General features: G+C 42.4%; 2 protein-coding genes across 5 annotated transcripts; both read left to right on the plus strand.

The window, feature by feature from the left end:
• Positions 1–402: 402 nt before the first annotated feature.
• Positions 403–55,930, plus strand: Dcp1a (decapping mRNA 1A). Of its 3 annotated transcripts, XM_005317209.4 has the most exons (10): positions 408–631; positions 3,098–3,138; positions 4,727–4,854; positions 25,612–25,678; positions 30,605–30,743; positions 36,775–36,888; positions 46,521–47,279; positions 49,000–49,065; positions 50,928–51,146; positions 51,658–55,930. In XM_005317209.4, exons 1-10 carry the CDS (start codon positions 497–499, stop codon positions 51,736–51,738), a joined length of 1,749 nt encoding a protein of 582 aa, XP_005317266.1. In that variant the 5' UTR covers positions 408–496; the 3' UTR covers positions 51,739–55,930. The 3 variants fall into 3 exon arrangements, with proteins under 3 accessions (XP_021586809.1, XP_005317266.1, XP_040145683.1); XM_021731134.3 differs by lacking the exon at positions 49,000–49,065 and having other exon boundaries at positions 403–631; XM_040289749.2 differs by lacking the exons at positions 408–631; positions 3,098–3,138; positions 4,727–4,854 and adding an exon at positions 6,927–6,965.
• Positions 55,931–72,964: 17,034 nt separating this feature from the next.
• Tkt (transketolase) lies at positions 72,965–100,626 on the plus strand. 2 transcript variants are annotated; one of them, XM_078038432.1, is made up of 15 exons: positions 73,022–73,185; positions 81,803–81,844; positions 83,206–83,323; positions 84,462–84,575; positions 85,500–85,597; positions 90,229–90,420; positions 92,399–92,517; positions 94,380–94,573; positions 95,238–95,402; positions 96,516–96,672; positions 96,819–96,949; positions 97,630–97,713; positions 97,826–97,919; positions 99,509–99,631; positions 100,333–100,626. In XM_078038432.1, exons 3-15 carry the CDS (start codon positions 83,240–83,242, stop codon positions 100,506–100,508), a joined length of 1,731 nt encoding a protein of 576 aa, XP_077894558.1. In that variant the 5' UTR covers positions 73,022–73,185; positions 81,803–81,844; positions 83,206–83,239; the 3' UTR covers positions 100,509–100,626. The 2 variants fall into 2 exon arrangements, with proteins under 2 accessions (XP_077894557.1, XP_077894558.1); XM_078038431.1 differs by lacking the exon at positions 81,803–81,844 and having other exon boundaries at positions 72,965–73,185.
• Positions 100,627–123,104: the final 22,478 nt, after the last annotated feature.

The raw sequence follows: 123,104 nt of genomic DNA on the forward strand, positions 1-123,104 counted from the left end.
CTAATACTGGGGGTTAATTTTCGGAGCTGCCCCCTTTCCACGCTTTTCTTTATTTCTCAGTGGCCCGTGGAGCCCAGCATTTCCACGGCGGTGCTTTGATTCTGTGGCGCCCTTCCCTTGCCTCGAGAGGCCGAAGCAGACACCCGACGGTGCCCAGCATCTCCTAGCAGGAGCCTGGAAGACCCGCGTACAGCCCCGGGCACCCGGACGTTTTAGCGCGAGAAGAGGAAGCGCAAGGACTCCCGCCCGCCGACTCTGACGCGCAGGCGTGCTGGCTGCTTCGGACCGTTGGGCCCCTGGGACCTAACGTCACCGGAACTCGTAACTGGCGGTGGACAAGCGGCGGAACAGAATGGTTGACGTACCGCCCCGCCGTGAGGCACAGCTGAGAGGCGGAAGTTAAGGGTACTGATGCAGCTGGGGGAACTTTGCCTGGATCGCACTTTCCTGTTCGCTACTCCGCCCCCGCTGGAGGGGCTGAGCTCTGGGATTCAAGATGGAGTCGCTGAGTCGAGCTGGGCAGGAGATGAGCCTGGCGGCCCTGAAGCAACACGACCCCTACATCACCAGCATAGCAGACCTCACGGGCCAGGTCGCTCTGTACACCTTCTGCCCTAAAGCCAACCAGTGGGTGAGTGAGGTTTATCCCTAGAAGACGCCAGTCCGGTTGCTGCCGCCTCTTAAAGGGACAGCGCAAGCTGCCTGGCGTGGGGGGCAAAGCAAGAGGCCAGGGCGGTGGAGGCGAGGCCAGGAACTGGCCAAGAGCCGGACCAGGGCTTCAGGGGTGTCGGCAGCGCGCGGGGTTAGGCCGAAAGAGTGGAAAAAGTAGGCCCGAGACATCTCAGGGAAAAGCCGCTGGAGGCGGGGGGGGGGCGATTGGAGCAAGATCAGTCCCTTGGGGTCAGGTCTGAGGACGTGGGCGACTTGCCTTCTTTACATATGCATTAGGGAATATGAGACCAGTAGGACGAAAAGATGCCTGAAAGCTTACATTTGAAGCTTCGAGGGTTATTAGATAAATTATATATACATAATCTAAAAATGAACACCCCTTCTCTCCCCCAACAGACATACACGTGAGCCCTCTTCCCAGAGGTCATTAGGAGTTGAAATTTGAAATCCAATTAGTTTGAGTGAGTTTGGCTTTAATTGGACTACACTGTATTTCCGGAATTTTGGAAAAGATTTCAAACAATTAAGGAAGGGGCTTCTATGTTAATTGGATTCCCTGGAGACCTTTTACAGGGAAAGGAGACCGATGATGTCACCTCTGAATGCTACCTTCAAACTAAGTACTTACTAGCTTTTTGTGCACCAGAGAAGATCCAAAAAGTTGTATTAAGTCTGTTCACTGACTTTTGTTAACTCTTGCTTGAAGCTTCATTAGTTGTTTACATAACATAAGTTCCCCGTTTTTGTGATTGACCCTTTCTAATTAACTCTTTCAACTATAGGCTTTACACCGGTAAAATAATTCATAAATGTTGGTTAGATTAAATTCATCAATGGCATTCACATTTCAATGAGAAATCCTTAAACAAAACTGAAAAGATTATTGTAATATGTTTTTTACAACATACAAATGCATTAGAATTTTTAAACTGGAGTTTGTTTTAAGAAAGAAATACAAGCTACAAAGACCTCAATTGAAAAATAAGCTGCTATTTGCTTATTTGCATCATGACACATAGGGGATAATCAAAATCTTCTCTGTTATTTTATACTGAGTTATAACTTTGCACAATGTTTTTTGGGAACAAATTTTCTTTTACTGTGAGGCAATTATCAGTTTCTGTTTTTCTTAATTTTTTGTTATTTGTAAATGGACACGATACATTTATATTATATTATTTTTTTTTATGTAGCGCTGAGGATCAAATCCCATGCTTCACACATGCTAGGCGAGTGCCCTACCACTGAGCCACACCCTAATCCCAATTATCAGTTTCTTATACTTTTTTTTTTTTTTTTTTGGTACTACGGATTGAACCCAGGGGTGCTTAATCACTGAGCCACATCCCCAGTCCTTTTTTATTTCTCATTTCAGGACAGGGTCTCACTAAGTTGCTGAGGCTGGCTTTGAACTTCTAATCCTCCTGCCTTTGCATCCCAATTTACTGTAATTATCAGTGTCCACAAGCACACCCAGCTACTAATAACATTTTTAAAGGCAAGAAAAGGCCTCAATCCTTAGGAAAGAAAAGTGTCACCATGATATTTAAGCTAAGGTAATATTCTTTGAAGAAGTCAAGACAATAATTTATTTTTAATTCCAGCAAATTCAGTTTGATATGATTAACATTAAAGTTTTAAAAATTTGCTAGTACTGGGGTTGTGGCTCAGTGGTAGAGTGCTTGCCTACCATGTGTGAGACACTGGATTCATTTCTCAGCACCTCATATAAATAAATGAATAAAATAAAAGTCCACACATCTAAAAATAAATAAATAAAAAAGTTTGTTAGTTACATTAAAATTCTTACAACCAATCTAGACTGTGAATTGCAGACCCGTAGGATGATTTACTTTTGAAAATGAAACAGTGTAACTGTTTAAAAAATCTAAATAAGCTCTTGTAGCAAAGAAAAAGTGGTAATGAGTTGCTTTCTTAATCATATTTTCACTTAAATTTAATTTTTTTTCTTAGAGACCTATAGTGATTACTTAAGGCAGATTATAGTTTCAATATCCATAACTCTTCAACAGTTCTAAAAATAACAAACTGATAGTTATTCTTAACTAACCACAAAATTTGTTACTCTTAAAAAATACCAAAAATCCCTCAGTGATGAAACAAAGTATCCTGTAAGAGTTAATTCTACAGTTTTGTCCTTTATTAGTTAAACAGGAAAAATGTTGCAGGTATAAATATGTTCCTGGTTTAAACATTGCATATGTATGCATATGTATGCACTAATAACACTGAATGGATACATGAGAAACTGGTAATAGCAATTTGTGGAGTGAGAAGGAGACTTCCTATTCAAAAGTGTGGTAAATATAACATGTTGATTTTAAACATGAAGCATTTTTTCTCCATTGGGACTTTTGGAGTTGGATTTTAAGAAACACACTAATTGATTCATTGTCTGTTACAGGAGAAGACTGATATAGAAGGGACCTTATTTGTATATCGAAGGTAAGCTTTTAAAAAAAAACTAATGATGGGGGACTAGGAATATAGCTCGGTATTAGAGCGCTTATCCAACATGCATGAGGCCCTAGGTCCAATCCTCATTACTACAGATAAGTAAATGAAATACAATGGGGAGCAATGTCATGTGAAGTGGTTCATTTCTGTTTATTTATCTTTGGAATTTTCCTTCTTATTCCCTTCAATTTTTCATCCACTCCTAGCTGTGAGATTCTAACCCTTCTCTTATCCTTCCTGTGATTCAGAATAAACAGAACTAGAATTTATGTAGGAGTCTAGCAAAATCATTACAAAATAGAATGCATTTTTGAGTGATGAATGAATCTGAAACAGATGCCTGCCTTTCATTCCCTATATTTAAAAAGGACATAAAATAATATATCCAAGTACACAGACACACATATGAGAGAAAGAGTTTATATATAAATTAGTTCTATAAAGTAAGTAGTTGAGAGTTGATCTCTGTGTTCTGTAGTTTGTTTTGGGAGTTTTGTTTGTTTGTTTGTTTAACTAAGGATTGAATCCAGGGGCACTTTAACACATTTTGTGAATTTTGGTTAAAAGTGTACCAGATAGCACTTAGTATAGAATCACTTAATATAGAAGAAACTGGATTTGAAATCAAAAAACCTAAAATTAAATTCCATTTATATTATTTGGGTAACTGGGCATAGCCATTAATCATTAGCTTATTTCCTAATCTGTAGAATAAAATTCTGTTACCTCCCCATGTATGTCACTGAGAAACAGTAAAATATTAGATACATGTGAGGAAGATCCAAAGGATTGTGTTCTCCCATTATGGGAACTAATACACTTATTGTAGGAGTCAGGTCTTTTCCATCTAATTCAGAAGAACTATGTGAAGACATATTTGGTGTTAAGAAAAACTATTATTGTAGTGGTAGACATCATTATAGCCAATTCTGTACCATATTTAAAATAAGTGATACTTTTTCCAGCAAATATTTATCATACTTACTATGTGTCTATCTCTGGGAAACATCTGTGAAAAAAAATAAGACAGAAATCCCAATTTACATACAGCTTACATTCTAGTTGGAGGAGGAAGCCAATAAAAATAAAAAATAAGTGGAATGGATGAAGAGGGAAAAGTCAGGGATATTTAGGTTGGGTAGTATTAAAAATGGTAGTTCAGATAGGCTTCATTGAGTAGGTAATATTTGAGCAAATGCTCAAATAAGATAGCTGTGTTTTGGGGGTACTGGTCCAGACAGAGGTCTTTAGGAAGAAGCACTCCTGCAAAGAGAGAAGAGCCCAATGTGGCTGGAGCAGGGGAAGCAAGAAAAGAGAATCAGAGGTTAAAGTGGGGGTGGAGAATTGGGAGTATGTCTTGTTGGTCTTAGTAAGGACTTTGGCCTATATTCTAAGAAACTAAATCCTAAAACTTCTGAGCAGGGATATACAAGGTGACTTAAACTTTTTGTTAATGGTTTTAAGTGTGATATTATATAATGTCCTAATGTATTCATTTTTTAAAATGAAAATAAAGAGGAGATAACATTTCTGCAAATTAAAATGTAACTATGGATTTTCTTCTATTAAATCTCAGGTCAGCTTCACCTTACCATGGTTTTACCATTGTAAATCGACTAAATATGCACAATCTAGTTGAACCAGTGAATAAAGATTTGGAGTTTCAGCTTCATGAGCCATTTCTTCTGTATAGAAATGCAAGCTGTGAGTATATATGTTTATATTTAAGTCAATGACTTTAATCTCAGTATATTATTTTTGGAGTTTGAAACTAAAATACAAAATGTGGACTACACTCTGTTTTATGATTATAAATGAGTCTCTTAGTAAGATCAGATCTTTTGTCCTTGACTCTAAAATTGGAAATACTTTTTTGTATATAATAACTTATGTTATTTTAGCTAGCTATACTATAATTAGCCTTCTGTTTTGTTTGTTTTTTTGAAAATAAATTTTACTCCTTTGTTTTTGTTATAGCACTGGACTCTTAGCTGCCCATGCCCCTGAGCAACAGAACTTAGTTGAGGAAACACAAGATGGGAATACATACTTATACTTCTTTCCACAAAGAAAGTATGGGCTTTTATGGGGCTGGGGTGGTAGCTCAATGGTAGAGCACTTGCCTAGCACATGTGAAGTACTGGGTTCGATCCTCACCACATATAAATACATAAATAAATAGATAGATGCAATTTTAAAGAAAAAAAATAAATAAGTAAAATAAAAGTATTGGCTGGGGCTGGGGCTTAGTGGTAGTGCACTTGCCTCGAACATATAAGGCACTGGGTTTGATCCTCAGCAGCACATAAAAGCAAATAAATAAAGGTATTGTGTCCATTTACAACTAAAAAAAAAATTTTTTTTTTTAATGTAACCTATGTGGGGTAGGCAGGTCAACTGAGACTCATAAATGCATGAGAGACATTCAGTTGGAGAATGAGGATTATCATCTTTTTCTGGTTCCTAACCCAGGGTCTTTTCAGACATTTTATAGGCTCTAATAATGATTAATGCAGTCAGCAAAGTTAGAGTGACCTTTTCCTTTTCAAGAAAGAAAAGTACAGAAATCTAGACAGTAATCTAGGACCGACAAAAATGACAATATTCTATAACTCTGACCCTATCAGAGATTAATTTATTATAATAATTATGACTAAATCATTGGAAGTATTTATTATTGTGTTAATTAGAATATTCTTGGGGAGAAAAATGAACTGATGCGTTTTATTTTAGAAATTTAAAAAAATATATATATATTTATTTTTTAGTTGTAGTTGGACACAATACCTTTATTTTATTTATTTTTATATGGTTGCTGAGGATCGAACCCAGGGCTTCGCACGTGGCTAGGCAAGCACTCTACCACTGAGCCACAACCCCAGCCCTAGAGAGATTTTTAACAAGAGATAGAAACAAAGGTTTTCTTAGTGGCTCAAGTATAATGATGCACACCTGTAATCCCAGCAACTCAGAAGCCTGAAGCAGGAGAATTTTAACTTTGAGGCCAGCCTCAGCAATTTAGCAAGACATTGTCCAAAAATAAAAAGGGCCAGGCATGGTAGCTCACGACTGTAATCCCTGCAGCTCTAGAGACTGAGATAGGAGGATCACAAGTTCAAAGCCAGCCTCAGCAACTTAGCAAGGACCTGAACAACTTAGTGAAACCCTGTCTCAAAATTAAAAAAAAAAAAAAAAAAAAATAGGTTGAGTGGCTGGGTTCGATCCCTGGCACCAAAAAATAGAAATAAAAATAAAAATGGATGGGGGTGTAGCTCAGTGGTAGTGCATTCCAGGGTTTATTCCCAGTAATGGAGGGGAAGGGGGTTTTTTTAGTTTGAAAACTCACTGAACTAGGTCCTTCTTTGGGGGAAAGTATTTAAAGAAATAGCTGTATTCAGGAGAAGTGACAAAACAACAAGCAGTGATTTGGAGAGTGTTGAAGTCTTTCTTAAGTGTATGTTTTGTCTACCTCATCTTTAAAGTAGAAAATAGACTTATGTCAGCAAGCTATTGAGTTGTTTAGGGATTTGTTCTTTAAATAAAAAGTTAATATCTGATTGTGCATATGAGTAATTATACCTGATTCTGTAGCTATTCTTTTGTCGTTCTCCTGTGGGAAATACCACCAAGACACCTGACCCATTTAATTCAAATTACACCTTCATATCCAGCTTTTTTTCACTCAACTTTTAGAGTCAATGTAATAGAATAATGAACTATAAATGTTTCTAGTTCTAATTATTGGTCCTTCTTTGTTTATTTTAGTTTTTCTGCATTTATAAAAAGTACCTACCCACTCCACTCCCAAGAAAAAGGTAAAATCTTACAGAGAGAATGCTTTTATTAACTAAGGTCTTAGGTTTGGAGATTCTTTCAAATCTTTCAGAAACACTATATTTTCATTCTTTACAAGGGCCTTTTAACAGCCACAAAAGGCTTCATTGGGATTTCAGTAAATAATGGGGAGGTTGCAGATTCTCTAGTATTGAGAAATGTTCTGATCTCTTTACTTCTGATTCCCAACTTATAGACTGAGGAAACAGAGAACTTAGAGACATTTAGAAACTTGTTCAGGATTTGCAGGCGTAATAAGTGAAAGACCCAGTACTCAAAACTAGGGCTGTTTGTCTTCAAAGTCAATCCTTTCTACTCTACTGCAGCAATGAAATTATATAATTCATCAGTACATCTTCGATAGCAGTACTATCCTGTAGAACTCTGTAAAGACAGAAAATTTCTGTATCAGCACTGTCCAATAGAGTGACTGATCACTAAGTGCCTGAAATGTGGCTGCTAGTATAAATGAGAGAGAATCTTTTTTTAGTTTATTTAATCCTTTTGAATTTATACAGCTACATGCACTAGTAGTTACCACATTGGACAGTGGAAATCTAAAGCATGAATTTGTATTCTATCTAACATACCCTTTGTTGTATAGTACCTAAATTGCACGAACCACTTGGGACACTTTGGGTTAGTTTTTGTTGTTGCTCCGGTTTGGGGGGTTTGTTGTTGCAGTTTTTTCTTTTTTTGTTTGTTTGTTTGGTTGGTTGGTTGGTTGGTTTTTGTACCAAGAATCAAACCCAGGGGCTCTTTACGACTGAGCTACATCCCAACCCTTTTTTATTTTTTATTTTGAGACAAGATCTCGCTAAGTTGCTGAGGCTAGCTTTGAACTTGCAATCCTCCTGCCTCAGCCTCCCAAGTTGCTGGGATTGTCGGCGTGTGCTGCCATGCCCAGATTAGGGTTAGTTCTTATGCCTCTCATTTAAAACATTCCTTTTTGAAATTTTATAAATGATTTCTAAATAGAAAGCTGTAGAATATATTCCTGAGGTTGGTTTTGCCATAGTAACACTTCTTTGGCATGAAATTTAGTTTGCAGACAAGAATTCTATTCTAGGCTTTGCCATTTTGCTGGCTGTAACCTGAGATAAATCACTTAAGCCACTGATCTGACCTGTTTATCCTAAAAGGGCATCATGAATATAAGATATTTTTGTCAGGGGCTGGGGATGTGGCTCAAGTGGTAGCGCGCTCGCCTGGCATGCGTGCGGCCCGGGTTCGATCCTCAGCACCACATACCAACAAACATGTTGTGTCCGCCGAGAACTAAAAAATAATAAATATTAAAATAATTCTCTCTCTCTCTCCTCTCTCACTCTCTCTTTAAAAAAAAAAAAAAAAGATATTTTTGTCAGCCAAATACCTTTTAAATGCAAAATATCAAAGACTTTGTCTCCATCCTAAACTCAAGCCGGATGATCTTATTAGTATGGTCAAGGTTGTCTTATAACCCAGGCCTCCAGTGTGCTTCTGACTAGTACCATGGACAAGCTAGGGACTCCAATATCTATCTACCTCTGTACATCTCCCCCCAACCTCTTCCTCTCTCTCTGCAGTGCTCCTTAAATTCAGGGCCTCATACATGGTAGGCAAGTGTTCTACAAGTGATCTACATCCCTAGCCCACTTTCTCTTTATAAATATTTCAAATGTTGTAGGGTTTGTTACCAGGCAGCCTGAGGCATGCATGATAAGTTGAAAAAGTCTGTTAAACATAAAAAATTTTTCGGAGCTTGCGGTTTACTAGAAATCCAACATAGGCCTCTTTGCATGCTAGGCAAGCGCTCTACCACAGAGTTACATCCCCCAAAATATTAAAAAAAAAAAAAAAAGCAAACTGATCACAAGAGCACACATCTGTATTTGCAGTCATTTGGGAGTTTGCAGCTAGCCTGGGCAACATAATGAAACCTGGTCTCAACATCAAAACAGAACAAAAACAGTTCTTCCCAATGGATTATGGTGTTACAAAGATCTTTTGGTTTATGAATCTGCATACTACCATCAATCTAGTGATCTGTTTTCACTTGTAAATTCAATCCATTTTACTAACTAACTGGATTATAAAACCACTCCATAGAGACTTCTATGATTTCTATGATAGGTACATCAAAGAAAATATTCAGTTCCTGTCCAGTAGTATCTTATACAGACATTTAGAAACACAATCTAGAATGCATAGCATAGTTGAAGAGAGAGTAGGGGCCAGCATGAAAGTGAAAACTTAAAGCTAAAATCAGAAACATAGAAGATGACATTAGTTGTCAGCTATTGTGGGGTTCTTGAAGATACATGCACTCCATAATATTAGGCTGCTGTTGTGCAACAAAGTAGAGAGAGAACTAAGACCCACAAACCAGCATGTAACTAAATCTCCTAATTAGTTCTTAGCAATTAATTGGGAAGTATCTGCCCCCCCAATCTAGGGAGATGGCAACCACGTTTATCTCAGTCTGAATTATGGGTAAGAAGGAAAATGTCACCCTTGAAAATTGTAACCATGAATTTTTTTCTCATACAGATTTGATATTCAAGTTAAACTGTTCATTTGGTATAATTTCTTACTTAGGCAAAGAAATTAGCATAAAATTGCCTCAGTTGGTAAGTACTCTAGGATACCTACAGAAGCAAAAGTAAGACCTTTTTATAAGATATAATTCTTTTTTTTTTTTAATAACCTATGGTATTTTTTTTTAAACATTTATTCTTTAGTTGTAGGTGGACACAATACCTTCATTTAATTTTTTTGTGGTGCTGGGGATCAAACTCAGTGCCTCACGCATGCTAGGCGAGCGCTTTTCATCTGAGCTCCAACCCCAGCCCCTTACAAGACACAATTCTTAACCTAGTTTGCCCAGAAATTTCACAGATAAGCTTCATTTAGTTCAAAATTACTAAATGTGCAAGAAAACAATTCCCAGTGAATGAAAGGCAGTAAATATATAACATAACAGCAGGATTAGGCAACACTTTACAAAAAATTTAGTTAACAGAATGATCAGGTACACACTTTAATGAATGCAACTATCAAATATAGATTATAAAATGAAGCAAAAGGAAATAAAAAATATAAGATCAAATGCTACTTTAAAATAACAGACTAAGTAAAACTTATAGAAATTGAAATTTTAATTACGGAAATAAACTCTACCTGGATTCAACAGTTAATTAGTAACAGGTAAAGAAAACTAGTGAACTAGAAGAAAAATCTAGAAATACACAATGTATTCCCAAAAGCAGGGGCAGATGACAAGGGAGAGAATGGAAGTGTAAGACAAAGAGGATAGAATTAAAGTCTAATATATAATGGATACAAATTTTAAAGTAATAAAAGTAGATTTGAGAGAGGCAATATTTGAAGAGATTATGATTTAAGTTTTCAGAATTCCTAAAAGGAATAAACCTTAATAACAATAAAATGGGCCCAAAGCATGAAAAATAGAAATACACGTGCCTTAAAAAATATTAAAGGCAAAGAGACAGAAACTAAAGGCTACTTGAGATAGCATATTTATAAAGGAACACCAATCAGGCTAACACATACTCCACAGAGGACTGAGGAGAAAACAACCAACAAATCAGAAATTCAAGACAATATAGATATTTTCAACAAGAGCAGAACATTTGTCTCCAGCACATCTGGCTATAAGATCTTCTAAAGCAGCTTTCTGCAGCAGTGAGCACTAGCCATGTGTGGCTGTTGAGCTCTTGAAATAGTGCTAGTGCAGCAGTAGCTCAGTTTTAAATCTCATTTCCTTTTATGCATCTGTTTGACATCAGTTAATTTAAGCTTAATAGTGTAATTCCAATGGATATATTCCAAAAAGAAAATGGAACATGGAAGGAATGAGATATAAGAATCAATAATAAGCACAGGGGGCACAAATAAAGGTAAACATTGACTATAAAACAAAAAAATTATAGTTTTGGTATTAAGAAACAAGGTGAGGGGGATAATAGAGGATAGGAAAGGCAGCAGAATACAACAGACACTAGTATGGCAGTATGAAAAAATGTGAATGTGTAACCGATGTGATTCTGCAGTCTGTATATGGGGTAAAAATGGGAGTTCATAACCCACTTGAATCAAATGTATGAAATATGATATGTCAAGAGCTTTGTAATGTTTTGAACAACTAATTAAAAAAAAAAGAAAGAAAGAAACAAGTGAAACTGGATTGGTGGTATAGCCCGTGATGATATACTTGCTTAGCGTCTGCTAGGACCTGGGTTTGATCCCCAGTACCCACAAAAATAATAAAATTAAAATATTGCAGTTAACTACTATAGAACAAAAGTAGGATACCTTAACTTTCACCCTGTATACCAAAAAAAAAAAAAAAAATGAATTCCAGGTTACCATTTTCACTCTTGAGGTGTCCACAGAAGTAGCAATCAAAGGACACCTGGTATTGGTCATGGGGAAAAATACTTTCTAGGAGAAACATAGTGAAGCCCAAAAATAAAATGGCAGAAATAAGAACATCAGTAATTAGAATAAATGCAAATTGAACTAAATTTGCCAGCTAAATGAGATTGGATAAACATAGAATTTGCCTATATGCAGTTTGTTAAAAGTAGGGGTAGAATGAGACATATCAGGCATATGTTAACCAAAAAAGGCTGATGTAACTATGTTAATCATTACTGACAAAAAGCATCAGTAGGGATAAATGTTAAATACATGAAGATGAAAGGAATAAATAATCTAGAAGATTTGAGTTAGTTCATACCTAATATATATCACAATTATAAATTGAATGTTGAAAATCCCTAATCAAAATGGGAAACTTTAACAGACCACTTTAATAATTGACAGATAAAGCAGAGAATTTAATGTTATGGAGGGGTGTGCTTATGCTATCCAACCCAAGAATTTAGGAAGTAAAAAAAAAAAATCTGAGTAAAGATTAAGGAAAATAAAGATGAGGGTAGAAATCAATTGCAGAAAGTAGAGATGACAGAAGAACAATAGATCAGATTGACACATCAACAATATAAAACAAGAAGAGGAGCCAGGTGCTGCCTGTAATTTCAGATATTTAGGAGACAGGAGAATCAGAAATTTGAGGTCAACCTCAGCAACTTAATGATAAATAAAAAAATAACAAGGACTGGGAATGTAGCTCAATGGTAGCATGCACTCATGAGTTAGATCCCTAATACTGTAACAAAACAAAACCCAAAAAAGGTGAGAAGAGTCACAATAGGCAATATTTGGGAATAAAAATATATTTCTATCGCAATTAAAAAATATATATGCTTTTTTTAAAAAAACAAGAAACCAATAGGAAACACTTTTTGTCCATACATTTAAAACTCAGATGATACGAAGTTTGGTAGAAAAGCACAATTTAACAAAAACATCCGCAGGCATAAATATATCTGGATGGGCTCATAAACAATAAAATAATTGGTCATGATAGTTTAAAAATTTCTCCTATCACATCTAAAGAAAATGCTGAGAGAAATGTTCTATTCAATAAGTGGTACTAGGATAGTTCTTTATATAGAGAATGGCCTCTAAAAGTCAGATATAGCATCTATACATTTCTTGTCCTGTCTTTACAGGAAACTAGTCTCTGGGCATTCTGTGGTGAAAGTATTATGTTTGTATTTACTATTTCTTCAGCAAGGTGGTGAGCACCTGTTTCAAGCAACATGCCTCACTATGTTTCTCCTAGAAGGTGCTTTTCCCCAAGACCAGAGTCAGGTGTCCTTTTTTGCTACTTCTTTGGACACCTCTCAAAGTGAAAGTGGTAACCTGGAATTCGTTTTTGGTATATAGGCTTTCTTCTCAATTATGAAATGCCCCCAAGAATATTCTGTAAGGTAAGTTTAGAACAATTTTTTTTTAATCTAAAACTTGGCGTGTGAAGCTAAGAATAAAAGCAAACACAAGTGGGTTTTTGTTCTGTTTTTTTAGTTTTCTTTCTCACAGTTAGATAATCTACAATGTAACCAGGTTAATTGAAAATATTAAGATACAGGTTTGTGATACCATCAAGCTCTGTAATAATAGTTCTATTGAATTTTCTTAGAAAACTATAAGCAGAAGTCATTAAAAGTGTATTGGAGCTCTTAGTGTTAGAACTCTGCCTTCCTAGTAAGGTTCAAAACTCTTTAGTGAAATATGCTACTACATTAAGCCCAGAGCTATTCATGTTTATTGTTAATCACCATGGATTAACTATGAAATTTAGTATATAAGGTCTGTATTTTGAGGGTTATCAGTTGTTCATTTGAACAATTGTCCTAATAATCGTGAAAATCAGATCTGCCAAAGAGATGTAAAGATATTGATGTGGTTTTTTATTTTTAGCAGCAAAACTTATTCATAAATTTAAAAAAAATAAAGTCTAGATTTTTCTCTCTTCAGTCCTAGCTTTATTCTATCTTAAGGAAAGCGTGTGATGGTAATTTTAGTCAAAAAAGAAGCAATTATTTTATATTATGTACATGTTAGACTTCGTCTCTTTTTACCAGAAGGTAATTATTTTAACAAAGACAACTTTTTAGGTTTCCTCTATCTAACACCTTAAGACAGGTTATCTCTCACCAAAGGCCTCTTTTCTCATTTAAAAATATTTTTTAATATTTTTTTAGTTGTTGATGGACCTTTATTTTATTTATTTATTTATATGTGTGCTTAGAATTGAACCCAGTGCCTCACACATTCGAAGCAAGCTCTCTACCACTGAGCCATACGCCAGCCCTTAAAATGTTTTCTATAATCCCAAAGTACTTTGGGAAAATTTAACGAACGAACAGTCCTTTTTTGGTTTTTCAAAAGAACCCAAATATATCCTGAATTTTATTTTACCTTGACACTTATAAACTGAACACTCTTTAGTTTCTATAAAACACTTTGAAAATAATCATTTATAGGTAAAACTGAATCTGAAATTTCTTGAAGAAAGCATTGATACATAGCTACTAGTCTAGTGTGTTACTTTTTAGTCTGCTTTACCTAACAAAATAGAAAATAAAATACAATTACTGTTTAGTATTTTTAAAACTTACCTGAAAAATCCTGGGAGAAGTACCCCTTTGTTTCCGCTTCACTTATAACTTTTCCTTTATATCGGGCATCAGTCTCTTGATGGAGAGCATTTTTAATTAAAATTAGATCACTAGAAAAAGTAGGGAGGTTCATTTCCATAGTGTTGAAAACACAGCTGCCAAATGGAAAGTTTTAGTAGGAGAAATGCTGTAGTGTGTGCTTTTTCTGTCTCTCTGCTTGTCCTTTCTCAGTTCAAGGGCAAGACTCAGAACAGTAGAGATGGTAGGTGGTTGTTGGCATTTGGAACAAATCTTCAGACTTAAAGCACAGTGCAAGAAATTTCCTTGCAAGATGAGTTTATAATTTGTCAAGTCAAAAAATGTGAGTTCTACCTCCAAACTGAAAGAGGAATTTATAAACAGTAAGAAAAGTTCTGGGGTTCATCCTTTGTGATCTTTCAGTTCAGCACAGGGCTGTTTTTGTAGCCTAAAGAAAGGCAGTCTTCTACCATCAGCTGCGACACTGCTGTCGTTGGTATGGTCCTGTAATCAGTGAAGGAGAAAGGATCTGTGGCAACTGCATTAGTCCAGCCTCCTGGACCAAGATAAGGAAAAAGCCTCGCTATTGCCACATGTGTAGATTAAAGGGGTGAAAACACCATGAGAACATACAGTGACTTAGACTGAAAGTGTTGACTCTGTGGTGCTCTGAGGTCAGACATTTTAAAAATAAGAGCTACTTCTGTCTCATTATAGACCACTACTTAGTATTCTAGTAGAACCTCTACCAAGTACCTTCTTGGTAACTTTGAGTCCGTGAGTATTTCAAAATTTCCAAAATAACTCCTTTTCATTATGTTCACTAATCACTAGCTTCCCTCTCCCACCCATCCCCATGCCCCCACCAAGATGTTATCAGATAAAAGCAATTTTTATCTTTTGTTTTGCTATCTTAATTATAAAGATTTTATAAGCTGATCATACATGCAGTTAATTCCTTTTAGATAATTATCACATTAATATTTAATACTTTTAATGTTTATTCTTTGAGAATTTACAAAGGAAACCACGATTACATATTAAGTGACATATATATTAACATGTACATAAATTTTCACCTTGAATTTATACTGTGAAGTTCACTGTGATTGGAAAAATTGAAATACAGGATAACCACTAAATCTGGAGTGGACAGTATAAACCTCAACCCTTCAAGTTCAGTGCCCTGAGAAATCCACATAGATCCAAGTTATTCACAAAGTCATTATGTCCAGGTATGCCCAGATTTTTAAAGGAAAACATAGCATTTGCTCCCAACATTTCCCTTTTCTCTCTCCCTCCTTCCCTCTCCCTCCCTCTCCTTCTCCCCCTCCCTCCCTCCCTCCCCCTCTCTCTCTCTCTCTCTCTCTCTCTCTCTCTCTCTCTCTCTTTCTTCCTTTCTTCCTTCCTTCCTTCCTTCCTCCCTCTCCGTGTATGTCTCTCTCTTTCTCTCTTTCTCCCTTTCTCCCTTTCTTTCTCCCTCCCTCCCTCACAGACACACACCAGGATTTTTTAATACCCTTATAGGCATTTGTACTTACAACTCTGATTTAAATGATCTCTTAGTAAATTGATGGGAAAATGTAGGACGTTAGAAGTTAAGGAAAAAAGTCCCCCTGCACACACCCATACCTTTCTAGTCCAATCTATTTCCCAAAGCCTAAGAAACTGGAATTCAACTTCATGGAGGCCAAAGGACATGCTTTTCACCCTTTATCTCTCTCTTACGATACATAAAAGTGTGGTAGTTGATGTGTCCAGCATTGTGTCACATCCAGTCATTTATAGTGTAAGCTTCTCCTGCGTGAAGGAGCAGTGAGTACCCATACAATTGTGACTATAAATTCTTAACAGCTGAGGCAAAACCCTTGTGTGATTTACTGTTTTATTTGGGGTTGCCCATTTCTTCATTATTTGAAGAATAAAATTTGATAAATAAAAATTATCAACCATGGGCTGGGGTTGTGGCTCAGTGGCAGAGCTCTTGCCTGGCACATGTGAGGCACTGGGTTTGATCCTCAGCACCACATAAAAATAAGTAAACAAAATAAAAATATTTTTAAAAAAGAAAAAAAAATGATCGACTATAATGTTGTTGGATTTACTTCCCTAATACTCAAACAAGTTCAGTGGTCATTCCATGTATCTGAATCCTCTTACTGAGATTATAATGTTGCGGGGGGAAAAACTGAAAGCAGTATTTCTGATAAATATCTTCTGACTTAATTTGATTTAGAAAGATGTTACCAAGTTTTAATAATATAAACTAAGGAGCTTGCAGAATAGCATATTAAAATTATATAAGTCTCTTAAGTGTTGTTCAATAAGTAGATACTACCACTTAAATTTTAGAAATTGAGCTCTCTCTTCCACATTAGTGTTCGGTGATGTTCTGAGATGAGGGGGCTTTTGGGGGAGCTAAAAAGGGTAAGCTGCTAAAGTATCAGAACCATATTTACCAGCCTTACTTGTAGATCCATAGCATCTTCTTGCCCAAGTGTTTGCATCCTACCAAAATCTCCTCTTGGGATTGTAAGACTGTCTTGTCTGTCTATATCCTTTCTCCTATGTGTGAGAGTTGGTGTGTGTTTGTTCTACCCGCTATCCTAGATCCTTTTTCCCAAGCTTTTGGTGTTCATAGAGAGCCATCAGGCTTATTGTTGTGTTAAAGAAAATGATCTGTCAAGGTATAAGCATTTGCTTTGTCATTAGTCTGATAAGCATGTTTATATAGCTGCAGTATTGCATGTTTTATATCAGAAGAAAAGGTCCTTCTGATTATAAAAGTAATATAAAAGCATATTTGACTATACTCAAAGCCAGTTATCTTGTTTTTGTTTTCTGGTATAGATCTTTTTCAGTATCTTTAGAAGTATTATGACTCTTATCACCACCACCAAAAGGCTTTATTAGACCCCTTTTTCTGCTTGGCACCATACTGAGAAAATCTTCAGCTTCCTCAAATCTTTTTAGAAAGTAGGTCAGATCTAAATAATAAGTGAATCAAAGGACAACATATGCATAAGAATGATTCCCAGCTCTGTTTTGTGACATTTCACAGCATCCCTAGAAGTGTAAAGGGATTTGACAAAGTCTTCAAATGAATTTGAATTCTCTTGATCTTGTATGTGCCTTACACCACTCAAGATGAAAAACTAAGTATAACATTGAATCATAAATTGCTGGATCTTCAAACACGGCTCTCTAAGAAATAGAAAACTCTTCCCCTCAGCTTTAAATTTGTCAATATCAAATAATCCAAATACTTTAACTCTTATCATTATTATTTATTACATTTTCCACAGGGAAGAGCCTTCATCTGAAAAGCATAGGAAACATTTGATTTTGGATTTTATTATCTGTGCTTGATTTTAGTACAACCTAACAGTAATCAAATGTTCTGTCATACCACCCTTAAGCTTCTCAGTAACTTGCCTATACACATTTAGGACTTATTGTCACTGGATATCCATTAACTAAATAATTTGCTTTCATCTTGAGAAAATTCATGTATAAAACAGAGTGCAGTGCCATCATTACTTGCTGTAGCAAAATAATACTATATTGCCAGAAACTTAAGTCTCCTATGGTTTAATTAGGGGAAATTATTTGGATGTCTTAGCAAGTAAATTGTTGGCAGAAAATATTGGGCCTTTGATTGTGAGTTCTCTTAAGGTAAGAATTCTTAGCTTTGGTTTAGAAACAAAGTCTCTGCAGTTTTAGCTATCTGGTGAACTTATCTGTCTTTCCTCACTAGTGGCAGTGACAGGCTTAGTGGCAGATCCCTGGGCTTTCTTGCCAGTTGCATGCATTGAGCATTCGTTATGTTGGCAGACAGAGCTGATTCTTGGATGCGTGTCTGAACCTCTACAGGTCTGCTTCTGGCAGAATTGAGTGTGACTCTTATCCTTTACCCATTAAGCTATCATTATGGCTTCCTTATCTGTATTTCTTCTGCAGACATGCCTTTGAAAGCATTTGACTCTCTTTTGGCAGTTTATTTGATAATGTATGTACAAGTATAGAAGCATGTGTCGTATTTCTAAATTATATTGGATTTCTCTAAGGAAAAAAGAGAGGACATAAGTGAAGATTTATCTTAACTTGACAGCTTTGATGGACTTGTTTTGATTTTTAATATGGGTCTAAGAGTTTGATTTAGAATCCTCTGTGAAAACATACTAATTGCATCTCTTTTACCCAGAAAAAGTTGTATGTTCCTCTCTGAGCCTGATATATTACATAATGTAAACTTTTTCTCACCATTATAAATCATATGGGTATGTCCAGACATATATATGTATTAGTGGAAAACAAAATCTCTCATATTTGGAGTTGGTGTTTTGGGTATTCCTTAGCCAAAGTTGGAAGAGGCATATTTAAAGAAAGGTGATTGCATGTAATTGCCATATATGGAGTCTTTTCAAAGCCTTGTTCTGATTTATTCTGTGTTGGGGTAAGCTTTAGCTGCTAAGAGCTAAAGACCCTGCAGTAGATAATGCTTAATAATTACCTCCTATATAGCAAGGTTACTTCTGTACTCTTTCCCTTGAGATCTCAAAGCTTAGTCAATTTGTTGATTTATATCATGTAAAACATTTCAAAATGACTTGTTATTCATTTGGGTTTTTATTCTGTTTGAAACACTTGTAGTACTTTGAAATTCAGTAAACAGGAGAGTCAGTATAAAATGGCTTCCAAAACTGGGAAGTTACAGTAGTCTGAAATCTCAGAGGCTGATCATCCCAGTCTGCTTTTCAGGTAGTGCTTTCACTTGCAGGACCCATGGCCAGACATGGGGCCCAAAGGTTTAGGACAGATTTAGTGTGATTATAGAGGTTTTCTCTGCCAGGGAAGCCCCCTTGTAAACAAGGTAGAGGAAAAAAATCTTTTTTATTATTTTCTCCATGAATTAAAGCCAGTTGTTCACTCTGTATATCAGTGTTTCAGTTCACTTTGCAATAACAATAGAAAAATCCAATTAAACTTTTATATCTATTAAGAAGGGAAATTTTAAAGTTGTAATTTGCCATGAAGTCTTTTGTGGAATAATGACCTCAATTCAGGATGAAACATAATTTGCCATTAAATGACCTTTATTAACAGTGGTTTTCTAAATTGATATACATTACTAATATCTTTAGAGTTCAATTGATAGTTATGAGATTTTTAATTTATTTAAAATTTCTTGTGCTAGCATTTATATGTTATATATCCTATGCTATCCTTTTAATGTGTAATTTTTTAACTTAATTATTCATAGACTTTCTTTTATGTTTTGCTTTATTCTTTAAGCATAATTGAAGCCCACAATCTCTGTTTCTGTAAAATAATTATGACGTTACTGAACCTGGGTGTAGCAGCACATGAATGTAATCCCAGCTGCTCATGAGGCATTAAAAATTTTTTAAATGCTTCTATTATTTTAATGTATTAAGATTTAGGCAAGGGCTGGGGTTTTGGCTAAGTGGTAGAGTGCTTGCCTAGCAGGCATGAGGCATTGGGTTACATCCTCAGCACCATATAAAAATAAAATAAAGATATTATGTCCATCTCACACCAAAAAATAAATACTTAAAATAAAAAGATTTAGGCAAAAGGTGTATATTGGCAAGATAATTTACAAATGAGGAAATCTGAGTTCCAGTTATGGTTCTAGGACTAATTTTTCCTCTTGATGTATTAATAAGTCCCTTAGCCTCTCCATTGGACTCGTTTTTCCAACCATAAAAATGCATAGTGGGACTTATAATCAAACAAAATGGCATAGATTTGTCTCTCTCTGCTTCTCCTTGCTAAGTACATCTATAGAATCTGGAAATGACACAGGAAATACTGAGGAGAACCCTAAAAGGTAGAAAGAGGAAAATGCTCTGATGAGGGATGCAAAAGTGGCAGAACAACACAGCAGAATGTCTTACAACCTGCCGAACAGAAGAAGACTCGAATCTGGTGTTTTCTTAACTCTCAACCTACAAACACAAACCCAGGTAGACTCATTCCTCCCTTCACTTGAATGGGACTTCTGCCAACAGTACTAGGTGAGCCAGTCAAAACTAACCGGAAGGATTGGAAGCTCTGCTGATAATGAATGGCCACCAGGGAAGTGTTCTCCCTCCCTTTCATGAAGGGGACAGGGTGGGACTGACAAAGGAAATCATGTCACAACCAGCCTGGCCTGGGAAACTATCTTCATCTGTGAAGGATAGAGGCTTCCTTCCCCTCCTAAAGGACTCAGGTGGCCTGACCATGAGAAACTCCTCCCACCCCACCAAGCAACACTGGTTAAGAATCTCCTGAATTCCCACCTCAAGAAATTAGAAAAAGAAGAGCAAAATTAATTCAGAGCAAATGGAAGAAAGTGATTAACATGGATGAGAGTATAAGTCAGTGAAAATAAGAAAGTAGAGAAAATCAATGAAACAAAAGCTGCTTCTTTGAAAAAAGACAATGAAATTAACAAAAATTTAGCAAGACTAAAGAGAGAAAACATTGATTACCAGAATCGGGAATGAAACGAGATATTACAGGGCTGAGGCTGTGGCTCAGTGGTAGAGCACTTGCCTGGCATGTGTGAGATGCACTGGGTTCGATTCTCAGCACCACATATAAAAAAATGAATAAAAATAAAGATCCATGCATCTAAAAAAATTTTTTTTAAAGGTTAATTAACATCTAAAAAGAAATTTTTTTTAAAAAGAAATTATATTATAGGTCCTGCAGCTATCAAAAGGGTAATAAGGAAATTTTACAAACAACTATACTCTCATAAACTAAACTCTCATAGACTTAGAAGAAATGGAACAATTCCTTGAAAACTACAAACTATGTAATTCAAACAAGAGAAAATAGATAACAGGATTAGTGCTGCAAACATTAAAGAAATTTGAATCTGTGAATGTATTAAAAGCTCCTGAAAAAGAAATCCCCAGGCCCAAGTGGTTTTAACCAGAGAATTAAAAATAATTAACATAAATTTTACTGTCTCTGCCAGAAAATACAAAAGGAATGAAAACTTCTCAACTGTTTTTATAAAGCTAAAATTACCCTGATACCAAAACAAGGCAATGACAGTACAAGAAAATAAAACTACAGATCATTTCTTTCATGAACTTGGAATAAGAAGTCATTACCAAATATTCCAAAGTCAAATTCAGCAATATGTTAAAAATAAGCATATACAATGCCCAGAGGGGCTTTATTCTAGAAATAGAAAACTAGTCCAATGTTGAAAACTAATGTAATATACATAGCAATAAGTTAAAGAAAAAATTAAAAATAAGCATATAGAATAAAAATAAGCATATAGAATAAAGCCCCAGAGGGGCTTTATTCTAGAAATAGAAAACTAGTCCAGTGTTGAAAACTAATGTAATATACATAGCAATAAGAAAAAATAAATATCATTTTGATGCAAAAAAATTATTTGACAAAATCTAATGCACATTTATGATTTTTTTGAGACAGGGTCTCACTAAATTGCTTAGGGCCTTGATAAGTTGCTGAGACTGGCCTCAAACTTGTGATCCTCCTGTCTCGCCTCCTAAGTTGCTGGGATTACAAGCATGTGCCACCACACCCAGCATGATAAAAACTCTTTGAGTTAAAAGAAGTGAATGGTCTCATCTTGATAAAGAGTACCTATAAAAACTTAGAGCTAACATCCTAAACTTCATGCTTTTCCTCTGAGATCAAGAAAAAGATGAAGATAGCTATTCTCATCGCTGCTATTCAGCATATTACTGGAAGTTCCAGCCACTGCCATGAGCTAAGAAAGAAAATGCCTACTGATTTGGGAAAAAGGCAATCAGATGACATAACTGTATATGTACACACTCACAGAGCTAATAATTGAGTTTGGTAAGGTCTCAGGATATGAGATCATCACACAAAAACCAATTACATATCTATGTACTAATAAATGTAGAAAACAAAGTTAAAAATCAGTATATTTTATAACCACTCCTAAGCAAAGTAAATTCAGGTATCAACATGTACAGGATTGACCTGTGTCCTGAAAATTACAAAGTAACAACAAAAAACATCAGGCATAGATAAATGTAATACTGCTTTTGTGTTTTGAAGGACTAAACATAGTAAAAATGTTAATTGTCCTTAAATTGACCCATAGATTTTATGCATTTCTTATCAAAACCTACGCAGCTTTTTTCATTGACATAGAGAAGATTATTCTAAAATTTACATGGGAAAGCCCAGGCCTAGAAGTTAAAACAATCTTGAAGTATAATGTGGAAGGAATTGGTCTGAACAATTTGGTAGGGGGTGAGGAGTACTAAGGATTGAACCCAGGGATGCTTTGCCACTGATTTACATCTCTAGCCTTTTTTGTTTTTTATTTAGAGATAGAGTCTTACAAAGTTGCAGAGGCTGAATTCAAACTTGTAATCCTCCTACTTCAGCCTCCCAAGTCATTGAGATTACAGGCATGTGCCATGGCACCCAACTACTTTACCCAGTATTAAGGCCTACTTCTGTAATTACAGTAACCAGAATAGTGTGGTAATGGCAGAGGAACAAATAATTGGGACTGAATAAAAAAATCCAGAAATAGACCCATACAATATGCCCAACTGATATTTGAAAGAAATCTGAAAGATCCCTCAACAGAGGAAGGTTATCATTTTCAACAAATAATGCTGGTATATTAGACCAAAAGAAAAATAATGTAAGTTTTGGAAGTAATGCTAAGCAAAGAGTTCATAGACTTGACCCCAAAAGCAAGATCACTAAAAGAAAAACTGATATATTAGACCTGGTGAAAATGTAAAACTTTTGCCTTGAGAGGACATTCCTGAAATGATTAAAGAACAAGCTGCAGACTGGGAGAAAATATTTTCAAACCCTGTTTCCAACAAAGTTCTAGTATCTCAAGTATGTAGAGAATTCTCAAAGCTCAATAGTTAGAAAAAAAATCTAATTAGAAGAGTCAAAAGACATTTCACCAAAGAAGATATGAGATAGCAAAAAAGCACATGAGAATATATTCAACATTATTAGCTGTTAGGAAAATGTAAATTCAAACCATAATGAATCAGATGCAGTGACAACCTGTAATCCCAGCAATTCAGGAGGCTGAGGCAGGCGGTTTGCATGTTCCAGACCAAGCTCAATGACTTAGCAAGGCTTTAAGCAATTTAGATCCTGTCTGAAAGTGAAAGATAAGGGGTAGGGATGTAGCCCAGTGGCAAAGCACCCCTAGGTTCAGTCCCCAGTATCACCACCACCAACAAAAATACATATTGAAATATCACCATACACCTATCAGAATAGCTAAAAAAAAAAAAAAATGTAGTGGTAACAACAAACGCAAGGATGTGAAGAAACTACATCACTCTTGCACGTATAGGAATGTGTAAAGTGACACTGTCACTCTGGAAAACAGTTTGCCAATTTCTTATTAAACTAAACATGGGACTGGAGGGTGGGGGTGATTCAGTGGTAGAGTACTTGCCTAGCGTGTTGGAGGCCCTGGGTTTGATCCCCTGCACCACAAAAAGAAAAATAGATAAATAGGGGCTAGGATTGTGGCTCAGTGGTAGAGTGCTTGCCTTATATGTATGAGGCACTGGGTTCAATTCTCAGCACCACGTGTAACTAAATGAATAAAATAAAGGTCTAGCAACAACTAAAAAATTTTTTTTAAAATAAATAGATAAATAAACTGAACTTGCAGCTATCATAATGACTCGGTAACTGTACTCCTGGACATTTAACCCAGAGAAATAAATGCTTATCTTCACTCAAAAATCTGTACACAAATTCATAACAGCTTTATTCATAATAAACAAAAACTGGTTCTTAGATGTGTGAATAAATACAATGGAACATCCATACCATGGAATATTACTGGGAGTGAGCAACTACTATTGAGACAAGCAACAACTTGGATGACTCTAGAGAATTACACTGAGTCAGAAAAAGTCATCCTCGTAGATACTATATGATTTCATTTATATACACTCTTGAAATGATAACATTATAGAAATAGAGAACAGATTAATTTGGCACTGTTCCCAGTGACTGCAGAGGCTTAGACAGTAGGATCACAAGTTCAAGGCCAGTCTCAGTAACTTTATGAGACCCTTTCTCAAAATAAAAAGGCTTGAGGATGTAGCTCAGTGGTAGAGTACTCTGGTTCAATCCTCATTACCAGAAAGAAAGGAAGGAAGGAAATGGAAAACAGAGTAGTATTTGGCAGGGGTCAGAACTGGGAGGGAAATAAGGGAGGTGTATTTGACTATAAAAGGACACCAGTGATGCTTGTGGCCATGGGAGTATTCTGTAACTTCATTGATGAATATCAGTATCTTGATTGTAATATTATACCATAGTTTTATAAAATGTTACCACTGGGAGTGTTGACTTAATTATATGTGAAAGTGCAATTGTTTCAAAATAAGTTTGTTTAAAAAAAAAAAAAAGCATAATGATACCCACCCTTCCTGTGCCAGAGCATCATCTTAAGTATCAAAGGAGGAATAAGCTAAGCAAGCTGTGTCATGATGGATGCACATGGTAGCAATAAGCCTTACCCATCCACATGTTTATTTTGACTTGAATCTTTAGGATTTCTACCTACCATATCCAAAAAAATACAATTAATTTTATATATTGTCATCTTTAAAAATAAGGGTCATTTATCTTACAGCTAATACTTTTTGAAGACTATTTGTGCTGGTCAGCATACGAGGAATAAAAAAGATAGTAAAAGAAGAGTGATTGAGCTCAGTCCATATCACATATAACAGTTGATCTGAATTTGGATGTAAAGCTGTTATTTTTTATTAAAACTTCACTTTTACTGTAACATAGTTTTTATTCTGTATTTTAGGATTCAAGAGACTCATAAAAATTCTGGGATTACAGGTATGGTGATGACGTATGGTGATGCATACCTGTAATCCCACAGGCTCAGGAAGCCAAGGCAGGAGGATCACAGGTTCAAAGCCAGCCTCTGCAGCTTACCGAGGCTATAAGCAACCTAGTGAGACCCCCGTCTCAAAATAAAAAATAAAAATGGATGAGGATGTAGCCCAATAGATAAACACTCTTGGGTTTACTCATACAAAAAAAAAAAAAAAGATTGTGGTCTTTGATTAGCCACAGAACTTGGTTTTTATTTTTTAAAAAGGCCTATTTTCATATTTTAATATCAATTTGGAATACATCTTAAAATCAATTATATTGATCTAGTTTTAGTTTTATTGGCAATCTTTTTTCTTCTTGATAATACATAAATAATGGTAAATCTTAAACTTTAGGGTCCTTTCTAAGTTTAATGAGATCTGATAATAATGTCTAAAATCAACTATTCTTTGCAGTTTTTATCTAAATATTTTACCTGTCTTTATTTGTTAAACAGGGTTTGGGAAGGAAGGAGTTTGGGGATTTTTTTGTTTGTTTTATTTTTTCTCTCTTTAGAGGGATTGTTAACAAAATGAGGGTATGATGATAAATTCAGTGATATTCTTTGGTGATAATATATTATTTTTATATATGCAAATGCTAAAACCTTATTTCCCCTTACCATTTTTTTTTCTCTTTGTTTTTCAAGTGTCAATATACAGTATCTGGTTTTATGATAAGAATGACTGTCACCGCATAGCAAAACTCATGGCTGAGTAAGTATGTTTCCTTTTTACTGCCAAAAATTTGAAAAAGGCAGAAAAACCTAACTCTGAACTTGTCTATAATTCTACTACTTCCAGTGTTTGCAAATGTCTGTTTCCAGTCTTTTTCTTCATGAATACATCAGGTTGATATGTGGATTGTTTTTTTAGAAAAATAGCCTCATGCTGTATATTCTGCTTTTAATGTCAAGGCATTAAATTTTCTCCAGTTGTATTTATAATGACTGTATCATATCTGGTCCAACAATTCATAATTTAACCAAAAGTTTACTGTAAGTTAGGGCGACCAACTTGCCCAGCTCCAGAGGCTGTCAGCTAATCCAGTACATAGCCTGACTAGCATATGCAGTAGCTATCGAAATTTCCACTGTAACAGATGGTACTATATTCAGTGGCCTGTAAGAAAACTCCTGCACACATCCATTTGAATTCCTTTAAGCAAACTTGCTTTTGACACAAACTAGGTTTAGCAGTCCCCAATCCACTAACAGATTATCTTCCAGAAGGTTTTGTTACAACCCAAAATCTTTGAAATTTGGAAAATTTCATTGAATTAATGTTCTGAAGGGTGACTCATGTCCTTTCTGAAGCTAGCCTGTAGAAAATATCTTGTGTGGCCTATCCATATTACTAGACTGCCAGTCTGTATTCTGGGAGCCCAAGACACTGTGGTTCTGAAGGAGCTTCAGGGGCTACAGAACTTGGACAGTGCTGCATGGACAATGTGTTCTGGTGTACCTCTGCCTCCTCCTCTTCAGTTTTTGCTTAAATTCTTCTCAGAAATGTAGATCTTTCTTCCCCATCTGTCAAATCTAAATTCCCTTTGCTCTCCTGCAAGGTTTATACTGCATGTTTGGAAGAAAACAGTACTAATTTTTTTTAACATTCTAATTTTTAATTAATTGTCCTAAAAGCATAGATAAGTAGTTAACCCCCAAACTTCAGTTTTCAGTTTACATTTTTTTAAGAAAGGTTCACATAGCCAAAGCCAAATTATAATCCAGGAATGTCCTGGCATGTCCTGATTGGTTGCTTATTAGCCTCCTACTCTGTCTGCTCTGGCTATGAGCTCAGAAAGCAGGCCCATGTTTGTTACTGTGTTCACCCTGGAGAGCATCTCTCCCTGTGAACTTGTAGTTATTTATTAGAAAAAGGGCTGGCTCTCTAGAACCTTTTTTTCCTTACCTCTAAAAAAGATTTATCTGTTTTTCAGCAAAAAAGTTCATTTAATTTATAAGGAATAGAGGTTTATGATTTTTAAGTCTAGGAGCATGGTACCAACATCTAGGGAGGGTTGTCTTCTTGCATCATAATATGAAGGAGGGCATCATATGAGAGCAGGCATGTTAGTGCAGGTCTGCATTATTTCTCATAAAGCCACTGATGCCATTATGAGGACTTCATCTCGTGATCTTAACAAAGGCATTGCTTTGATGATCATTTTTGTGTGTGTGTTTACTGGGAATTGCCCTTAGGGCTTTAAGAATGCTAAGCAAACCCTGTACCACTGAGCTGTACACACAGCCCTTCATCACTTTTTTCCCCTCCAGGTCCTTGAACATGCTAGGCAAGCACTCTGCCGCTGAGCTACATTCCCACCCTTTTTATTTTTATTTTGAATCAGGGTCTTGGTAAGTTTCAACCTTTTAATCCCCAAACTTCAGATCCTCATGCCTCAGCCTCCCAATAGCTAGGATTACAGGTGTGCACCATCGTACCCAACTTGTTTTTAATTTTGAAAGTATCAGTGAAGGCAGCTGACTCTTCTGGTTACTAAAAAAACACATGTGGTTTGTTGATCTATCCAGAATATTTGTCTTAAATACCTAAATTTAGGAGTATATTAACATATTCACATATTCTCCTGCAACATGACAGCATTTTGACCCTAAATGAGAGAATCTGGCTCCTTGAGCCCTAACATATACAGAGAAAATTATTTTCAATTTTTTTCTCTTTAAAGGCAAGTGGCACCCCCTAATACCAGACTTCAGATGGCAAATGAAGCTGAAAACTGAGACCTATTGAAAATATTGTATTGAACCCTAAAATAGGATGAGGAAGTAGAAACAGGAAGCAGGGAGGGAAAAGAATATTTGAGGTTCTTTCATACTGTCAGCTTGTTTTACTAGAAACAAAATTAAAGTATTAAAAAAAATAGAGCTGGCCTGTTTATAGAGGAAGATAATGCCTTATAAATGTTACCACTTTTTTGAATAAATGACTTTATAATCACCAAAGATAAATCGGAATGTTTTTCATTGTTTTAAAACTGCCAATAGCCGGCCACAGTGGTGCACACCTATAATCCCAACACCTCAGGAGGTGGATACAGGAGGATCCCAAGTTCAAGGCCAGCTTCAACAAGACCCTAAGCAACTTATGACTCTGTTGCCAATTAAAAAAAAAAAAAAAGGGCTGGGTACGTAGCTCAGTGGTAAAGTGCCTCTGGGTTAAATCTCCAGAACCCCCCAAAATAAAATAAAACTGCCTCTGTATGTCTCTGTGTTCTACGTAATTCAGAATATCACTTTGATAACCAAAAATACTGGTACTTTTTTTTTTTTTTTTTTTTTTTTAGTGTGCATCTAAACAAATGTATCTGGACTGGGGACATACATAGCTTAGTGGTAGAGTGCTTGTATAGCATGCTCAAGGTCCTGGGTTTGATCTTCAGTACTGCAATAAATAAGCATGTCTTTCAGTACTCATTAAATACAATTCTTCTCATGACTGTTTTGACAGCCACAATATAATAAAAATTTTCTAAGGAATTGATTGATTCCAAGAGATGTTTATAAAATTGGAGGGGCTGGAGGTATAGCTCAACCCCAGCACTGCAGAAATAAATAAAAAAAATAAACTCAGGGAAAATGTCAAAAAATTGAGAAGTCATGTAGGAAATTGAATGAACTTCTAGGTCTTTTTGGATATTTTCTTTAGTCAGTGGCAAAGTTGAAAACCCACTACATTCAGAAAACATTGACTTTCCTGAAGAGGGAATCTAGTCTGTTGGAAACCGTTTCTTAACAAATACTTGATAGAATGTTTGCTCAGATAAATGGTATAAAATTTGGAGAACTCAGGAACTGGGATTGTAGCTTAGTGGTGGAGAACTTGCCTCTCATGTGTGAGGCACTAGTTTGATCCTCAGCCCCACATTTAAAAAAATAAATAAAAGTATTGTGTCCATTTAGAACTAAATATGTGTGTGTGTGTGTGTGTGTGTGTATGTGTATGTGTATGTGTAAGGTTTTTTTTGAGAACTCATGAAAGTGAGTTTTATTCCTGATCTTAGAGTACTAAGAGTATGTTTTGGTATTAGAGAGGAAGATAGAGAGGCAAGGGTATCTCTCATTAAGTTTGAACTGAAAGAGTCCTTTGGAGTCTAAGCATCACTCATGTAAGAGTCCTGCTACACTACTCCTGACAGCTTCTGCTTTTAGCAGTAGTGAACTTCATGAGATAGCCTCTTCACAGGTGAATAGAAGTGATTATTAGAAATACTCTTTTGAACCAAAATAATGTTGCTCAGTCATAGAGTGCTTTCTTGGCATGTGAGAGGCCCTGGGTTTGATCCCCAATGCCACCAAAAGAAAAAAAATAAATAAGATTTTTTTTAACCTATTTCTTTTAAATAAAAGAGACATCATGTTCCTCCCCACCACACACATAATAATTGGAAGTTCTTGGGTAGGCTGTTTTGAATCCATAAACTGGCAGTGAATAGTCTATTCTTGTCCTGATCCTATTCCATAAAAACAAACCCTTCATTACTGAATTGATTTATTGCCTGTCATCATTGTCAAGTTCTCTGTTAATATAATCACCAAGTCATGGCTGTTCCCATAAAATCCCACGGCAGGCAGGGTTTGTTCATTAAAGTTGAGACTGAAACCTAAATGAGTTTAAAAAAAAAATTAGTTGCCTTATTAAAATATATTATTCTACCTTAAAGGAAAATATAGGAAATAAACTACCTATGTGCTTGCCACCAACCTGTAATTCCTAACATTTTGCTGTAATTGCTTCAAATGCAGGGAAGAGAGAATATTCTTTAAAAATGAAAGCCTATAGATAGATTTGAAGTCCTTACACCTATCAGTATCATTCTTTTTTTATTTATACTGGGGATTGAATGCAGGGGCACTTTACCACTGAGCTACATCCCCAAACCTTTTATTTTTTACTTTGAGACAGGGTCTTGCTAAGTTGCCGAGGCTGGCGTCAAACTTGTGATTTTCTTGCCTCAATCTCCCAAGACACTAGGATTACAGGTGTGCTATCAATGTCATTCTTAAAATCTGAGACTTTATTTGATTTGTGGATTTTCAGGTGAATAATTAGCTCAAATAGTTCCAGTCAAAATAAAGAGCATTCCCAGAACCACACTAATCTCAGTCACCCACTTTGTGATTTTGAAGAGAGAAAATAAGGCAATCCTTTTGTTCACTTGTAGTGCTATCATTTAACTTTAGAAGATTTGCCAGAAATCTTTTTCAAGGCTAGCTTAGTGTCAGTACAAGCTTTGCACAATGTTATTCAACTGTGCAGTCTTCCTATGTTTTGATACAGTGGTTATTTTCACATTTACTTTATCATTTAGTTTGACTGCATTTGAGTTGCTTATAAAAGAAGATCCTTCAGTGGAGTTTTTAGTGTACCTACTTCCACCACCTCCAGAAAGGAATTCTGTATTTTTGTCTTTCTAAATGTGAAATATATTGGTTGGCACTGTTGTTAATGAGGTGGTGAAACTGTAATTAAGTTTCTTATTTCTGGAATGAGAACTCATTCCAGTGTTATGTATTATAAAGTCAGTATCATTATGTGACACTGTTATTGGGTCTTCAGAAGATGAACTTCAAGAGCTCTTGGGTCAAATTTTCTCTCTAAAACCTGGTTTTCCTTCTTTAGTGTGGTAGAAGAAGAGACAAGGCGATCCCAGCAAGCTGCTCGAGATAAACAGAGTCCCAGCCAGGCCAATGGCTGCAATGACCACAGGCCCATCGACATCCTAGAGATGCTGAGCAGAGCCAAGGATGAGTATGAAAGGGTAAGGTGCTCCAGGTGCTGACCAGGGAAGACCAGAAGGGGTTGGGGGGAAGAAGGCCTTCGAGAAGGCTTTATGGACTGAATAAGTTATCTCTAGAGCCAACAGTAATAATTGGTCCAAAAAGAAAGCATGTCAAGTCTGAAGGGTAAGAAATCTATTACCTGAGAGTACTTGTTTGGATAGGAAAGTTTAGAATGCTTTTTTCCTATACTTATAATTATAGCAAAATAGCTCAGTGGCAGAGCACTTGCTTAGCGTGTGTGAGGCACTGGGTTTGATCTTTAGCACCGCATAAAATTAAACAGAAAAAAAAAATAAAATAAAGGCATTCTGTCCATCTACAACCACAAAATATCCTAATAATAAAATTATTATGGAAGAAAAAGGAGGAAAGAAGTTGGCCCACATCAAGTAGTTCTGGAAAAACTTATACATCTTTTTCACACCTGCAGCCTCAGTTTGGATGATGAATAGTCTTAGGAATTTACATAGATTTTGAGAAGTACTCTAATATTTTGCACTTCATATTACTAAAATGTATATTCATGATCTATAATTGGTAGTGGATAGACAGTTTCATGAAGAATTTTAAATTCCAGATTTAAAATTTGGAATTTTACCTGAAACTGATAATTTTCTCAAAAGCAGTATTGTCTTTTTCTTCTATTTTACATTTTACCTTATAAGTTAGCTGTTAAAAATTTTTCTTCCAAAATTTGGATAATATGGAAGTTAAAGTATGTTAGTTAATTTATTCAATGCATGCTTATGAGTTCACTGTGTGCCAAGAAGTAGACACTTCTTGACAGTATATAGAAGGCTTGCCTATATCTGAGGAACTATCCTGACTTTTCACTTGACATCAGTACCTCTGTGCCCCACGCTTCACTGGAGTGAGACTGAAGCTTTCCATAGCTGTTTTTTATTTCAACAGAATTAAAATTGTCACCTTATTCCTCACTAAAATTTGGTTCTCTTAACCCAATTTCATCTTCACCTTACCAAAACTTCAGGAAACAAATTGAGGAAAAGCACCATCTAGGGGTAGGGATTGTGGCTCAATGGTAGAGCATTTGCCTCTATTAAAAATAAATAAAATAACAACCAATAAAAAAAAGAAAGAAAGAAAGGAAGGGAGGAAGGGAAAGGAAAGGAAAGGAAGGGAAGGGAAGGGAAGGGAAGGGAAAGGAAAAGAAAGAAAGAAGGAAGGAAGGAAGGGAGGGAGGGAGGGAGGAAGGAAGGGAGGAAGGGAAGGAAAAAATCAATAGAGTATAGACTTGAATTACATCCACAAAATACCTTCACAGCAAACCCAGATTAGTTTAGACTTAATACCTGGGGACTATAACCTACCTGCATTCACTCACAAAACTCACCTTGACAAGGTTCATCTTTCCTTCGTGACTGCCTGCCCTGCTGTCTCAGCAGGATTATCATTCTATACAGAACCAAAACAGCCGTTCAGTAACCTTGTTCCTATAGTTCTGGAAGCTCCCTGAAATAAATGCCTTATTTTCTTTCAAATAAATAAATAAATAAAATAAAGATATTGTGTCCATATACAACTTAAAAAAAAAAAAAAAAGCACCTTCTAAGCTCATGTTTCCCAAACAGTTCTGCTTTAGCACTAGCTTCTGTAGTAATACCAGATGATCTTTGAAAAAAGGTTCAAGTTGCTAAAGAGTTGAGGAAATGTTGTTAGCGTGTCTGCTTGCATCCTCTTGGCTTTGCAGTACTCAAGACTGAGCAATTTCACTACCAGGACCATTTCTCAATTACTACCCTTTAATGTCTTAAGAATCTGGAATTCAGGGAACAAAGCTTGAAAAAAAGTGTTCTGGAAGATAGTTTTCTCTAGAAAGGAAGAGTCATATTCACCATAAACTATGATAAGTTTTCTGTATTTAACCACCAAAAACAGTCTCTTTTCCTGAATGGAGAAATGTACATGCAAGCCCATGAAAAGTTTCTACTTGTCTCAAATTCATCAGTGTCTCATGGAGAAATAGGAGTAGTTTATGTATGTATGAAAAGCTCTCGACTCTAATACATTGAGAATATATTTTAAGAATTTTTTTTTTTTTTTAGGTTACCTTAGGGCTGTCAGTATAGTTCAATGGTGGAGTGCTTGCCAGGCATGCAGGAGGTCCTGGGTTCAAACCCCTGCACCACCCAAAAAAGGGAAGGGGAAAAAAAAAAAGCTTACCTTACATTTGAAAAAAAAGAGGGGATCCCTTACTAAACACTTAGTTAAGTTTTTTCCTTTCTATTTCATATTTTTTCCTTTTTCATGCTGGGAACAGACCCCTGAACGTTGCACATCTTGAGCAGCACCCCCAGCCTCAAAGCAATTTTTTTTTTTTAACATAAAGCTTTTAAAAACATCCAGTATTATGTAAGCAATCTAAAAATCTGGGCTGATTTCTAGTTATATAAATATTGCAAAAGTCGGGGCTGGGGATGTGGCTCAAGTGGTAGCACGCTTGCCTGGCATGCGTGCGGCCTGGGTTCAATCCTCAGCACTACATACAAACAAAGATGTTGTATCTGCCAATAACTAAAAAATAAAAAATATTAAAATTCTCTCTCTCTCTCTTAAAAAAAAAACTCTAAAAAAAATAAAAATAATATTGCAAAAGTAAAGAATTTGGAAAGTAATCTGTTTTTAAGAAAATTCTTCAACAGTATAGAATAAAAAAAATAATGTCTAAAGTTAGATTAGAACAGAACTAAGGTTTAGTTAACTCTGACAATTCCTTTAATGTATGCTGTTTTTGAAAATTGTAAATAGGTGGAACTTTCCTAAGTAAGCATTTTTGGTTTTTTTATCTGTACTTGCCTGTCATCTAACCAAATGGAGCTGGTATTAGCAGTGACCCATGGATCCATATCTTAGTGTTGGATAGACTCTCACCAGCTGCACGTGGTTCCAGATGGCCCTTTGTTTATCTTTGGTAGAGACTTGGGGGATTGGCAGAGTCAAGAGTAGAGGTGGGGGTGCTCAGTGGCAGAGCACTTGCCTGGCATGTGTGAAGCACTGGATTCGATCTTTAGCACCCTCATAAAAATAAAAAAAGGCATGCGGTCCATCCACAACTACCAAAAAAAAAAGAAGAAAGAAAAGAAAACAGAGAGTGTAGTGGTGTAAGCAAGGCCTCAGTGATAGGATTTGGTCCCAGCTCTGAATCTCCCCTGTCCAATGTATATAATATAATGGACTGAAATCCAGACTTTTGAGTGGGGAATTTATGATACACTGTTTAAAAATTAAAATTCTATAAGAATTTTATCTATAAATCCTATAGTTTCTTTTAACCAACTTTCCTATTTTTAATGGAGTGAAAGATAGTTGAAACCACAGTCCTTGACAGTTGGCCCATTTTGAGTTGATTCTAGCCATAGCTATACTCCTGGATTATTTGTTTGGTTTTTTGTTTGTTTGTTTTGGTCCTGGAACCCAGAACCTTGCACATGCCAGGCAAGTCCTCTAACACTGTGTTGCATCTCCAACCCCTAACCCTGGATTTTGTTCAGGTTTTTGTTTTGTTTTAGTTAATTTTTGCCAAAAAATAAATTAAAAAGAAAGAACTCAGCAATATGACTTTGGAGCAAAGTATAGAATGTAGAATTAATTTTTCCTAGGATAAATTATTGAAGTGGTGGATCAAAAGATTTTAAAATCTTTTTTTTACCAAATATTGTAAAAATTATCCTCTATCAGGTTTCTCTGTGAGTATGCATTTCCCCCTAAATTTTACAAAGCCTGAATGACATCATTAACACATAAAATAGGGTTAAGGTTGTAGCTGAGTGGTAGAGCACTTGTCTTAGCATGTGTGAGGCACTGCATTCAATTCTCAGCACCACATATAAAATAAATAAAAATAAAAAGGTCCATCAACAACTAAAAAATATTTTTTAAAAAGTCCACAAAAGCCCTATACAAGTATCAAAAATACGTAAAATCCATAAGAATTTATTAGCGTATACAATGTAACAACAAGTACTGCAAACTCAAATGCCTGAAGAGGCAGGTCAACCATTGTAGTGAATAAAGTGGGCCAGAGCAGAACTAAGGCAGACTGAGAACCTGTTTCTGGGTAAAAGGTTCAGTTGGAGCTCAGCCCCAGCCAATGACTGTCACATGACTTATCATTCAGCCTCTCTGAAAATGACAAACTTGAATTTTTATAGGGAAGTTCCCAACCTTTTTTTGTTTCTGAACATGACATCTTCCGTCTTAAGAAACTTGTTACGTGATCTGAGAATGTTGCTCATTGGTAGAGGTCTTGCCAAGCCCCAGGTTTGATCCCTAGCAAGCATAGAAAATTAAAACATAATAAAAGAACTTGTTACGAAGCCTTTTGTGGGGGGAGGTGGGGTGCCAGGGATTGAACACAGGGGCACTCCATAATTGAACTACATCCCCACCCATTTGAGTACCAATTCCTAGGCTAAGCATCATGTATCTTTGAAGTATGGTATCAAGAAAATTATCTTTCTCAGAACTGAAGTTTGGAGAGCTGCCCCTTCCCCCTGCCCATCGTGTGTTTTGACATGGACAGTGCTGGATCATATAGCCCAAATATAACTTGAGTTTCCAAAAATTCATAATTTTTATGTCTATCTGATCATTAGTTTGGGGGTTTTGTTTGTTTGTTTTGAGGTTTTGTTTTCTTTTTTGGTACTGGCAGTTGAACCTGGGATGCTTTACCACTGTGCCACATCTCCCCAGTCCTTTTTATTTTTTATTTTGAGGCAGGGTCTCACTCAGTTGCTGAGGCTAGCTTCAAACTTTTGATCCTCCTATCACAGCCTCCCGAGTCACTGGAATTTCAAGCATGTGCCACCATACCTGGCTGGTTGAGGATTCTAAAAACAAAAATATTCTCACTTTTTTTGTTATATACAAATTAGAATTTAAATTTGAAACAGTTGGATGTCCATATATGTGCACATACCCACAAAAAGTGAACCCCAATCTAAATGTATCCCTTATACAAAAATCAACTGTAACTGGGTCATAGATCTAAGTGTAAAATATAAAAATATATAAAACTTTTGGAAGAAAAAATTTATTTACCATGGGACCCACCATTACCTTTCCTAAGTTTTTGCCCTAGAGAAATAAAACTCTTGGGTGAGAGTTCTATGGATTGATTTTAAGGCCTTACACATATGAGGCAAGTGCTGTCTCTACCACTGAGTTAAATCCACAGCCTTTTTATTTATTTCAAGATTGGGTCTGGATAAATTGCTAAGGGCTGTCTTCAAATTTGAAATCCTTCTGCCTCAGCCTCCCAAGTATCTGGGATTGTAGGTACATGCCACTGTGTGTGAAATGTAACTTTTTTTCATACAAAACTTATTGAATCTATATTCATGATCAAAAAATGAAAATAACATAAATATTCTGTGACCAAATGGTTAAGTCATAGTATATTCATATAATGGAATACTGTTCAGCAATAAAAAAGGAATTAACCATTAATACCATATGACACCTTGGAAACATTATGTTAAGTGAAAGAAGCAAGCATTCTGCTTACCTACCATTTATATGACATTTTTTAAAAGATAAAACTGTAGGACAGAACAGAGCACTGGTTGTGAGTGGTTGAGAAGGCATAACTACAATGGGACCCATCCCAGAGAATTTTTTTGGAGTGATAGAATTGTTTTCTACCCTGACTGTGGAGGTAGGTGTACAAATAGAACTATCCAACCCAAAAGAGTTAATTTTATCATGTTAACTTACAACAAACTACAAGAGAATAAATAGTTGAGTGATACCATTAGCTTTTCCTTAAAGGGTGATTAAAAATAACAATTGTGGCTAACACTCTTGTCTAAAATTAGGTCTCAGCTTTATAAAAATTTTATTATATAAATTATTGAGAATTCAGAGCAAACATTTTGGGGGATCTTTTCCTTATTTTCAGTGTAACATTTCTGTTCACCTACTTTATGAACCAAATAATAGATGATGAACTTTTTTCACAAGATGTACTTTCTTAATTTTTTTTTTAAGAATCAGATGGGCGACTCAAATATCTCCAGCCCTGGGTTACAGCCAAGCACCCAACTCTCCAATCTGGGAAGCACTGAGACACTAGAAGAGACACTCTCCGGGTCACAAGATAAGGTTTGTACAGTTAAAGCCCTAGCTTTGTTTAGAGTAACAAAACAAAGAGAAACATTTTTTAAGGGTTGTGTTGCAGTGCAAGTTTGAGTTGTCATTTATCTGACCAAGTCTTATGTGTGATAACATAATGACAACCATCTAGGTAATTTCCTTAGTTCATATAATACTCTTTGATCTGGATTTTGCAGTAGCCTCCTGTCTGGTCTCTCGAATTTGTCCTTAATTCTACCTTCCCTATTCTTAGCCCAGCAGCCAGAGTAATACTGAGGAAACCTTAAGTGTATTCCTCTACTTAAAACCCTCCAATGATGTCCTGCCTCACTCAGTTAAAAGCCAAGGAGATGGCAATGGCCCACAAGGCCCTACATGATCTAACCTCTCTACCTATGGCATCAACTATACCTATACCCCTCTGCCTTACTCACTTGGCCTCCATGTCATTGGCTCTCTTGCGTTTTCTCAAGTGCTAGACATGCTCCTGTCTCAAGACAGGCCTTTATTCTGGTTGTCCCCTTGGCCTAGAGTACTTTCCTCCCAGGACTGTCTTGCTTTCTTTCCTCCTTTTGATCTCAAATGTCCTCATGTAGGTGAGGACTTCTCTACCTACCCTGTGTAAAACACCAGCCCTTCCCATTCCCCATCCTCCAGCTTGTTTTGCTTTCTCATTAAGTCTTCTAACTAGCTAACATGGTTTTTCTTCTTTATTTACTGTTTTTCTCTTGCTCACCAAAATATAAGCTCCATGAGGGCAGGTAGTTTTATCTGCCTTTTTCAATGCTATATGTATTCTTAAAATCTGATCTTGTGACTATTGAATTAATTAATTCTCTTTATAATTGATAGTCTAATAAAAAAACATATCAAGTAAAACCCATAATTTGGTTGATAAATAAAGCCTCCTTTATCCAGTCCACCTCCCAAATCCTCCATTTACATATTTTTGTGTGAATATAAATTTCTATTTCTCTGGGTGAAATGCTTAAGAGTCCAAACTTTCAGATCATTTGATGTTATGGTTTAGATCTGGAATGTCCTCCCAAAAGCTCAAGTGTTGAAAACATGGTCCTCAGTGCAGCAAGGTTCAGAGACTTTTGGGAAATTATTGGATTGTAACCTCATCAGTGGATTAATCCATTTAATGGATTCATAATTTGGTCTAGAGGCCAGGGTTGTAGCTCAGTGGTAGAGTGTTCAACAAGCACGTTGAGGCACTGGGTTTGATCCTCAGCACCACATTAAAAAAATAAATAAAATAAAGGTATTATGCCCACCTACAACTAAAAAATATATTTAAAAAAAATAAGAATTTGGACTACTGGGTGGTAATTTAAGGCATTTGGGGCATGGTTGTTGAAAGTAGGTCACTGAGGATGTGATTTTAGGGACTATTATTCTTCTTCAGCCCCTTCCTGTCTCTCTCTGCTTCCCAATTGCCATGAGATGAGCAGCTTTCCTCCACTATGCCCTTCAGCTCTGATATTTTTGCTTTTCAGTCATCTGAACATGATGGTTTTTTACTTTGAAACAGGGTCTCACTAAGTTGCTTAAGGCCTCACTGAATTGCTGAGTCTGGCCTTGAACCTGCAATCCTCCTGAAGTGACTTGGGAGGCTGAGGCAGGAGGATTGCAAGTTCAAGGCCAGCCTCAGCAATTTAGTTGAGCCTGTCTCAAAAAATAAAAAGGGCTGAGGGATGTGGCTCAGTGGTAAAGTGCTCCTGGATTCAACCCCCAGCACCCCCGAGAAAAAAGTTTAAAAACCTGCCAAACTGTTTTCCAGAGGCTGTACTATTTTACATTCCCATCAGCAATGTATCCATAACATTTTTAGGTATTAAGTAATTAATTTAAAGCAGATTTTGTATATTACATTCTCATACTACCAGGATTTAGGATGCTGGCAGTGAGACTTACATTAAGTATGGTTCTATTATAAAAATTTTATTATAAATTTAGTTTTTCTTAATGTATTTTTCAGAGCCAGATTTATAGATTTCCTTCCATTGTACTTTATCAGCCAACAGTGTGCATGGATCTGTCACTTCCCCTTTCCTTTTTCTTAACACTGCCAAACTCAAAGAGTTACTATGAAGAAATGGACCAGAAAAATTCTTTAAGAATTTTTTTTTCAATTTCATTGAAAAATGAAAAAGGAGTATGACAGGCCATAAAACGTTCAGTCTTTCAATAACAGCACCAGTGATGGATCTGCAAACATTGAGAATTCAAGTGGATATTCAGGGAAGTGTACTTTTTTTTTTTTTTTAAAGAGAAAGTGAGAGGCAGTGAGAGAGAGGGAGAGAGAGAGAGAGAGAATTTTAATATTTATTTTTTAGTTCTCGGCGGACACAACATCTTTGTTGGTATGTGGTGCTGAGGATCGAACCTGGGCCGCACGCATGCCAGGCGAGCGCGCTACCGCTTGAGCCACATCCCCAGCCCCAAGTGTACTTTCTAATGTAAATAGTGCTGATGTTGTTATTATTGCTTCAGTTCTTAACATACTTTTAAAATTCCATTTTTACTGGGTGCTGTGGTGGTTCATGCCTATAATCCCAAAGAGTTAGGAGGCTGAGGCAGAAGGATTGCAAGTTCAAGTCCTGTTTTCAGCAATTTGGTGAGACCCTGTCCCAAAGTAAAATGGGCTAGGGATGTAGCTCAGTGGTAGAACTCCCCTCAGTTAATCCCTAGTACTGCTAGATAAATAATAACAAAATAAAATTTCACTTTGGGGGTCAAATTCAAACAAACAAAAAAACATGATAAAATGTTGAGATTTGATTATCAGAAGCTGTTTGTTTGCCTAAAATTAACTCAAATCCATATCAGCCCCTTACACACAGGCATTACATTTATTTAGTAACAGTGCCATCTAGTGTTGAGGGATAAATTATACTATTCAAATTTAACAGTCTTTTCCATTTCATTTTCACAGCTCAGTTGTTAATTCCATTTCATTTTCACAGTTCACTTATTAAAACTCCCTTGAGACTACTTCTGCTTAGTTTGTTGTTTTTTGCTTTGTGGTCAAGCCTGAGGTATATTTCACCAAGAGGTTTCTCTGTTTTTTTGGTACGAGGGATTTAACCCAGAGGTGCTTAACCACTGAGACACACCCCTTTATATTTTTTTTTTATTTGAGACACGGACTCACTAAATTGCTTACAGCTTCACTGAGTTGCTTCAAATTTGCAGTCCTCCTGCTTTAGCCTCCCAGGCCTCTGGGATTGCAGGTATGTACCACCATGCCTGGCAATTTCTGTTTTTTAATGGTTTAATAGTGTATTATATTTAAACTAATAGTAGTGTTCATTTTTACATAATCATGCATGCAGGAATAGTTTGCTCCATTTTAGTCTTCAGTGCTTCCTTTTTCCCACCACTACTTCCTCTATTTTACTGATCTTCTACTTACTGTCTTTTTTTAATTGGAGTGCTTTATAAATATACTTAAAGGTGGCTTCAGTGATATATGTGTACATAGTATAATTTTGTCAGTTTAATTCCATAATTCCTCCCTTTGCCCATTCTTCTTGTCTCCCCCTTAACTGCCTTCTTTCACTCCACTGATCTCCCCACTGTTTTCATGGGATCTGCCCAGCCCCCATTTTTATCTAGCTTTCTGCATAAGAAAAAAAAGATTGACCCTTGATTTGGGGGGTCTGGCTTATTTCTCTTAGCATGATGTTTTCCAGTTCTGACTGTTCACTAGCAGATGCCATAATTTTATTCTTTATGTCTGATCAAAACTTACCTGTGTATATATACCACATTGTCTTTTTCAATTCATCTGTTGACAAGTATCTGGGCTGGTTCTATATCCTGACTATTGTGAATATACTGCTATAAACATTGGTGTGCCTATATCACTACACAGTATGCTGATTTTAGTTCTTTTGGATAAACATTGAGAAGTGGGATAGCTGGGTCATATGGTGGTTCTATTCCTAGTCTTTGAAGAGATCATACTGCTTTCCAAAGTGGATATGCTATTTTGCAGTTCCACTAACAATATATGAGCATACCTCTTCCCCCACATCCTTGTCAGTATTTATTATTATTGGCATTCTTGAGGATTGCCATTCTAACTGTAGTGAGATGAAATCTCAATGTAGTTTTGATTTGCATTTTCCTGGTTGCCAGGATTTCAAACATTTTTCCTATATTTGTTTGCCATTTGTATTTCTTCTATTGAGAAATATCTGTTTAGTTCTTTTGCCCATTTATTGATTGGATTATTTGGGTTTGGGTGTGTTGGATTCTTTGAGTTCTTTATATATTCTGAATATTAATCCCCTATTGGAGGAGTAGCTGACAGAGTTTCTCCCATTCTGTACACTTTCTTCACACTCTTTGTTTCCTTTGTTGTGAAGAAAGAAGCTTTTTAATTTGATTTTTAATTTGATGCCTTCTCACTTATTGATTTTATTTCTTGAGCTTTAGGAGTCTTATTAAGGAAGTCAGTGCCTGTGCCAGTATATTGGAGTGTTGACCCTATTTATTCTTCTAGTAGTTGCAAAGGTTCTGGTCTAATTCCTGGATCCACTTTGATCCACTTTTATTTGACTTTTGTGCAGGGTGAGAGGTATAGGAATCTAGTTTCATTCTTCCACATATGGATATCCAGTTTTCCCAGTACCATTTGTTGAAAAGGCCAACATATTTTGATACCTTTTGTCAAGTATCAGATGCATGTCCTGTTGTTTGATCTCTTCCTTTCATATAACAAAAATATTTCTTTCCTGAAAAAGACCCTAAAGTTTCTTCAGAATAGTCCCAGGGTGTGCTGTTTTTCAGAGTAGGTAAATCCAGATGTTGGTTTGTGCATATAATACACAATGTAATGGTTACTATCCACATAATCTGTGTTAATAAATAAGAATTAGTATTGGTTTTCAGTGCTTTTTTTTTGCCAAGCAATTTTGGCTCATTTTTTTCCTTTTTGTGTGCATGTGTGGTACTATGGATTAAACCCAGGGATGCCATAGAAACAGAAAGTAGAGCAGAGGTTGCCAGAGTCTGAGGAGCATTGAAGAGGAAAGATGAGAAGTTACTATTTAATGGTTACAGGCAACTGTGTCCACCTGTAATCCCAGCTACTCCAAAGACTGTGGCAGAAGGATTGCAAACTTGAGTCCATCTTGGGCAATTTAGTGAGACCTTGTCTCAAGATAAAATAAAAGGTGCTTAAAAATCTACCTCATCGATAAGAGCACTTGTCTAGTGTGCACAAGTCCCTGAATTCATCCACAGCACCACAATAAAAAGGAGAGGTAGAATTTTGGGGAGGATGAAAGAAAAGTTCTAGGAGTAGTGGTGATGTTTACACAATATTATAAATATACCAAATGCCACTTTGGTCTTTTACCACTTATTTTTTTCCCTTTGAGTTGGGATCTCGCTATATTGCCCAGACTTATCTTGGACTCTTGGGCTGAAGTGGTCCTCCTGCCTCATTGTACCTAGTAACTGAGATTACAGGCATGTGCCACAATTTTTTTGGGGGGGTGGGGGGGGTTGGGCGCATTATCTCTGTGCTGTCAGTTGACATTTATGATGCCAGGGATGCAAAGTGAATAAGTCATGGTGCTCAGCATGGGAAATGGAATGATTATATGGCCTGGACAAAAAAGTCTATCCAATAGGGGAATTCATTGTCTACTTTGTCTTTCATTGAGTGGGTTAGAAATGTTGCCATGGAAGTTTAAACAGCTGTGTTCTTGATTCTTTGCATCAGGGAATAACAGGGTGGTTTATAATAGCATAGTGTTGGTATCCCATCAAGTGATTGTGGTTTTTTGCATTGTGAGATTGTGACATTCCAGAAGGATATGTTGAATTTTTAATATACAAACATTTTTCAGGTTCCCTTATAAAGTATACAGGTTTTTCATGATTACTCTTAAGACTCTATTGACCTAGGGATTTTGCTCAGTGATAGAGCACTTGCTCCATACACATACACCCAAAAAAAAAAAAGTCTGTATGATATTTATGACAATAATATGTCAATTTCAATTTATTAAATATTTGTGGGCACCTGACATTGTATGATAATTTAATTTTCACAATTCTATGAGATAATTGCCACAGTTGTCCCCATTTTGCAGATGAAGAACTAAATAAAGATTATATAATTTTCGTTAGTGCCTGAAAAATGAACCTACTTATCTTTGATTTGATACCCTAAGTTCTGTACTTTTTTGGGAAGTACAAATATGAGCCATTTGTGGTGGCATACACCTGTAGTCCTAGTGGCTCCAGAGGCTGATGCAGGAAAATTGAAAGTTCAAAGCCAGCTTCAGCAACTTAGCAAGGCCCTAAACAATTTAGTAAGACCCTATCTCAAAATAAAAAGGACTAGGGACATGGATCAGTGGTTAAGTGCCCCTGCTTCAATCCCTGGTTGGGAGGGGGGGGGGAGTAATATCAGGAGCCATTCTGGACAGTAGCTATACACATACCTGTAAGTCCTGAGCAAAGGGGTACTGAACAGTTACTGCATCCCTTGGATAATGAGGTCTGGCTCCAGGAGTGAGTGTCACCTGGTGGAGTTGAGTTACCCTCACCTATTCCTTTGTAATCTTACCCCTTTGCCCTTTTTGGGATAGAATGTTCCATGGAACCTCCCCTCCTGTGTCTCGCTTTCCACAGACCCCTAAGGTCACAGAGCCGTCCCCAGATTTTGAAAAGGTATTTCTATGTGTTTGCATGCTTTCTTCACCATTTTCTTAAGTTATTGGAATAGTCAGATTTTGTGAACCCAGTATTAGGTTGCCAGCTCTGATAGATGGTGATAAAGTAGTAGTAAAAATATGAGGGAGTTGAACTATATAAAATCATTAGCTTTTTTTTTTTTTTTTTTTTTTACATCCAGTTTATAATTAGATGTTAGTGCTGCTATATATTTGATGTGAGATTCCAAATCTGGAAAATTCTTTAAAGGGGCTGGGGATGTGGCTCAAGCGGTAGCGCGCTCGCCTTGCATGCGTGCGGCCCGGGTTCGGTCCTCAGCACAACATACCAACAAAGATGTTGTGTCCGCCGAGAACTAAAAAAAATAAATATTAAAAATTCTCTCTCTCTCTCTCTCTCTCCTCTCTCACTCTCTCTTTAAAAAAAAAAAAAGAAAGAAAGAAAATTCTTTAAAGTGCTAGAGAGTGTTGTGACAGAGAGTCTTATTAGTGGGGTCCTGAATTTGTCATTTAAGACTTTCTCCACTTAAACAAAGCCTCTTGTCACATCAGCTTGCCAAGACATATTGTTAGCTTTTTAATATTAATAGAATTATCTTTAATGAATATTTCCTAAAATAGAGTAGTTTACATGAAGCTATGATTTTTACAATTGGAGGAGCTTCTGCCTCTTGCTCCACAACACTTATTCCACATCCTGCTCAGACCTGCCCTGCTACCTCTCACCCAACAGATGACATTGTCCTCACATCAAGGAGAAAATACAAAGTGACATTCCCTTAACATTCCCTTCCCTTTTTTGTCTCACATGCAAACTCCTCTGTATCCTCAGTTCCATGTCCTGGTCCTCTTGCCCTTGACACAGGGGATCTCACCCTCACCCCATCATACACCAGGAGAAGGTGGTGAAAGAGTATTTTTGAGCCTCTACTGTATACTTTTCGTATCTGTGGTATGGGTGGTGCTGCTTAACAGTAAGCCCAAGAGGAAGGAAAGTAATGATCAGGGAATAAATGAGAAAGACAGCCTCTGCCTTGGAGGAACTTACTTTCTACTGTTGTTATGAGTGCTAACACTAAAGGAGCACTTCTTATGTGCTGGGTTCCCTACATCTCCATGTCCCATCTCAGCCTTCCTTACTTTATAAGGGAGTTGAGACTCAGAGAGAAGAGTGAGTGACTCCCCAGGCTACACAGCTGGGAGGACATAGAGCCTGGCAGTGGCAGTGCTGCTTGGCTGCCTCTTGGTAGTTGGCAGGGCCCTGAGGCTTTGTCCCTATAGTCTCCTGAGGGAATGCATGTGCTTTCTGGACTTGGATAGCCATTTTCATTTTTTAATAACTTCCAGATCAGTACCTCTAGTTTCCAGATGATGCATAAAGGCCTCAGATGTATTCAGAATTCACCTCAGCTTTTCCTCCCTCTACCTGGGGGACTTTTCTGGACTTTTCTTACACGCAGTACCAAGATACCAGGGTGTCTTCTTGCCTCCTCTTCAGCCACTGGTTCCTTCCATTTAGACTCCTTCGTCTTCATCATCTTCTCTGCCAGGACCTTAGTCCGGCTCTCTTCAGTCTCACTCTTCCAGTTTTTCCTTTATATGGCCTTCGTCATGTACATCCTATCATATAGCTGAGTGGCTCATTCCATTGCTCTGTGGGTAAAGTCCAGATCCCCATTGTGTCTCAGACACTGTGCAGCCCAAGTAGTGCTTTTTTCTCCCCTCCCCATGTGGCCAGTTGTGCTTACCTGTTTTCCCTACCTTAGAGTCACAGCACAGTGCCTGGCACCTGCTAAACTCATCAATTATCAGATGGCAACATTTGCCTGGAAAAACTGATTTTGTTTCCAGTAGAAATAAGATCATACCATAGTGCTATGATACCTTAAATATCATCCTGTGTGCGAAGTAACATATACTGTGTGTGTATATACTGAGTACTATGATACTTCAAATGCAATATATTTCTGGGCCTTCCAGGCTTTCTGAAACCCTGAAAATCATGTGTATTTGTGGATTAAATTTTCAATATAAGCGTACATATATATGTATAAACATAAAAAACTAAGTGCTTCACATATTTTAGGAGTAAAACTATAAATTGAAGCTGCTTGTGTTTTCCAAGGATTTAGATGTGTCTCCCTCTAGAATATAAATATGTTCTATGGAACTCCCTGCTTTACATGCCTTTGTCAAAGGAGGACCTGGCACCCTGTGAGTACTCAGGAAACAAAAGTTAAAGGACAGATATGGCCATACTGCTTGAAGGTACAGGAAAGCTCACCAATGGCATGCATAAGTATTTTTCCTTTGAATAGTTGCAGTTGTATTATTAGTTAATCCAGTTTACTGAAATATATGTAAATGTTAAACTTTCAAGATTTAAGTACTTTGCTTTTTCTTACGGATTGTGTGATTTGGGAATAGATAGGAGGAAAGACCTGCAATTAAATAATTAAGTTTATTTTCTAGTATTTGGGACCCTGTCCCTAAGATGTAGTGCTAACTTTCTGTGCAGAACAGTAAAAATTAATCACTTGATCAGCATTTGTTCACTCTGTCCTCTCTGATATCATTTTCCTGTGTTACTAATATGGAGCAATTTGGTACAGTTAGCACAGTTAGCTTTGTAATGAGGTAACTGAGGTAATTGCCCTTTCACCTTATATCCATCTGCCAAAAAAATAAAAGATAATTTGAACCCAAGAGTACTTTGCCATTGAGCTACATCCACAACCCTTTCTATTTTTTGAGAGTCTTACTAAATTGCCCAGGCTGGCTTCAAACTTGCAAAACACCTTCAGTCTGTTCCAGTCCTTATTTTCAGAATCCGTCTGTCCTTGTTTCTGCAAATTATTTTGGTAGCTAGAAAAGAAATTCACTTAATACTGATTTCCAAAAGTTTCTTTTGTTGAGTGATTTCATTTGTTTTTTTTATAGTCTGCTCCAACTGGACACAAACATCTGACAGTGGAAGAGTTATTTGGAACTTCTTTGCCAAAGGAACAGCCAGCAGTTGTGGGTCTGGATCCAGAAGAAGTGGAGAAGCTGCCAGGAGATACCTCCCAGAAAGAGCCCAGCTCGTTCCTACCGTGTTCTTTTGAACAACCAGGAGGAACTCCTCAGTTGGAAAACCTGGGTGTCCATGCAACCACCCATCACGCAGTCCAACCTGAAGTCACCACTCCGGTGCTAATTACTCCTGCCTCCATCACACAGTCCAGTGAAAAGCATGCCCCGAGCTACACGATCCCCTTAAGCCCTGTTCTCAGTCCTACTCTGCCAGCTGAAGCTCCTACTGCACAGGTTCCCCCCAGCTTACCTCGAAACAGCACCATGATGCAGGCAGTGAAGACCACGCCTAGACAGAGGTCTCCACTCCTGCATCAGCCAGTCCCTGAGCTAAGCCACACCAGTCTCATTGCCAGCCAGAGCCCCTTCAGAGCCCCACTAAGCATAACGAACACAACTGGCACAGCCCTCCCAAGCGTCGATCTTCTCCAGAAACTCAGGTTGACTTCACAGCATGACCAAATACAGACACAGCCACTTGGGAAAGGTGCAGTAGCACCCAGTTTTCCTGCAGCATCTGGCCAGCTAGCCACACCTGAGAGCTTCATAGAGCCTCCCTCTAAGACAGCAGCAGCAAGAGCAGCAGCCTCAGCCTCCTTGAGCAACATGGTGCTTGCTCCCCTTCAGGTAGTTGCAGGAGCACTGGGGCATTTGGGGATATTCATTGGATGAGATGAAACTACAAAGGCCTTGGGTTGTTTTTTGGCTTTGGGTTTTTTTTGTTGTTTGTTTGTTTTTGTTTGTTTTTAATATTTATTTTTTAGTTTTAGGTGGACATAATATCTTTATTTTACATTTATGTGGTGCTGAGAATCGAACCCAGTGCCTCTTGCATGCTAGGCGAGTACTCTACCATTGAGCTACAATCCCGGCCCTGTTTTTGTTTTAAGTTGTAGTCAAGACACAATACCTTTATTTTATTTATTTACTTTTATGTGGTGCTGAGGATTGAATCCAGCGCCTCGCACATGCTAGGCCAGAGCTCTCCCGATGAGCCACAACCCCAACCCCAGCCCACATTTTTTCCATTGGTTTTTTGTTGTTATTGTTGGTTTTTTGTTTTGGTGGTTTTTTTTGTTTGTTTGGGGTTTTTTTTTGGCGGGGGGGTTCCAGGGATTGAACCCAGGGCACTGGACCACTGAGCCACATCCCCAACCCTATTTTGTATTTTGTTTAGAGATAGGGTCTCACTAAGTTGCTTAGGGTCTTACCTCGCTGTTGCTGAGGCTGGCTGTGAACTCATGATCCTCCTGTCTCAGCCTCCTGAGCTGCTGGGATTACAGTTGTGCGCCACCATGCCCGGCTTATTTATTTATTTTTGGTACCAGGGATCAAACCCAGGACTTCACATGTGCTAGGCAAGAGCTCTATCATTGAACCACTCCCTCAACCCCCACCTGTTCAAATTTAAATAACCCCATTAAGAAGCATCAGTGATGGCCCATGCCTGTAATCCTACCTGCTGGGGAGGCTGAGTCAGGAGGGTCACAAGTTTCATGCCAGCCTCATCAACTCACTTAGATCATCTTAATGTAAAAGGGCTTGTGATGTGGCTCAATGGTAGAGCGCATGCCTAGCACCAACAGCGGGCAAAAAAGAGGCATCAGATTGCCAGTCTGTCTTATCTCTGATGCTTATCAGTAGAAATAGATCTGGGCTGTCTTCCACTCTTTTTTTTTTTTGCCCAGTTAGACACAATACCTTTATTTTATTTTATTTTATTTTATTTTATTTTATTGTAGTTGTAGATGGACAGCATGACTTTATTTTATTTGGTTTATTTTTATGTGGTGCTAAGGATCTAACCCAGTGCCTCATATATGCTAGGCAAGCGCTCTGCCACTGAGCTACAGTCCCAGTCCATGTCCTCAGCTCTTTTAAGATACAGATTGCAGCTTTTCTTGAGAGTCACCTTAAAGGCTCTTTTTTTTTTTTTTTTTTTTTTTTTTTGAGAGAGAGAGAGAGAATTTTAATATTTTATTTTTTAGTTATTGGCGGACACAACATCTTTGTTTGTATGTGGTGCTGAGGATCGAACCCGGGCCCCACGCATGCCAGGCGAGCGCACCACCGCTGAGCCACATCTCCAGCCCCTTAAAGGCTCTTTTTGCATCCCCCTTTTCTCAGGGGAAATGAAGAGGGCAGTTCATCTGAACGTCTCCTTGTGGAGTCGAGCCACTGGTTGCATTGTCACAGGATGCTGTTAGCCTCTTCCCTCAGTAGTTTAGGATCTGGTTAATGTCTGGACTGTTCCTTATTGCTAACCGAGATTTTCCACCAGTAACTAAGAAATCTTCTTAATTGAAACTTACTATATCTGTTCATCTTTTTTTATTAAACATTTCAGTCTATGCAGCAAAACCAGGAACCTGAACTGTTTGCCCAGCCTAAGGTGTTATCCAGTGCCATCCCGGTAAGGACTCCCTTTTTTGAGTATTTTTAAGTTTGCTGACTGAGCTGAAATATCACCTTATTGAAAAGTCTTAGCTTTCAAGCCCAGACCTCTCTTAGATGCCTCCTTCCAGGCTGGGCTGCTTGCCCTCCAGGCAGAGTTCATTACTGCAGCCTCTGTGCGCCTCACATCCTCTCATCATCATGCATGTCTCCCCTGACTGTCCAGGGGCAGGCTCAACCACAGTGTTTGTTGTTTGTGAGTGGGTGACTGATGAGAATTTGTCAGCCTGGCTTCTTTTTTTCTTTCTTTCTTTCTTTCTTTTTTGTTTGTTTGTTTGTTTGTTTGTTTGTTTGGACCAGGGATTGAACCCAGGAGCACTTAACCACATCCCTAGCCCCCATAAGTTGCTTAGGCTGGCCATGATTGCAGGCATGCACCACCATGCCCAGCTAACCTGGTTTCTAGAATTAGGGAATATTCATTGCCCAGGAAGAGCTATGATGTCCCAGCGGGTAGAGCCACTATCCTGCCACAATCTTCTCCTATCCCATTGCTCTGATGATGAAGCCTCCCAGACTTGCCTGGCCTTCTTTTTTTCATTTTCTTTCGTATCATGTTTTCATTTGCCTTTATGCTTGTTCACCTCTCCTTGAGTCTCAGAATGTAAAGCCAGCTTCTGTTTTACATTCTGGGTAACTTGTTGTATTCTGTGGTGATCAGCAGGAGCTGTCAGCTTGGTTTTATTACCAGAAAACAAGCTCAGTGGCTCAGATACCAGAAACTGCAGCCTGAAAACTCTAGCAGGCTCTTGGCTATTTGTAGATGAGGTGAATAAAAGAGTAAGAGAAGAACTATGAGTGTAGCTCATGGTGTAACATGTGCTCCCTGGGTCCAGTCCCTAGCATCCAGAAAGGGACATTGGGCAAAAAAAATGAAGATCTCGGGCTGAGGATGTGGCTCAAGCGGTAGCGCGCTCGCCTGGCGTGCGTGCGGCCCGGGTTCGATCCTCAGCACCACATACCAACAAAGATGTTGTGTCCATCGAGAACTAAGAAAAAATAAATAAATGTTAAAATTCTCTCTCTCTCTGTGTCCCCCTCTCTCTCACTCTCTCTTTAAAAAAAAAAAAATGAAGATCTCTATTGATTGTATCAAATGTGAGAATTATTTAAAATAATCATCATTGGTTTGGTATATTCTGATGCCAGCTATAATTAGAAGCACATTTAAGCACATTTAAAAATGGAGGAAGAAGATAGAGATTAAGTTCATTTCTAGAAATTTTCATCTTTATATAATTAAGTTGGGGTTTTTGTGTTTTAGACTTCTTTTAAGTTTGTTTATTATAATTATCAAAATACATAATATTTTCTCACCCTAAAAAGTCCCTTGCCTTTGTCTAGTCATTTTTTCAATTCCACCCCCAAAGAAATTTTATTTAGAGTTTTATCATAGGATTGTTTGTACTCTGTATGACATATGTTTATTTCTAATAATCACCTTCTATAATGGTTGAACTTAGCTTCCCTTCATGACTCCAGGGCACTCCTTTATATATGGGCTTTTCATACTTTAGCTAACAGAAATTACCTAAACAGGTACCAAATGTTCAAATTTCTCTAGTGAATGTTTACCTGAAACCAAAACAGTGTTAGAAGCCTAGAGATGAAATTCAGTGGTCAAGCGCTTGCATAACATGTGCAAGGCCCTTGAGTTCAATTTTTAGCACCACAAAAAAAAAAAAAAAAAAACTGTTTGATTCTTCTTTGTGCTCCAGATCATTTTCATATTATACTAATGGCTGTTATCAGATGTCCTCTACTCTGAGCCTGGCTGCTGGCTTCTATACTTGGTGCAAAATGACCGTTGTTTCTCTTCAGGTTGCAGGCCCTCCACTGGTTACTGCAACAACCACAGCAGTATCTTCAGTCCTGTTGTCCCCAAGTGTTTTCCAGCAGACAGTTCCAAGGTCCACAGACCTAGAGAGGAAAGCAAGTTCCCCTTCACCCCTTACTGTTGGAACACCAGAAAATCAGAGAAAGCCTTCCATTATCCTCAGCAAGTCTCAGCTCCAGGATACATTGATACATCTCATAAAGGTATGTAGTAGGATATCAACGGAATCTTTGATTGTTTTTTTCTTTAATAGAAGAAAACAGATTTTGTATGTTCTCATAAGTACAAAAGACTAGGTTGGAGTAAATTCGTCTTCCTAAGCATGTATTCCTGGCAGAATAGTAACTGTGTAAACTCTTAAGATATTAGTCATGATGATCTCTGGGAGAGATTATTTGGGTAATTAACAATTAGTTATAGGGCTGGGGATGTGGCTCAAGCGGTAGCGTGCTTGCCTGGCATGCGAGTGGCCCGGGTTCAATCCTCAGCACCACATACAAACAAAGATGTTGTGTCTGCCGAAAACTAAAAAATAAATATTAAAATTCTCTCTCTCTCTGTGTCTATCTCTCTCTCTCTTTAAAAAAAAATAATAATAATAATTAGTTATAGCATTCACTGCTACAGTTTTTTCCTAAGCTGTTTTCAGGGAAGTAAGCTTTATGATAAGGTAAATGTGACTTTCCATGTTCTTTCCTTTATCATCTCTTCCAGAATGATTCCAGCTTCCTCAGTACACTTCATGAAGTTTACTTGCAGGTTCTGACCAAAAACAAAGACAACCACAACCTATGACTGGAGTGGAATAAATCTGAAGTTGAGGGTCATCCTCAAAAACAATAGGCTTCATCATGGAAACTTCTTTCTGAACAGAACATTGAATTTTGAGAATCCTGAAAATGAGCCTATGAGAAAGAGACTCATTCCTTAAGAATGTTTTCCAAGTGACATTCTCAGTGATAATGGAGGTTTCACTGTGAAGCATCACCAGCAGACCTTTGACAAAAAAAAAAAAAACCAACAAAAAAAAAAGACCATTGTGTAAGTTATATGGTTGTTTTCATCAGCTGTAAGCAAGTATGTGAACAGAGGGGTCTGATATTCAGCTTGCTTTCTCTTTCAAGACTTAGGGAGGAGTAGCCACCAGCCTTGCCACAGAACTCAGCATAGCCCACACCTCCCCACACCCCTGCCCCTAAGAAACTTGGGCATTAAGCTGATAGTCGAGTTCTGAACAAAGTAGGTCAGCTCCACAAAGTAGCTTGAAGTTTTAAGAATCAGAGTTTAAGTTGATAAATTAGGAATTATTTGTTCAAGTGAAGTATATTTTATATGCGTGCCCCATTTGGGCCTTAAAAGTTCTGAAATTCCTTTGTGTTTTGTTTTAAGTGTCCCCAGTCCTGCCATGCAACAGGCTCCAGTGCAGCATTGCCTTTTTAATAGGGCCCTACTAGGCTCTGTGGTGATGTGGGAGGGAGCGTGTCACACCTTCAAAGCAGGGGCGAGAGCTGGGAATGCCCACATCCTACTAGAAATCTTCATTTTAAGTTAAATTCCGGTGGTTCTGAAAATGTTCAGTTCGTGTGTGAAACACAGCCTTATTCTCCTTTTCTGTCAAAACACAGAAGTCATTGTTGATTATTTTCTTTAACACTTTGATAAAAGGACCAGTGGACCAATCTGACAAAGCCATTCTGGTTCCATTCCTCAAGTGTACTGAAAACAGTTTTAAAGCTATGCAGAAAAGGGAGCTGTTATTCACACGGCCCTTACTTTATTGTAGACTATGGAGTTAAAAAGAAAGTGTGAAATTCAGAACTTTACCAATGTATTCCTTGGCTGTGAGAACTTTTCCAGCCCAAAGTGTGAAAATATGTAAAGATGCTTTGTTATGCTGCTATTGATCTGCCATGATTTATATTTATTCTTTTATGGCATGTAATGGTGTTTAGTAATATTTTAATGTAGATTTTGATTTATTTCAGCAATAGTAATTTTAAGATATTTTTTGAATGAAAGTGTCTTTGTTTCTATGATACAGGTCATTTTGTAGTATTTAACCAATTAAGATGCACTGCTTACTTTTCTGAGCACTATTTAATGATGGGGTAAAAACCCAAATGGCTCAACCAGCTAGCATAAGGATTAGCTGTCAATAATGCTGACAGATGTGATGGTTCCTCGGGAACAATCATTTAAGCTTTAATGATAACTCAATCATAAGTCCATAGATTTTTTTTTTCCTAGCAGAAATTTTAGGAAATTACTTGTGAATTACATTCTTGTTTTAGTTTGGTCGTAGTTTTTTTAGCAAAAAAGAATACTTTGTTTGATTGGCTTATGTTAATCTGAACATGCTTCCTGGAAAGTGTTTCTGCTTCTCGATTTAGTGTCTTATGTTGCTATCTACCTAGTTTTGTGTGTGAATTGTGCAGAATTCAGGAAAGCTTATAAGTTTTCTTACTCAATTAGGAAGAGTTTGTTTTCAAAGATAGTGTGTAAATTCAGCAACCAAAAATAAATTGCTCAAGCTGTCATCTAGGAAAGAGAAAAGTTCTAGTAAGATCCAAATTATAGCAAGATAAGGAATGTTGCTGACATCCGAGATGATGTCCAAGGAACCACATGATTATTCTTATAAAATGAATGCACCAGGAGATTTGATCACACCCCACATGTAGTCTCAGTGGGCTTTAGTAAACAGATGAATCAAGGGATTTTCATTGTAGTAGACATTTGAATCTAAATGATGCTTTCGAGTTTGTATAATATTATGAGAGAGGGTAAAGAGAGAATATCCTAAAGAGGATCTATAATCAAATCTGTTAATTTTCATCCTTTAATCATAGGAGTGAATATGATCAACAGTGAAAGAGAATCTATGATAAGGCTTCCTTAGTGTGAAAGTAAACTTTTTTAAGTGCCCAAGTCATGGAGACTTGAAAAGGGTAATCCTATTTTAACTCCCAAATTTATATCTTCAAAGCATTAACTTAAAATTCAGAAGCCAGAAAATCGTGGTCATGATTACCAGGAGATTCAGGCCAGAATGAGTCCCCTGAGAGCTAGGCCAAGCCTGGATAGTTGCAGTTGGATTACCCTGGCCTGAATATCACAGTTCAGTTGCCTTATTCCTTGTTCAGGCTTACTGTCCAAAACCTCATGCTTAGGTTGCATGTTTACATTGCTGCCATGTCTTAACTGGAACCTTAGTTGAATAGAAATGGACAGCAAGAATAGAGATCCTTCTAACTGGATTTTGCAAAACCCAGGAGACCTGCACTTAGACCACTCTGTCCATTGTTACCCATCCTGCTCCCCACTTGCAGTCCAAGTGTAGGCCCTGGGAGGAGCAACCCAGACCTTTAAGTATGGTGTGTCTAGGATACCACCAGTGGGTAGCACTACTCACGTGTTTGCTGTAGATAAGGTGATGTCTTTGAATGGACACACCATACCTCCCAGATCACCTTATTCCTCTTTGTTGAGCATCTCTCCCAGGATTTGTGAGTTGTGAAAGTTGTCCTACTTGCTGGGCATGCACACGTGTAATCCCACCTTACTCAGAAGGCTGAGTCAGGAAGATTGAAAATTCGAGGCTGTCCTGGGCAATTTAGCAAGACTATGACTATAAATTAATTAATTAACTAGTTAATTAATTTTTTAAAAAGAGCTGGGGATGTAGCTCAGTTGTAGAGCACCTTGGGTTCAATCCCCAGTACCCAGGGCAGGGTGGGGTGGAGGGATAGCTTGTTGCTTATTTTTTTTTTTCCAATCAAGTGACAGTGTCAAGAGAAGCATTTCCTGCAGTCTCCTATGGAATGTTTACAGCTTACCTTGAACAGTAGTGTTTTGTTCAGAACCTGAGTTAACCTGGGCACTTCTCTACAGGAGGATGCACAGACTTAGTTTAGAATATGTCTGACCAGATTTTGCATGTTCAAGCATTTATTCTATTTCTGGCTTATATTTTCTTGTTGAAATTATAGAGTCCATCAAATCCACTACTAGGTAAATATTTTTAAACCATGCAGCTTTATTACTCTCCTCCCCCAAAGAATGTAGTTGGAAATTTTCTTTTTTTGGTAGTAGAGGCCATGACTGCCATTGTATTACTAATAATGCAACATGAAATTGAAGGTGCCTAACTGCTTAAAAAACAGAATCAGCCATCATACTGTAACTTGGAGAGGAATGAGAGGTGACAGAGGCACAAGTAACCTCAGCCTGAGTAGTGAAGACTGAGAATCATGGGCCCATGTCCTGCATCCTTGCTGCACATTTGCTGTGGAATCTGTGTTTTTTGTTGTTGTTGTTGTTTCTTACGTACCTTTGGTTTTCTTCAGTTGTGTTCAGAGTACCTTCAGGAATCAACAGTGCTCTGTGTTTTCAAGTGTCTAAAATGTTGATATCTGAACAGAGCAAAGCAACTTATACTGAGCTTTTTAAAAGCTATGCTTGAAAATATTTCTTTGAGCAGGACAGGGCCCCAAGGAGCCTGTTTTTCAGCAAATTTCAGCAGGAGAGATGTGTGCAATCTTTCACTCAGATTTGTATTTGACATCTTTCTTTAAAATGCTAAGATGCAATATTGATCACTTTGAAGTGGCAAAAAATGCAAGATTGCATTTCCCTTTTATCCATGTTGTGAATTCTTAGGAAACATGTTTTTAAAATAGGTGTTCTCAATGGTCTTTTATTCTGTATTACTGCTTTGGCCGTTTGGCTCTCACAACTTTCATTGTATCAGATTCTTAGCTCCCTGAAATGTGGGGACAAGAAGCTCTGGAGTGACAGCAAAGTTTTTGTTCCATGAGCGCAATACAGCATCATTGACATTTTTAATGGTATGGATTTTATACCATCTGTGTATGTTTGCAAATATTAAGTTATTACATGTTTTAAAATGAGCGTTTTTCATCCTAAATTTTATATGTTTGCAAATATATTTTTTTAATAAAATTTCAAAACCAAGTTTTAGCACCTACTAAGTTTACCTGTGTTTTTATTTAATTTGTAGAAATAGGAACTTTTGAATGAGTTGCCCTGTACTGGTGAGAAGGGGAGGGAGAGGGAACAAAAGCAACAAAGAAAACCTCATCCTCCTGTCTCCACCCCATAGAGTCAGGGTTCTAAAGAAACAGGACCATTTAAACTCAGTTTAAGGTTCTTAATTAGCTTTATTTCAAGTCCAAAATCCAGCAATATCACATTCAGTATAATTTGTGTGCACCCCGGGGATTGAACCCAGTGCTTCTCACTTGCTAAGCACTTGCTCTAGCACTGAGCCAAACCCTTATTTCCCTAAAGATTTATAACAGAAAACAGGCTGCAGAAGCAGAAAACAAAAAGTGAATTAGTCATTTCCCAGTTACTTTTGTTTTAAGGTTAAAATATGATGGTAAGGTTTAGCCTTATCCTGCTGGCTAAAACTGGCCTGTTGAGGGATTTGACTGTTCTCTCTCCTAATTTCTCAAAACATCAGATAACCCACTGAGTTTTGGCTTTCTGATATGAAACTTCAGCATGAGTGAGTACATTTTGGTTTGGCCTGATGGACCTACTATGGGAGCTTACTCCAAACCAATGGCTTCCTGTAACTTTTCTTTAATAATTATCAGATATTGGCCCACATGATTATGGAGGCTGAGAAGTCCCATGATCTGCCATCTGCAAGCTACAGGCCCAAGAAATCCAATTTTATGGACTCCAAACCGGTCCAAATGGCTAAGAACAGACAGCTTTGAAGTCAAGAGAACGATGTACCAGGTCAGATAGAGTTAATTCAACTTCCTCCTCTTTGTCCCATTGAAGCCATCAGGGTATTGGAAATGCCCACTCACATTGGTGAGGGCAGATCTGCTTTACTCAAGTCTACCAATGCTTATGCTAATCTCTCCCCAAAACCCTTATAAACCCACCCAGAAACAATGCCTGACCAGCTATCTATGTAGCCCTTAACTCAGTCAAGTGATTCATAAGATTAACATTATCAATCTCCACATTATCAGAGAAAACATTGGACCTTTGGTTTGGGGGGATTGGCTTATTTCACTTAGCATGATATTCTCTAGTTCCATCCATTTATCAGCAAATGCCATTATTTCATTCTTTATAGCTGAGTAATATTCCATTGTGTGTGTGTGTGTATCACATTTTCTTTATCCATTTATCCTTTGAAGGTCTCCTAAGTTATTTTCATAGCTTGGCTATTGTGAGTTGATATTCTCCAGTTCCATCCATTTATCAGCAAATGCCATTATTTCATTCTTTTTATGGCTGAGTAATATTGCATTGTGTATATATGCCACATTTTCTTTACCCATTTTTCTTTGAAGGACACCTAAGTTACTTCCATAGCTTGGCTATTGTGAGTTGAACTGCTATAAACATTGATGTGGCTGTGTCACTGTAGTATGCAGTTTTTGAATCTATTGGATTAGCTAGAAGGAAATGAAGGGAAGCGATAAGGATGGGGAATAGGAAAGACAGTAGAATTAACTGGACATAACTTTCCTAGCCTTGTACTTGATTATGTGACCAGGGGATAACTCTGTATTATTCACAATCAAAAGAGCAGAACCCAAATAGAATGTTATACTCTGTACATATAATTTGCCAAACTACATTCTCCTGTCATGTATAACTAAAAAGAATATTTTTTTAAAAAAATCTAAAAAAAGAAAAGCATCAAATACAAACAGCCCAGTGTGGTCACACAAGCCTGTAATCCCAGCGGCTCAGAAGACTGACACAGAAAGATTGCAAGTTCAAAGCCAACCTCAGCAATTTACCGAGGTGTTAAGCAATTCAGTGAGACCTGTCTCTAAATAAAATACAGAAAAGGGATGGGGATGTAACTTAGTGGTTTAGTGCCACTGAGTCCCATTACCAAAAAAAAAAAAAATGTTTAAATGATAGTAAAACCCTTAACATACCAGCATTAAGTGGCTAAATAAATAAATAAATGTGAATGAGATAAATTTAAAAAAAAAAGATTAACACAGTCTGTTCCCAAGCACAGGACCACAGCCACGGGGATCCTTACATCTGGAGTCTCCAAGTCCTGGACCTATTAAATAATTCCCTCTCTAGTCATTAAATATGAAATGTGTAATTCACATGAGTTGACATCTCAAGAGCTTCATTTACTCCTTTAAGGTTCCGTCAAGTGGAGAGGGTATAGTTCTACCGAAAAACTTTTATAATAGAAAAAAAAATGTTCTATATGATTCATCTGAATCATTTCTCAAATTTTATTTGATTCATATGTACTGAGCTCTCATATACCAGGCATCTAGGATGATTTTTTAAAAAGAAGGGAAGTAAACAGGATCATTATGAAAACAGAAAAGTTTAAGGAAAAAAGGGTGTAAGCCAGGTGCAGTGGCACACACCTGTAATCCCAGCTACTCAGGAGGCTGAGGCACAAGAAGTGCACATTCAAGGCCAGCCTCAGCAATTTAGCAAGACCCCTGCCTGAAAATAAAGGTTAAAAAGTGCTGGGAATGCTGCTTGGTGGCAGAGCACTCTTGGGTCAAGTCCCCAGTACCACACAAAAAGGGGTTTTAATCATGTGTATCCTTAATAATCATTACTAACATGCATATTTCCAAATGTAGTTCTGAAATGTTTGTTATACCTGTCTGCCTTAGAGCTAACTTGCTTTATAACTATTTAGGTATAGATACACACATCAGTCATCATTAATGCTGCATACTCATTCAACAGCTAAGAATTGCTGCCCCCATTATTTTCCTGATCTTCACAGTAACTCATTTTAGGGAGAATAAAGTTTGAAGCTAAGATTAGTTAAGCTTATGCCAAAGGTTGCATATTGAACAAGTGATAGGTAGATCAAGGATCTGAAACCTAGCAGACTGAAGAGCTGATCTAGAATTCTTTTCTAGACTCAGTTGCATCCATTGCCTTTGGGTCATTCTTAGGTCATTCCTGTTGCGACTGTTTATTAAAACCTAGAGTGGTCTGCTTCTCATCTATCAAGACCTAGAAAGCTGGGTGCAGGCGCACATGCCTGTAATCCCAGCAGCTTGGGAGGCTGAGGCAGGAGGATCACGAGTTCAAAGCCAGCCTCAGCAATTTAGCAAGGCCCTGAGCAACTCAGGGAGACCCTGTTTCTATAAAATATTTAAAAAGGGCTGGGGATGTGGCTCAGTGATTAAGCACCCCTGGATTCAATCCCTGGTACCACAAAAAAAAAAAAAAAGACCTAGGAATCCATGCTGGATATGGTGGCGTATGCCTATAATGCCAGCAATTTGGGACTGAGGCAGGAGAATCACAAGTTCAAATCCAGCCTCAGAAACTTAGTGAGACCCTAAGCAACTCAGCAAGACCCTGTTTCAAAAAAAGGGCTGGGGATGTATATCAGTGGTAAAGTGCCCCTGAGCTAAATTGCCAGTACCAAAATATGAGTAAAATATAAAATATATACTTTATATAAATATATGAAATATAATATTTAAATATAAAATATAACATATAATATAAAGTAAATAAATGTATAATAATTATACATGTGAGGCTGGAGTTGCAGCTCAATGGTGGAGTGCTGGCCTAGCACATGTGAGGCCCTGGGTTCAATCCTCACTACCACATAAAGATACATAAATAAAATAAAGTTATTATGTCAACCTACAACTAAAAAGTATTTTAAAAAATAATAATTATATTGGGGCTGGGGATGTGGCTCAAGCGGTAGCGCGCTCACCTGGCATGCGTGCGGCCCAGGTTCAATCCTCAGCACCACATACAAACAAAGATGTTGTGTCCGCCAAAAACTAAAAAATAAATATTAAAATTCTCTCTTTCTTTAAAAAAAAAATAATAATTATATATATATGTGTGTTTGTGTGAAATTTTTTTTAAAACTTAAAAGAAGAACCCTGGTCTTCACTCTGAGACCTGGCCAGGGCCCAACACACCTGGGAATCAGTGCCTCCCAGCCACCCATGGTCCCCAGCCCAGATGCTCATCCATCCACTGCCCTGACACACATGGGGTTCTGCCCAAAAGGAGACGAAAGAGCTGTTTGGGCTTCAGAATCAAATGGTGAAGTTATTAATTAATAATGCTCTGGAGGACTTTGGAGTCCTTAAATGATGGTCCAGTGCACTGAGGTGGCCAGTATGGCTCAACGCTTTGATTGCACAGCACCTCCCCAGGCTGTGGTCTCAGGGAGAGGCCAGTGGAACAGGTGGTAGAAGAGACAGAGCGAGCTATTTGTTAGTACCCTCATCTGGCCATCAAACTGGGAGAAGCAGCTATTCTGTGCCACAAGCATTGGACCACACCCTCCACAGAGAACCAGGGCTGCTAGGACCTCTTTGCCCTTGAAGGTGGCACGTAGTAGAGCTGCATATCACTATTTGTTGAATAGAATGAGCTTCCCCCTCATGCCCCTCTGCAAAACACATGTGTGACCCATTTTAGAAAGGAGGATGTGCTCAAGTAAATTGCTTGAGGCAATCAGCCCCAAATTCACCAAGCTAGAGAGCGGCAGAAGCTCTTCACAGGAACTTCCTCTGGGTTTGCAGAACACAAAGGCTTCTAGGTCCCTGGAAAATTGTGAGGGGTATTTTGAAATGACAGTAGCTTTGCTCCCTGATTGGGCAATGGATGGGTTCAAGAGACTACTTCAACCTGCTCTATTTATTAAATCAAAATTTTAAAAAAAATATTGAGTTTGGGGGGCCAAGAAACCTGGGTTTGGGGCTTGATGTATGTCCTCATTAATCACCTGCCTCAAACCTATATAGTAAAGTGCTGTTGATGGCTTCCATGTTTCCCAGGAGGGGCGGTGGCTCAGAGCAGTTCAGCAGCTCCATCACCCCACTCCAGAGCTCTTTGGTTCTATCGGAACTAGCCATTCACTTTTAGTTAGTCACAGTCAAGCCAGGAGGAAATCCACCCACAAAACAAAACTTTAACCCTTAGTATCCATGCAAATAGCATCACCACCTCCACCACCCCTTCCTTGCTCCGAGAAACCTAGGAGTACCAGAAAAGGGGACAAGGCTGAATATCTCCCTGCCGCGTCCTGCAAACTCCCTACAAGTGCCCCGTCTTGGAGCCTGCTGCAGTGGTGCACCCCTGTAATCCCAGCTGCTCAGGAGTCTGAAGCAAGAGGATCAAGTTAAAGCCAGACTCAGCAACTTAGCAAGGCCCTAAGCTACTCATTCTCAAAATAAAATATATTAAGGGCTGGGGATGTGGCTCAGTGGTTAAGCACCCCTGGGTTCAATCCCTGCTACCAAAAAAAAAAGTGCCCTTTTAGTGCCCCTCCTTAGCCAGCCCATCACCCAGCAGGAGTTGGCAGAGGCTGGAGGGCACTGCCATGAGATGGCTCCTTGCTCTCTACCCAGAAAGGTACCAGGCCCAAAGCAGAGCCAGACGGCACCTGGAACTCCATTCAAATTGCAAGTGACAGTGACTAAGCACCTCTTCTTCCTGCTCAAGGAAAGTGGGCCTGGCAAGTCTTGGCTGGGCTCCAGTACTGGGACTAACCTCTCAGAAGTGCCCTGCCCTCGCCTTCCTCAGGCCTTCCGGGATGACTCACAGAGTGTCAACAATGCAATCTGGGCTTGGGTTTGGGATTGGACAAGGACACACAGGGTCCGGTCTGCAGTAGCAACCAGGGGAAAAAAGAAATAAGTTTCCTGGAAGCTCCGTGCTGATTGGAGTGAAAGCACAAATGTTGTTCCTTACAGTATAAAAGCAAAAGCAAACAAATGTTCTAATGAAAAAGGGACAGGTTGACCTCCCTCTGCACCAACAGTAATACTAGGGTAGAAAAGGTCAGGAATTAAAAAGCGAGGTAAACCAGCAAGATGGGCAGCATGTTCATGTAAAATATTTACATAGATGAGTAGAAAAAAAATAAGACTTTAAGGAAATAATTGAAAAATCAGTGGTGACTTCTGGATGCTGGAGGGCATGGAAGGATAATGGTTTCTTTTCCTTTTTTTTTTTTTCCTCTTTTGTACCAAGGATTGAGCCCAGGGGTGCTTAACCACTGAGCAACATCCCCAGCCCTTTTTATATATTTATTTTGAGACAGGGTCTTGCTAAGTTGCTTAGAGCCTCACTAAATTGCTGAGGCTGGCAATGAATTTCCAATCCTCATGCCTCAGCCTTCCAAACTGCTGGGATTACAGATCCAACTGAATAATAAGTTATTTTTATTGTGCGCACAGGAGATTAACAGATTTGTTTCAAGGTATTAGCTACTCCATTTGGGGGTAAACTGGAAAACTTCAAGCTGGTGGGGCAAGTTGGAAATCTTCAAGGCAGATTGGACTCTTGGCCCTAGGGAAGCTGTATTCCACAAAGGAATTTTTTCCTTTACGACCTCTCAAGAGGATGAATCAGGTCCACCCAGATTATTTTGTATGATCTCCTTTACTTAAAATCAACTGACTATGGATTTTAATCACATCTCCAATATTACCCCCCACCCCCACCCCACCCCCCACCCACCCCCACCCACCCCCACCCCCGCCTTTTTGTTACTGAGGATTGAACCCAGGGGCACTTTACTCCTCAGGTACATCCCCAGGCTTTGTTATTTTTTTTATTTTGAGACAGGGTCTCCCTAATTTGCTGAGGCTGGCCTCAAACTAGGAATCCTCCTACCTTAGCCTCCAGAGTCACTGGGATTATAGGGTAATGCCACTGAATTCAGCACATCTACAAAATTCTACCACTGCAACACCTAGATTAGTGTTGGATTGAATAACTGGGAACACACAGACTAGGCAAACTAATTCTTAAGATTGACCACAAACTGGGCATTATGGCATTCATCTGTAATCCCAATGACATGGGAGGCTGAGGCAAGAGGATTACAAATTCAAGATCAGCCTTAGCAATTTAGGCCCTGAGCAATTTAGGGAGACCCAGTCTCAAAAAATATAAACGGGCCATTAGGGATGTGGCTCAGTGGTTAAGCACCCCTGGGTTCAATCCCTGCTACCAAAAAAAAAAAAAAAAAGTGCCCTTTTAGTGCTCCTCCTTAGCAGCTCATCACCCAGCAGGAGTTGGCAACGGCTGCAGGGCACTGCCATGAGATGGCTCCTTGCTCTTTACTCAGAAAGGTACCAGACAGGACTCAGCCCTCCATTCAAATTGCAAGTTACAGTGACTAAGCACCTCTTCTTCCTGCTCAAGGAAAGCGGGCCTGGCAAGTCTTGGCTGGGCTCCGATACTGGCACTAACCTGGGTTAAAGCCTAGTACCAAAAAGAGAGAGAGAGAGAGCGCGCAAGAGAGAAAGATAATTAGAAACTAAGTTTACACACATCGCTGTTCAAAGCAGCATTATTCATAATATCAAAATGACCCAGGACTGGGGCTGTAGCTCAGTGGTAGAGTGCTTTAGGAAGCACGTGTGAGGCACTGGGTTTGATCCTCAGCACCATATACGAATGAATAAATGAAATAAAGGTATTGTGTCCATCTACAACTAAAAATAAGAAAAAAACCAAATGCCCATCAACTGTCAAACAACAGATGGTATACTCATTCAATGGTATGTTATTCATCAATAAAAAAGAATAAAGTAATAAGCCATTCTGCAACATAAATGAACATTGAAAACATCCTACTCCACTGAATGAAAGAAGCCAGACACAACCTGAGACCGGACTGATGTTACCTTAGGTAGATGCTGTCAGAATGGAATTGAATTAGGAGATCGCAGCTGGTGTCTGCTGCAGAATTGCTTAATGAGGAGATATGGCCGTACATTTTGGTGACCAGGAGTCACAGAAGTATTGTATTGTACTGAGAGTATAAGAATAGGAAAGTTGCCAGGCTTGGTGGTGCACACTTTTCCTTTCCTTTTCTATGTTAGCAATACTGCGGTGTTGCATGGAATCCAACACGTGCTCACAAGTAGCCTGGCAAGGCTAACTGGAAATGCTACAGAACAGAGTCTAGCAAGCTAGCACACTTGGGCTGGCAGTCCCCCTGGGTTTATCCCTAACTCAGCACCGCCCCTTGCTCTGATAGGAGGAGCTAGAAGTTACAATCTCCGCCATTGGCTAGGTAATTTTAAAATTAGGGAGGGCAAAGGGAAGGACTCTAGTTAAAATGGCCCTGATTGGATACAGGTTAGAGAGCTCAAAATGCCTACAGTGGATCTTACGTCCCAATTAAGACTAAGCGCAATATTTTGAAAATGGACCACCAGACTTTCTATTTCTCCCATCTATCCCCTAATACCCAAAGTCACTGAATTGTACTCTTTAAAAAGGTAAATTTCACCAGGTACAGTGGTGCACACCTGTAATCCCAGCAACTTGGGAGGCTAAGGCAGAGGATCACAAGTTCCAGACCAGCCTCTCGACTTAGAGAAACCCTGTCTTAAAATGGAAATTAAAAGGACTGAAGATGAGCCAGGCGCAGTGGTGCACGCCTGTTATCCCAGTGGCTCGGGAGGCTGAGGCAGGAGGATTGCAAGTTCAAAGCCAGCCTCAGCAATTTAGTGAGGCCACTAAGCAACTCAGTGAGACCTTGTCTCTAATAAAATATTAAAATAGGGCTGGGGGACGTGGCTCAGTGATCGAGTGCCCCTGAGTTCAATCCATGGTACCTCCCCACCCCTCCAAAAAAGGACTGAAGGTGAAGCTCAGTGGTAGAATCCCTCTGAGTTCAATCCCTAATGGTGGAGGGGGAAAAAAGGGAACCCATTTCATGATGTGTTATCATATGTCAATTTTAAAAAATAAAGTCAGCACAAGAGGAAGTCAAGAGACAAGAAAGCCTTGTGTGCTTGGTTGAACTGGCTCCCAGGAAAGAGACCAGAGAGACTCTAGGAGGTCTCTGGGCTCCCTTTCCCACCCTTTCCTCCCTTGAATGAGACTTCCACCAGCCTAGTGCACAGTGCCCCAAGTCTGCAGATGTCCTAGAGAAAAGGATCTGCAAAACCCTGCCATTTCTCTCCTCTCATTGCTTTTTTTCCCCCCTTATATTGGCGATTGAATCCAGGGCACTTAACTATTGAGCCATATCGCCAGCCCTTTTCATACTTTATTTTGAGACAGAGCCTAAGTTGCTTAGGGCCTCCCTAAGTTGTGGAGGCTGGCTATGAACTTTTGATCCTCTTGCCTCAGCCTCCTGAGCCCCTGGGATTATAGGAGCTGTAATCCCAGGTCCACTGAGCCCTTTTTATTTTTTATTTTGAGAAAGGAACTTAGTTGTCCAGGCTGGCCTCAAACTTGTGATTCTCCTGCCTCAACCAAAAGGAATGGACCACCTTGCCTGGCCATTCCACTTGCCTTTTTTCCTGGTCACCAGGGTCCAAGACCCTCCCCACCCCTACACTTCACTGCCTGAAGAAGTCATTTACTAAAACATGTTAGCAGTCTTTCAACCTTCCAGACCCAGACAGAGAAAAGCCCCACAAATTTCTAACCCAGCACACAAGGCCAGGCACGATGAGAGAACCCAACCTCTGCGTTGCAAGAATAAGCCCATTTTACAGATGTGGGAAAACTGAGGCTCAAGGAAGGATAAAGATCCAGCCACGGCCAAGTAGGCTCTGGATCCCCTCTCTGTCTTCTCTCTCCCAAGCCCACAATGAGACCTCACCAGTTAGTGGCAAAAGTTGACTGAGCCAGCAGAACCAGACTTTCTGGGAGCTCTTTGCCAAATATGTATCCAGAGCCCTGGGAGGATTGCCACCCTCTGACCCAGTAGTTTCTCATTTAGAACTCTGGTTTAGGAGGTAATCTCACAGAAGGACAAGGACATAGGCAACAAAATTCAGAGTAGCATGTAATGGTGAAAAACTGAAAATAGTCCACTCATCTGTAGGAATAGTTAATAAATGAGGAAAAAGCCCTATGACTGCTAGTAAAAGTGATGTCTTTAGCCAGGCACGGTGGCACACGACTGAAATCCAAGCAACTTGGGAGGCAGAGTCAGGAGGATCCCAAGTTCAAGGCCAGCTTCAGCAATTTAGTGAGGCTCTAAGCCACTTGGTGAGACCTATCTCAAAATAAAAAAATAAAAAGGGCTAAAAATGTAGCTCAGTGATAAAGGACCCCTGGGTTCAATTTAAAAAAAAAAAAAAGATGTCTGAAGAATTCTAAAATGCTAGTGTAAAAAATGGTATCTATTTGGTGTGTGTGTATATTTACATTTTAAATATATATATAAATATATATTTTTTTTTTTAAGAGAGAGAGAGAAAGAGAATTTATTTTTTTATTTTTTTAGTTTTTGGCAGACACAACATCTTTGTTTGTATGTGGTGCTGAGGATCGAACCCAGGCCGCACGCATGCCAGGTGAGCGCGCTACCACTTGAGCCACATCCCCAGACCCTATAAATATATTTTTCCCCCCACCCTAGGGATTGAACCCAGAGGTCCCTTACCACAGAGCTACAATCTCACAAATGGTTTAGGGCCTCACTAAATTGCCAAGGCTGACCTTGAATTGGTGATCTTCCTTCCCAAATTGCTAGGATTACAGGCATGCACCACCACACCCACTGCATTCTCTCTTGAATGTGTATCTACTTCTTAAGTAAACCTCTGTCTATGCCTTTGGTATGCTGAAATCCTTTTTTGTCACTTATGCCAAGAACCAAGAAACCAGCCAGTCCTGAGTCAAATTCCCCCTTCCCTGTGGGTACTCCTTGGGCCCTTCTCCTGAGACAATAACAACTACAATAAATAATATTTGTCAATTGAATAAATGACTTCTTTTCCTTGGAGATCTGAGGATTGAACCCAGGCCCTTGCATATGCTAGGCAAGCACCCTGCCATTGAACCACACCCCCAGCTCCGAACAAATGGTTTTTAACAGTGGTTCTCTTTGGGTGGAATCTTGCATGATTTTAAGTTTAAATTTTCTGTATATTTTAGGTTTTAACAATGAGTAAGTTTTACTTTTTTTGTCTTGTTTGTTACTAGGGATTGAACCCAGGGGTGCTTAACCACTGAAATACATTCCCAGCTTCTTTTATGTTTCATTTTGAGACATAATCTTGCTAAATTGCAGAGGCCAGGCTTGAATTTATGATCCTCCTGCCTCAGCCTCCCAAATTGCAGGATTACAAGCATGCACTACTGTGCCTGGCTATATGTTTTACTTTTATAATCAGAAATTGAAATCGTTTAAAGAAATAGAAACAAATACAGAAAAATCAGAGGTTCTTATGAGTGAGTTGAACAAATAGTGTTTTTACCTCAAAAGAGACAAGCCTGCACAATCACCCCTCAAGGACTCATCTCAGGCCACTTCTGGCAGAGAGCCCTGGACCTGAGTCAAAGGAAGTGTCCCAAGGATATAAAAGTTAGTGTCTGCTGCACTGCGAGCCCTGTGCTGGCTTGAGGCTCACAGCACCCAGCCCAGGCGTGCCCCGGGAACACACACACATGGACCCAGCCCTGCCAAAGCAATGCCCAGCCCTGTCACTCAGGAACGCAGCTGCTCGGGGCCATTCACGCCTCATCGATGCCCACTCCGTGTTCAGCGGACAGCAGACATGCCGGGGCACATCAGAGTAGCTTTGTCCTGAGTTGCATGCAGATAGCCAAGCAAGGGCAAGGGCACCCACACAGCCCGGGGCTTTGCTCTCAACCCAAAAACCTCCCAGGCAGCAGCCTGGCTTATGAAACCCAGGCACAGCTTTACATAATCGTGGGAAATGAAAAGAAAAAGTACATTCATACAAATGCACCCCCCCCAACCTCAATAATGTTTTCAAGATGGAATTTTATTTTCCTTTCTTTCTTTCTTTTTTTTTTGATTATAAAAGCCAACTATGTTCATTGCCATTATATCCCAAAAACAACAACAAAAAAGAAATGGGTAAAGAAACTCACTCCCACCCTCCCAAGTCCACCTTAGCTTGGAAACTATCTTTGTAGACTTTTTGCTTTGACCATATAAATGATCCCCACATGCATAAATGTACACACGTGCTTTTATTTATTTATTTTTATTTTTAATGGTACTGGGGAATTAAACCCAGGGATCCTCTACCACTGAGCTACACCCCAAACCCTATTTATTTTACTTTATTTTATTTTAATTTTTGTCCCAAGACAAGGTCTCGCTAGGTTGCCACGGCTGACCTCAAACTTGCAATCCTCCTGCCTCAGCCTCCTGTGTCACTGGGACTACAGGCATGTGCCACCAGGCTGGGCTTTTATTTGTTCTTGACAAAAAGGCTCTACCTCCTGTTCTATCTCTCACTTTCACTCTCTTAACAATGTATCATCAGCTGGACACGGTGGCACACATCTGTAATCCCAGCAGCTCCAGAGGCAGAGGCAAGAGGATTATGAGTTCAAAGCCAGCCTCAGCAATTTAGCGAGGTGCTACACAACTCAGTGAGACCCTGTCTCTAAATAAAATACAAAAAAGGGCTGGGATGAGGTTCAGTGGTCAAGTGTCCCTGAGTTCAATCCCTGGTTTAAAAAAAAAAAAAAAAAAGTTTCATAGCCATCCCAGAATTGAGTGGTACAGTCTTTAAGAATTAATCAGTCCTTTGGGAAAGCACTGAACCTAAAGCTGTCCAGCTCCAGAAACCAAAGTCATAGCAGACTGGCCTGCATTTTTCGCTGGAGAGTTCCCAGAACCCCAACACAAGAGAGGGTCCTATTAACAGTGCTGAGTCCTAGGCCCCATGACAGAGGCTAATTCAGGAAGCTTGATGCGGTACCCAAAGACCTGCATTTTTTGTTTGTTTGTTTGTTTTGTTTGGCACCAGGGATTGATCCCAGGGGTGCTTAACCACTGAGCTGCATCCTCAGCCCTTTTTATATTTGATTTAGAGACGTCTCACTGAGTTGCCTGGGGCCTCACCAAGTTGCTGAGGCTGGCTTTGAACTCACGATCCTCCTGCCTCAGCCTCCTGAGCAACTGGGATTATAACCATGGTGTCCAGCTTGTGCGGAGGCTTTTGCTGCAAGAGCCTGGGCCTTCATGTCTTAGGGTGTGCCAGCCTTGGGGCTGACAGCAGAAAGAACTGGGCCTTGACTCTTCCCTGAGCCTTTGCCAAGGTCTGTGGACTCTGAGGAGGGCCAAGAAGGTGCTATGGTGATGCCACCGGCACTGTCCAGGGCAGGGCAACAGGAGAGGGATCTGGGTATGCGTACCAGTGTGAGAGAGGGTGAGTGAGAGCAAGTGCCTTGGGTATGCACAGGAGAACACGAGACTGAGTGTGAGGATGTGCAAGGAAGTGCCCATGTTTGTGTCTGAGAATATGAGTGTGTGTGTGTGTGTGTGACAATCCTAAAACCTGGGCTTCCTCACTCCTGGCCCAAGTGCAGCCCTTTCAGGTCCCCATAGGTTCCCCCAGAAGTGGCATCGATGCACCTGCATGGCCCTTCTCCCATCCCACTCACCCCTGCCCAGCCTGGTTAAATGATCCTGGAATTTCCTGCTGAGGCACGCTCAGAATCCTCCTGTTGCACATTCCACCCCAGCAGGCTTTAGTCAGCACTGTCTAGTGCCCAAAGCCAATCTCCTGCCAATAACCAACTCGGTGGCAACACTCAGCTACATGACACCCCTCACTCCTATTTTCCTCTCAGGAGTGTGTTTGTGTGATATATATATAATATTTGATTTAGAGACAGGTTCTCACTGAGTTGCTTAGTGCCTTGTTAAATTGCTGAGGCTGGCCTTGAACTTGAGATCCTCCTGCCTCAGCCTCCCCAGCCACTGGGATTATAGTCATGTGCCACCATGCTCAGCTCAAGTATGTCTTGGTGATCCAGGAGGTCCTAGGGAGCCAGTTGTGGGGGACTCTCACAGAGTTCATTGTACCTTCCTGGCTCCTGGAGGGTGCTCTTTGCCCCAGGCACTTCATGGGTCCTGTGGGACAGCTCAGACTTCAGCATCTATCTCTGCTTTCAGGTTGCTGTGGCTTTTGTTGTCACCTGATGCTGACATCAGGATGTCTGTGCCACTTCCTATCCTCCAACAGAGCACCTTTGCGTCTCAACTTTTTAAAAGGCCAGAATGGAGGGCACCAGTTAGAACAGACAGATTCCCTCCCTTGAGGTCTCTCTGATGCCTTCTATCCCTGGGTACAGATTTGATACTTGCTGGCTGCATGACTTCAGGCTTATGATTCTATAATGATACTTTCACTTTACATGCATTTATTGAGTGCCTGCTATGTGTGAATGACAATTCTCATCCCTGAGGATAGAGCCAGGGACAAGAGATCTCATCCTGGATCTCCTGGAGCTGATAATGCCTGTGGAGCTAGGCTCAGTGGTGCATGCCCACAATCCCAGCAACTTGGGAGGCTGAGATAGGAGGATCACAAGTTTGAGGATAGCTTCAGCAATTTAGTGAGGTCCTAAGCAACTTAGACCCAGCTTCAAAATAAAAAATAAAAATAAAAATAAAGGGCTGGGGATGTAGCTCAGTGGCTAAGTGTTCTGACCCCCAATTCCAATAATAATAATAATAATAACAACAACAACAACAACATCAACAATAATGATGCAGTTTGAAGAAGAATCCAACAGAGTCTCTGGTCACATAAGGAGAAGGAGGTGCTGCTCTAGATCCTGGCAACATACAAGCTGAGAGAAGAACTTTACTGGCTCAGGGAACAACAGATATGAAACTTCTGGGAGGGAGAGAGAGGTTAATGTTTTGTTTTGTTTTTTGGTACTGGGAATTGAAGGGGGGTGGGGGCTTAACCACTGAGCCACACCCCTAGCCCTTTAAAAAAATATTTTATTTAGAGACAGGATCTTGCTAAGTTGCTTAGGGCCATGCTCAGTTGCTGAGGCTGGCTTTGAACTTAAATCCTCCTGCCTCAGCTTCGCAAGCTGCTGGGTTTACAGGCATGAGCCACTGTGTCTAGCAAGCTTGGTGGTTTTTGAATCCAGGGATGTTTTACCAATGAACTGTGTCCTTGGTCCTTTTCCTTCCTTTTTCTTTTTCTTTTTTTCTTTTTTTTAATTTTGAGGCAGGTCTCACTAAGTTGCTGAGGCTGGTCTTGAATTTGTGATCCTCCTGCCTCAGCCTTCTAAATTTCTGGGGATACAGCTATGCATCACTGTAGTCAACATGAACTTGATGTTTTTTTTTTTTTTTTAAAGAGAGAGTGAGAGAGGAGAGAGAGAGAATTTTTAATATTTATTTTTTAGTTCTTGGCGGACACAACATCTTTGTTGGTATGTGGTGCTGAGGATCGAACGCATGCCAGGCAAGCACGCTACCGCTTGAGCCACATCCCCAGCCTGAACTTGATGTTTTTTAAGGAAAGGAAGAAGACTAGTGAGCTGGAATGGATGGGGTGGAGGGCATGAGAACAGGAAAATAGAAAGAGGCTGGGGTGGGGGGCAGGGGCTGAATTTTATTTCAAAAGTGGAGGAGGATTGATGGGAGCATAAGTTGGGGAAAACCAGGAGTTTTCTCTGAAGACCATAGAGAAAGTGAATGGAAAAAGTGAAAGCTGACAAAGGCTGAGGGTGTGAGGGGAGCAGAGCAAGATGGCAGCTGGAAATCAGGCAGGATCCAAGGTTGGCCTTTCAAGTGTCATGTGATTTAAAAGGTGCGCCTGTCTGATTAAAGACCCAGGACCCAGGCACAGTGGAACTGCTGTGGACAAACAGAGTGTTGGTTCCCAAACTGACCTTAGGGAGGTTTAAGAACAATAAAATACGACCGAGATCCAGGATGAAGTGGGTGGGCCCCATTTTTGTGGAACCTCAGGATGAGAGGAAGCCCTCCCCGGGGTTCCAGAGTCCCATGGTGGGGTAGAATCATTTTTCTTTCCATCATTACTCTGTCCCCAGCGCCACAATGAATCCTGTACCCTCATCGGAGACTAGGGTAGGTGCAGAGAGGCCAGGAATAGTCCCATTGGGTAGATGGGGAAATTGAGGTTTGAAATAGGGAGCTATTGCCCCCAAGAGCCACAGAGTTGGAAGCACAGAGCTTTCAAAACATTTTAGAATTAGTCTCTTTTACCAGACATGCACTATCTAAGGGCAGAGGTAGCACCTGTCAGGACCGTCAGGGTGGCATGCCTAGGGGCCACATCACTTCAATCCAAGTCCACAGTCCTTGCTAACCAGATGTCATGGGGCCAGCCTTTTGGGGCTGGACCAGCAGGAGCTAATTGCTATGAGATACACACTTGGTGTCTAATTTGGCATGGTGGGGGAGGAGCCTGAGGAACATCTAGGTGAGGACTGGCCATTATCTCATGACCAGGGCTCTAGGTATGGGCTATGCAGAAAACACTGGGGGTCCCCAGGCTGGGCTGGCACTGATGCCTCTCTTGTCTCAGAGTTTCAGCCCTCTGCTCAGCCACCCTTTGGAGGGGCTTATCTTTCCTAAAATGGAGTATGTGGTTTCCATGAGACAGCATCTGTTGACACCCCTAAGCTTGAGGGTCTTCATCCCTCTGGGGACTATAAGATTTGGTAACAGCAAAGGTGGGTACTTCTGTCCCTACAGCCTTGCAGGCAAACCTATTAATCTCTTTAGGAGTCAGCTGTGTTTCTAGATCTTACTAATCTGCGAAAAACGTGCCCCTAGTAATTTCTCAGTTACCATTAGCCAGTATTTTCAGTACTACTTCTAGTGTCTTCTCATGCTCCAAATAAGGCCTGGGTCTGTCTTAGAGCTGAGGCTGATCTGCTGGGGCAGAGCCTGACACCCACCAGACCTGTGATCTTGATTGACCTTGCCATGTCTCAATTAGCTCATCTGTAAAGTGGGATTGCCAATGATTACCTCCTCTCTCCACCCAAGACTGGAGGAAAGAAAGCGCTTTCCGAGTCAAATAGCCAAACTTTGAGCCAAACGTAGAACCTGGAATGGTGCTGGTGGCGGCGGCGGTATTAACGTGGGTGTGGCTAAGTCCATCAGAGAAGCTCAGCCTGTCACCCCGGGCCCAGCAGCCAGTAGGTGCCCAGCAAAGGTGGGGGAAGGCCGGGGGCGGGGCCGGCGTCGCCCGTCCGCCTCGGGTGATCAGCGCCCGCCCCGCCCCATGGGCGGGTCCTAGGGAGTCTTAACGCGCCCTCGCGCGGCACCCGGCCTCGGCCGCTGCCAGTCACTGCTGCCTGAGCAGCTTTCTTTGGGTCTCTGTCCTCGGCTCCTTGTCCTTCTCCCGGCCACGCCATGGAAGGCTACCACAAGCCTGACCAGCAGAAGCTGCAGGCCCTGAAGGACACGGCTAACCGCCTGCGCATCAGCTCCATCCAAGCCACCACTGCCGCGGGCTCCGGGTGAGCGCCGAGCGCTGGGCGCGGGCCCGGGGAGGGGCGCCCGGCGCGGCGGGGCTCAGACTAGGCGGGGAAGCTGTTCCTAAGGCCTCGCCGGTTCCGTGTCGCGCTGCACTCTGCCACCTTGAGGGAGCCGGCAGGGGCGTTGTCAGATGGCGGAGGCGTGCGCCTCGCGGGGCTCCGGGCGCTGGTGCCTTCCGCTGCTCCGCGCACTCGCGGCCCAGCTACCGGCTCGGCCGCGTGGGCCTCGGTCCCTGGAGCGCCGCAGGCCGGTGTGCAACCTCAAACTGCGTTTCCCTCTCTGCACGGTGGCTCGGGGTGGGGACGCGTGATTGGCGAGGCCTCCCTCTGCGGCCATAGCTGGAAGGCCACCATTATTGCTCTCTGGGTCTGGTGCTGCTGGCGCGGCCTTCTTAGCCCGTCCACAAGCCACTGGTAGCATTCCGCCTGGCGGATGGGGAAACTGAGGCTCCGAGTTCTCCGGGGTCGAGCACAGCCAGAGCTGGAATTTGAGACCACGCTGTCCAATTCGGGAACTACTGTTTTAAGCCACTATCTTGCGGGAGACTCCCGTCCTGTTCTTCTCAGCACTTCAAACGACACTTCTCCATCCTCTTTGTCATTGCCTCACGTTCCTATCACTCATGGGTTGGGGTCCTAGTTTGGATCAGGAACTGCTGGGAAGGCCGCGGTGGGGGCAGGGAGGTGGCACGTGGTCGCAGAACCTGGCCTTAGTGGAAAGAAAGAGGAGTATTTGGAAGACTAAATGAAAGAGTTCCAGGGTCCCCGCAGGGGGTCCTGGGTACTAATGCCTCCACACTAGGTGGTTTCAAGGATTCTGGTGCTCCTCTTGGGGCCAAATATAAAACTACTCAAACAGCAAGGTGCTGGGTAATGAAATGATTTGAGGGGCTGGGTAAGGAGTGATTTCTAAGGATCTTCCAACCAAGCCTGTGTTTAGAACAAAAAGATTCGGGTTTCTGGCCAGTTTCATGTAGGACATATTATTAAGTAGATGTCTTGAATTGGGGATGTAGCTCAGTGGTAGAGTGATTGCCTAGCATGCATGAAATCCTGGGTTTAATCCCCCGCCACCACCCCTCCCACCACCACCACCCCCCCCCCAAAAAAAAAAAGAAAGAAAGAAAGAAAGCCCAGGTTGGGTATGTGCTCTCCATTTGTACCTTCTCAGAAGATCCTGGAACTCTTGCAAGCTATTTGCCTTCACCCTGCTCCTGTGCATACTTTGGACCTATTATCTCTCCTAGGTTTATATCAGTTCTGCCCTTATGTCTTACTTCCAGTGGCACGCAGTACTTTCCAGTGCATGGTGTGTTCGCACACCTTTGTCACTTGTGCTGTAGTACTGAATCTGCTTCCTTGGCCATTTCACAGGGTCTGAGAGAGACACTGAGACACTAGCTGGAGAGACACTGTGGGGATCTAATAACTTGTGTTGAGCATCCGAGCATCTTATGTGACTAAATAAGACATGCCTGCCCAGGATTCTGGCATCCTTTACTGCATTCCGAGAAAAACTTAGATTGTGTAATGTTCACATTTTATAGACTAGGACACCAAGGCTAGTTAGTGTATTAAGTGACTTGCCTTGTAGCTGTTGAGTACTATCTGGTATGGAGTTCATATCACAGGAAGTCCTGTTGGGCATGTGGGCAGCACCAACCTAGAGAATGGAGGGAAATAGGAAAGGGGAAAGTAAGGTGCAGTCACAGCAATATTAGCTTGAAAAGTATTTGGAAAGAAATGAAATAGCAAAACTGTAGGGGGCTCACAAAGCAGAGTTGTCAGTAGGACTTGGTCCTTATCATGTAGTTACTATCAGGAAAAGATACTAAGAGTTAACCCATGTTTACATTGTAGCCTGAGGGAGGAATTCAACTGAACTCAAAAAGTATCCATTTGGAAAAAAAAAAAATTAAACCTGTAATAGCTGTGTGTGTATGTGCAGCGTGTGGGGTGTGTGTGTGTGTGTGTGTGTGTGGTGAAAGATGCAAGAAAGACTTCAACTAGGGAGGCTGAAGCAAGAGGATCATAAGTTTGAGGCTAGCCTCAGCAATTTAGTGAGGCCCTAAGCATCTTAGAGAGACCCTGCCTCAAAATGAAAAAAGGCTGGGGATATAGCTCAATCCCCAGAACCAAAAAAAGGAAGAATTACTTAGAGAAAGCTTATTTTCCAGAAGGAAGTAACATTGCTATGCAACCTCTGTCACAAGAGAGATTTTGAAAGGTGTATGCAGAGGAGGGGGGCAGGGCAGGGCAGGGGATAGCGTTCAAAAAGTATTCAAGGAAGGCTTGAGACACCAGCAGAGCTTGGGTTTCCCAGTGTTTATTTTGAGGCCTGCTGTTCCCCCACTACAGTGGGTGAATTCCATCAAGCAAAGGCTCAGTTCCGAGGTCCTGGCCTAGTCTGGACTTCAGTCTCAGCTTAATTGACCACTCTCTCAGGGTGCTCCCTTTTTTTCTGGGGGAATTTGCAAGTAAAACAGGACTTTGGTACAATCTTTGCTGGTTACCCAGTGAGGCTGGATTCAGATGTTCTGTTACTGAGGACCCAGTTTCTTGGTTTGGGGAGTCATGATTTCTTGGAGGGAGTCCTGATTTCTCGACAGTTTTCTCACTCCTGTGCCATTGCCAACCCCCTGTGCAAGGGACCTCACCACACCCCAGGAAGTGAGGACACTGGCCTCTGTGTTAGGAGCCAGGCCTGGAGGTGGAGGGACAGAGCCTTCACAGAGGACTTTTTGTTGAGGCAGTGCTCACAGTGGCCATCTCTGGAGTCATCTCTCTCTCTGCATGCTGAGGAAACTGGTCCAATTTCTCCAAGCTTTTGAAAAAGGAAACCCAAGCCAGGCATGGTGGCACACTCCTGTCATTCTAGCTAATTGAAGGGAGGCAGGACTTCTGACCCCCATCTTTGGAGAGATTTGACCAGACCTAGCTGAAGGGTACAAGGAAAAGAGGAATCCCACCTGGCTCTGTTCCAAGCATCCTTGCCCTCGTCGGGATAGCCCTGTCCATCCCAGAGCTTTAGTTCTTCCATCTTTAATGGAGAGGTTCATAGGTAGGTGATCCACTAATCTGTTTTTCATTTATAGTGAAATTTGTGAAGCAAGCTAACTTTTTATAAAGAAAGATTCATTTAGCTAAAACTTTCATTTTAGATGCTGAGGGGGTCCGAACAACATGGTTCTGGCTCTGGCAAGGGCTCCCTACTTCATGGTGAACGGAAGTGATAGGAATGTGTGCAGGAGGAAGAGATCACACCTCTCTCTCTCTCTCTCTCTCTCTCTCTCTCTCTCTTTTTTTTTTTTTTTGGTACTGGGGATTAAACCTTGGGGACACTTTATCACTGAGCTACATCCCCAGTCTTTTTTTTTTTAAAACACATGATCTCACTAAGTTATCCAGGCTGGCCTTGAAATAATCCTCCTGCCTCAGCCTCCCAAATCACTGGGATCACAAGGTTAGGCTACCCGCATCCAGTGAGAGAGGGCAAATGGTCCCATAGTCCTTTCTAAGGGCATGCCCCCGATTTAACTGAGGACCTCCCGCTAGGCTCCATTCCTAAAGGTTCCACACCACCCCTCCATTGCCTAAGTGGGACCAAGCCTCTAACACATGAACCTTTGAGGGACAAACAGCATCTAAATTATAGCAAGTGGTTTTCAGACTTAGTTCCTTAGGAGCAGGGTTGGGGGTAGCTGAGTGACCAGGCCCTGGGATCCTACCACCCACTGTTAATTGGTTTCGCTTCTGGGTGGTCATGAGCCTTTGAAGTGTTAAGGGTTGTATCCCTTCTGCCCAGCTCTGGCATTTGGGGGTGTGTTTGCTAAGTGCTCAGAGTTCCCCTCCAAACTCTGGCCTCATGTGGGTACAGCCTGTCTGGACAGAAAAGGGCTGCCTAGGCCTACTTCTCCATTCAGACCATCTTGGGACCTCCTTCAGCCTGGCGTTGATTGAGGCAAGAGCAAAGTCGTTGAGATTGCCCCAGCAGTAGCAGCACCATTACTCAACTCAGTGTGAAGACGCCCAGGTACCCTGGAATGACTGCGTTCCTTGCTCCAGTGACCTCGGAACTCAGCAGGGCTAATGGTCAGGGTTTCTTGAAGCCGGAGACAAGATGCAGCCCCCTGGTTATAATCTGGCTGAGACATCCTGGTGGCTGCCTGTGAACCCTTCACTGTGCCCCTGGATTTGGCCTATTTGAGCAGAACCTGGTCCCACAAAATCAGGAACTTTTTTTGTTGCCACAGACTGCAGTTATCTGTGCCAGATGATCAGAGCACTATCCGAGGACAGTCTGCAGAGGCAGGGCCTTAGGCACACTCTGCCTGATCCCAGCATGAAGCAAGCTGGCAGATGGGTCTCTCTGACCAAGGCTCACATGGGGGGCATCTTGCTCAGAAGTCACTTGCATTCATGGGCTAGATGTAATCTCTGAGGGCTGCACAACTGGTCAGGGAAGTGCAGATACCTGAGAACTTACTCCACAAGACTCTGAGCACCCTTTTTTCCTCCTTTTAAAAACAAGTCATTAACAGCTTTATTGAGGTATCATTTACATATCATAGTATTGTAAGTGTACAGCTCTGAGATTTCAAATAAGTTTGACTTACGATAAAATTTTGTGAATTTATCACATCCAATTTTAGTCCATTTCATTACTCCCAAAGATCCTTTCTGCTCATTTGCGGTCTCTCCCCTTTCCCACCCTAGTCCCAGGCAACCACCAGTCTATTTTCCTCTCTTCTGGACATTACATATAAATAGAACCACATAGGGATCTTTGGGGTCTGGCTTCTTTCACTCTGCATAACTCTTGGAAGTCATCCATAAATTAGTGCTTTATTGCCTTTTGTGGCCGAATATCCCATTGTATCTGTATTTCACACTTTGCTTATCCATTCACCAGTTTCTCTTACTTAGCAGTTTGCTTTTGTCTGAGCTTTCTGCTGGCAGACAATGTGTCCTTGGGCAAGTGACTTGCCTTCTGTGGACCTTAGTGATCCTGTTCTCAAGATGAGAAGGAGGTTGGACTTAATTTCTGATACTCAGAGAGCTGATATTAACGGAGAGATTGCCAGTTTCTCTACACTTGACTGTGTTCTTTACACACGCACTACCTCATTCAATCACATTCAAGTGTCTTCATTTTACAGAAAGAAAACGGAGGTTCACAGAGGCCAGAGTCAGGATACCTCATCATTCGCTTGTGCACTCAGTTTGTTCAAGGTGCTTTTCGGGCTTGAAGACACAACAGTGAAAGGACTCAAAAGTCCCTGTCCTCATAGAGCTTGTGCTCAGGAGGATAGCCAGGCTGTACGCAAGCACATCGTGCCAGGCGGTGACAGTACGAGTGAAGAGAAGAAGGGTGCTTTCATTAATTTTTAAAAATTTTTGTTCTGTTGTACTGGGGATTGAACTAGAGGTGCTCTACCATTGAGCTAAGGCCCCCAGCTCTTTTTATTTTTTTTATTGTGAGACAGGATCTCACTAGGTGGGTGAGACTGGCCTTGAATTTGAGAGCCTCCTGCCTCAGCCTCTGTGATTACAGTCCTTGTGATTACAGGTGTGTGCCACTGGGCCTGATAAGAAGGGTGCTGTTAGATATTGTGGTCAGAGAGGGCTTCTGGGAGGTGGTGACCTAAGGCAAATATCTGAAGAAACCATCTGAGATCTGATGTCAGTTCGTTTAAGGTAGGAGCCAACTCTGTAGCACTTATACCCTGGCATTCCCCTATTCCTTCCCAAATATTTTAAAAAATAGATTTGTACATAAAGAACATAAATAATATACATATGTTATAAACAGTGAATTTGCTATCTCCGTGAGTCTGTGCTTTTTTCACATATTTTATTGATTGAAATAACATCAGTGTTAGGTCTGAAGTGGAAGTCATTTATTTTTACTGTTGTATGGTATTCCCTTATGGAATATATTGCAGTTAATCTATTCTGTTGATGGACATGTTGAAGGTTCCACGTCATGCCGTTGCCATCAGCGTGGGGACACCCTTGTTTATTTCCCAGAGTGTGGAGCATGTATTTTTCTGTGTTTCTACAGGTGGAACTGCTGGGTCTTAAGGAATGTGCATCTTCAGCATATTATTTTTATGTGGCTTAATGGTTAAAGTATTACTCAGGTTTTCTATTTCTTCTTGAAACAGTTTGAGTAAAATATTTTTCTCTAGAAATTTTTCTGTTTTCATTTTTTTAATGTGGCGCTGAGGACGGAACCCAGTGCCTCACATTTGTCAGGCAAGTGCTCTATCACTGAGCCACAACCCAGCCCCTCAAATTTATTGACATTAGTAATTCAGAGCACTTTATCATCTAGGTTCATGCCCTGATTAACTTCCTGTCTTTTTTTTTTCTGTACTGGGAGTTGAACCCAGGAGTGCTCTACCACTGAGCTACATTCCCAGCCCATTTTATTTTTTCTTTGAGGCAGGCATTCCTAAATTGTCCATATTTGCCTTGAACATGTGCTCCTCCTGCCTCAGCCTCCAAGTAGCTTGGATCATGTGCATGTTCCACCAAGCCTGGCCTGTTTTCTTGATCCTGCTCTGTCTGAAGTTTGCTAAATTTTCAGTCTTTCTTTTTCTTAAAGAACTAGCTCTTCGGTTGGGGATGTGGTTTAGTGATAGATTGCTCACCTCGCATGCACGAGGCCCTAGGTTCCATCCCTAGCACTATTAAAAATTTTGTTTTGTACTGGGGATTGAACCCAGGGTGCTTAACTCTTGAGGCACATTCCCAGGCCTTTTGTTCTATTTTATTTTGAGACCAAGTTGCTGAGGCTGGCTTTGAACTCACAATCTTCCTGAGCCAGCCTCCCAAACTGCTGGAGTTAACACCACCACACCTGCTCATTTTTCTGACTTTTTAAATTGATCTTAGCTATTGGTTTTCAACTCTTTTTTCTTTCTTTTCTATAACATTCCCCCTACCCCTTCTTTTGTAATTTTAAAGTATTGGGGGTTGCCTTGGTAAGGCCTTAGTCGGTACTTGGCTTCCTCAGTTTGCTCATTCATTGAGAAACCCTGTGGCCTGTCACAATTCAGGGCCCAGCCTGTGTTCGAAGAGGGGCCACTTGGGGATTGGAAGCTGACTTCTTTGTTTCTTGAAGGAGCCCAGCATGAGTGGGAGCAGTCTTCTCTGGCTCTTTATTTCAGGGAAAACAAAGTGCCAAAGGATGAGAGAGACTCCTGTGGAAGAATATGTATTCTCCTGGAGGGGGAGGGCAGAAGGAAGGGTCTTTGAGAGACCTTAATTGGGTCTGGTTCTAAGCTGTCCACACCCCTTCATAGATGAACTAATTGAGATTGGAAGGTAGTACTCAGGCCAGGATAGGATTTGCCAACAGTCAGGTCTGCTGGTAATCCCCAGGTAGCACAGAAAGGTGGACACTAGAGTAAGACCCTGTATCCTCTCTAGTTCTAGCCAGTTTGTGTCCTGAGGCCACTGATTCCTAGGCTTTGGGCCCTTAATAGCCCTTTAGTGGTTTGAGCTTAAAAGTAGCTGTGTCTCCTGTGTGTTCAGCATTTTACAATTTACAGAACCCTATCTCAGTAGAACCCTATCTCTGTCCTTGACCTTTGCCTTCCCTTCTTGCCTCCAGTGACTGGGGTTGGGTCACATCACAGCTTGCAGATGAGGAACTAGAAGAACCTAGCTGTTGACGGTGGATAGCGGTAACCTGGGCGCTTTGCGAGTATTCTCTCACTTGTGCCCTAGGCACCCCTGAGGACATGACATGAGCAAGTCATGCAGCTCAAGTGGCATAGACTATATCTCCACCCCATGACAGACACTTTGCTGAGAAAGAACCTTGAAAACTCTGGGGAGGAGCAGAGAGGATGCCTCTTTTCTAGGGATCTTTTCTTCTGTGTGTGTTTACTTGGTGGGTGCAAAGAATGCCAGCAGTTGGCCGAACATGGGCTTCATGGTCACTTGGCCCCATCACTTTGGACCTGTGGCATGGTAGAACATCATGGCAGCCAGGAAGCAGAGAGGGTGGGAGCGTTGGAGAGGGGAAAAAGCCAAGGTCCCAATATCCCCTTCCAGGGCATGCACTCAGCGACCTATTTCCTCCAACTCTGTAGGGCCCCACCTCTGAAAGTTCCACCTCCTCCCAGTAGCACTGTGCTCTGGGGACCAAGCTTTCAACACATGAGCTTCTGGGGAACATTTATGAGCCAAACCATAATACCAACTTCCTCCTTCCATATCCCCTCTGTCTGAGTCTGGGCATTCCTCTGCCACATGCCAAAGGTACTTGTGTCCTGCCAGAGCCATGTGGAATGTCACCCTGGGGTCAAGAGGAGGACGGGCGGGTGAAACCCCTACTCCTGACTTCCTTCTTTGGCCCAGGACTCACATGCTTCCTTCCCCACTTTGTGGCTTTATCATAAGGGGGCCGTGGCTTTCCCAGTGGGGCTCCTCTAGGGTGGAGGGGGGAAGGGGAGGAGGCTGCCTGAGCCTGTGTAGACCGGGGAGTGAGTTCTCCGGCTGAAGTTGGCACTGGGAGCCAGGGATTGGGGTCCCTGCCAGGCAGAAAAGCGTTCCTTATTTACATGTCCTCACCTCCCTCTTTCAGGTGTAGTGTGTTTCCCCCCCTGACCGGGAGTTCATAGAAATGGTTAAGTATAAGATGATTGTGTGCCGAGATGTGGGTACTAAACCAGCATGGATAGTTCTCCAGATTCCTCTACTAACCTGTCTGTGCTGGGAGTGACTCACCCCTAACCCAGTAGGGGTCCGCTGCAGGGGAGGAGGGAGGCTGGTGTGAGCCCCAGGTGTCGCATGTGCTCTTGGGTTTGGCATTAGGCATGTTGTAGTTGTGAAGTGCCCCCGAGAGCAGTATCAGAGGCTGGGCTGAGCTGCATGTCGGGGGAGGCCGGGAGACATGTGCCCCAAGTCTGACGTCTTAAAAAGAACTGGACCAGAGGGCGCCAGGGCTAACCAGGAATTGCAGCTTCCCAAGCAGGAACCCCAGCCTCTACCCCTCTTCATCAAGTGGGTCCTGCCTACCTAGGCTGTAATCCTTGCACTTTCTAGTGTTAATTCTTTTGTTCAGGAGCTTCTTGGTTCTTAAAACAAGAGTCTAACTAAAGGGGGGCCCAGGGCTAGAAGTGTGGGTTCTTGCTTTTGTAGGTCCCACCTCAGTTCTTGTCCACAGGCAGAAGGGATTTTTATTTATTAAGACTGTAGCCTTTGTAGGAGAAGAGATTGTATGTTTTGCTTTTAAAGTTCTGCATGAAAATATAGTTGCAAGTGTTATACCATCCCTCAAAATGCCCATCTAAGAAGCTGTCAAGAAGCCCAGCCATCTGATTGGAAAGCCCAAAGCCTGATTTTTCAGGCTTCCAAACCTGTGTGTTGAGGCTGCCAGAGGTTTGTGGTCACTTGGTGAGCCTTCCTAAACCCTGCCCCATGACCCCAGGGAACCAGTACCCTGAGCAGGTCAGGATGCCCCTCACAAGTGGGCATACCCTGACAATCCCATTGGGACGTGGCTCTTTGATCAGTTATAGAGGTGCTGTCACTCCTCAGCTGAGTCCTGGACTCCTAGGAGCCCACGGAGAGGGAACTGGCCCTTACCAACACTAATTGCTCCCCAGCCCCTGTCCTGCCCCATAAGGTACTATGCTGACTTTGGGCCAGGTCTGTTCTGCCTGATCTTTCTTGGGCCCTTTCTTCCTTCTGATGTGAGCCCAGAGTTTTTCAGGTGCCATGACTGAGGGCCTGGCCTGATGCCCTTGGGAAATTATGGCAATACCTGGCATCACTGGCTGGCCCCACTCCCAAGCAACCAGTGGTAGCCTTTCACCCTGTGCCACCCTTCCAGAGAATGGGGCATGTGGCTTTCTGATAAGTGAAGCAGATGAGACCCTCCTTGGGACATGCCATCCCCAGGTCCCTACTTATATGCCTGGTCAGAGTTATAGGTCACGGGCTGGGGCCATGATGCACATGTCTGTCTTCTCTCCTGGGCCTCAGCCACCCCACATCATGCTGCAGCGCCGCTGAGATAATGGCTGTCCTCTTCTTCCATACCATGCGCTACAAGTCCCAGGATCCTCGGAACCCTCACAACGATCGCTTTGTGCTTTCCAAGGTAAGAGTCCAGCTGGCCAGGTGCGGTGGCGCACACCTATAATCTCAGCCGTTTGAGAGGCTGAGGCAGGAGTATCACAAGTTCAAAGCCAGCCTCAGCAACTTAGTGAAGCCCTAGGCAACTCAGTGAGACCCTGTCTCTTAATAAAATATTTTTAAAAGGGATGGATGTGGGTCAGTGGTTAAGTGCCCCCGGGTTTAATCCCCATTACCAAAAAAAAAAAAAAAAAAAAAAAAAAATCCCAGCTGCTCTTTGCCAACCAGCCTCCACCTGGGGCTCTGTGTACAAGGGCCCTGGAATGGCAACTGTTCTCAGCAGAGACTTGCTATTCATTCTAAGCCCAGTCTAAGTCCCCTCTCAATGTCTTGCTCTGTGCTGACTCAGCTGATAAACTTCCTGAGCTAAGGAACATGTGACTGAATTAACAGGTCACCCTTCCAAGGGCTCCCCCTGCCCCTATATTAGCAAGGCTCTAACTCAAAGGAATGGGGTGGGCGTCTATGGTAACCATGTCCGGCTGGGTGTCCTGCTCAATCTGGGAGTAACAGGCAGGACTTGAATCCAGGTCTGAGGTTATTTGGTGACTTTCTGTCTGAGTCTTTTCTACATTGTGCCAGCTCTCTGATGGGCCACACTTGCTCCCCCGCCAGGAGTGCTGCTGTACAGTAGCAGGGTTTTGGATGGGGGCACCCTGTCTTGCCTCTTCTGGGTGAGAGTCACAGCCACGAACCATACCCCGATTGCTCAAAATCCACCTGTCCTCAGGCCTGGCTCAGCAGCCTCTAGTCTCTCGGGGCAGGCTTTAGAGCTTAGAAGTCTGTCCAAGTCTGTTTCATGCCAGAAACCAAGGATTAGGGCAGCCGGCTGCCTGTTGGGGTTTTGGCCTCATCCAGTGCCCAGCTGCACCCCCCTGCACCTGTCTTAATGCGTGCCCGGCCTTGGCTGTGGGAATTTGGGGCTGGAAACCAAGGAACTGGAGAGGGATGAAATGGGAGACACGGCCTTCACTTGTTTCTTTCCTTGAAACAGATACCCCGGCCGGCCGGCTCCGCCAGGCCCTGGGGTTCATGTGCAATGGGAACAGCCCTATGTGCCAGCTGTCCATCTGACCCCCCCTCTACTGTCCATCTTCTGGCAGGGCCATGCAGCTCCCATCCTGTATGCAGTCTGGGCCGAAGCTGGTTTCCTGCCTGAGGCCGAGCTCCTGAACCTGAGGAAGATCAGCTCTGACTTGGATGGGCATCCTGTCCCGGTACGTGTACTCGCCAGGAGCTTCCCAGGTCTCTGCCTCCACCTTTTCTCTTTCCCAGGCACAAGGGAGCAGGGCAGGGGCCCACGGAGACACAGAAGGTATTAAGGCAAAGGATAGGGATGAGATGAGTAAGGAGGGATGGGAGGGATGTAGGCTTTGGGGGAGGGGCATGTTGAATTCACCCCCTGCTGTGCAGAAGGGCAAGTCTTTTTTTTTTTTTTAATTTGTAATTTTTAGTTATACATGACAGTAGAATGTATTTTGACATACATATATGAGGTATAACTTGGGCAAGTCTTTTTGAGGCCCAGCCAGCAATGTTATGGGGTCAGCTTCATGGAGTGCTCTTCCCCACGCTTCTCTTCCCTACTGTCCACCCCTTTCCCAACTGTGGACCAGATAGATACAGCTTGGGAAGAGAGTTTCACTAGTAAGGAGGTAGCAGCAGGATACTGGTGACACCCCAGGGAAGGAACCTAGCTTGTTCCTCAGGATGCCAACTGGCATCCCTGCAAATACTGGAGCTCACCAGTTATCACAGAACTGTCCCTTCGGCCTGGAAACTAGAACCCAATGTTCTACCTATTTTGCCACAAATTCCCTAGCTGCTTTATAAAGTGGACTCTGTTTATAGATGAGACAGCTGAGCCTCACAGAGGGTTAGTCCCCATCCTGAGGTCCCAAGGCTCATTAGAGGACAAAACTAGGAATTGAACCCGCAAACCCACAATTACTTTGGTATGAGAATAAGAAGTCACATTGTGGAGAAAGGTCTCTTGCTAGAGAGATGAGTTCACCAGGTCTGGATGGGGGTGTAGCTACCCTGGCTCCAATGGCTGGTGAAACTGAGATACTGGAGGGTTAGTTAAAAATGTGCTGCTCTCTGCTTTCCACGTGAGTAACTGTGGTTCTCTGTTATGACAGAAACAAGCGTTCACCGACGTGGCCACTGGCTCCCTGGGCCAGGGCCTCGGGGCTGCTTGTGGAATGGCCTACACAGGCAAATACTTCGACAAAGCCAGGTAACACCCCTACTCACTACCCTGCCCTCAATAGTTATGGGAGTGGTCTTTAGTGGACTAGCTTTAACGACCCCCACCACCACCACCTAGCACTGCCTCTTGCCTGGCTGGGCTGAGTCTGTGGACTCTTCTGTCCTTACAAAGACCCAGTGGGGAAGGTACCATGGCCAGTCCCTTTCAGATGGGAACAGAGCCCCTTGGTAGTAATTGGCAGGCCAGGTATGTGCCAGGGTACGTGGTCCTGTCTCATCCTTTGAGCCCCGGGTGCTTTAGCTGAGGAGTCCCAGTGTTGCCCTTAAACCCAGTTCCTGGAAGTCTCAGAAGGACTCATTCCCCCACCCCCATATCTCATCAGTCACCAAGAGCCTAGGCCTGAGCTACTTTCTTTTGTCTTGGAAAGGGTTGGGTTGTGTGTTCTGGCACTTGAGCCACCTCTTATCAGCCAGAGAAGAAATGGCCATTTAAGAGATTGGTGGGTGAGCAGCCCGGCTGGGTATTTATTTTTTTGCTATTTCAGTTGGTTTGTATAGAACCCCCATAATCTATCCCCCAGACAGATAGCAGTCATAAGGTTATCTGCTCTGGCCAGATTTGGCCTGGTGGGCAGGGGTTGCGAGCTGTTAAGAATAATCACTTGCGGGCTAGGAATTTAGCTCAGTTGGCAGAGTGCCTGCCTGGCATGCACAAGGTCCTGGGTTCAATCCCCAGCAGCAAACACATTTACCAGGCCAGGTATGGTGGTGCCACTCGGGAGGCTGAGGCAAGAGAATTGCAAGTTCAAGGCCAGCCTGGACAAAGTGCATAAGTCAATGCATATGTACATACTTAGCATACATGTCACCAGAATGGCTCTTTCATTCCTTTACTACCTAAGAGCCAGGTCCTGTGCTTAGTGTCCATGTTCTTTATCAGGTTTCACCTTAATAAGCCCCCTGTGAGATAGGAGCAGTTTGAGTAGTTTACCTCTCTTTACAGATGAGGAAAACAGGTAAGATGCTTGCCTGGGTCCTCCGGTCAGTGGTGGAAACACCCAGGATGCACATTCAGAGTCCCCCAGCTACTCTGTAAAGGGCCCCAGGGAAGCACAGGAAATGAGTATGGGGAGGTGAGTGCATAGGGAGCTGCCTAGAGGAGGGCCCATGGGGCCTGGCCTCCAGGGAGGCATGAAGGACCCAGCCCTGCAGCCCTCCACCCTGTGGAAGAGCCACAGCCAGGCTATGGTGGGCTGGCATGATAGTGGGTCCTCCAAGGGCAGGTGGATGCAGGGAACCTGGCCCTGCACTACACTGTGGGAAGCATCTGCTGTTTGCAGGCTGTAACTCAGGGCAGGGGCTCTAGGAGGCTCCACACCCCTCCCAGACTCCCTCAGGCCAGGGTTACCTGGCAGCACAGTCTTCCTCTGCAGTCCTGGCTGAGCTTTGGGGCAGCTTAGCTACACCCAGAAGTGATTCACCGTGAAATGAAGAGAGAGTCACAAAGAATGGGATGTGGGTTTAAGAGCATTTTAGTTGGCCTAGAACCAGACATGTGAGTTAATTATTCCCTACAGTTGCTTGAAATAATTCCCTATGAAGGATCATTTCCTGACCCTCACATAATGGAGCAAGTCAGTGTAGGGAGAAGGGGTTTAGCTGGGTTCCCAGAGGCCAAGGTGGCTTGGGGCCAAGATTGGCTAAAGCCTAGTCCCTCAGACTACCTGGGGAAAGGGGCCAGGTCACCAAGAAATTATCAGCCTGGGCTAGGCATCCATAGAACTGTTCCTACCTGCCGTCTTATGTGAAAGGTATATAGAACAATATAAAAAAGAAATGGACATTTTTCTTATTCTTAGCCCCTTCCCTAGTTTAAATCTAACAATATATTGCTAGGTTTCCTCCATGTTATTGTAAAAAATAAACTTAGAAGCTAGCAATCTTCATATATATTTAAATTATATTCTGCATTTTAAGACTGAATCTTTGTCAGGTATGGTGCTTCATACCTATAATCAATCCTAGCTGTTTGGGAGGCTGAAGCAGGAGGATTGTAAATTTTGAGGCTAGCCTGGGCAACTTAGTGAAATCCTGTCTGAACGTTAAACAATAACAACAACACAAAGATGGAATCATTTATCATGAGTATTTTCACACAATGTTATCTGTGAAGAGCTAGGAGTTGTTTTTGGTTTTGGGTATTGGGGATTGAACCCAGTGGCACTTCACCACGGAGCCACATCCCTAGCCCTTTTTATTTTTTATTTTGAGACAGGATCTTGCTAAGTTGTTTGGGGCCTCACTAAGTTGCAGAGGCTGGCTTTGAACTCGAGATCCTGCCTCAGCCTCTCCAGCCACTAGGGTTACAGTCATGTGCCACCATGCCCAGCAAGAACTAGTTTTAATGATTACATCGTGTTCAGTCTCATGGATGTACTGTGACACACACAGGCAATCCTCTTTGGGATGTGTAAGATGAATCCCAAACAGTTCTGCTGCAAACATCACCCTTCTCTTTAGTTCATGACTACGCATTTGTAATGTTCCTACCCCTAAATCTAACACCTTGGGCAATACCAGCTCATGGTTAATCCAAGTTTCTGTAGGTTCTCGTTCCTGTTTCTAACCACTGTCCAAGCATCTTAGGGCTTTAAGACACTCTCCTGACCTGAGCCTGTTGGTCCCAATCTTGAAGGCCAGAGCTATGCTGGGAATCTATTCCACTTAGTCTGATTTCCCTGGAAGTGGGTTGCGGTGGGGTCAACAACCAGTCTGCTGCTCTGGAATTTCTTGGGGATATCAAGTTTCCGACAGGCCTCTCTGGCTTAGCCTTATCCAAGTGATCCTTTGTGGGAACTGTTGTGCCAGACCGGAGCCCCTTCAAGATCCCTGGGTTTACCTCCATGGAGAGAGGAGACAGCTTGAGGATAGGACCCAATATCAGGAAAGCCCAGGTCTGGAATAGGACCTTTGGGAAGTGTAGGTCTGAGGCCTTGCCCTCTGGGCCAGGGAACCAATAGACTGGCCTGGTGGAGTCCCCAGAAGAGATGCACCAGGCCAGGCATGGTGGCGCACACCTCTAATCCCAGCAACTCAGGATCATGAGAGGATCTCAAGTTCAAGGCCAGCTTGGTTAACTTAGGGAGACCCTGTTTCAAAATTTAAAAAGGGCTGAGAATGTAGCTCAATGATAGAACATCCCTGGGTTTAGTCTCAAAAAAAAAGAGAGAGAGAGAGAGAGAAGCAGCAGACAGGAGGAATGCAGTGAGCTCTCCCCGCCTGGCAGCCTGTGGCAGTGCTGAGTCATGCTGACAGCTGTGGCTGGCTGCCTGTCTCCCGTCTCTCCCTGCTTTCTCTGCCTTTGCCCCGCAGCAAGGAGACTGGAGACCTGGATGGCTGAGCTTGCAGCCAGGTCAATGGCCTTTCCCTGAAGCAGCAGAAGGGCAGTTGTGTCCCTATGATCCCAATCAGGCACCAGCTTCATTCCCTAGGGCCACACTCTGGGCAGGTAAGGGGGATCCCCAAATCCTGCTGCTCCTGTCCAATGTCCTAACACAGCCAGGAGGAGACAGTCTATCTAGGCTGCCGACAGATTGGAATCCCGGCTCAGCTACTTATCTCAGAGTGGTCTTCATACAAGTCCCTTGGCCGTTCTGAGCCCATTTCCTAGTCCACATGTTGTGGGAGTAACAAATGAACTTACCTGGAGAGGGTTACTCGGCACAGAGCCTGTCACCGACCCTGTTCCTGAGTGCCATAGGCCACTCTGTGAAGGGAGGTAGTTACTCTTTCTATGCCTGTTGCTGCTACTCCTCACATCTCTGGGGCTGGGGTCAGAGTCTCAGTTGATCCCCTGCCTCCACCCTCTCCTGCAGCCCAAGAAAGCTCTATTTTCTGGGTGTTCTCCCTGAGTTTAGTGCTCTTTTGCCATGTCACACTGTCTTGAAAAGGGCTCACTTGCCAATGTTGAAGGTAGAAGGCCCCAGGTGGAGAAAGGACAAGGCCCAGCTCCAGTCTTAGGGCTTAGGAGAGCCCACTCCATAGGCACCTGTCCCCATGCTGATGCTGTCTTCAGGGGCCCTCGGCTGTGCTCATTTTTCTGCCAGGCCTCTTGCCTCAGGTGCTCCTTGGCCTATATCGTGGTCTCCCCAGCCCAGCTCCTTCTAGCAGGAGCAGAGCTAGTTTCCAAGGTTCCCCTTTCTTGCTGGTCCACCCAGAAAGTCCGAGGGACACCTCCAATACCCATTGCCATGGATAGCTTAGCCCCTCCTGCCCAATGCAGGTAGTTTACCCACTCACCTGGTCTCCCTCATTTTCCTCTGGCTCTAACACTCCCCATTCTTCTGATTCTTATTGGCCAAGTCCTTGTTGTTATTTATTTATTTTTAAGCATTGCTAGGAATTGAACCCAGGGTCTTGCACATGCTCTACCACTGAGCTGCATTCCCAGACCCCCTGTCATCTTAGAGCAGCTGGTCCTTTTAGGGACGGGCAGCAGGGATCTGGTGACCCACGGCCCCTTCCATGCTGTGTATTCTGTGTGTCATATGTGGCTGCACCTCTGCCCAGGAAGCACGCTTCTTGGGAGGCTGGGGCTGGGAGCCTGACAGGCCCAGAGGAGAGGAACCAGCCCCTCACCTGCCTGCCCTCTGTCCACAGCTACCGAGTCTACTGCATGCTGGGAGACGGGGAGCTGTCTGAGGGCTCCGTGTGGGAGGCCATGGCCTTCGCCAGCATTTACAAGCTGGACAACCTCGTCGCCATTCTTGACATCAACCGCCTGGGCCAGAGCGACCCTGCCCCACTGCAGCACCAGGTGGACATCTACCAGAAGCGTTGTGAGGCCTTTGGGTACGTATGAGGCTGTGACCTGAGAGTAAGCACATCATGGAATGTCGTCCAGGATAGAAGCTTTGCAGAGACAGAAGCTAAAGCTGAGAGGTTAGCCCTACCTGAAGGTCTCCCGTCTCTAGGGTCTTGGCTTACAATTCCAAACTCTGGACATTTGAACTTAGTAACTTGAGGCCACCACTGTGGATTTGTGGGCTGAGGCTCAGTCTTAAACGGATTTCTGTGTGTGATCATGTGGTATGATAGTTCTCAGAGTTTCTTAGGTAGCCTCACTTGTTCTTGGAGGAGATGGGAGAAGGGTCCTGGATGTGAAAAGGGGTCACTCAGTGGGGCTGAAGGACAGTAGCTACAGAGGGGATGTACATCAGTTCAATGACCACTTTGTGTGCTCCACTCCAGCCAACCCAGGGAGGAGGAATAGGTTCCTTCTCCTAATGAAACCAGACAGAGGGTCTCTAGACTTCTTTCTCATTTGGTCCTTAAATGACTATGAATTCAGTCAGGGAGGTCCATCTGGGTAGGTATCAGCCAGAAGGACTTTGACCTTGATGCCTCTATCTCAGCTCCAAATATAAGCTGCTCTACAATGGGGCTCTAAAAGACCCTGACCCCGAGACTTCTTATTGGTGAGGAGGCTGTGAAGGGGAGGACCCCGGGCAGGGAGTGAGTGGGTGGGTTGATCTGGGCAGGGCCTTTAGGGCCTCAGGTCAGGCCTCCAAGGGTGCCCTTTGTAGTCAAGTCCCTGCCTGTGATTGCACCAAACTGACAGGAACTTGGAGCCTGCCTTGTAGTAATAATTGCTGTCATTTCTGAAGACTGACCTTATAAAAGGAGAGGATGAAGGGAGGGAAGATTCTGTTGACAGATTAGGAAACTGAGCTACAAGGTGCCTCAGGGCCTCCCCAAGGTCACATTAGTCTGGGGACTATAACTCTGGCAGTGCCCCCTTGGGCTTGTGTCCATAACCTTGTGGCTCTGAAGCCAGATTCCTTAAGTCTTGGCTCCATCATAGATTTGCTTTGTGACCTTGGGCAAGTTACTCCACCTTCAGCGTCTCCATTGTCTCCATTGACTTGTTTGTGAAATGAGGGCAACAGGAGTTGGTGGCCCATGGTATTGTGAACAAGAATGGGGTTCATGTTCAAAGTACTCAGGACAGTGCATAGAGTGAGCTCTCGGCACGAGCTCACCACTATCATTATTACTATTAATATGCCCAAAAGAGTCCAAGAAAAGAAACCAGGCGCAGTGGTTTGGGATGCTAAGTTGAGAGGATTGCAAATTTGAGGCTAGCCTCATCAACTTACTGACAGCCTGTCTCAATAAAAAGGGCTGAAGAGACCCTGTCCCAAAATAAAATATTTTCAAAAGGGCTGGGGATATGGCCAGTGGTTAAGCGCCCCTGGTACCAAATAATAATAATAATAAAGTACAATATTAAACATTTTAAACATTCAGTATCTGTGAGTTATAAATGTGTCCTCCAAATAAAAACTGACTCCAAAATTCATTAGGAATCTAGTAGCAGGCTGTTTCCTCTCTGATAGACTATCTGCTTGACACCTTGCTGGGTGTTACTTCCATCTTACTAAATAAATCCTTTATGCTTTTCTTTTTAAAAATATAAGTAAACAAATCAATAAATGGAGGGGGGAAAAATAATCTAGTAGCAGACAGATTCTAAACCTAGTGTACTATCCCCAAAAGAGCCCTCAGTGGGAAATGAGCAGATCAGGAATGAGACAATACATGATCCAAGCTTTGAATTACTTAGGAAGAGGAGGGAAATCTGTTCAAAGGCAAACAAAAGGAAGTAAAATCACGTGAAAATGAAGGAAACAGGAGCTTCCCAGCTCATGTTGCGGCTATGGGCAGGGTGCAGGCCAGCCCTTGGAAGCCAGGCCACACCGTTCCCTGGGGGTTCTTCAGGGCACTCTGGCACCTGGCTATCCCTCACCCTCTTCACCTCTGTCTTCAGCTGGCACGCCATCATTGTGGACGGACACAGCGTGGAGGAACTGTGCAAGGCCTTCGGCCAGGCCAAGCACCAACCCACAGCCATCATCGCCAAGACCTTCAAGGGCCGTGGGATCACAGGTCTGTGTGGGAGCATGTGGGTGCGCTTACTTGGCACACGGTCCCCATGGCTGACTGGTGGTGGTCATTAAAAAATGTAGTTCTTAGGGCTGGAGCTCAGGAGCAGAGGCTGGCCTGGCATGTGTGAAACACTGGGTTCAATCCTCAGCACCAAATAAAAATAAACAAAATAAAGGCATTCTGTTTATCTACAGCTACAAAAAAAGAAAGAAAAAGTGCCGTTCTTGCCGGGCACAGTGGCGCACACCTGTAATCCCAGCAGCTCAGGAGGCTGAGGCTGGAGGATCATGCGTACAAAGCCAGCCTCAGCAAAAGTAAAGTGCTAGGGAACTTAGTGAGACCCTGTCTCTAAATAAAAAAAATAAAAATAGGGCTGGGGATGTGCCTCAGTGGTTAAGTATCCCTGAGTTAAATCTCCGGTACCAAGAAAAAAAAAATGCAGTTCTTAGGCTGGGGGTAGCTCAGTGTAGAATATCTTGCCTAGCACCCTCTAGGCCCTGGGTTTGATTCCCTAGAATCATATACAAAAAAAACCTTAATATATAGTTGGCTTTTTTTTTTTAAAGCTAGTTACAGTGACACATACCTGTAATCCTAGCTACTCAAGGGGCTAAGGCAGGAGGGGTTCAAGTTCAAGGCTAGCGTCAACAATTTAGCAACACCCTATCTCAAAATGAAAATTGCCAAGGGTGCAGCTCAGTGGTGGAATGATTGCTTAACTTGTACATGACCCTGGTTTTGGTCCCCAGCAACACTAAACAACAAAAAAGGGTGGTCAGGGACAGAGGCAATCTATAGTACTTATGAGGGCCTGATTCTAGGCCCTGAGTTGGCATTTCTGCCACGTGCCCCTGGCTACCTACCTACCTGCCTGCCTGGGACCGCACCTCTCTTTACCTGCCTTCCATGAATTAGAGGCGTTTAGGACACTCTAAGAGATAGGACTGGGAGCCCTCTAGGAGGGCATGGACATCCTGGTGAGGACTTTAGGATATTATCATGGCCTCAGTGCAGCTGCCTGGCATTGAGCTTGCAGGTGTTAAAACCAGGTAGCATCTGGAATCCTCAAAGCTGCTTAGGGGCTCCTGGTAGTCTGTGGAGCTGCTGGGTATTGCCTGAAAAGATTAATCTGCTCACAGCTGGGCATTCTGGCACATACCTATAATCCCAGTGGCTCTGGAGGCTGAGGCAAGAGGATCTCAACTTCAGAGCCAGCCTCAACAAAAGTGAGGCACTAAGCAACTCAGCAGACCCTGTCTCTGAATAAAATACAAAATAGGGCTGGGGATGTGGCTCAGTGGTCAAGTGCCCCTGAGTTCAATCCCGGTACCAAAAATAAAAGATTGGTCTGCCCTTGGCTCTGCCCAGGCTATGGTGTCATCTGAGTGACCTCAAGAGAGGGCCATTCAGCCTCACTGGTCCCCACACAAGGCTCTTACAGACCCCACTGAGCTATTTATCGTTGTATGGGATGATCTTAGCAGTACTCACTCTGTTCTGGCCTTCATCTTCCCCTTCTCGTGGCTAGGGTCCTTCCCAGCCCACCAACTGAGTGTGATTTCTATAGCAGAATCATCTCTGTGCATGCATGTGGGGAGGCAGGGTAGAGGGTAGGGCGGGGGGCACCATGGCAAAGGGTATGGGCTACATGCTAAGCCACATATATTTCCTCTCTTCCTGCTCAGCTGAGCTCCCAGAGAGCCAGTATTCACTGAGTGAATAGTGAGAACAGGAGTCCTGTTCTCCAAACCCTCCTTTTCTGATCCCTGTGCTGCCCTCTGCTTGTTTGTGATGACACCTTTCCTGGCCCTCGGGAGCTTCTGTCTTACCTGTCCCTCTGTCCTCCTGTGTTGTACCTGTAGGGGTAGAAGATAAGGAGTCATGGCACGGAAAGCCCCTCCCCAAAAACATGGCTGATCAGGTCATCCAGGAAATCTTCAGCCAGATCCAGAGCAAAAAGAAGATCATGGCGACTCCCCCACAGGAGGATGCCCCCTCGGTGGACATCACCAACATCCGCATGCCCACCCCGCCCAGCTACAAAGTTGGGGACAAGGTACTTGCTTGGATCTTGCTTTTCTGGACTCAGTGGGTTTGGGACAGTTCTGGTTCTCTTCCTTCCCAAGACTGAGACCAAGATGTACCTTCTGGAGGACTGGGAAATTGAGGAGAGGGATCATGTATGGTGAGGAGGACATCCTGAGTGAGATATCCTCATGCTCCTGTCATGCTTCTCTCATGAAGATAGCTGTGGAATTATTTATATGCAGAGGCACAGAGAGGGCAAGAGGCTTGCCATAGTCACATAGTGAGCTACTGGGAGAAATGAGATAGTAGCCCAGGACTCCTGAGTCTTTGCATCCCTGGCTCATGAGGACCCACAGGCCTGAGCTGAGGACTTCTACGTGGCTTGGCAAAGGTTAGGCAGAGTTCTTCTGCTCCTAGGCCTCCCCCTGAGTGAACTTTTTGTATTTTTATGAAAAGTGGTTTAAGTCACATGGGATGGGGAAGTGAGATTGTCTGGACATTTCTTTTTTTGCAATTCATATGGCTCCCGAGGGTTGGGAACTTGTGTTGTTGGTCCCCTGTATCTGTCCCTATTTTTAGTCTCTCCCCTAAAAGCTTTAGGAGCCCCTAGAAGGAGATGGGGCTCAGGCCACAGCCCTGCACATGCCTGGCAGTCAGTATAAGAACCTTCTGTCTCACTCTCTTCCCCACAGATAGCCACCCGCAAGGCCTATGGGCAGGCTCTGGCCAAGCTGGGCCATGCCAGCGACCGCATCGTTGCCCTGGATGGGGACACCAAGAATTCTACCTTCTCAGAGTTCTTCAAAAAGGAGCACCCCGACCGCTTCATTGAGTGCTACATTGCTGAACAGAACATGGTGGGTGCTGCCATGGGCTGAGGGGCACGGGTCCAGCCACAGTGGTAGGTCCAAGGTTGGGGGGGGCGGCAGGGGCAGGGCGGCAACCCTCCTCCTGCCATGGGGCAGCCACACTGACTGTGCCAGGTGCCTATTTTGGGCCAGCCCAAGAACAGGTAGGACCCCACATCAATCTTTGACCCTGATTAGCTGCAGTTCAGGGTAGTTATGCCAAGGAGCACCTATTAAAGAGGTGTGCAAATGTAGATGTGCATTTGTAGGCCAGGTAGGGTGGTGAGTGGGACTTGGGGTGAAGGAGCTTCTAGGAGAGGGCAGGACAGCCAGGAGGTTGACAGAGCCCCTGGTAAGCCCAAGGTCCTGGCGGCTGCCACCCTGAAGGATGCAGGCACGTGCCCCATTGTAGAGCAGTCCCTTGTCAAGGACTGAAGTTGTGAAATAGGAGCACTGTTCTGTCTGGTTTCTCAAAATCACCCTTCCTCCTGGCACAGGAGCCCAGCCTAGCTTGCAGACCCCTAGGGACAGGGAACTTCCTCTCTCTGGAAGCCTCTCCAAAGTTCTTTCTCCAATAGAAACTAAAGTTGTCTGTATGGCCTCCAGTCTATACTGGAGGAGGCTGTGATATCCCTCTGAGCTGGGAAGTTTCAGAACCCTAGGGGAAGCAGCTGGTTTGGAACTCATGACTGTACTCTGTGCTTCTAGGTGAGCGGTGAGCGGTGAGGGTCCTGGAGCCTCAGTGGGCAGGAGGAGTTGGGAGGACTGGCCTCTGCAGAAGTCTCCTAGCTAGCCAAGGAGATGGGAGGGGTGACATTCAGAAGCCTGGGAAAAAGGGATGATTTATGTATAAGCTTTAGCCTTCTTGGTGAGAGGGTTTGCTTATTGCTAGGAGAAAAAAAAGTTCCAGAGGAAAATCATTTTAAGAGAACTTTCAAAATTATTTATTTTAAGTGGAAAGAGTTTGGTATATAGGTTTACAGAAATCACTTGCATGGGGTTGACAGATACTAGGATTACAGAATCCTCTGCTCCCCAAAAGGTGGCCTCAAGAGGGGTCCTAGACTCCCTGGCTACCCTCTGTCTGCCTCTTCAGGGCTGACCTGCCCTACCTGCCCCCAGGTGAGCATTGCAGTGGGCTGTGCTACACGCAACAGGACAGTGCCCTTCTGTAGCACTTTCGCAGCCTTCTTCACGCGGGCCTTCGACCAAATTCGTATGGCGGCCATCTCCGAGAGCAACATTAACCTCTGTGGTTCCCACTGTGGTGTGTCCATTGGTGAGTTTAGCTAAGATGCTTATACCTGTAACTCCCTTGATTTTGGACCAGGAGGTATGGGAGGGATTGGTTGGGCCAGGATTCCAGGGTAGGGGAATCCATGGATGGGGAATCTTACTTTAAGTTTACTCTTTCCCATACCCCAGGGGAAGACGGGCCCTCTCAGATGGCCCTGGAAGATCTGGCCATGTTTCGGTCCATCCCCTCCTCTACTGTCTTTTACCCAAGTGATGGGGTTGCAACGGAGAAGGCAGTGGAATTAGCAGCTAATACAAAGGTTGGTTGCGTGGCCGTTCTTTCTAATACAAGCAGCTAGCTCTTCCTTAGGACAGAAGAAGAGGCCAGCACAGATGCACAGAGCTGATTACTTGCCGCCCCAGAGCATTACTTCCTGCCCCTGGGGTTTATGTGGCTTAAGTTAGACCAGGAAAAATAAAATAGACACCACTATTACTGCCCCATGGGGTAATCAACCACCACACTCTCCCACAGTGAGGGATCCTAGCAACCTCTGCCAGTTTGGCAGTAGATACCTATTTGCCTTCCTTGAGTTGGATTCTGCAAGACAGGAAAAGAATGAGCTGAGTCCCATGGTCAAGGTCAAGAGCTGCCCTGGTAGAGTGCTGAGTGGTTCTTCTGCCTTAGGGCAGGGGGCCTACCCAGTGCATCCCCGCCCCCAGTGGCCCCAACGAAGGCCAGTGCCCCTCTAGAAAGTAGTTTCCGGACCAAGGATGGCAACATTGTCAGAGTGTTGAGGGAGGTGCTGACTGCAGAGGGCGCTCAAGGCCCTTTTTTTGCTACATTAACCAGGATGCAGAGGCTGACAGACACCCCTATGGAGCCAACTGGCTGACAGAGATTTGCACAGAAGAAAGGTCAATCTCTCTAGAAAGACAACACTTTCTGAAGTCAGAGGTGCTCTGTCCTGAATTCCTCACTTTATCTTTCTGATCCTAGGGCATCTGCTTCATCCGGACCAGCCGCCCGGAAAATGCCATCATCTATAACAACAACGAGGATTTCCAAGTTGGACAAGCCAAGGTCAATGTCTCTCATGCCCCAGGAGACTCCATAGAGTGAACCCAAACTCTCCCTGCTGCCACTCCCACCTCCCAGCCCCTGAGCCTCACCAGCCCTCTATGTAAACCCCCAGGTGGTCCTGAAGAGCAAGGATGACCACGTGACAGTGATTGGGGCTGGAGTGACCCTGCATGAGGCCTTGGCTGCTGCTGAGCTGCTGAAGAAAGGTGAGAAGAAAGGGACCTGAGAAGTGAGAGATCTAGCACTGGATGCAAATGAGGTCTTGGATGGGAGAGAAGCTCATCTCTTAAATGATGATAGTAACTAAAGCCACCCTTTGAGCACTTACTCCATCCATGCCCAGTATGATCCTCAATCCCAGTGGTCACAGTTCCTAACCCCATGGCCCCAGCATGGTGATCAGGTCAGAGGCCCTGGAGCCTGCCCATGGGGCTGCAAATCACAGTTCAAACGGCCCCTAATAAGTTCCTTGCCATTACTGTGCCTCGGGTTCCCCATTTATAAAATGGAGATGCTAGTACTTTCCTCATAGGACTGTCCTGAGGATTGAGTCAGTATAGTTTGGTATTATCATTATTATTAGCAGGCAGATGTTAACTAGTGATGCTCTTTCTTCCTGCAGTAGAATCCCAAAACAGATGTCATGTTTCAGCCATGCTGAGCTTTGTGGGCATGGCATCCTTAGTAAGGTGACCTAGAGTGAGTAGGAATTCATCAGCAAAGAGGGAAGCACATAAGGTGCAGGCAGGAGTGGCGTGTGCAGAGCCTGGAGGAGCTGGAGGGAGGCTGGAGCAGGGAAGGGCAGGAAGAAGGTGGGGCTGGAGAACCAGGCTGGGGTCCCAGTGGCAGGCTTTCAGCAGGGCATAGCAGGTTTGGGTCTTTCCTTCTGAGAATGCCATTCTGCTGGGTTCTCATCTGACCCTCTGACACTCTCCTGCCTGTGGCTTCAGATCTGCTGCCCCTCCCCCCACCCCACCATCACCCCATAATTTTTTTTTAATATTTATTTTTTAGTTGTAGGTGGACACACAAATATCTATGTTTGATTTTTATAGGGTGCTGAGGATCGAACCCAGTGCCTCAACGTGCTAGGCAAGTGCTCTACCACTGAGCCACAATCCCAACCCCATAAATTTTTGCCTTAGCTGGGGCCTTTCATCTGGCTTATGCTTTGTTGTTCTCTTTCTTTCTTTCTTTCTTTTTTCTTTTTTGGTACTAAGTTGCTGAGGCTGGCCTTGACTTGCAATCCTCCTGCCTCAGCCTCCCAAGTCCCTGGGATTACAGGTGTGCACCTGGTTCCCCTTTTATTTTCAAAAACATCACAGGGCCGGGTGCAGTGATGCGTGCCTATAATCCCAGTGGCTTTGGAGGCTGAGGCAGGAGGATCAGGAATTCAAGACAGCCCAGCCTTAGCCACTTAGCGAGGCCCTAAGCAACTCAGCAAGACCCTTTCTCTACATAAAATATTTTAAAAGGGCTGGGGATGTGGTTCTGTGGTTAGGCATTCCTGGGTTCAATCCTGGTACCAAAACCAAAAAACATCATGAGAGGGACCAAGAAGGCCATTTGGGGCCCACATATTCTACTCTGTGTTCAGAGACACTCCCCAAGCCACACAGCTGGATGAGATCCCCAGAAAGATTTGGCAAGCATGAACTTGGGAATAAGAGGACAATTGGGGCTGAGCTCATAGCTCTGTGACAACCCTTAGGGTGTCCCCATCCAGGGCGTCATCCAAGGCCCACTAAGGGGCAGAACCACAGTGTCCAGCTCTTCCCTCCTTCTTTTTTCACAGAGAAGATCTACATCCGGGTGCTGGACCCTTTCACCATCAAGCCCTTGGACAGAAAACTCATTCTTGACAGTGCCCGAGCTACCAAAGGCAGGATCCTCACAGTGGAGGATCACTACTATGAAGGTAATTGGGGCTGCACTAGACAGGTCAGGGGAAGCAGGGGGAGGCCCAGAGCCAGAGAATCCAAGAGCTGGACATGACCTTGAGTTCCTTCAGGGACACCGTCCACCTTTTCCACACTTAGCAATGAGGTTGGAATCCTTGCCAGCTTCCTGAGTGGCAGGGGCTCTTGGAGCTGTGCCAGCAACTATGAGTTAGCTGGGTTCCTAAACCAAGCCTGAGGCCTATTAAAAGGCTGGATCCCAGCTGCTCTGAGGGACAGCTCTGGATTTTCTGGGCCGCAGCTGCCTTCCTGGGGCTCAGATAAAAAAGGTAAGGCTGTTGTACAGAATCAAACAGGGAAAGCAATGCTGAATTTGTCTTTTATGAAAGGTCCTTCACAAAACAACCTCTCCAAGTACACACCGCCCGCTCCTCTGAGAGGCTCCAGGCCTTAGACTCAGGACAAGTGCTGATGTTAGTCTCTACTGATGATGGCTGCCTGGAGAGGGGTGTTAGAGAAACATTTCAGAGGCCACTGTTGGGCTTATTTTAAAAATCATACTGTGACTGATGAGTGATGTCTGCTCTGCTAGGGGAGGAGAACCATCTCTGCTCTCCTTGGCTTAGGGAATAAACTCAAACTGGTGAAGGGCTGAGGCCCACCCTCTGCTCACCCTGAGGCCTCAGCATCTGATTCACCTTTTTTTTTTTTTTCCCCCCAGGTGGCATAGGTGAGGCAGTGTCTACTGCAGTAGTGGGAGAGCCTGGAGTCACTGTCACCCGCCTGGCTGTTGCCCAAGTACCAAGAAGCGGAAAGCCGGCTGAGCTGCTGAAGATGTTTGGCATTGACAAGGATGCCATTGCACAAGCTGTGAGGAGCCTTGTCACCAAGGCCTAGGGAGGGTCTGAAGTGCCGGGTGGGGGTTCTATGCATTCCTGAAAGATTCTAGCAAAGGTGCTCAAAAAAAAAAAAATGTACTGAGAAGAAAGGTAAATATATGTTTTGAGAAAAATGATTCAGCTTGGATTTTTTTTCCCCCTGTAATGTGGATGCAGACAGTGTGGGTTCTGGGGGAAGAAGGGTAGGGGGAGAGCTAGGGAAGCTGGCAGCCTTGGCTCTGGCCTAGGACCTGGGTGTTCCAAGGAAGGACCTTCCCTGGGTCCAGACTTTGTCTTCAACACTAGAACTGCTGCTACCTCCCAAGCACAGCCAGCTGACACCCAGCTGCAGCCTGTCTATAGCCAGGCTGGAACCCGACTCCCTCTCATCCCCAGCCAGCTGGCCCTCAGGGAGGCTGGACAGCTGCTTCACAGTCTGGAAGCTGTCTAGGACCCTCAGCCTCCCAAAACCCTGCCAATGTCTCCTGGGGTAGAAAGTTCATTTCCTCATTGTTCCCACTCCTTATATCCTCCTAACCAGACTGAGAAGCAGAGGGGGAAATAAGGCAGCCCCCATCCTGGGGAAGAAAGCAACCCTCAGGTTGGCATCAGCTGTGGGTAGTAGGAGAAGCAGGAAGGTCCAGTTTCTGCCCAGTGCCATCGACCAGAGGTCCTCAATCCCAAGTGTGTGCACCTCCCCAAACTTGTTAAACTTGTTAAAATGCAGTCACCTGGGACTACATTTGTCGGCTGACCCTGGAGCTTCTGATGGCACACCTGGAGAGCTACATGGTCCCAAATTCCAGCCTTACTTGCTCTGCTACTTTAGTGGGTGGCCTCACTGATGACCACAGCTCATTCTTCCGACTGTTACTTGGGATCAGCCCCACTTGTAAGACCAACTGCATATGTAGAACTTTGTACTACCTGAGGATAGACTTAACACTTCAGAAGGTGGGCTGGGCACCACCAGTGGGTTCCACAGGAGACAGGGGTGGTGGTAGAATATATTTTTAGATGTACCCTCTTATCTCCCTGGTAGCCTGGACAGAATGAATCTATTATATCCACAGTCAGTGACTGACACCCACAGAGCTACTGGGCCTGGTTTGGCTGTGTCAGGCGCTGTGTGGCTACATTTGTCTCAGCACCAACTCCAGAGAGAACAAGGAAGATGATAATACAGTGGGTCTCTGGAGGTGGCTAGGGTTGACCGAATCTGTTCTCTACCCCTGGAGTAATAGTGAAGCTCAGAAGAGACACCACTTGGCTCAGCACAGTGAGTAATGGGTAGAAATGGGATTGGAATCCAGATCTCTGTGACTCTGGGCCAGGGTTTCAAAGCCTATAAGCACTAACTGGAGGTATTTTAGCACTAGCAGCCTGGGTTAGGGAGGACAGCCAGGGTCAGGGCAGGTTCCTGGAAAGCTGTGGCACCAGGCTCTGCAGGAAGTCCACCTCAGGGAGAAGAGTGGACATCAAGGCATTCTGTCCATCTACAACTACCAAAAAAAAAAAAAAATTATTATTATTTTTTTTTAATCCCTAAAGGCAGGTGACAACCCTGGGAGGAGGAACTGAGTGAGCACCACCTAGTGGATATCATATAATTCTCACCACAATAGGATACCCCATTTTACAATGGGGTAACAGGCCCAGAAGAGACACCACTTGGCCCAACACAGTGGAACTGGGGTTGGAACCCAGATCTCGGTGACTTCAAAGATGCCAGTCTCTGCACCTCTCTCCCCTACGGGCCCCCTAAAGGAGGATTTGTGCTATTGGTCACCCAGAAAAGGGCTTTGGGTCCTGTAGGACAATGAGAGCAACTTAACAGCTTCAATCCTGTACATCTTTCAGCAAAGTTGCTATGGTCTCCAGAGCCCACAGGCCCCGGGCAGAGAAATTTCTAGAAGCAAATATGACAAGGGTTCCTAGTTATCTGTGGTCCCAAGGACTTGGTCAACCCTGACCAATCCAAAGCAAGGACCAAGGTCTGAGGATGGAGCTCAGTGGTCACTTGCCTAGCATGCACAAGGCCAGGATTCAATCCCCAGCACCACACACACACACACAAAAAAGAGATCACCTCTAAAGGAAAGGAAGGGGAGGGCTAACTGCCCTTGTCCCCTCAACCCCAACCTACCCAGCCTCTCCAAGACCCACATGACTTGTGAAGGAGAGGATAAAAGCTTGGGCAGGCAGATACTTAGGCCATGGGCAGGATAGGAGGGGAACAGCAGGACTCAAAAGGCACCAGAGCCAGTCCTAGGACATTAAAGACTCGGGAAACTGGGACATTTAGCCACCCAAGAGCTCCAATAAGCCCCTGAAACTCTTCTGCTGCTTGGTGTAGAATGTGCTGGAAGCCCTATCAACTAGGTCCTCATTGGAGTCCGAGGAACTTGTCATTTCTCCTTTAGTCCCTGGTCAGGGAGTATGAAAAGTGAGGACCAAGCACCCAAGACATTGTGTCCTTTGTCCTGACTGGAGGCAGGTGTCACCTGATATGACAGCCAGAAAGGTCTGGTCAGGTCTTGCAGCTTAGCAGACCAGAAGGTCAACATGGCCTGAGGAGGGTCAAGGCTGCTGTATTTTCCTACTCCTAGGGGAGAGCCCCTCCCAACCCTGCTGGCAGAGGTCAGGTCAGAGGCCACTGTTCCTCACACCACCACAGGGATAGGCAGTGTGACATGGCAACAGTCAGGAGAGCTACACTACTGATTCCTCATTCTCCAGCTACACAAGTGAAGGCTGGGCCAGCTGAGCCTGACAGAGGGGCAGGCAGAAGGCCAGCAGGGCTGAAGTCACCTTACAAAGCTCCCAGACCAAAACACTGCAGGGACAGGTCTGGGTCCCTCCCATTTCACCTCCACCACCTCCACTCAGCATGGAGAGAGTCGCCTTCCCAAACTTGGGTTTGCACATCCATTAAAGGGGAACAAAGACGGTTCCCTAACACTGTGTGAGACTGAATGAAGACATATTCAATAATACTATTGGGGCTAGAGCTGTAGCTCATTGGTAGAGTGCCCACCTCGCACATGTGAGGCACTGGGTTCGATCCTCGGCACCACATAAAAATAAAGATATTATGTCCAACTAAAACTAAAAAAAATAATATTATCATTACATTGCCAAGCAGATAAGGATTCATTAGATACTACAGTTCATAACAATTCATAGGCAGAGTGAGTGGCCTTTACCACTGTCCTTGGTGTGTCTACAAGCATTCAGGAAGTCTAGGGTTCAATGTGCAGAGGCCCAGGCTAGCAATAGGAGTCAGGGTCTGACACTCCAGTAGTTACCCAGTGCACTTGACACTTGGCTGTTACACTTTTTCGGGGGGGGGGGGGGAGGGGCGTGTTAGGGATTGAACCCAGGGGTGCGTAACCACTGAGTCACAACCCCAACCCTTTTTATATATTTATTTAGAGACAGCATCTCGCTAAGTTGCTTAGCGCCTCACTAAATGACGGAGGCTGGCTTTGAACCTGTGATCCTCTTGCCTCAGCCTCCTGAGTGGCTGGGATTATAGGCATGCACCATCATATCTGAATATTTTTTCATAATCATCGTTAATATGGAACTGTGGTGTTATCAGCTACACTGAGATATAATTATAGGCCATATAGTTCACCTATTGTTAGTGTCACATTCAGTGAGTTTTAGTATATTCACCAAGTTGTACAACCATCCCCAGGGTCAATTCCAGAACATTTCTATCATCCCCAAAAGGAAATCCTGTTTCCTTTATCTACCATGCCCATGGCTGAGATCCACAACACTTCTTACTGCAGAATTGGGGTCACATCTGTCCCAACCCATCCAAACAAATACCCCACCCAAGATGGGTGCATGTGGTAAGGATCTGGATCCTACCATGAAGAAAACCACACCAAAGAGCCTGTCCTGCTCCTCCTCTTTCAGGAAGACACCCTGCCTGAGGGCCTGGGGCACCCCTTCATCTGTCTCAAAGCAGAGATAAGAGGAGAGTGAAGGGACACTGGGAAGTGCTCTGGGTGGGATTCCAGAAATCCTGAACCCTAGGGGATCTATCCAGATGTGTGGATTTGAAGTGTGAACCACAGAAATTAGGCAAGTGCCTATTTGAAGTTGGGAAGAGGAATGAAGACATTGAATGCTTCTTCCCCTGCTCCTGGGGCAGCTGGGTGGAGAACCACAGGCCAGGTCTCCTGCTCTATATCCACTGCTGAGAAAGGAGCTCACCCAGACATCACCCTCAGGGCAAGACAGGAAGCCTTCTCCTGAGACGCTGGTAATCTGTGTATTGTGCCTGTTTGAATGCTGACTTAGCAAAGTCAGACATGGCTTTGGGAAAAATAAGCCCTTTAGTCTCCTGGCAGGCAGGAAAGGGCTGTGCTTGAGGCCAGAGGTCCTGCTGCTGTCCTCATTGCCTGAGCCTCAGACAGGAAGGATCCTGCTCCCAGCTCCTCTGTCTCCTCTGGGAGCTGGGAGGGACAATGTTAGGAATAGGGAGACGCCTAAAAGTTGCTGAAATCCCAGTCTTGGTCTTCTGGGATGGCCATAATAAAATAGTAAAGTATGGAAGGCTTAAAAAACACTAACTTTTTAAAAATATACTATGCCGGGGATTGAACCCAGGACCGTGGAGCTACACTCCAGCCCTTGGTGTCTCATAAAAATTCTATCAGATCACAGCCCCACCCTAAGGACCTCATTCAACCTTAATTCCTTATAGGTTCTACTTACAAATACAGTCACTTTGTGTGGGCTAGGGCTTCAACACATGAATTTGAGGGGGAAAAATTCAGTCCATAGTAGACCCCCAAGTCTGCCAGTTTCACAGTTCACCCATCCTCCCACCAGAGAACACCAATCTGGATGTTGGAATTGAAGTTTCAAAGAAAAAAGAGATGTGGTGGTGCATGGCTATAATCCCAGCAACTCAGGAGGCTGAGGCAGGATGATTGCAAGTTCCAGGCTGGCTCAGTGGTTAAGCACCCCTGGGTTCAGCCCCCAGTACCAAAAAAAACCAAAAAGCCAGGGGGTGGGGGAAGGAACAGAGGGACAGGGAGGGTTCTTCAAGAAGGGAGCAAAAATTCATCAACAGGCCACTGACCACCCCAACATATATTCAGGCCCAAGGCAAAAGAGAAAGCCCAGAGCACCCATTCTTCATCCAGGATTTACCTCCCAAAAGAGCAACCGTTACCAATACTAGCAAATGTTCTCTCCCAAAACATGTCAATTTCAGAAATTGTGGATGAGGAACATCCACAGTCCTTTTTATTTGGAGACTGGTTCTCATTCTGTTGTTGAGACTGGCCTTACTACATGCACCCATCTTGGGTGGAGAATTTGGTTGGATGGGGTGGGACAGATGTGATCCTAATTCTGCAGTAAGAAGTGTTGTGGATCTCAGCCATGAGCATGGTGGATAAAGAAAACAAGATTTTCTTTTGGGGATGATAGAGATGTTCTGGTATTGATCCTGTGGATGGTTGTACAACTTGGTGAATATACTAAAACCCACTGAATGTGACACTAACAATATTTGAACTATATGGTCTATAATTATATCTCAGTATCCAAGGTGAGTTTATTAGTATACCAAGTTTCACATGATACATTTCTATGTTTCCTTCACTGACTTCAAATCCCAATACTCAATATTTTTTTCACATATTTTCACGAGCAGTAGGTCAGAGTTCTAACAAAAACTTCTCATCCATACATCGTACCTTCAATTCTAGAAGTTTCTATCTCTATTCCTGCATGTCCAAAGACTGAAAACACCACCCAAATCAGAAATGAATGAGAAGCTGATCCTTTTAAGAGGTTCTTTGGAGATAAGCTAGGACCTCTGCACATGCTGAATTTGCAGGTCCACTGGGAATTTTATTTTACTGACTTCAGGGAAACAAGCAAGGCAAACACTCAGCAGCTTGCCAGGTTTCTCCATCCATCCTCAGAAGCCCATGTTACATCCCTTTACAGATGAAAATGGCCACCTGTAGGGCCAGGAAGGACTGAATTCTGGACTGCAGCATTACCTCCCATAGGCACACAGCACTGAAATTGCAAGATGTGTGCAGGGCCAGGCATACCTGTAATTCCAGTGACTCAGGAGGCTGAGGAGGGAGGATTGGAAGTTTGAAGCCAGCCTCAGCAATTTAGCAACCCCCTAAGCAACTTAGGGAGATCCTGTCTCAAAAACAAAACAAAACAAAACAAAAACAAAAACAAAAAACAAAAACATTAAGAGATCTATGGAGGGGCTGGGGATGTGGCTCAAGCGGTAGCATGCTCGCCTGGCATGTGTGCGGCCTGGGTTCCATCCTCAGCACGACATACAAACAAAGATGTTGTGTCCGCTGAAAACTAAAAAATAAATATTAAAAAATTCTCTCTCTCAAAAAAAAAAAAAGAGATCTATGGATATAGCTCAGTGATTAAGCACCCTGGGTTCAATCCCCAGTACTAAAAGGGGGAAAAAAAAAAAAGATGTATGCTGCAACTAAGAGGGAACTTCAGGCCATCATTCACTTGCCATGAGACTGAACAGAACCTTTTCCTAATAAGAGCATTCCTTCGTGTGTGTGTGTGTGGGGGGGGGCAGGTATTGGGGATTAAAGCCAGGACCTCACACATGCTAGACAAGCAGTGAGGAACACATCCACAGCCTTTTTATTTTGAGACAGGTTCTCATTCAGTTGCTGAGACTGGCCTTGAACTTGTGATCCTCCTGCCTCTGTCTCCCCAGTCACTGGGATTACAGGCATGTATCACCGAACCCAGCCTTTTACTTCCTAAGTGATTCTATGAACTGCTGTTCACATCTATATTAAAGATCTTGAAGACTACTTGATCTTAACTGACTAGAATCTGATGGGTGGAAAGTCCTAGGTCACAAACCAAAATTATCTTGGACCATTTTAGGCCCTTAATAGTCAATTATCTTAACTTTTATATATGATCTAACATTCTTGTGACTAATAGATATACTTCTCAGAAAGCAAAGTCACAAGCTGGGCACAGTGGTGCACGCCTATAATTCCAATGGTTCTGGAGGCTGAGACAGGAGGATTACGAGTTCAAAGGCAGCCTCAATAACTTAGCGAGGTCCTAAGCAACTCAGTGAGTCCCTGTCTCTAAATAAAATACAAAAAAGGGCTGGGGACTTGGCTTAGTGGTTGAGTGTTCCTGGGTTCAATCCCCGGTACTGGAAAAAAAAAAAAAAGCAACACTAAGCTTAGCCAAACTAGCTTCCACCAACCTAAGGCTAAGAATGCTCTAAGATAGTATTTGAAATGTATAGGTTTCCTGACTTGTCTGTAGCCTGTGCCAGCAATATAACTGGTAAATGTATTATAACTTTCTTTTGTTTTATAGATACAAAAGTTCATGTAACCTCTTCCATGATGGAACATGTTATCTGATTAAATTGAGTCTGCTCCCAGGTCACAGTGACTCGTATTTGGTTCAAAATAAACTATTTTCTTATTTCCCTTAAAGCAGAGTCATTATTAAAATTACAATTTCAAATGTGCCATCTTCTGCCTTCACCTGGTCCAGACCTCCATCACCTCTCTTCCAATGGCCTCCCAGCTGCCTCTTGACCTCTGTTCCTCTCCCTATTTCAATATCTACATAGAAGTCCAAGGGAAAATTCTAGAAGCTGACACAATTACTCTTCTGCTCAAATATCTCCTCCCAGCTGGCTACCGCGTTATTAAGCTCAACCTAAATTTGTTGGTGAATGGATGGAACTGGAGACTATCATGCTAAGTGAAATAAGCCAATCCCCCCAAAAAAACAAAGATGGAATGTTCTCTCTTATATGTGGATGTTAACACACAATAAGGGGAGGGGAGAGAAAAATAGTAGTTCACTGGATTAGACAAAGGGGAACAAAGGGAAGGGAGTGAGAAAGACAGTGGAATAAATGGGACATCACTTTCCAACGTTCATATATGAACACACAACCAGTGAAACTCCACATTATGCACAACCACAAGAATGGGATCCTAATTAGAATAAGTTATATTCCGTGTATGTATAATACGTCAAAATACACTCTACTGTCATGTATGCCTAAAAGAATTTTTTAAAGTTTTAAAAATATTAAGCCCAACCTTTAGGAAGGGCCCTGCACAGCCTCCTCCTGCCCCCTCCAGCCTCATCTTTGAACCATCTCTCCGGCTCTCCAGGACCCAGCCTAGCTACTCTTAGTTCCTCAATAGTCTCTCACTTCCTCCTCTGCCTCCCACCCACCCCCAGTTTCAGTCTAAACATTTAGAAGCAGGGAAAGCAAAAGTCAGTTTGGCAACAGGAAGGAAATGGGGACCAAAGAGGAGGTGGAGAGAGCTTGATGGTACTTCAGGGGGCTCTGCAGAGAATTCTGGGAGGAGAGGGCATTTACACTAAGCCCTCAGGTACTGACAGGGTTTTGACTGAGAGTGAGCTAAACAGGAATACTGGGAAGAAGTGGGAGTGCCATTCCAGAAAGTGTCCTATTTGGACAAGAGTGAACATCTAGTTTGATTAGAGGGCTCAGGTAGGGGGAGGCAGAATGAGGCTGGGAAATGGGGCCTTGAAAGCCAAGGGAGTAGAATCCCACTGATTACACAGGGACTGGAGTTCAATCTTGAGTGAAATCCCTCACCCATCAGAAGGACCTCTGCTTCCTCATGGGCTAAGACAGGATGTCGTCACAGTCCCTGCCTTACAGAGGATCAGGGCCTTTGTCTCTTGAGTAGTACTCAGGAGTTTGGCATAGACCTGTAATTCCAGTTTCTCAAGATGCTGAGGCAGGAAGGATCACAAGTTGAAGGCCAGCCTCAGCAACTTAGCAAAGTCCTAAACAACTTAGTGAGACCCTGTCTCAAAATGAAAAATAAAAGGGGCTGGAGATGTGGCTCAGTGGTTAAGTACCCCCCCCAAGTGGCTAGGATTACCCAGCAACCACTGTGTCACCACTGTGCCCTACTATCAATTTTATTTTTTTTATCACTTTTTTTTTTTGTCATTTTGCTACATATGTTGCAAACATATGTTGTAAACCCAACCTACATCATTATAAAGTCAACATATGTTATAAACCCAACAATACATTGTGGGATTTTGTTGCGCCATCTGTTTGCATAATGAAACACTTTTAGACCAACAGTGATTGTTGGCAAGGACTCCAATAAAAATGTGTTGAACTCTTGTTTCATCTTATTTTCAGCTTCAACAAATTCTGTCCCAGTGTAACACAATTTGTGTGTGTGTGTGTGTGTGTGCGCATGTGCATGAGCATGCACGCGAGCATGCACGCCTGCACACTGAGCTACCGCTGCCCCAGCTCTCTTTGTTTTTGTTTTGAGACACAATCTTGACAAGTTGCCCAGGCTGGCCTCAAATTTGTGATCTCCCTGCTTCTGCCTTTTGAGACAGCATACCTTGCTCATACCTGGCTTTTTTGTTTTTGGTAATATTGGGGATCAAACCCAGTGCCTCTCACATGGTAGGCAGCCACTCCACTACTGAGCTACATCCCCAGCTCATACAGAAAATATTTCTTAAAACTCAGACCTGTAAATATCAAATTTATCTCATTTATAAATTCAAACTACTTGATTTGCTAATTTCAATCAACATAAAGCACTTCTTTAATTTAAAAATTATGTTTACTCATGCTTATAATCCCAGCCACTTGGGAGACTGAGGCAGGAGGATGATAAATAAGTTCAAGGCCAGCCAGTAATTTAGCAAGACCCTGTCTCAAAATAAAAAAAAATAAAAAGGATTAGGGATGTAGCTCAGTGGTAAAGTGATTCTATGTTTACTTAATTTAGTGTAATTTATTCTTCCAAATAAATGGTGTGGAAATTTTGCTTTCAACCAAAAAGGAATAAAAGGGACCATATTTACCTTCCTACCAAACAAACAAAAAAGCCCTAACAAACCTGACAAAATGGATAAAACAGCAGTTCTTGTCTTTGGAGGGGGTTCAAGGAAGTCCTGGAGAGGGGGTTCTCAATTCAAGACGACTGGGTCCTTGTGGTATTCCAACATCTTGGAAGTCTACATCAGGAGAATCACAAATTCAAAGCCAGTCTGGGCAACATAGTGAGACCCTGACCCCAAAACAGAAAGGCTGGGGATGTAGCTCAATAGGATTCAAGAGGTCCTCCCCAGAATTGGAAAGAAATGATACTGCTGGTTATCAATGAGGAATCCTGCTTCCTCACATGGTGAAGGTTGAACATTAGAGAAGCATGCTGAGCAAGCATATAAAGCAGGGTTTATTTAAAAAGGGGTCACACAGACTTCTATCGGTGGGGAGAAGGGGGCCATAGCTGGGATCCTGGGATCCCGAGAAGTGAGGTGTTCTGTCCTTTTCATATGGCCTAGGTTTCCTTCATTCTCCTGCCTTCTTCCCCTTATCTTTCTCCTTCCTGTGTACATGACTAGGCCTAGGAAATGCTAGGTGGGATGGCCAAAAGGTGGGCAACAGGTGGGCTGAAGTGGGAAGGACAGGATGGAGCAGCCAAGGACACAGTAACTAACAAGCTTATAGCTAGCTGTGGGGAGTGGCAATTCCTGGGACAGGTTATCTTAGCAACAGGTTGGCGCAGGGGCAGGTTCTCGATAAGGGTGGAGGAAGGGCTCTGAAGGAATTAGCATTTTAATACTTCAGGGGACAGTCTCCAGCTTCCTGGACTCACTCAAAATTGGCCTCCCTGTCCTGAACTCACTTGATTTACCTGTCTATACCGACTGCCTGTCTAATACTGGCTTCAGAAAGAAAAAAAAAAAAACTTTAAAAAAGGGGGGGAGGGGATGTCAGCCAGGTGTCATGGCACATACCTGTAGTCCCAGCTACTTGAGAGGCAAAGGATCTCTTGAGCCCAGGAGTCCAGGCCAGCCTGGGCAACATAGCAAGACTCCATTTTTAAAAAAATAACAAAACAAACATGAGCTGGGATGTAGCTTAGTGCTAGCCACCTGCATAAGGCTCTGGATTCAATCTCTAGTACCACAAAACCAAAAGAAAGCCCCCTCACCCCTCACCCACCAAACCTAAATCTACATAAAGGAACAAAGAAGACCAGAAACAAACTGCGGGGGTGATGGTATTATAATGAAGCTTCAGGGAAGTCTCCTCTAGAATTGCAGAGGCAGGCAAAATAGTTTCTGAAGTCACATGACTTAAAAGTAAATGTCATTTCTTGGCACACAATAAAACTGTCCCTGTGCAGATAAGGAAAGGCAGGGAACTCTGAGCCGTGTATCTGTGCATGAAACTTTCTCAACCACTATCATGAGCCCTTCTCAGGTTCATCTATCAGCATGTTGCTACTCATGGGTCCAGGTACCCACCCTATGGAATAGCCATTTAAGTGGCACCTGCCTGTACAAAATGCCATCCATGCCTGGCTAAGTGAAGAAAACAAAGCTGGCCCAGGAAATCCCCCAGGCTTTAAGGATTTCACAGTCTACCAAAAAAATCTCCATAAAGGGAGATAATAATAAACACAGAGGAAGGAGGGACAGATTCTCCCAACCACAGATCTAAGGAAGATCTTTTCCTTGGTAACTCTCCAAAGCATGAGCATTTAGAAGCATTTAGTTAAGATAGGCTGCATTTTTGCCTTTTATTTGTTGTTGGCGACTTCTAATTTAAAAAAAAAAAAATTAAATTTCTGTTTAAAGTGTGAAAGTTTCTTCTTTTGTTTCATCCCCTGCCTTCTGTCTACTGTGTTTAAAATTGTCAGGAAGAGAGAGAGAAATAGAGAGTGAAGCAGTAGAATTCCGGAAGGTAATTTTTGCTAACTAAATATCTAGATTAAGTGTCTCTGTATGTGGCTGGTGAGAAGCTAAGTCGCATTGGAAATTAAAACTCCACTTTGGGCTTATGTGCTGATTTTGGAGATGTCTGGAGGATATGAACAGGAAGACATTTTCTTTGGGGAGGTTTTTTAAGAATCTGGAACATTGGATGATACTTCAAATAGTCTATGAGTTTATTTCCTTTTTATTGTCTCTTGGTTTATTAAATCTTTTTTTTTTTTTATTAAGAATTTCAGCCTGTTTCCTCTGTGCTGAAGTCACAGTCAGGCTTTTGTCTTGGACTTGAGACCTGGTACAGTGTGGAAGAAACCCCACCATTGTGTTCATCAGCCCAATTTGTCATAACACTGACCTAGAGGATATGAACCAGGGCTTGTTCATCTTTGGATTTCCTTGAGCCCAGGACCTGGGCAAGGGAAAGCCTTCCATAATCTATTGGTTGGGTGGGCTGAGGGTGTGGCTCAGTGGTAGAGTGCTAGTCTACCACGCAAAAGGCTTTGGGTTCACAAGGAAAAAAAAACAAAACAGGTTGAAGAAAAAAGTTCTGCTTTCTACAAAGGTGAAATTGGCAGTCTCTTCAAGTCTTTTCAGAGTTGAGACCTAAATTAATCAAGTGAGCTTTGATTAGCTGAGCTGTGGCACAAATGCTCCTTTCTTCATTTAATGACCACTGTTTTGTGCATGTTCATGTACAGTTTTATACATACAAGGATAAAAGATTTCAAGTTCTGAATGAGAGATTTCAAATGAGTTTTCTCATTATGGTATAAGGTATATAACATAGAATTTACCATTTTAACCACTTGTAAGTGTACAGTACAATGGCCTTGATTATATTCCCTGTTGTGCAACCATCTCCAGAACTTTCCATCTTTCCAAAGGGAAACTCTGTCCCCATTACAAACAACTCTCCGTGCTCCCCACCCCAGCCCCTGGCAAAGGACACCATTCTTTCCTCTCTAGGAATTTGACCCTGTCTAGGAACCTTATATACATGGAATCAGACAGTAATTGTCCTTTTGTATCTGGTTTATGTCACTCATCATAGTGTCTATCCATGTTTTTAGCATGCGTCAGAATTTCCTTCCTTTTTAAGAATGACTGATATCCCATTGCATGTATATGCCATGTTTTGTTTATCCATTTATTCATCAATGTGGACTGCTTCCAACTTTTGGCTACTGTGAATAACACTGCTATGAACATGGGTATACAAATATCTCCTTGAGTCCCTGCTTTCAATTGTTTTAGGTATTACTAATAATTTAATTTTAGATTTAACTTTAAATTTTTTAAATTATTTTTTTAGTTGTAGATGGACACACTACCTTTATTTTGTTTATTTATTTTTATGTGGTTGCTGAGGCTTGAACCCAGTGCCTCACACATAGGAGGCAAGTGCTCTACAGCTGAGCCACAACCCCAGCCCCTAACTTTTTTTTTTTTAACTGGGAAGTAAATGCCCTTGAGGTTAATTCCTGGTGCCAAAATTAATTAGTTAATTAATTAATTTTTAAAAACCACATAAAGTTGTACACTTTTAATGGACAACTTGTATGGCATATGACTTGTGTCTAATAAAGCTATTACCAAATAGAATATGAAAGAAATGCACTTGAGCTACAGGGCTTGGCAGAGATCAATTTCAAGAGCATATGAGGAGGAAGAAAACCCAGTGGCATGGGCTGGGGATGTGGCTCAAGTGGTAGCACGCTCGTCTGGCATGTGAGCGGCCCGGGTTCAATCCTCAGCACCACATACAAACAAAGATGTTGTGTCCGCTGAGAATATAAATAAATAAATATTAAAATTAAAAAAAAAAAAAAGAAAAGAAAAAGAAAACCCAGTGGCAGAAGTATCCTCCTGGCAGACACTGTTTATCTGAGACTTGAAAACATGGGAAGCAATTCTCTAGCTTAAGATCAGGGTTGTCTCTGGCCCATAGAACAGAGAAATGCTCTACACACTAAAAGCAGGTGCTGGATTCCCTTTGGGGGAACACAGAGGAAATGAATGGGGTGTATTGGAGAGGGTGGTACAGGGGCTGCAATTTTATTGGTAGTGTTTTAGTGTTTTATTTCTGTCTGGGATCTGAGATAGAATCATCCTTTTTTTTTTTTGGTACTGGGGATTGAATCCAGGAGTGCTTAACCACTGAGCCACATCCATACTCAGCCACCCCAAGATTTTGGGAAGTTTTTATGATTTTTAGACAGGATCTCATTGAGTTGCTTAGGGCCTTGCTAAGTTGCTAAGACTGGCTTTGAACTTGCCATCCTCCTGCCTCAGCTTCCCCAGCCTCTGGGATGACAGGAGCAGCCTTTTCCCTTCTCTTTTAAGTTTGTTATTTTGCTCCCCCAGAGGAAACAAAAACAAAACCAAATAAACAAAAACCTTTCCCATCACCCCTACCTTCGCTTGTCTCCTCCAACCTGCCACAAGACCTGGGAGACACAGCCCAGCTGACTGGGAGCCAGAGGCTGTAGATCCGGGGGCCCAGGGGTCCTCCTGGTCTCTGCCAAGCGTCTCTCCCCCTTAGGTTGCAGGAGGCCACCGCCACTAGCTCAGTGCAGCCATTGCCTATTCCTCCGACCAGAAAAACCAGGCTTGTAATAAACCCGACCTTCAGGCCACAGCAACCACCTCTAACCAAACAGAGCGCAGGGTACACCACCCTATATACTCTTTCTCCCACCTCCAGTCGAGCTGAGTTAGGACGGAATCAGGCCTGGTTCCCCCTAGATCAGGGTCCCCCTGCACCTCACAAGGGAGGAGAGGCAATCTTTAGCCAACTAGGCTGCTCCCCTGGGGACCGAGCATCCTTAGGCCACCGCCCAACTCCCAGGGCTCCCTGCACCCTCGGGGCTGTGCTCAGCTCCCAGGCATCAGCAGCTTCCTCTCCCCAGGACTGCCTCCCTGACCCCAGTCTCTCTCGCCTACACATTCTTTTTAACTTTTTCAGAACTATGAAATGACACATCTCTAAAGAAAAGCACTCAGAACAAAAGTACAGTGTAACCGAATCATTATAAAGGACACCTGGGTAACCAGCCGTCAGGTCAAGAGCCGAACGCCTACCTGTTCTTTAAAAATCACTTTGAAAATTATGAACTCCTTTGATCATAGATACAAGCACAGAGACTAAAATAAGCATCTACAGGCCCTCCACCTTGGTCGACGGAATGCTAATGGGTTTTATGTCATGCTCCAGTTTTGGTTTTTTTTGGTTTTTGTCTTTTTTCTTTCAATGCTAGGGATTGACCCAGGGCCTACCAAACGAACATCCTATCCTGAACCACATCCCTAGCCACCATATGGATATTTATTTTAATCATCAGTAAGCATTTAATATACCTTAGTTAGTTTTTATATAAAGCAAATCCAAATTAAACAAGGTGATGATTTCATTAAAATGAAAAACATATTCATATTTACCTTACTCAATAGAGAAGGCTGTTAAAGGTTTGTTGACATCAGCACAGGTTGGTCTAGTGAGAGAACGAGCAGTCACAGCTTTTTCTGGATAAAATCCAAAGGAAACAAATACGTATTGTAAATATATATGTGTATGTGTGTATTTACATATCTAGTTTTAGTTGTACTTTAAAATACACAAACTCATGACTATTATACCTTAGATGTGTGTGTGTATGTGTGTGTGTGTATTGTAGTTGGACACAATACCTTTATTCTACCTATTTATTTTTATGTGGTGCTGAGGATAGAAGCCAGGTCCCCGCACATGCGAGGCAAGCGCTCTACCGCTGAGCCACAACCCCAGGCCCAGTCATGCATTTCTTCATGATTAGAAATGTTAAGGTATAGGAGCTGTGGCTGTGGCTCAGAGGTAGAGGGCTCGTTCACATGTGCGGGGGTGGGGTGGGGTGGGGGCCCTGGGTTTGATCCTCAGCACCACATAAAAATGAAGAGCATGGGAAGATTGCCTCTACATAGGGAAGAGGGGTGGGAGGGAAAGGGAGAGAGAAAGGGAATTGCATGGATGGTGGAAGGAGACCCCATTGTTATACAAAATACATGTATGAAGATGTGAGAAAAAAAAAAGAATAGCATTACCCTAGATTAGGTAGAGAGAAGTGACGGGAGGGGAAGGGAGGGGTTGTGTGTATATATGTGAATGCATGACCAATGTGATTCTGCAACCTGTATACTCAGAAAAATGAGATATTATATCCCATCTGATTCAAATGTATGATATGTCAAGGTCATTGTACTGTCATGTGTAACTAATTAAAATAAATAAAAATAAATAAATAAATAGATAAAATAAAGGTATAAAAAAATAAAAAAGAAATGCATAACTGTCATAAAACATCCAAAGATGTAAGTGGCTATATTAGATTTAACATTTTAAGCCAGGCAGGGCAGGGATTGCCTATAATCCCTCCACTCAGGAAGCTGAGACAGGAGGATTACAAGTTTCAGACCAGCCTCAGAAATACAGAAGAGCCCTAAGAAACTTAGCAAGAACCTCAAAATTGGGGCTGGGATTGTGGCTCAGTGATAGAGTGCTCATCTAGCGCATGTGAGGCACTGGGTTCAATCCTCAGCACCATATAAAAATAAAATAAAGGAATTGTGTCCACCTACAACTAAAATATATATATGTATTTTTTTTTAAAGAACCTCAAAGTTTAAAAAGAAAAAGAACTGGCAATGTAGCTTATTGATAAAGTGTCCCTGGGTTCAATCTCTAGTACAAAAATAATTCATTCATTAATTAGTAATTTAATAATTTAATCTTGGTCCACAATGTAATACATACGTGACGTACATAATTCTGAGCAAATTGTTTCAGTTTCTTTCCTATGACCACCTCCTGTTCTGTTATTTATTGACACGATATCTCCAAAATCATCCCTGGAAGTCCTTTGGGAGAATGTGAGAAATAGTAGGTCTTGGGGCTGGGGATGTGGCTCAAGCGGTAGCGCGCTCGCCTGGCATGCGTGCGGCCCAGGTTCGATCCTCAGCACCACATACAAACGAAGATGTTGTGTCCACAAAAAAACTAAAAAAATAAATATTAAAATTCTCTCTCTCTCTCTTTAAAAAAAAAAAAAAGAAAAAAAAAAAAGAAATAGTAGGTCTTTTCCTCTAATACCAAAAATGCCAACTCTGCTGATTTGAGACAAGTGGCCCCTGGGTCAGGAACAGCCTGATACACTGAAGTATCAGTTATCTTCTGACTACCACAGGCTAGTCCCCTGTATTTTTTTTTTTTTTAATACAACATTACAGACAGGCTCCTAGCTTCTCCCTTACCTTTAGAGCCTGAGTCCTGGGCTGTGTGTGTGTGTGTGTGTGTGTGTGTGTGTGTGTGTGTGTATGTGTGTGTGTCTGTTTAAGCCCCTGTTGCCTCCAGGGTCCATGTAGCTGGGCACTGTACAGTTTGAGGCTTCAGAAAAGGCATCATTTCCCTTTCCTCTCCTTCCAAATTGTGCTTTCCCCTCTTTAGGGCTTTGAGATGTTATGAGTATTGCATCAGGGAATCCTTAGGACTCCAACCTCAAAAGTGGAAGAACTCATATTCTGACACAGGAATTCAGCTCCAGTTCTTGATCTATTTTTCTATTGATGACATTCAGGATGTTTCTAATTGTTCCCTTTACAAAGTACCCTGCCATGAACATTGTTGCCTGTGAGGCTCTGGAGGCCTCCACCAGGACTGTCTCCACAGTAAAATCACTGAGACTTCAACATTAGCAGAGAGTGCCAAATTGCTTTCCATATGAATGGGGCCAATTTACAATCCCACTCTTGCAAATAGGATCCCACTGCTTTGCATTTTATCAATACTTGGTATCAAAAAATTTGCCAGGGGATTGGGGTTGTAGCTCAGTGGTAGAGCACTTGCCTGCCTAGCACCTGTGAGGCACTGGGTTCAATCCTCAGCACCTCGTAAAAATAAATAAATAAAAGGTATTGTGTCCATCTACAAAAATAATAGTAATAATCTTTTTAAATCATTTAAGAAATTGTGGGGCACGGTTGCACACATCTGTAATCCTAGCAACTCCAGAGGCTGAGACAGGAGAATTATGAGTTCAAAGCCAGCCTCAGCAAGAGCGAGGTGAGGCACTAAGCAACTCAGTGAGACCCTGTCTCTAAATAAAATACAAAATAGGGCTGGGGATGTGGCTCAGTGGTCAAGTGCCCCTGAGATCAATCCCTGGTACAAAAAAAAAAAAAAAAGAAGCCAGTCTCACTATAGGACCTACACATTCTTTGAGACTCAGGTCTCCTCCTTTTTTTTAAAATTATTTTTTTGGGGGGATACCAGGGATTAAACTACTCAGGGGCATTTGACCGCTGAGCCATGTGCCCAGTCTGTTTTGTATTTTATTTAGAGACAGGGTCTCACTGAGTTGTTTAGCACCTTGTTTTTGCTGAGGCTGGCTTTGAACTTGCAATCCTCCTGTCTTAGCCTCCCCAGCCACTGGGATTACAGGCTTGTGCCACCATGCTCAGCTAAAAATTCTTTTTCTTTTAATTGTTTTTTTTTCTTTCTTTTTTTTTTTAGTTATACATGACAGTAGAATGCATTTTGACATATTATACAAGCATATATAGAGTATAACTTATTCTAATTAGAATTCCATTCTTGTGATTATACATGGTGTGGAGTTCACTGGTCATGTATTCATATAAGAACATAGGAAAGTTATGGCCGACTCATTCTACTGTCTTACCTATTCCCATCCCCACCCCTTTCCTTCATTCCCCTTTTTCTAATCCATTGAACCTCTATTTTTCCCTCCTCCACTCCAATTTATTGTGTGTTAGCATCCAAATATCAGAGAAAACATTCAGCCTTTGGATTTTGCAGGTTGGCTTATTTCACTTAGCATGATAATCTCTAGTTCTATCCATTTACCGGTAAATGACATCATTTCATTCTTCTTTATGGCTGAATAGCTGTCTCTTTTTCAGAAGACTTTCCCTAGTTGCTGCTGCCAACCCAGGAAGAGACAGCACCTCTTCTACAAGCCTGCAGTCCCTGTGGGTTCCCCCTCTGCACAGCAACCCCATGCTGTGACAGCCTGTTTATACACCTGCCTCCCAGGGAGATCTCCAGGCCTGCTCCTGGGTCGCACCAGTTTCCCTCCATCCTGCAACGCTCAGGACATGTAATCAGTCAGTACTCACTAAATGCTTGTGGAGTGAACAAAGGAGTCCAGCATTCATTTCAGGGTTACGGCCACTAATGCACTAGCAAAGCCTCCAGCACAGGATCTGCCCTTAGAAGCGCTCAAGAAACATCAGCACAACCAGCATCCATGCCCCGGATGCTACCAGTAGGAGATCCATTTGGAGTCCTCCCACTCTGCCTCTGGAACATGTTGGGGAAGACCAAAAGGGTGGAGGGAGAAATTTCCGCGTGGGCTGAGACCAAACAGGGCAGAGAAGGCACCACGCAGCAGGGAATACTTGCTCTTTCTGCTGCTGCCGCCCCTTTCAATGGAATTGCATGACAGTGGTAATTACCACCCTTCATATCATTTCAATTTGTGCCAAGAACTGAGGCATTTGACATTCAAATTTTCTTTTTCATAATTTAAAGCCACATGAGATCCTCTTGCCATTCCTATCAACCTTAGACACATTTTCCCACTGTCAAGCTGGCTGGTGGCCTGAAGACTGTGATGAGGGAAGAAAGTGAAAGACCATGTTCAGGGACCAGAGCCTACTCTCCACTTGCCATTCAGGGTCCAGCCCCCTGTTGTGCTGGGAAAATTGTGTCCCTTTTTGCATGATTTCTGGGTGATTCTAAGCCTGGGCCCAGGCTTACCTAACATTTACAGCATTGTTATTAGGTGAACAAGCAAAAGACATGAAAGGGTTCATGGAGGCTGGGAGCCAGCAAATACCTATAATTCCTGTGACTGGGGAGACCAAGGCAGGAGGATTGCAAGTTCAAAGCCAGTCTGGGCAACTTAGTCAGATCCTGGCTTAAAAGAAAATAAAAGAGTGTGTAGCTCAGTGGTGGAGACCCTCCAGGTCCAATCCCCAGTAGAAAGAAAAGAAAAAAGGAAGCGAGGAAGGAAGGGAGGAAGGAAGGAAATGCTGTGGAGTTAAGAGCATCATTCCTATGTTTCCAGAGCACTGATTGGGTGACAAGCTACACTGAGTTTTCTATACATTAGCCTCAGAGCAACCACATAAAGCAGGTACTGGTATGCAAATACTACAGATGAGGAAGCTGAGGCCCAGAAAAGCCTAATATGTTTGTCTGCTTTGCCTGACTGTGACAAAATACCTGAGATAATTAACTTAAAAGAAGGAAAGTTTTATTTTGACTCAGAGTTTCAGAAGTTTCAGTCCACAGTTGCTTGCTCCTTTGCTTTAGGCCTATGGTGGCCCTAGTACATCACAGAAGGAGCTGGAGGGTGGGGTGGTGGCTGATCACATAATGACTGCCAGAAAGAAGCCAAACACTTCAAGGGAAGTTAGTGACCTTTTACTAGGCCTCACTTTTTTTTTTTTTTTTTTTTGTATTGGGGATTAAACCTAGGAGTGGTCTATCTCTGAACTACATTCCAAGCCCTTTTAAAAATATTTTATTTTGAGAAAGGGTCTCACTAAATTTCTTAGGGCCTCACTAAATTGCTGAAGCTGGCCTCAAATTTGTAATTGTTCTTCCTCAGCCTCCTGAGTCACTGGGATTACAGACATGTACCATTGCACTAGGCAAGGCCCCACTTTTTAAAGGAAGCACCACCTCCCTATAGCACCACAGGCTGGTGTCCAAGCCATTAACCTATGGACCTTCTGGGGACATTCAAGATCCAAACTGTAGCACTAAGGAACCTGCTCAGAGCCACATAGTTGGATAGTTGGGATGGAGCAGATCCAAGTCCAAGTTCATGTCCTGCCATATAGCCATCAGCTTTGTCACCTCCTGGAACATGCTAAGTGGAGGTTAAGCACAGGTTCTTTACAGACAGGAGCGTTTAATATCAAGATATTGATATGCCTAAGATTTAGGTTTTTTTGGTTTTTTTTCACTGCTATTGCTTTGTAGAACTGGGGATTAAACCTAGGGGTGCTCTACCACTGAGCTACAGTCCTCTTTTTATTTTATTTTGAGATAATGTCTTACTCAGTTGCTCGGGCTGACCTCGGATTTGCAATCCTCCTGCCTTAGCCTCCCAGGTAGCTGGAATTACAAACATTCCTCACTGTCACTGCACCTGTCTCCAAGCCAGAGGTTTAAAACATCCTTTTTAAAAAATTTTAAATGGGGGCTAGGGTTATGACTCAGTGGTAGAGTGCTCGCCTAGCATGTGCGAGGCCCTGGGTTCAATCCTCACTACCACATAAAAAAATAAAGATATTGTGTCCATCTACACTAAAAAATAAAATATTAAAAAAAAATTTAAATGTACCTTGTTTCCAAACAGGGCATTCAAGGACAATTAAGCCAACAAAATCCATTGTTAGTTCAAAGCAAGCATTTTGTGAAGTATGTTATTTTTAACTTATTCTTGGTGAAAAGGGTGACTAATTAGCTTAATTGTTTCTGAACTCATAATGTAAATCCCAGAAAGTTGCTTGGAGAAGATTTGCCAGGAATATTGATGGCAAGTTTCTAATGGGCTGGGACATGCTGTGGCTGCCTTGTTGTATTTTTGTATTTTTTGTTTGTTTGTTTGTTTAATTTTCTTTTTCTTTCTTTCTTTTTTTTTTTTTTTTTGGTACTGAGGACTGAACTCAGGAGCATTTGACACTGAACTAGATCTCCCAACCTTTTTAATTTTTTATTTTTGAGACAGGGTCTCACAAAGTTATTAAGGGTTTCACTAAGTTGCTGAGGCTGGCCTTTAATTGAGATCCTCCTACCTCAACCTCCTGAGTCACTGGGATTACAGGTGCGCACCACTGCTCCTGGTAGTAACGGTGTTTTCTAAAGGGGCTATTGGGAGGATTAATTACAGGTCACGATGCACATAAAGCATCAAGCACAGGGCTTGACATAGAGTGTCACTATCAAGAGTTCTTGGGGCCACACACAACAAATGCCAGGCATGCTGATGCCTGAGTGACACCTGTCAGGCTCCTGGCACACAGCAGGCACGTGTTCCATGAAGGAACATGAGAGTCTGGAAACAGAGCCCAGCATGCCCAACCCACCCACAGCTCCTGTGTGAAATCATTCCAGGTGAAGTCAGTAGAATGCTCAACCCCAAGTTTCTTCTTCTGAGAAGAAAATGGAAAAATCTCTTCCCCAAAGAACTTTGGTCTTTGTGTGGTACTTAATGTGGGCTGAAAAGCAAATGTCAAGACCTTCAAAGTATATATTTCACAGCAGGCAGAGCATAAATTGGGGGTCTTATGAGGCCTTTTTAAGAAGCACATTGTCACATGCCTGCAATCCCAGCTCCTTATGAGGCTGAGGTAGGAGGATCATATGAGCCCCAGATCAGCCTAGATAACACAGTCAGACACTGTCTCAAAAAAAAAAAAAAAAAGTTTAAACACTTGCATTAAAGTTCAAAGACAGACTTAAATCACTGTCAGATGATGAGGCCCAGGGAGTGCCCCAAACTTCACAGTCTGACCCCAACTGGGCCATGCTGACGCCAGCCTGGCTCCCTGCTTTGGGATCCTTTCTTTGTCCTCATTTCCCTTCTTTGCTACTAGGTGCCATGTTGTTTTCTGTTGTGTGCACCTCCCCTCCTCCCTCAAAAAGATAAAGTACCCGGGAGGGTCTGGTCAGGACACAGGAAACCAAAATCAGGTTTCCAGCCTCTGGCCACCTACAGGGCAGTTATCT

Source organism: Ictidomys tridecemlineatus, chromosome 2 (assembly GCF_052094955.1).
Source record: "Ictidomys tridecemlineatus isolate mIctTri1 chromosome 2, mIctTri1.hap1, whole genome shotgun sequence".
NCBI lineage: Eukaryota > Metazoa > Chordata > Mammalia > Rodentia > Sciuridae > Ictidomys > Ictidomys tridecemlineatus.

Excerpts from the sequence above, each read along its gene's own strand:
- Tkt (XM_078038431.1), top strand. The coding sequence starts at position 73,079 with ATGGAAGGCTACCACAAGCCTGACCAGCAGAAGCTGCAGGCCCTGAAG. Across the intron at positions 95,403-96,515 it reads ACATTGCTGAACAGAACATG|GTGAGCATTGCAGTGGGCTG; the intron begins GTGGGTGCTGCC and ends ACCTGCCCCCAG. Across the intron at positions 96,673-96,818 it reads CCACTGTGGTGTGTCCATTG|GGGAAGACGGGCCCTCTCAG; the intron begins GTGAGTTTAGCT and ends CCCATACCCCAG.
- Dcp1a (XM_005317209.4), top strand. The coding sequence starts at position 497 with ATGGAGTCGCTGAGTCGAGCTGGGCAGGAGATGAGCCTGGCGGCCCTG. Across the intron at positions 25,679-30,604 it reads ATAGCAAAACTCATGGCTGA|TGTGGTAGAAGAAGAGACAA; the intron begins GTAAGTATGTTT and ends TTCCTTCTTTAG. Across the intron at positions 51,147-51,657 it reads CATTGATACATCTCATAAAG|AATGATTCCAGCTTCCTCAG; the intron begins GTATGTAGTAGG and ends CATCTCTTCCAG.